The following is a 144,179-nucleotide window of genomic DNA, read 5'->3' as shown; positions in this document are numbered from 1 at the left end:
TAGATGGCGCCTGCGTGTGCTACCACTCCGCCATCTATCCACTATGCGGTGAAACTGACACCGAGATACATCGCCTCCGTGACTGTCGGCCCGTTACCCTCCCGCTTCCGCGCTAGGTTCCTTACGAAGCATTCAGCTCTTCGTAAATTCACCAAGGAGGATTTAAAAAAGTTATTTCACCCACCACTAAAAAAAATTCGCCAGATTCCACGTACCGTGGGAGTCGATGTTTGCGAAGTATGCGGCGGGTAGGTGAATGTGGCGTAACTTTTTACTGAGCGACACGTTACAAAATGAGGCTAAAGATTTGTATAAATTTGATACGCACACATATATAAGTTGAAGAGCCGCATATGTGTTATATAACCAGTTGTTTACGGTTGGGTAACGCTGCCAATGGCAACGTGGGTATTACCAACACCAGAAGCGGTAAGCTGATATGTAGTGCTTATACGTGCCCCGAGAACGCACGCACGTTTCACGAACCCGTGTGCATGTCTGCAAAAAGTCCTTTACAGTTCTTGAACAAGGGCATCATCACCGTGATCAGTGAGCACCAGCAGCTGGTCATGACTTGTTATAGGATCCGGTCGTGATCGTGTTGACGAGGGGTCCATGTGTAGTGAGATTTGGGGTATAGTGCAGCTGTTGGAATTCGTGGATGCCTCGGTCATTTCGTCGACAAATTGTGTGTCGATAGAGCCGGTGACATGTCGGAACCTGTAAACACCCTTCGCGTTGGTGAGGTATAGGCCGTCGAGACTGGTAGGCCTGGATAGTGCTACGTAGACCAACATCAGTGGATGGTGTTTGTCGTATTCGTAGACTACCTGGGCGTATGTGGCCTACGTAGCCTAGTCTACAAAGCGGCTGTCAATCAATCTGGCATCATCCTCGGTCAGCATGAGGCCATCGCCCAGCCTCGTAAGAAATGAAGAGGACACTGCGTCGTTCTGGTGGACGAAGTGCACTTTACGGTGCGGTGATGTGTATAATATATGTAACTTTCGTTAACATAATCCTCCGGGATCGAGCAATGCTTCAATATATCTTGCTGAATCATTGGAATACAATCGTGTTTATTAGACCGCTATAAAAGCAGAGCCAACACTGGAACTACAGACGTTAATCTGATATGACGCCTGTATTGTAGAAGTACACATCGTAGGAGTATCGTGTAGTGTTTATTGCTTTCTTGTAAAATTAGATAGCCAGCACCACAACTACAATGGACGTTGCACCGATATTACGCCTGCGTAGGCTGTTTTTCCAAACCAGTTTATAGACCTGGCGTGGCTCAGTGGTAGAATACCTGATTGCCACGCAGAATGCTTGGGTTCAATTCCTGCCGGGATCCTAATTTTCATTCTTTCCATTCGTTGAGTCAACGCTGCCGATGTTGGTTTTCTTCAACGCTCTAGCATTTAAGTTACCAATGTCTGTTCTCGCCGTTCCTAGGTAGATATAAACTGTCAATCACCTGTGGCGCATACCCGTACACCGCGGCCCGTGGTAAACGGGTATGTGCCACACGTGTCTAGTGGAAAGGGTTTGACGACGTACGCGACAGGATTTTAACGTTATTCATGTCATGACCCGGCAATCAAATTCGTCAAATTCTCTGACCCTCCCATACAAAGTTTGGTCTACACCATGTTAAGGAGGCGATCATGAGAGCACCCAGACGTAGGCGGCTAGATAGATAGATAGATAGATACGTAGATAGAAACGCTCAAAGTGCCAGAGGTTCGCTAAGAAATGCTTCGCATTTAACAGTAAGACTAATTTCTGAAATCTACGGCTTAAATTTTGCCTTTCGACCAATCCTCTCCGTAAAGATGGTCTATCAGCTAAGCTGGGTAGTTCTTCTATTCAACATTTACGTCAATTAAACATTTACGTCTATTAAACATTTACGTGTTAAACAGTTAAGTCAACATCTATTAAACATTTGCGACGTCCATTTTATTCCGAGCTTCGAGTACTTATTCTCTCGGCCTTCGCATAGCAACCACAAACGAGCAGTGCATTGGTGTTGTCATCATTAACGATGAGAAGAAGCATTTTGGCAGTAAACCATGCGATGGTTGATTAAAGTTTTTCGCAATTTAGTTGACCAGCAGTGATTAGTGAGATTTGCCCAATTCTGTGGCACATACGTTTTTGTCCACGGACGAATTCCTCATTTTTAGTAAGCCAGGTGTCAACAGTGGGGCTTTTCCAATTTCTGTGGCAGATACCCTTTATGAGTTTTCTTCGAACTCTGTGGACGCTCAGGTTAGCTACAGACTGCTTCTCTGCAACACCGACCATGTATGCAGCGCAATTTATGAAATGGGTAGTTTCTCCTACTGTTCGTGATGGCAGTTTCAGCTAATATACTCCGACATATAGTATGGTAGTGTGGGCGAAGCCCATCAATACCACCTGTCACTGGACCATTTCATCGAGCAGGCCAAGACGACAAGCTCGAGCCTTGAAAACCATAGACGTCTTGTGAATAGGGCCAAGTTGTCAGCTGAGGCACACGGCATCCTGGACTATAAGTACGCCGCCACCATTGGACGACTTTGCCGTCGGCTCGCTCCATTGAATAAAATTTATAGTGGGCCTTCGCCACTATGCATTCACCAAGATGACTCGAAGGCGAAAGCCATCTTTTTCTGTTTCTTCCCGGTCGATTGTATTGATCCCCGTGCCCCCGAAAGCTTTCTGCCCGTAGCGTGGTTTTGCACTGCCTCCGGGATGGAGGCGTTGCAAGCTTTCTGCGCCTCGCGTGCCTCGGAGATTGGCCAACCTATGACCAATCGACGATGCCATGTGATGACGTCATCATGTGACGCTACATTCTGTGACGTCACAGTGGTGTCACACTAGCGTCGTGATGAGATCACAAATCTGTGCGATCTGTGACGTCACATAGTGACGCCGTCACATGATATTTTTGCATCACTCGTGTTTACGCCCTCGCCGACGGTCACTGCTCGTGTTTGAGGAGGCATCTACGGGTTTCGCGTAAAACTCAATTCCTCCTCCTCCTCCTCCTCCTCTTGCTTCCAAGCTCGTCGTCGCGCTGAAGACTGCCACTTGACCGGCGTCAGGTTGCCTGTCGTGACGAGAGACCGACTTCTATGGGTGGAATTGTACGCGGACAACGAAATATTCTGCAGCCCACCACTGACTTCGTTTCTTGCCGTACGATGAATACAGATCAGCTAACTAACATTCGTTGATACTAGCCTGCAAGCTTCGATGCGCGCCTACTGCAACTTAGTGATGCTAACGCATTTTGCAAGAGAATCAAAACGCTAAATCTATCAGATCAGAAAATCAACTTCGCCTGAAAGCCAGCAAACGTCGAAAAACCTAAAAACTCCGGATAACCGAAAGCTATAGACTTTCTATTTCGCTAAAAAATGCTCTAAAATAAGTGTGTCAAGGTGTACCAGCAGGTGTGGCAAAATCCTTGAGCGTCAACTTGAAGTGCCGAAGGCACCAGGTTCGAATCCCAACGCTGAACGGCGTCACTCGGGGTTTCACTGAGGGCCAGAGGAAAACATAGACCTGGCTGTCCAACGTTTATAGGTACTGCTGTCGAAATGTCGACACGTCAAGTTCTGGGAAGGCCTCTGGGCGCAGCCTAACAAGCAGGCGGCATTCGCCGCTACTGTGGGAGGCAGAGAATAGATATGAGACCACTAAACCATCAAACATAAGCGTTCTTTCTGCGTAAAAGCTTCATGGTTTAAAAAAAAACAAGGAGGACCCCTTTTTAACGGCGGTCCTCGATTCTCCACATATAAAAGATACAAGATTTCCAAAGGCTATAGGCTTGACTCTTTGATCAGGAATGCACTCAAAATCAATTTTATTTAAATGCGACAAAACTTTCAAAAGTCGAAAAAAAAAACGAGATTTGCAAAGGCAGAGGAAAACATAGACCTGGCTGTCGAATGTTTATAGGTACTCTTATCGAAATGTCGCCCCTTCAGGTTCTATGAATGCCTCAGGGCCTTTTTGATCAGGAATGCACAAAAAGAAAAAAGTTTATTTGAATGCGACGAAACTTTCAAAAATCCACAAATACAAGATTTGCAAAGGTTATATATAGGCTTGCCTCTTTGATCAGAAATGCACCCTGAATCAATTGTATTCGAATGCGAAGAAACTTTCAGCAAACAAAAACACAATATTTACAAAGGCTACCGGCATTCCTTTTTGTTCAGAAATGCACCCTAAATTAAATGTCACTAGAATGGAACGAAACTTTCAAAAGTCGAGAAATCCAATATTTCCAAAGGCCCACCTATTTGATCAGAAATGTAGCCGAAATAAATTTCACTTCCAGTGCGGTAGGTCCCAGCCATAGTTTCCAGTTCCGCTTATAATAAGCGCATTCGGGCTTCTTTTTTTTTTTTTTTCGCCGAGTCTCTTGGAGACTTTTACAGTAGCTTGTCGCGTTTTTGGGGCTTATTTGCAATTTTCATGCAAATATAGTTATTTTAGTGATCATCACATTCAGCAATAGCCTGTTTGTCGTTAACTAATAGCGCGTTTGTCGTCGACTTTTTGTAGTTGATTGTTAAAGTCAAACATACGTTGCGGGAATCAATAGGTGACGTCAATCATGCGCTGACAAACGTGCATTCAACCGATAATAATAACATCTGGGGTTTAACGTCCCAAATGCATTCAACCGAATGGAGGCTACCCTAGAGACAGTTTTAAAAGTAAATATGTGGTTTCGTTCATGGTTGGGCATATTTTAGATGTACAAAATAATCAAAGCGACTTTTGTCAACTGCACTTCGTATTTGAGCGACATTTTTTATTTTAATTGAAAATATTTTCAAGTATGGAAAATTCATTACATTTCCGCTTCTTGTGGACTTCGCGAAAGTCACGCCGCTTTTCTTGGGCGTCTTTTGTGGTGATTATTTGCCTGTCAGCTTGGCAGCATCTGGCAAATCTGGTCCCGGCTCCTCAGTCCGAAAACCCCGAAACTCACATATATATAAAACGGTGGCAATGATTCAACTTAAGTATATCCAATGCAACTCCTAAGATAAGAGCCAATTAAGTGTCACGTAATAAATGAAAATTAATTGAATGAGCACACTTTATTGTGACCACCTGAGATCGTTGCGGCCAATGGTGGAGCAGAGGTGCAGATCTCAACCACGGGTCTCTTTCTACAGCACCTCTGAATATGTTCCGGCAGCTCGACTGCGCACTGACCGTGTTGATTGCAGAGGCTACGCACTGGTAAGCGCAGCTTTAAAGGCCCAATTAACAGTCAGGAGTACACTGAAGCTGTAGAAGTCAGCGTCCAAAAATTAACGTCATCATCATCAGCCTGTCTACGCCCACTGCAGGGCAAAGGCCTCTCCCATGTTCCGCCAATCAACCCGGTCCTGTGCTTTCTGCTGCCACGTAATACCTGCAAACTTCTTAATCTCATCTACCCACCTAATTTTCTGTCTCCCCCTCACGCGTTTGCCATCTCTTGGAATCCAGTCAGTTACCCTAATGACCACCGGTTATCCTGCCGACGTGCTACGTGCCCGGCCCATATCCATTTCTTCTTCTTGATTTCAACTATGATGTCCTTAACCCCCGTTTGTTCCCTGACCCACTCTGCTCTCTTCCTGTCTCTTAAGGTTACACCTATCATTTTCCTTTGCACCGCTCGCTGCGTCGTCCTCAATTTAAGTTGAACCCTCTTTGTAAGTCTCCAGGTTTCTGCTCCATAGGTAAGTACCGGTAAGATGCAGCTGTTATATACGTTCCTCTTGAGAGATAGTGGTAGGTTACCATTCATGATTTGATAACGCTTGCCGAATGAGCCCCAACCCATCCTTATTCTTCTAGTTATTTCACTCTCATGGTTCGGCTCCGCGGTTACTACCTGTCCTAAGTAGACGTACTCCTTTACAACTTACAATGATAGGTGTCTCGCCACCTATCGCAAAGCGCTGTTCTCTGCCAAGATTGTTCCACATTACTTTAGTTTTATGCATATTAATTTTCAGACCTACTCTTCTACTTTCCGTATCCAGTTCAGTAATCATGAGCTGCAATTCGTCTCCCGCGTTACTCATCAATGCAATGTCATCAGCGAATCGTAGGTTACTGAGATACTCTCCATTAACTCTTATCCCTAACTCTTCCCAATCTAGGGCCCTGAAAACCTCCTGTAAACACGCGGTGAATAACATTGGAGAGATTGTGTCTCCCTGCCGTACGCCCTTCTTTATTGGGATTCTGTCGCTTTCTTTATGGAGGACTATAGTGGCTGTGGATCCGCTGTAGATTTCTTCCATTATGTTTATATAGGCTTCGTCGATGCCTTGATTCCGCAGTGCCTGCATGACTGCTGATGTCTCCACCGAATCAAATGCCTTCTCGTAATCTATGAAGGCTATGTATAAGGGTTGGTTGTATTCCGCGCATTTCTCTATCACCTGATTGATAGTATGAATATGGTCTATTGTTGAGAATCCTGTACGAAATCCTGCCTGGTCCCTTGGTTGATTGAACTCTAATGTCGTATTAATTCTGTTAGCAATTACTTTTGTAAATAGCTTGTAGACAACGGACAGTAAGCTTATGGGCCTGTAATTTTTCAGGTCCTTGACGTCCCCTTTCTTATGGATCAAGATGATGTTGGCATTCTTCCAAGATTCTGGTATCCTCCCCGTCGAGAGGCACCTTGTATACAGGGTGGCCAGTTTCTCTAACATAATCTCTCCACCGTCTTTCAACAGGTCTGATGTTACCTGATCCTCACCAGCTGCTTTGCCTCTTTGCATTTCCTTTAGGGTTTTCTTTACTTCTCCTGTCAATACTGGTGGGATGTCAGATTCCTCTGCGCTATTACTCCTTCTTACGTTATCATCATCATCATCATCATCATTTATTTACCCTTAAGGGCCCCTCATGGGGCATTACATAAGGGCCCCATCCTGAATGCTTCGGCTGCTGTACAGATCTCTGTAGAACTCTTCCGCTACCTCAACTATTATATCCATATTGTTTGTGACCTTGCCTTCCTTGTCCCTTAATGCATACATCTGATTTTTGCCTATGCACAGTTTTGTCTTCATAGCTTTGAGGCTTCTTCCGTTCTTTAGAGCATGCTCAATTCTCTCCATATTATACTCTCTTATGTCGGCTACTTTACGCCTATTGATTAACTTCGAAAGCTCCGCCAGCTCTATTTTCTCTGTTGCATTTGAGGCCTTCATAGCTGCCTCACTGGCGACCACAGCCAGCAATGCACTCCCTCTCCAGAGCAGGATTGGCCACCCTGGTGTAGTACTTGGCCACTACCTCCCACATGAATACACCACTTAACCCTCGGCCCTCAGTCCCCAACGGCTGCGAAGCAACTGACCAAGGCGGCGGTCAGACCTGCGACGCAGCAAAGGGTGCTAAGAATCTCTGGGTACGGACAGGCCGCCATTGGAATCTGAATTTGGCTACGTATAACGCTAGAACTTTATCTAGTGAGGCGAGTCTAGCTGTACTATTCGAGGAATTAGAGGGTGTTAAATGGGATGTAATATGGCTCAGTGAGGTTAAGAGGCCACAGGAAGCTTATACAGCGCTGAAGAACGGACACGTCCTATGCTATCGTGGCTTAGCTGACAGAAGAGAACTAGGAGTGGGGTTCCTTATTCATAAAGATATAGCTGGCAATATAGAGGAATACTATAGCATTAATGAGAGGGTGATATGTATCGTAATTAAGTTTAATAAGAGGTACAAGATGAAGGTGGTACAGGCCTACGCGCCTACATCCAGCCATGATGATCAAATGGTTGAACGCTTCTACGAAGACGTAGAATCAGCAATGAGTAAGGTAAAGACACAGTATACTGTACTGATGGGCGACTTTAATGCAAAGGTAGGCAAGAAGCAGGCTGGAGATCATTCAGTTGGGGAATATGGCATCGGCTCTAGAAACGCCAGAGGGGAGTTACTAGTAGAATTTGCAGAACGCAATAATTTACGGATCTTGAATACCTTCTACAGAAAACGGGCTACTCGTAAGTGGCCATGGAGGAGTCCTAATGGCGAAACTGAAAATGAAATAGACTTCATAATGTGCGGCCACCCGGGCATTGTAAAGGATGTGGAAGTAGTTAACAAGATCCGATGCAGTGACCATAGAATGGTAAGATCTAGAATTCAACTTGACGTGAGGAAGGAACAGCAGAAACTGATACGCAAGAAGCCGATTAATGAACTAGCTCTGAGAGGGAAAGTTCAGGAATTCAGAGTTTCACTTCAGAAAAATTAACGTAATGGCTTCCAAAGTCAACCAAAACTTCACCAAACGCTACTGGTTGCGCCATTGAAGGACACCTAAATGCAACATTTAGGTCGCCTAATCCCTTTTTAGATTTGTCCTTTCTCCCTACTTTTCCGCCGCTAATGCTGCCTCACTTAATTCTATTATGGGCCTGTTTACCTCTCCAGTGCTGTCCCTGAAACACAAGGCTTCATGTTGGCTAGTTCCCAGACATACCCCCGGGAGGATTGATTCATCTTCCATTAAAACATAACTCTGTAGTTTCTTTAATTTTTCCTACAGGAGGAACATTCGTCGTAGCGATTACTCAATCTCGATTTGTAACTGACACGATTAACACCTTATTGAAACTAAATGAGAGTGGGAATGGTGGATTCCAGGCTGATGTGTGTGTGTGTGGGGGGGGGGGGGGGGGGGTGGAGGGTAAACGTTACTGATGCCAAACGGAAGTGGCAGCCTACGCGGTTGTGGACTTAGCGCGCCATCTTTCCATTGTCGCATGAAGTGGCTTTTCTTTGGCATAGCCTCCGCGACGGTAAACATTCTACTGCACGTCATGTTGCATTACGTTGGTGATCACGAGCTCTATATGCCTTACTATGTCCACCTGGATTTTTACATCTTGAAATCATGTTCTTCTACTCGTCTCCAAGATAGCCAAGCAACGAAAAATTTCTACAATTAGTTTATCCGAGCGTGTGGGGAACCACGCTGTCCCTTAGCACTACTTCCTGTCGTGAGATGGCCCCACTGTACCATTTCAGCTAGTTTCTCCCACGATTTTATTTTCGATTCATGGGCGCCGCCATCTTGGACTGATAAGCGATTGTTCTGCCTGTTTTCTATGTCGTAATATGAAATGATCATGGTCATGAAACGTTGAATGTACCGGCCCAAGCGTTCATGTGCAGTTCATGTGCAGCACAGTTTGTTTATTTGATACAGATGCAAAACTGCAACGTTATCCGTCCAAGATGGCAGCGCTTGAGCGTGTCCGGAAAAGAGTTTGGCGATTCTTTCATCTCGCCGCTCTCCGCGCCCCGCCCCAGCGCCGCCCTCTTCTCGTGACGTAAACCCTCTCTCCTCGCCTGCGGCGGTGGTGGCGGCAGCGCGGCGCGGAGTCTGACGGAGCCGCGAAGGCGAGGCGCCGGCGCGCCGCACTTACACGATTGCCGAGAAGCGCGCGTAGGCTGCGTAGGTTACGAAGCTCTTGTGCGAAGCCGCGTATGGTCTCGCCCGCGTATTTATGGCGACTGCTCCTCGCATTCATGCGTGAATTTGCGACAAATTCACGCATGAATTCATCAACAAATTCATGCGTGAATTTGTTGTTTCGCGGTTGGCTGCTCAAACAGCAGCGCGCAGGGTTTCCGCCTTTTTAGGCTTCCTAAGGAAAAGAAGCGACGACGCCTTTGGATTAGAAACATCAGACGCAGCAAATGGACCCCGACCGAATGCTCCGTGTTATGCGAGGTACGTACTTGAGTATTTCGCTTGATTATTGCTGGTATTGTAAACAGCGTGCCATTAACGCAAACTTATTATTTGTTGTGCAATGGGGCCCTTTCAGGTGCACAATCTTCCAAAAACATTTTGTCACGCTGAAAAAAGGAGTTTTATGGTTCGCGTTTCGAACGCTTGGGCAGACTGAAATTTTGCAGCAATCACGCTATAAGTGTCAAGCGTGATGCGTTGCGTTTACGTAATTTATCGCGCGTCTGAGCACGAGCTTGGGATGTTACCGTGATGTTGTGAGGGGAAGTTTTATTTCGATACCGCAAGTTAGTGCCGCCGTGCGTCAGCTGCGGCGGTTATCTGACATGTGTTGTACGTTATGTGGTTTCTGTGACTGTCAGCCTATGGTGTCATTTACCGCTGTGTTGCCGCTTGTGCACATGCTACCAGTTTCACGCTTAATTCGCGCATGTAAATTAATCCGCGCCTTTGTGCTAAGCTTCTCTAGGTCTTGCATTGCCTCCGTGATCGGTGGGCGCTCACGGAGGCTGTGCAAAGCGCCGATGTCATGTGATGACAATATGAGATGACGTAACGTAATCTAACATCAGCATGACGTCATTGTCACGTCACAGATTTGAGCTTCTATGACGTCCTGGTGACGTCATCACATTATTTTTACTGTCTCCAACATCGGTGACTTTGCAAGCTCTCTGCACGTCCCCGGGTCTTGCATTGCCTCCGTGATTGGTGGGCCGATCACGGAGGCTGTGCAAAGCACTGATGTCATGTGATTACTATATCAGATGAGATAACGTATTCCGACGCCAGCATGACATCGTTGACACGTCACAAATTTGAGCTATCTACGACGTCCTGGTGACGTCATCACATGATTTTTTTGCCTCACTCGTGTTGGCGCCGAAGCCTCGGGACTCCAGTCAATTCGTGCGTTTCATGAGGCATCTAAGGTGTTCGCCCTATAAGCAATGTAACTGAAACTGTAACCATGAAACTAACGGCGCGAATTCTGCTTGCATGAACACCCCCTTCCGTTGAAAGCGCGAGCCTGGGAGATCCCATTTCTGACTGGAGTGATATCGCGCACTCGCCGGTACTCCACTCCCGAAGCAAATAAAGAAATCAATGTTATAAAAAATTACACCATCTCCCGCTAAAGGGGACCATGAGGCGATGCAAAGCCGGAGCACTTGCACGATCGCGTTCCGTTGGCGTTCGTTGGGCATGCTACCGACCCCGCGTCGTGCAACGCGAAGAGGAACGCTACGCGCGTCGTGTCTTCCCTCTAGCCCGGCCGTTAAGCACCCTACCGGATTCTAACTATTGAACCTCGCTACCCAGCGCGCTGCGTTAAACTCAACCATGCGCCATTCATGCGCCGGCGAAATAACGGCGAGTTATTTATATGCACCGTTTACCGCTGGTGGTAAGCAAATCTCGGAGGAGCTTGAGCGTGATTTCGATCCCGCAAAGCTCCTACATTTTCTTTCAATTTGATGACAGCCCTTGACACGCGCACGACAATGTGGCCCCTTTCTGTCCCCACTCGTGATGTGACAGGAGACGCAGAGGGGGGGGGGGGTCACTCCACGCGCTGCAGTTTCAAAGAAAAAGAAATATCTAAGAGTGTCTGATTCTCCATTGTCGACACTTGTAGCGCATTGCGCAAGCACAAAGACGTAACAACTGTCACAATTGTTACGTCACGCTTGTGTTAGTTCACGCCTGTCCTGTGTATGTCTGTGCGTTCTTTTCGGGCATCCTTCTCTGTGCTTCAGCGGCGCGCTGCAAGTATCGAGCTGCTTCTCGTTCTTCGTGCGACATTCCAATTTCTTGCTATTGCATTCATTGCTGCGCCCTTGCGGCGGAACTGTGACTTTCTTTTATAGTTGTTTCTCTCTTTCGGCAACTAAAAAAATCACTCAGAATACAGCCGCGGCTTTGTTTGCACGCATTACTAATTGTCTTACCACCGGTTGGCACCGGTGATCAGACGAGACGAATGGCGCGTGTTCAACAGGTCCAGCAGCCGGTGACCCGCCGCCCACATCGGAGGAAACGGCGCTCGCAGCTGACTCCAGAAGTATCCTTACATCGGAGCTGTGCATGGCACGCCTCCTTAATTTTTCGGCTTCCGCCCGCGTACAAAGAAAAAACATTGGCCGCGTATCTGCGTGCTTCGCAGCAAATGTTGTCTAAAGACAATAGAAGAGGCGCTGCGTGAGATATGGACGCCATCTGGCAATACGTCGGGAAACATGAGTGCTGTGTTGCGGGCTGGTAGTCCCGGCGCAGCAGCAGGCGAAGACCGGCGGTGACCAACGCGACCGGCGGGGACGCCAGCCAGCCCGAACACGCTGTTTGGCGCGAAGCGCTGAAGCAGAAGAAACGTCCGCACTCAACGAGTACTCTCCACATACTCTTTTGTTTACCCGTCGCCTGGGTAAAACAGGAATGCCGGAGCGGGGCCCCATGGCATTCGTACACTGCAATAAGAACCGAAACCGAAACACAACAATGCCGACCTCGGGCATGCTGCCGACCTCGCGTCGAGGAACGCGAAGAGGAACACTACGTGCGTCGTGTCTTCCCTCTAGCCTGGCCGTTAATTCTCACAGGGCGAGCGGGGAACGCGGTCGACAGGTGCGCGAGAGGGAGGCAGCGTAGGAGAGGAGAGAGAGGAGGAGGGGACGCGCATGCGCTGGCGCTCATTGCGGCGCTGCGCAGGAGAGAATTTCGGCATGTCGAGCCCGCATTTCAGAGGAGTCAACCGAAGCAAGCGCTGGACTGAACGCGCGCAGCGCTCTACCACTTAAAGGAGAGGAGACTAGAGGAGGAGAGTAGCGCATGCGCCGCGAGAGCAGAAGCAAGAACACAGGAGGGTGATTCCACGTAAGATCGAACAAACGATGGCTGGTCGACCTCTTAAATTTATTTCAAAAATTTATGTATTATTGCCTGATGAGTGGAAAAAAGAGATCCGGAATTTCTTTTGCCGCCAAAATTTTTTCGAAGCACAGGAAATCAATAATGAAGGAGAGGTGGAGTCGAGCGCTCGTCCGCTCTGCTGTTTTGGCCAACTTTCGTTATGAATTGCACAAAATATATTAAAGTTAGGTAGCTGAAATTTCTTTAACTAAATATATGCATGTTGTTGCTTTTGCTCAGGTATTTTTAGTTTTTATTTGTAGTGTAGATGTTTTTCTAAAAAACCTCGAAATTGGCTCAGGAAACGTTATTTTCTTTACTTTGAAGGTCTTTATCTAAAAAAATCCTTGTAGCAGAGCGACGTTAATTCCGCATTACGTTTTTCGCATACTTATCTACCAAACTGCTGAATCTTATATTTATATAACTTTTCGGTAAAGAGATACGATCGGGCTAAGTTCAGAAAACACCGAACAGTGGAAATTTCAGGCGACAATTAAAAAAAAACATTTTTTTATATTTCTTCAACTTTGTCCACTTATTCTCCTCCACATCAGCTTTCATAATCATTAAAAACATATTGCATAATTTCGTTGCACTAATAGTTAAGGCCCCTCCAATGAGACCCTTCGGCAAGGATTGGCAATTCCGACTTCTTGCCCAGCAAGTGTATAAAATGCAGGCAGGATTGGATTTCTTTTTATTTAAAGGCCAGCAGAACCGAAAAAGGTGTCGACGGCACTGAAGACGTTAATTCTTAAATTATTTCTCATAAGTGATAGACCCACCGCTTTCTCGGGGTCATAATCGATCGCGACCTGTCCTGGAGCCCTCACATCGCCTACATGAAGAAGAAACTGACCATGATCACCCACGTCTTAAGGTTTCTTGCTGGAAAATCGTGGGGTGCATCTGTGCGAGCGATGCTTCAACTTTACACCGTTCTGTTCCTCGGTTTCATGCGCTACAGCCTACCTGTGCTTTGTAAAACCCGAAGAACGAACGTACGTGTCCTCCAGTCGCTTCAAGCTCAAGCACTGAAAATATGCCTTGGCCTTCCGAGATGCACATCTACAGCAGCGACTGTCGTCATCGCGCGTGACCATCCAATCACTACATACATACGCGTCGATGCTTTGAGAATGCACATCAGACATTTTGCTCGGATTCCGTCGCACCACCTCGCCTCACTTCCTACATCTAGGCCGCACTCTGCGTTCAGCGGTACTGTAGCATCACATCGAACAGTGATTCCCTCGACCTTCAAGCATGCAGAAAGACCGCCGTTACCATTGTGGTGTCTACACCCACTCGAAGCCCTACTCACCATTCCCGGAATCCAAAAGAAGAAACAGTCGTCATATTTAGCCCTACAACAAGCCACACTACTGTACCTGCACGAGAAACACAGCGGACGCCTTCACATTTACACGGACGGTTCTGTCTCTTCTGAAAGCTCAGCAGGGGCAGTATTTATTCCCGCGAAGTCAATCACCATAAAATTCAAAACAACGCATTTGACATCATCAACGACCGCAGAACTCGCCGCCATCCGTGCAGCACTAGAATTTGTAATTGAAGAACCTTCGCAAGCTTGGTCCATCTTCTCTGACTCCAAGGCAGCTTTTCAATGTCTTATGTCGCCATTTCGTTATGGACCTAATGAGCAGTTAGTCGCTGCTATAAGGCTTCTCCACCACCATGCAGTCGAGAAACAACACAACATAGCGTATCAGTGGATACCGGGTCATTGTGGTATATACGGTAACGACCGTGCGGATGAGGCCGCCCGATCTGCACATGACAGTGACCACTACGCAGATATACCGTTCTCCAGAACCGACGCAGCTACAAGACTTCGTTCGCTGGCACGTGAACTCACACTTGCCCAGTGGAACTCGGCTGAATTCACCAACGCTCGTCTACACAGCTTGGATCCCAATCTCCAGCTCCGTCTTCCGTCAGGAATATCGCGAGCTGAGGAGACGCTTCTGTGCCGCCTGTGGCTTGGCGTGGCCTTCACGAATGCCTACTCCTGTCTGATTGGAATGGCCAACAACTCCACATGCAATTACTGCAGCTGCGAAGAAACGATCTCCATCTTCTGTGTGAGTGTCCCCGTTTCAGTGCGCCAAGACAAGAACTTCCGTATGCGCTAGATAAACTTGATAATCGCCCTTTGTCGGAACAAAGGGTTTTGGGACCCTGGCCGAGTCCATCGTCAGCACAGAAGGCTTTAAAAGCATTATTGCGCTTCTTGCGGACAACTGGTCTTAGAGACAGACTCTAAGAAGTGACATATTCTCGTTTCCTTTTTTTCCCATCTCTTTTTCTTTTTCCTTTTCTGGCTCTCCTTTTTCTAACATCTCTCTTCTATCATCTTTTATCCCCCTTACCCCTTCCCCCAGCACAGGGTAGCCAGCCGGTCTAAGAACTGGCTAACCTCCCTGTCTTTCCGCTTGTTTCTTCCTTCCTTCCTTCCTTCCTTAAATTATTTGGTCACTGCAGCGGCCACGAGCGCGGGGCTACCAAGCATGAGCGCGCGCACCCGAGACGCTCGTTGTAAGAAACGGCGCAGTGAGAGCTCGTTCTCGCGTCCTCAGAACGATTGAGTTCGAAACAGCAACTCCTCTCGGGTGACTTGAACGCACGTGCACTGGAGCTTCGCTATTCTATCCGCCCTCTGTTCGCATCGCAGCTAGGCGCTGATAACACGGCGGAGATGGAAGAAATATGAAAACTTTATATAAGGGAGCTATGAGCGCTCGCTTCACGCACGCTGCTGCCAGAGAAACTGCGCTGCGCCAGTTGCGATCAGTGGAAAGCATGAACGTGGCGCTCCACTGGCAAAGCAAAATATGGAATGCCAAAGGAAATAAAAGCAGAACTATCGGTAACCGGTTGCGCTTGCCTATCTTAGATGTCGGTAGCAGACGGCCTGAACTGGCGCGCGTTCGGTCCGCTGTTCACACCTCATTCGACGCCTATAGTGCTTGCGCTTTGCTCTTACTCTACTCCTCCTGTGCGTCTCATGGCGAGAAAGTATAGCTCTGAATGAGTGTATTGTGGAGACTACCTTTCGAAGCACAAGAAGCTTAGTTATTGCAAAGAAGCCAACATTTCACTGAGTTACCGACCTAGACATCAATGCCTTGAAGGAACGTTTAACACCCGATATATCAGTCACTGTCAGTGAGACGGACTACTTGTGCTACGCGTGCTTTTGCTACGATTGCAATGAAAGATCTTCACGGAACGCGCAGTTGAACGATGACATTCTTATGCCCCCTGAAAAAGAAATCGACGTCATTAACCAGAGCACTGCGAGTACCGCGTGCCCTCTTTGAAACCTCCTGGCACAGTTAGAAATCGGTTCAGGCCAGCCTACATCAAGAGAAAACAAACTGAGGTGCAAAAGATGGCAGAAGGTGGTAGCCCGAAAATGTTCGCTGCAAGATACGGCGTTCGTAAAGTTCATGCATCGGGAAATTCAGCTGAAGGAAGGCGCTGGTTCTGAGCGCATTTGACCGAAAGCTTTCGGCAAGTGCATGCAGCAACGACGGGACCCCGCGAACGCTGTCAACTTCACTCTCCTGTCATCCACACTAGCGAAAAATTATATTAAGAAGCTTATTTATTAAGCGTGGAAGCATCGGATCTTCAGACCTGCATGGTGCGCTGAGCCTTGCCTAGGGGTCTCATTGGAGGGGCCGTAACTATTAGTGCAACAAAATTATGCAATATGTTTTCAATGATTGTGAAAGCTGGTGTGCAGGAGAATAAGTGGACAAAGTTTAAGAAATACAAAAAATGGGTTTCTTTTTTAATTGTCGTCTGAAGTTTCTATTGTTCGGTGTTTCCTTGAACTTAGCCCGATCGTATCTCTTTACTGAAAAGCTATAGAAATATAAGATTCGGCAGTTTAGTAGATAAGTACGCGAAAAACGTAATGCAGAATTTTCGTCGCTCAGCTACAAGGCTTTTTACAGCGAAAGCTGTTATGAGATCATTTCACCGGCCGTTTTTGGTGCCGTAGTTGTCCGCCGCCGCCGCCGCCGCCGCCGGTGTCCGTAACCAGTATCGCTCGAAATAAGAAAAAAAACTAAATAAGAAAAAATTCCAGGATGGAACGAGGTTCGAACCTGGGCCTTCTGCGTGGGAGCCCAGTATTCAACCTCTGAGCCATGCCGGTGCTTGAAACTGCTTTGCAAAAAGGTCCTATACAGGCTTCATGTCGGGAAGGAACCACATTAGCATATGCAATATAGCGTGGTAAAAGAGTAGAATAAGCACCAAGCGTCGCACAACGCGGATTCTGTAACCAGGCGTCACACAATGCGAATTGCGCAACGAGTAGGTTGTTGAATACTTCCAACCCATTACAAAGAGCTCTGCCATAATTCTTCATCGTCATCACGCACAGCATCAACAAAGTGCGCATAATGCCTTACATGCGTTTAGCAGGTACCACGGCTGTCTGTAGAATGACGAAAAATGGCACAGTGGCCCTACTTCTAAAAAATTACAATGATTTATAGCGTAGTGGGTTCCTCGTAAGTGCACTTCTGTTGGTTGCCAAGGAAGCCCATAAGGCTCCCATGATCCATTTCCTCAGGGTCTCAATAAAGTAAATTCTCTCTCTCTCTCGCTCTACGTTTCTCCGGTTAAAGTGTGTTATAAAGCGTGGTGGGATAGTTAAATAACGACCGGGTGTCACACAATACGCATTACGTAACTAGTGGGTCGTTTAAAGCTTCCGACCCATTACAAAGGGCGCATCCATATTTATTCATCGTCATCAACCGCCACATCAACAAACTGCACATAATCGCTTACATATGGTACTCGTTTCTCCGCAGAACAGCGAATAAGTCGTGCTGGGTGCTTCCCAACTTCCCAAAAATTACGCTTTGTGCGTAGTGGGTACGTTGCTAATGTACCTGTATTAGTAGCACAGGAGAGTTTATAACGGGCTCTAGAAATGCCGCTCTTCCAGCTTTCGCTGTGACTGTGCTGCGCTTTCCGCGCAGGCCTGGCGTTTTTTGAGATAAAGACCTTCAAAGTAAAGAAAATAACGTTTCCTGAGCCAATTTTGAGGTTTTTTATAAAAACATCTACACTACACATAAAAATAAAAATACCTGAGAAGAAGCAAAAACATGCATATAATTAGTTAAAGAAATTTTAGCTACCGAACTTTATTATATTTTGTGCAATTCATAACGAAAGTTGGCCAAAACAGCAGAGCGGATGAGCGCTCCACTCCACCTCTCCGTCATTATTGATTTCCTCTTGGTTGGTAACAACTTTATTGGTGGTCGGGCAGAGCTTTCGCCGACTGGGCTTTAGGTCTCCCACGTGGGGACGTCGAGGCCTTGCCTCACCGCCGCCCCGCGGGCCTCGCGGGCGGGCTGCGCGTTACTCTCTTTACTTCTCTACCAGCACCTGCTTGCGCTTCTCCTGGGTGAATGATTCCACTTAAGATCGAACAAACGATGGCTGGTCGATCTCTTAAATTTATTTCAAAATTTTATATATTATTGCCTGATGAATGGAAAGAAGAGATCCGCAATTTGTTTTGCCGGCAAAATTTTTTTGAAGCACAGGAAATCAATTGTACGCGCGTACAATTGATTTCCTGTGCTTCGAAAAAATCCCCCCCCCCCCCACTCGGCAGGTCAACTGTAGCACTGCGGCACCCTTTTGACAAGCTATAGAGTTGACTATATTTTTGGCAGTAGTGCTTTCTGCAGAGGAAATATAGCTCTCCAATTTTTTGAATAATGATTTAATCGCAATTATCGGTTGATGGGGAATCCGGAGAAAGAAAGAAAGAAAGAAAGAAAGAAAGAAAGAAAGAAAGAAAGAAAGAAAGAAAGAAAGAAAGAAAGAAAGAAAGAAAGAAAGAAAGAAAGAAAGAAAGAAAGAAAGAAAGAAAGAAAGAAAGAAAGAAAGAAAGAAAGAAAGAAAGAAAGAAAGAAAGAAAGAAAGAAAGTGTCACCGTACTGCTGCATGCACAGGGTCGTCTGCACAACTACTATGCACATAACAAAATAAATAACGCACATTGTATACACTTGTTCTCGTGCATACTAGTTGTACAGACGGCCCTGTAACACAATGCGCCAACGATACTGTAATCTGCTGTCCGGCGTACATACTTCCCATTGGGCCCGCTAAGCGAGCTCACAATGTAAAGCGAATTCATTATTCGCAGCCTTGACATCAAACCGACAAGGCTTTTGGGCGCTCACGAGCCGCTGACATACATCTGGAATCTTCACGGCTCCTGTAACGAATGTTAGATGCAAGAGCGACCACGTGCATTGCGGCGAAGTGGTCAACAGAAAGAAATGCGGAGTGCGTTCAGAGGGAGAAATTCAAAAATTATTCCTTAAAACAAAAAATTCGGCAGATCCCACATACCGTGGGAGTCGATGTTATGCGAAGCATGCGGCGGGTAGGTGGCTGTGGCGTAACTTTTTCTACTCAGCGACACGTTACAAAATGACGCTAAATATTTGTATAAATTTTATACGCACACATATATATGTTGAAGAGCCGCAGATGTGTTATATAACCAGTTGTTTACGGTTGGGTAACGCTGCCAATGGCAACGTGTGTATTACCAACACCACAAGCGGTAAGCTGATATGCAGTGCTTATACAGGTCCCGAGAACACACTCACGTTTCATGAACCCGTGTGCAGGTGTGCAAGAAGTCCTTGAGAGTTCTTGAACAAGGGCATCATCACCAATATCAGTGAGCACCAGCAGCTGGTCATGACTTGTTATAGGATCCGGTCGTGATCGTGTTGACGAGGGGTCCATGTGTACTGAAGTATGTGGTATAGTAGAGCTGTTGGAATTCGTGGATGACTTGGCCATTTCGTCGACAAATTGTCGCTCGACAGAGCCGGCGACATGTCGGAACCTGAAGCCACCCTTCGCGTTGGTGAGCTATAGGTCGTCGAGGCTCGTAGGCCTGCAAAGTGCTACGTAGACCAACATCAGTGGATGCTGTTTGTCGTACCCGTACACTACCTGGGCGTATGTGGCCTACATAGCCTAGTCTACAAAGCGGCTATCAATCAATCTGGCATCATCCTCGGTCAGCATGAGGCCATCGCCCAGCCTCGTAAGAAATGAAGAGGACACTGCATCGTTCTGGTGGACGAAGTGCACTTTACGGTGTGGTGATGTGGATATCATATGTAACTTTCGTTATTGTATTCCTCCGGGGTCGAGCAATGCTTCAATATAGCTTGCTGAATCATCAGGAATGCAAACGTAATGTTTATTAGACTGCTATAAAAGCGGAGCCAACACTGGAACTACAGACGTTAACCTGATATGACGCCTGTATCATAGGAGTACACATCGTAGAAGTACCATGTAATGTTTATTGCTTTCTTGTAAAATTAGATAGCCAGCACCACAACCACAATTGACGTTGCACCGATATTACGCCTGCGTAGGCTGTTTTTCCAAACCAGTTTATAGACCTGGCATGTCTCAGTGGTAGAATACCTGATTACCACGCAGAATGCTTGGGTTCGATTCCTGCTGGGATCCCAATTTGTATTCTTTCCATCCGTTGAGTCAGCGCTGCCTATGCTGGTTTTCCTTAACGCTCTAGAATTTAAGGTACCAATGTCTGTTCTCGCCGTTCCTGAGTAGATATAAACTGTCAATCACCTGTGGCGCATACCCGTACACGGCGGCCCGTGGTAAACGGGTATGTGCCACACGTGTCTAGTGGAGAGGGTTTGACGACGTACGCGACAGGATTTTAATGTTATTCATGTCATGACCCGGCAATCATATTCGTCAAATCCTCTTACCCTCCCATGCAAATTTTGGTCTACACCAAGTGAAGAAGGCGATCATGAGAGCACCCAGACGTAGGCGGCTAGATAGATAGATAGATAGATAGATAGATAGAAACGCTCAAAGTGCCAGAGGTTCGCTAAGAAATGCTTCGCATTTAAAAATGATTTGGTTAGACTTTCTTCATTACTTTGCAATGAAGTCTTCTATAAAACGGCATATCAGGAGGATTTTTATTTGGACAGCATCAGTACAAAAGCTGCGGTCAAATATGCAATAAATCGCACATTTTCTCTGATTTCACAATTTTGTCCGCGAAGATTTGAAGTCTATTTCCCCGCTAAACATTTTTGTAGGAAAATACAGTTTCCTGAAAACGACACCAATATTAAGATGGCTTCGGGAGAGTTTGAGTTAGTTTAAGAAAAAATCGCGAACTTTGAAGGTTTTCGTTGTTTTTGAAGACACGTAGCTGACAGCTAAACACGAAAATTTCGGTATTTGGTAAATAGCACAACTAAACAGAACCTCTGTAGTAGCGCAAGCTCTGTTTCGAAGCTCAACACACAAAAATAGATTTTATATACATATTTTATTAGGCACAGTTTAGAAAGAGCAAGCAAACTTGAGGGGGCGCCACGATCTTGAAAAAGATTTTTCAGCAAAAATGTTTTGCCACAATACTCCATTGGTTATACGAAAAAGGTGTATATTAAATGTGCGATGTGAGAGCGTCACGTTTGGGACGCTCGGCATGAAATGACCTCATATATATATATATTGTATAAACCACACGCCACGTTATATATATATAGTACACGATATAGTTGGCTATATATATATATATATATATATATATATTGTCGTATATATATATATATATATATTGATATAGAACGTATATATATATATATATATATAATTCCGTTAGATAGTCGTGCATGAGTGCACTACACACTGCTGGACGGTCCTCCTTGCCAGAATTTCGAGCTTGGAACAATCATCTACATAGAGCTTGTTCAGCTGTGTGGCCTCGGCATGCTCCTCCCCTGGGCTCCTCACATACATGCACTCACCGTGGGTCCAGCAGAAAGTCATTGCAGCGCGTGTATGGCAACAGCTTTCGAAGGGTTCGTAGGAAAGCGGTGCAGGTTTGCGACAGAAGCTGCGCCTTGACAGGTTCAGCTACCGCAGGCATCCTGCTGGTGCTTCGTCACCTCACTGAGACTCCCGTCTGCCGGCTCGGACATCGGCGTGCTACCTCGTTGGCAACTGTTGTCACGGGAGTGCACAGCAGCCAGTCTCGGCTGCCGAAACGTTAGTAAAATGAAGAGCCGCTGAGCAGAGGTCGCAAAATGTTTTGGGCGCACGTTTGTCGACCTGTTTTCTGCCACCGTCGTGCATTTTCCCCCGGATCCATCCTCTGAATTTCCTTTGACCACCATGTTCTCGGCATGCGCTCCCTTTCCCAAAACACAGCGAAGAAACTCTTCGAACCTGCGCAGCTGCCTGCGGTCTATATATATATATGTGTGTGTGTGTGTGTGTGTGTGTGTGTGTGTGTGGTGTGTGTGTGTGTGTGTGGTGTGTGTGTGGTGTGTGTGTTGTGTGTGTGTGTCGCGCCGCCCTATGAGCCCCCCACCCCCCTCCGATGAAGGGAGACTTTAAGCCCTGCCGTTGTCGTAGACAACGTGTGTCTTACTTCGTCGTCCGTGTGTGTTAGCGCCACGCCCCATTCTGGAGCTTAAACAGCTGCGCTGTTAGAGAGGCCACGTGACCTTCCAGCGAGCGATGATGTCATTATATGACGTCACAGATTGCCAAAATTTGCGTCATCATGACGTCAACTGACATCGTAGATCGGTCAAAGGAAGGCCAGTGGCGTAGCCAGAGGGGGGGGGGCACACCGGGCCCGTGCCTCCCCCCCCCTGAAAGTTCTTTTCGCCATGGCACAGAGCTCAAAATGACACTCGATCACATTTGCCTGCCCGACCCCCCTTTAGATGAAGGAGGTGCCCCCCCCCCCTTCCGAAAAAGATTTTTGCCTACGCCCCTGAGGTGGGCCGATCCTGGAGGCTGTGCAACTTCACGTGACGTGCAGAAAGCTTCAGCGAAGGAGGAAGGAAGCGCGCTATCTGTACGGGCTGTCTACCTCGTATTCCGTCTTTTCACGCTGTGTTTCTTTTTTTTTTTTTTTTTGAAGCTTGTAGGGCTTGCAGCTAACACGTACTCAAACAGGGCGGCCAGACGCAGCGTAACTCAATGTCAAGGTGCTGCCGAACAATAATAATAATTATGAAGAGCGAAAATTAGGGACATTTTTGAAGATTTTTCACATATTTCGCGCGAGGCGAGAATATAGCCCTCAAGAGAATTTTTTGCTGTATTTGGTTCGTAATGCTAAACTTCAGAGCGCATGCCGGCATGTGTTTGTGTGTTCTTTTCTATGTCCCGTACCAAATTTGCGAGCTGAAGTTTAGCAATATAGCCCTCAATGCGAACAGAACTGCGGGTCACGTGAAGGGTGTTCACCCTACCTAAGATAAAGAAACAGCGAAACAAATATTATAACATTAACATTCGAGTATCACTTAATTGTACATGACTACACTGGCGTGCATTGGTATACACGATAAAAAGACAACTAAACGTAATGTTAAAAAATTCTTTTACACCATTTCTCTAGAACATGGGTCGGCAACTTGCGGCCCGCGGGACTCGTCCTCCCTCTCCTTGTCACTTCCTATCAGAAGGCTGTCATGACAGTTTATACCTCAAATGGGGTTGCACGGAAAAAAAGAAAAATAAACATGATTTATATTCCAGTTTTGCATATTACTGACAATTCGCCTAATTTTTTCTCTTTGCCTGCAAAGCACCCAACCCCCTACCCGATTTGCCGTGCGGCACACGCCGTGTAGGCTTCATGCAACTCGGCCCTCCGCTTCAAAAGGTTTCCGACCCCTGCTCTAGAAGTTTAAACTTCTAGATAATTTCTAACAATTGTGCCACAACGACTAAGCATTCTTTCTGCCCCTTATCTAAGCACGTGTTGCTCCCTGATCAGTCAGCATGACGTGTAATGACGTCACTTCGTTGACTTTGGTACATTGTCGATTTTTTTTTTTTACTCAGCGAAGCGCTGTATGGCTAGCAGAGGCGTACCCAGAAAGTTCTTTCGGGAGAGCGGGGAGGGGGGGGGGGGTGGAGGAGGTCAGCCTTACATTATGAATGTTCGCGTGCGGTTCTATGAGTGCGTGAGTATATACACATGCAAAATTGAAAATTTTCAGGGGGGGGGGGTGTCCCCACCCTGACGCAAAATCTGCGCCGGGGTGATGGGGATACACTGCGCCGGGGCGGGGATACAATGTACGGCGCAAAATCTGCGCCGTACATTGACCGTGCATAGTCGCCTAAGAGGGGGTGAGGGGCGCAAAATCTGCCTCATACATTGACTTAGTAGGGGGGGGGGGGCGCTGCGATGAACCTTCGCCCCCCTGATGGGGAACCCTGCGCACGCCTATGGCTGTGCCCCTTCTGTCTAGTGACGTACAGATGCATGCTGGCGCTTTTATCAGCAGGTGCCCTTAATTGGGACTCGCTATCGGGCGGACGCGTGTCGTTCGCTCGGAGAAAGAAGAGGGGGAATTGAAGGAGAACCAACGCGCGCGGAAGCGCGAAAACGCCGTGAAGCCGCTGCCGCAGTTACTGGCTTCCATCTTCACAGTAGTTCAAGGGTTCCGATTTTCTTTAATGACCACCTACGACGAAGTTGCCAAATTCTAAGATCTAGGTTTGGATACAGTGCATGCCTGGAATGTTAGGTATTCAGGCCCCTTAATACCTCGGATGTTGGTTGGCCGGCTTGTTTATCGGGTTTATCGTCCCAAAATATTCGGGCTATGAAACACGCAGCAGATGAGGGCTCCGGATAACTTAGATCACCTGGGGTTCTTTAAGGTCCGCTGAAATCGCACAGTACCGCGGCCTCTAGCATCTGGTCTCCATGAAAATGCGACCGCGGCGCCCGTGATCGAATCCGCGCCTTTCGGATCAGCGCCCGAGCACCTCAACCACTGCGCCACCGCGGTGGCTCACGAGTCGGTGGTAGAGTGTTCGATACCCTGCGCGCTTGCATGGTTGATGGTTCGAACCCGAACATGCTTGGTAAGTTGCGGGCTCGGGTCTTTACTCACTACGTAACACTGCACACATGTAATTCCTGTGGAGCCGTGGCCAGGGGCGTTTTGCTGTATTTTCTGATGACCGCCTGGAACTAAGCTACCATGACATCGACATTTCCAATTTTCTAGCGTACCAATGTCACAATTTTTGCCCATTTACGAGTTATTTTTCTAATTATAAGGAGTTACGTGATGGACACGATTTTGTTCCGATTTTCGATTGCACATCCGCGCTCTTTCATTTAGGTGGGCGTTAAAAAACTCTAGGTGGTCTAAACCAACCTGGAGCGCGCCGCTGTGCCGTAAAACGTAAGAATTTTTTTTAGTCTGGTGGAAAGGGTGCAATTGAACGTGCTAATCTGTGGTGGAGCGTTAATTCTGGTTAATAAAGGGTGCTCCTCGTGTCCGTGATAAAAATTTCACCATCTCCCACTAAAGGGAACCATGAGGGGATGCGAAGGAGCGCATGGTTCGACTCAGAGTTCCGTTCATCACGGGCGCCTTGCCCGATGTTAACGCGTCCTTGCATGTGGAGCACACCATGAATTCACTGTAGTTGCTGTTGCAGTTACTCGTCCCGAACTTTTGTTGGAGCACGCCACGCGGGTTCATCGCGCGTCTGCAGAATCTCGTTCCCCGACGCCATCACATGACTGCTGAGAGAGTGTAAGGGGGAGAGGCCACACCGTCTTACCCAGCCCCTTACACAGGCCCGAACGCGCTAGCGCGTGCCAGCACACGTGGTTTTGTCTGCGTTACGCCAAGCTAGGACAGCATACGGCAGCCCGGGCTCCTAAAGTGCTCTGCACGTATCATGATCAAGGCGGTCGAAGAACAAGACGAAGACTTCTCCATGGCGCGAGCGCGCGCTCAATATGTTACAGATGGCTATGGTAGGTTTTAGAAAGCGGACGGTCGCCAATGGAAATACGGACAAAGCCCAGCGCATAAGCTGCTTCGCATGTAAAAAGCGACTGGTGGAAGTGCCAGTAGAATGTCAGCCTAGCGGCATACGACAGCTACGGCTCGACGTAACTGGCCTCTCGTTTTTGCAATGCTGCAATGGCTCTAGCTTCGTTGCAGCAGGATGGCGTTTTGGGAAGGATCGTTCCCGTATTCTAGAACGACAGCGTAATTTATCAGACCAGGCCCGTAGCCAGGAATTTTTTTCGGGGGGGGGGGGGGGGGGGGCACTTGCTCAATGCCTTGACTATTTGAGAAAAACGCCTATTTTCATGATTTATTTTCGATGCAACACCATGTGTCATCAAAATTGGGGGGGGGGGGGGCGGACCCCTGACTATGGGCCTGCATCAGACCATCCCATTGGACATCGCGCCGTTGTAAACCAAGATCCGTACATCTTGCGCCCACCCGTACCATTTAAGACCTTCCAGAAGTCTTCTTTAATACAGCGCAAGACTGGAACGACCACCTCGCTCGCATCGTTACGGCCGCTTTGTATCCAGAGGCCGTGGTCATGTAAAGAACTTACACCTACTTTAAAGCAGCCGTAAAGAGTCATTACATATCATGCGAACTGTGAACCATGCCATTTCTTTTTTTTTTTCCTCTAATATCTTTCCGGGACGCTTAAGGTACGAATAAAGGTAACGGTGCGTGGTTTCTTATTGAAATAGATTCCAGAAAAAGAGGCCTGGCAAGAGTTGAAGCAGTGACTAAAAATATAATTAGTAGAGGTGTGCGAATATTCGAGTTTCGAATTCGAATCGAATAGTTCATAATCGAATAATTGGATTCGACTTTCGAATAGCTAGTATTCGAAGTTTCGAATAATTCGACAGGACGAATATCTAAACGCGACATAGGCCAATGGTGCAACTTGGTTAGGGTATACGGTGGCTAAAATTAACGCTAACGTCGCCGTTCGTTAAACTTTCACTGACATCCTGGTTCAAAAGCGAGCGCATGTTGATCTTAAAAGGAGATTATGTCATTTCCGCACGTAGAAACACACATGAGAAAACTGTCAAGTCCTTCACAATTTTGCGCCCGAAACGAAGGTACGGACTTCTTGCGTAGTTCGGTCGCATATGCCGCAAGTGCCGTAAGACGACCTGACTTTGGCCTGCGAAATTGAAACCCTCGGTGATTGGCTTTGCATGTAAAAATTTGTTCACGTTGGCAGTCGCCACTTCCGCACCGCACCACTAGTTCAGAAACTCCCATCGTTCCGGCGCGCAGTTAGAACGCTGCTGTGAACGGGCTCCCGAAGACTTTTGGGCCCGGAGACCCATGACGATGAAGCACATTACCGTTGTCAGATGAGCCTCATTGCTCGATCATGGGGAGAGAAAACTAGCTACCGTACCCCCCTCTGTTAGGAGGCCAGGAGCGCCGCTGCTGACTGGAATGGCGGCTCTTATATCAACATGCCTGCGCGCCCATAAAAGGTGAAACAAAAGCCACTCCCGAACAAGTGCGTAATGAAGCTGTCAGCACGCCGTACCGCCCCTGATTTTTTCTTTGTCTTGCCGTAACTGGCGGTACGCATTTCGTGTAAATATACTATTCGATATTTTTGGCCATTATTCGGCACTATTCGATTCGAATTCGATTCGAGAATAAATTTCAGTATTTGCACACCCCTAATAATTACCTTTATTTGCTCACGCATAGGCGTGCACAGGGTTCCCTTTCAATGGGGGGGGGGGGGGGGATCGTTCGTCGCAGCGCCCCTCTCCCCCTCGAAGGTGACCAGGGGGGGGGGGGGGGCATCACGTGCACTCACGTTCGTCACTTAATTGCAGTCATGCCGGCAATTGAGCCGCAATTCAAGAGCGCCAACTATATACGCGAGAAGGCCGACATCATGAAAGCGATCCGACCGTTTCATACCTGCAGTTTAGACGCTTCTAGAACCTCCGAGCGCGACTATCATGCGCCGCATGGGCCATCCTTCGATTTTGTTGTTGTACGTCTTTTCTTCGATTTCTTTCCGCCGCACTACGCGCCGCGCGCAGATCTCGCCGATAACACGGCGACGAACGATGCCGTGACGTAATGGCGTGCTCTAGATCTGACTGCAATAACGCATGCGCGAATATCGGAGCGTCGTCGTGAAAAAAAGAGTTACACGCGGGCCCCCGACCTCCATTTTCCTCTTGCCAGTTGCGCATGTTGCGAAAGGCAGTTCTTCGGCGTCATGGTATGGCTTACCACGATGTTCAGGCACGGGGCGTGTAGTTGCAGTACGTACGAGTCGCGGTTTAATTTTTTTGCTTGTGTTTGTGTGTGGACTTTACCTGGACTTATGGAGCTGTGTACCAGGAACTGCGCGGCCTGGAATTCATCGAGGACGACTGCGAGCTTCGTCGTCGGTCGGCATCAAAATGGTGAGCCCCAATATATGGCAGGCCGGCGAGGTGTGGGGCGTGTTCACCGAACGTCACTCGCTATAGTTTCCTAGCTCAACCGAAGTTAAAGGTTGCTGGAACTTTAGCGAGCGGTTCCTTGAAAACTGCTGCCACTTCGGGTCCAAACACCCCGTGACACAGGCGTGCGTACAGCTTTCAGGCTTAGCTTACGGTTAGGTAGGTAGGTAGCTTGTCAGGGGTTTGTGTTCACGGAAGGACCCGACATGGGGATGCTCGTGGCGCTCCCGCGGCCGTCATTTCGTGTCAGACTTCTGGTGCGTAACGGGGGTTTTCGCGGGCCGCAAAGCGTCGTCCCTGTGTAATTGCCTCGTCGGCTTGTCCCCGCTCTTCAAGAAACTGGCAACGTTTGAACTTCAAATCTGCACAACGCATCGCGTCGGGGACCTGCTACGAGCGGAACGCAGGTATGTTAACCCCTTGTTTTTCCTTTAACTAGTGGTACTGCCCGTTGTAGCTGGCATTTTTTTTTCGCGGTTTGCGTGTTCTCTTTGCCGTGTTAACTCTTGCCCTCTTTTTTTTTCTTTCGTAGCTTCAAGTTGGCTGCTAGGCCAGAGTGCACATGGACCAGCCGTGGCTTCGCGCTCCAGCGTTATTCGTGAGACTGCGTTTATTTTTTTACGCGTGCTTTCATCGCCTAACAAGTTTTGCTTTCGTTTCAGGAGCGCTGACGTACTAACACGCCCCGTGCCACTCCGGCGTATCTTCCGCACTATCGCCGACGGGAGTCTTGATGGCTGCTGGACGTGCTCCCGGCATTGGATCGAGTAAGCCTGTCTCTCGTATTTCCATGAGCAGTACAATAAACGCGAAGGGCCACCTTAATGCTTCTTCAAGCTTTCTTTGTTAATCGCAGCCATCGTTCTCTCAAGGGTAAATACGGTCGTGTCGAAGGGTTTGGGTTCTAAATGGTGACAGCCACTTTAATGACTTGGCAGCTTACTGCCTTGATAAGCTAGCATATGGGCTCTGCGGTTACCGTAGCCGGCCATGGTAAGCGCATGTATTTTTGGTTGATAGCATTCCAGCATGTGCCTGCGTGTGCTTTAAATTTGGGGACGTTGACCGCGGTATAGTTTGCAATTTTGGCACGTTGCGCGCGCGCGCGATAGTTTGTAAATTTGTTCGTTGGTCAATTTTTCTTTTTCTTTGCTAGTCTTATACCGCCCTTTAAAAATAACTTACCTTTATAAACATTTACAACCTGTTTACTAAGAGACGCACCGAGGAGGCAAGTACTATCGTGAGCAATATGAGCTCGAACACGCGACAGCGTGGCGAATAGCCCAAAACCGAGATAACGTGATACGTGGATGGCGCTGCCGAAACCGGAGGGGAAAGGAGGGGCGCTCTTCTGCTGACTGTTGGCACTCCCGTTTCGCTAGCGTTGCTGCGAAATGGCAGCTGATTGCGTGCCATCGGCCGCTAGTAATGATAACGCCAAAAGAAATTGCACGAAAAACAAAATAAAAAGACATCAAAATGCTCAGCCAACACCACCTAGTTATAATGCAAGCATGGCCTGTGCAATAGTGCAGGCTACGTCACAACTGACATCTCAGCAGCTGCATAGCCTGATGGGTGTGGCTGTGCGCACTGATGTGAATTCATATGACCGCTAACGGCCACTGACGCACTATAAGCTGACGTTTTGCAGCAACGATATCGAGGCGGGAGTGTCAATAGCTAGCGGAAGCGCAGCGCCCTTTCCACTTTGCTTCCGACACTGGCCGCTGCGAATCAGCCGATGTAGGGTTCGAGTCTATCAGACACGCGCTCGCGTGTTCGAGCTCATATTGCTCACGATAGTACAGCAAACGCTACTGGTGACCGTAGTAAATTACGCTGCAATTAGGACTCTTAAGCAACATTACACAAACCAGGGCTTTCTCAATTACGTTAGCATGAGTTTCATGCTGCGTGTCACACACAGGCCCGTAGCCAGCAATTTTTTTTCTGAGTGGGGGGGGGGGGGGAGACTTGCTGAAGGCCTTGACTATTTGAGAGAAACGCCTATTTTTTTAGAGAAACGCCATTTTTCATTGGGAAGTATCTGAATGGGCATTTGTGGTGTCTTGACTGTGTTCGCATTTGCATGCCCAGTCTTTTAACATCGATACATACCAACTAGCTCGACTCAGTTACTGTAACTTGCTCCTTCTTGGCCACTAGTCCCATGAACTGGCAAAGAACAAGTTGCATCCACTTGTATACATTGTGCCTCGAGGGATTAATAAGTTCATTGACTTCATCCCAGGAGCGCCGACTGTCTTCACACATCCCCTGTGCCACAACGGCAGATCTTCCTGGCGGGTATCTTCCCGGCACTGCCTCAAGTAAGCACTTTCTCATATGTCCACGAGTAGATTGGAGTAGATTAAACAAGAATCGTGCTTCTAGCTGATTTAATCGCAGCCATCGTTCTCTGAAAAATTTACTACGTCGGGATGTGCTGGGGAATACCTAATGGCAGCCACCAGTGACTTGGCGACTACAGTGTGGCGCTGATATAAGCGAAGATGAGGGTGCTACGGTTATCATTGCCAGCAATGGTAGGTGCGTATTTCATCACGAGAGAAATGCCGTACGTTTAGATATAGGCAGCACATTAAGAAAATCTAGTTCCTTGAAAACACTTAGTAAGTAGTCGGCAAATGCATGAGTGCACCTAACTAAGCCGTTTGTTTAATCGTTAAAATGGAAGTGACAGTGATAGAACGACACAGTGCGCTGACGGCTGCAATTCTATTGCAGTCTAGCGTCTAGCACTGCTTGTTTCCGTCTCGGTAAATTCATTTTGTCAGCTTAGTCATCCACGAGTTTGGTCTTAGTGCCTCTTCCTGGCCAGCAGCTAGTACACAGAGAAATAGTGCAGTTCCTAACCAGAAAGGCTTCCTTAGTGTTTTAGAGTACAACTCTAAGTTGCTGTATCGAATGTTGGCGTTCCTAGTCTGTCAGTCATGACAGACTACAAACGCAGCAAAATACAAATGGAACGTGGGGAGGATGGTGAAACGGCACAGGGTAGCAAGTTCCGCATGAGACAAGGTGCAATAGTATTTTCACTGTCCGTCGAGGCCACAGCTCATTGCCACCACTGTTGAGGGGACCCGTGCATTAGGGAGTCTCTTAATCGCTGGTAATTTTTAACTCCAGGTAACTGCCAAACCACTTCTATGTTGCGAGATGCCAGGTAGATGGCTCTACTTCGTAAGTGAGAGGAGCTTGTACTAGTATAAATTCTTTTTCTGCTCCAGACTGACAGGAGTGATGCGTTTTGGAATTTGCAAAAGTATCGCGAAAAGCCTAATTGCTAAACATTCCATCTTGGGCTTATGTTATGTTCACTGCATGGTGAAGCCCTCTCTGAACAATTTCCAATGCACCATTTCCTGCGCTTGCAGATTCCATTTTATGCTTGCAAATTTCTTCGTCACACCACCTAACCCATTGCTACCCTCGGTCACACTTCCAGTCTCTCGGTATTCATCCAGACGCTCTGACCACCGGTTATCTGTCCTTCTCGTGGCATGACTTGCCCTGATCCGTTTCTTTCTCGTAATGTTTCCTCCAATATCTACTACCCCTGACCATTTCGACTCTCATTGCTGTCTTCCTTAGTTTCAACTAACTTTTTTTTGTTTCATCGGATTCTGTGTGGTCCTTTTAGCAAATTTTAGTTTCTCTCGCTTTCTGCCCCATGTTAGACCTGACCAAGTGCAATGGTTTTACCCTTCCCGCTTTAGTGGCAGTGTTACTATGCCGGTGATGAGTAGAGAATGCCTACTGTATGCACAACAACCACTTCTATTCTATGAACTTCTTTTGCATGAGTAGGCTCCCCTGTTAGCGTTCAATCTCTACATACTCTTCTATTGCTTCTAGGATACAGTTGAACACACTTTTCTCTCACCATACCACCAAGAATTTTTTGCTTTCTGCATGTTGAGCTTCAACCCTGCTTTGACGCTTTTCACTTCTTCAGTCATTTCTCCTCAGCTGCAGTTATTCATGAAGTGTACGGTGTCGTTTGCAAACTGTAAATTGTTAGAATATTCTGTTAATCTTCCTATTTCTTTCCAATCTAGTCACTCATACTTCCAGACATGCAGTGAACAGCAATAGTGATTGTATCTTGTTGTTGAACATCTTCCTCAATAGTGGCTTTGTTGCTTTTCTGGATTAGGAGGGTAGCTGTGGAATAGCTTGTTCCATGTAACTTTAGCCAAGACTTCAAAAATTAACGGCTCGTCTCAAGCGTGGAAGCCTTGGAATTTTGTGGGTGTCTGTATGGGGGGGGGGGGGGGGTATTGTTCATTCAACCCTTTTAGTAGTCGCGCCCAACAAGTTGCAACATGGTGGCCTTCCTTCAAAGGACCCTAAGCTTCAGTGACAATGGCAGATGTTGCATTAGTAACTAATTTTTGTTTGCGCTGCAGTGTTTCATTGGTGCAACTTTTACCACTGGCTACAAGTTGCAACTCGTATTGGGCTCGACTGTGCCTTGTTACCCAAACACTTATTGAGCTGTGAGTTTAACATGGTAATTAACTGAACTAATTAGCTTATTGATTAGCATCAAAAGACATTGCCATATCAATTCACTTTACTGTACCTTGTGCGTTTGTTAAAGGACAGACTTGTATGGGCCTTTGGCATTACCATACCAGGGTTTTCCCCTTGCTTTGACAGTAATTTTTAGACTACTACATCTAGAAAAGGCGTACCATCGGCGCATTAGCGGTAGTTGTGTGCTTAGAGCCAGTATTTTTCATCACTTAGTATGGTTTGTCTTCATTTTTGCTTGAATTGCCAACCTGTCAAAGTTGTAGTTCGGCCCAAATAACCTCGGAATCGAGCAGTGGCGTAAATCATGAGGGGGTCAGGGGGGTCCTGACCTCCCTTGTGGTCGGGCTGGGGGGGACACCCCTTGCAAGTGTCCCCCCTTGAGATTTAGCTTTCGAACATCACATTTTCGTTACTTCAGTTATATACAGCACACTATATATAGGCTATACGGCACAATTCATTGCAGCACTAGGCTATTCCTAAAAGGTTACATGGTGAATGGAGCTGAAGTTAAACAAAAGCTGTACCTTAATGTGCTAGCGTTCGCACTTGATTGTTTAACACGAATGACATATTTACTAGAAGTATGCTAGCCCATTTATGAGTTAAACTTCTGAACTTCACTTTACCAACGTACGTTTCTACTAGTGGCTGCTCATTGCTGTTGTATTAAGCTCCCTGGCTGGCGCCGAGGCCCATGCTCGCTTTCCTTATTTTATTTCCAGGCATGACTTTAATTTTGCATAATTAAAAATAAAACTTACATTCCTCAAAACGAAATGGCCGCCGTGGCAGGATGTGTCCCCCCTTGTGATTTTCCTGGATTTACGCCACTGCAATCGAGCATTCATTTCCTGCAGAAAGTTTCACTATTTTGTTTTTGACCGAGAAAAAGAAAAGTCTGACATTCAATAGTCATGATGCCTAGACACAAGCGCTTCAGAACAAACTTTGATTGATATACGGCTGCATTCGTTCATCACCGCATTGTAGTTTTACCATGCTGGATGGGTTGATGTTCTTCACGACCTAGCTGGCGCAGAGCTTGTCGGCATCTGCTGACTCACCTGGCTCTTAGCATGGCTTCAACTTTCCACAGGTTTTTGTCGACAAAATGAGGTTTGCACAAATTGAGCTGGTTACAAGTCGCAACCTCTCTCCCCACTCGCAAATGACTACACCACGCTTATCAATGCGTGGACAGCAGCTTCTACTCTGCAACCATTGTAGCGTGAAGCCTTATACGGTGCGGTAATAAACAAATTCAGCAGTGCATCCGTTAGTTTTTGCATGGAAGTACTTGAGTAGCGGTGCACAAGCATGCGCCTACCTAAGATTTCGCGTACTTCAAGGAATTCTTCCTCTGAAAAAAAAAGTCTAACTTCAGCGTGAGATGAGTGTTTGATTCTGTAGTTATTCAGAGGTGGCCTACAACTTTGAAATTGACACGTTAGGGATCGAAAAATTTTAAAATCTACCAGTTGCATGGTAGCTACCATTGAAAGCATCGTGGATGTACAAACTACTGGCAATGTGCAGTTGGTACAATTTTTCTAGGCTTGTTCTTGTTCTCTATCGTGGCCAACTCATACTGCAACACTCTGAATAAAGCAAGTCGGTGCAAACATGTCTTTGGTTAATTGCTGTTCACTCATTAGCAACCATCATAACGAGGTAGGAAATATTGCAGCGAACATTTAGACGGTCAATTAGTCTGATTTTCAGTTCACATTTAATTGTGATTTTTATCAATTACTGTATCATATTTAAATTTGATACTATGCTCTTGTAATAGAACAGACTTGATAAGGCAATGGGAACGGTGCATACAAACCGAATGTGCATTCACCTATTGTTGGGGTCATTGTTTCACTAATGTTAATAACCATACCAACAAAGTAGCATGGTTATTAACATTAGCGAACCTGTTGCAAGCTAAATTAAACTCTTGTCACAAATATCTACTTATTACTTTCAATGAGCTTTACTGAGTAAGAGTTGGTAGTAATGACTGACTTTATCTGGTAGAGAATTTCACTACCGATATTTTTACTACGTTCATTAAGACATTAATGCTTTTTTGAGACGTGCAAGACTAGTGTAATGGGTTGAGCCATTTTGTAAGAATTTTTCCTGAAAAGTTAGCTTGCAAAACGTACACACAAGACAACAAGGCAACACAAACTGCACGTGTTCTCTTCTCTGGTCTGTGTTTGCACGCCCACTCTTTCAAGATTAGCCAGTTAGTATTTACCCTCACTTTTTTAGAGGGCAGTGAGTTAGGCTTCCACTGCATCATCAGTAACCTCTGTATCTAATGTCGTTTCAGCTCTACAAACTCCTCATGCCACCGGGTCTAGCAACTGCAGGCAAGGACATCGTCAAGGAGTTTCAGCGCCAGCAACACATCGGGAATCGCCACAAGGATCGTCGTTACTGCTAGCTTCAACATCGGCATCAAACAAAATGGCAGGTGAGCCTGCTTACCAGGCTGGTGAGGGTCACTGTATTCTCCCACGACGGAAGTGCATGCAATAGCTTCAGGTTTAGCGAACACTAGGCAGGTAGGTAGCTGTTAGGGGTTTCCGTCGTGGGGGCAAGACCCATCCGGCACTTCGGTGCGCTCCCGGCCACCATTTTATGCCACTTTGTTTCCTACCATGGAATGTGGGTTTTGCGGACGCAGTGTGGCACCCGGAGTTATCGTGTCAGCCTTTAACATTTCAGAACCAGCGTCAACTTCAATCGGCATGTCATCATCATTGATCAGGTTGGTTCCTTTTTGCTTTTGCTATTTTGTCGATTCCTGCATTCGTCCTCGTCTGCCGCGTTTCTTCTTGTCAGCATTCGTTTGTGCTAAATGTAGTGATCACTAGACCCTAAAATCTAGTTAAATCTTTAGGTGAACGTGAAAAAACCCCAGGTCGTCAAAATTTCTGGTGCCCTGCACTAGCCTCTCATATTCGTATCATTTTAGGGACTTAAAACCCCAAGAATTACGTAATTAAATCTAGATAAGTCTTCATTTTCTTTTTTTCTTATTGCACTACGATTGCAAATGTCCTATTCCCCGGTGCTGCCAACTTGTAAAAGGTGTGATACCTTCATCAAGCGCTCCTTGCTTTTAGTCTCACGCCTTCCATCAGCTCTTGTATTGGCGGGAAATAGATGATGATAATAATATGACTGTCAGTTGATTACTGTCGGTGTTACTGGTCCATGTCTTTCCAATTTTCGTCATTGCGATGTTAACTTTTGCCAACATTTATTTTCTCGCCTAGACGCACATGAGTGCTACCTTGGTCAGTCGCTGACCTGATCCAGGATCTCTGGAGCAGTGTCCATGGTGAGCGCCGATCATTCTTAAAGTACAGATTTTTTGGCTAGTTGGTTGTTTGTTATAAATGACACCTTAGTGCTGGAAAGACAGGATGTCAAAGATGGCAGGATATATGCTGACTCAACATCTCATCTGGCACTTAGCATGGCTTTAACTTTCAAAAGGCTCCTGTCGACAAAATGAGGTTTGCAAAAATTGAGTTGGGTAATTGTGCCTCGCAATGGACTCCTGCTTACAAATTGCAACCCTTCTCCCAGAACGGCAAATTGAGCTAGATGGTGAGGATTCATTGTGGGCGAAGCGCAAGAAATGTAGACGGAAAAGAGAACGCCTGATTGTGTCGTTCTCCTCTTTTCAGTCTAAGATTCTTGCGCTTCACCCACAATGAACCCTTCTCCCCACTCGCAACTCATTACACCGCGCTTATCAATGTGTGAGCAGCAGTTTCTATTCTGCAACCATTGTAGATCATGAAGCCATATACGGTGTGGAGATAAACAAATTCAGCAGTGTATCTCTCTGTTATTGAATGCGTGAGCACACCACTGTTTAAAATTTCCCATACTTCAAGAAATTCTTCCTCTGAGAAAAAAAAACAATAACTTCAGCGCGAAATGAGTGCTTGATTCTGAAGTTATTCAGAGGTGGCCTGTAACTTCATAATTCACACATTAGCGATTCAAACAATTAACAAATTTACCAGTTGCATGATGGCTAGCATTGAAAGCATCGTGGTTGTACGTACACACAACCGCTAATGTGTAGTTGGTAAAATTTTTCTAGACCTGTTTTTGTTATTCTGTATGCCTCCAGCCACGAGAAGCCTGCAGACACGAGAACACAGAGACCAAGGCAACACGAACTGCATTTGTGTTCTCCGGCCTGTGTTTACATGCGCACTTTTTCACGATTAACCGGTCAGTGTTTAGCTACTGCATGTGTCGAGGCACTCATTGGCTGAATACCTTCTTACCCTCAAAAAATATTTCGTGGGCAGCAAGTTAGGCTCCCACAACGGAGTGTTTTGTAAACATATCATGGTTTTGGTTCTTAAAACGCTGGAACTAGTTTCACATCAGTGCCTCTGTTGCAGCTCTACAAACCGCTGGGTCTAGCAACAGCAGACAAGGCCACCGTGAGAGTTTCGGTGCTGGCAACGCATCGGGGCTCGCCACAAGGATCGTCGTTACTGCGAGCTTCAAGATCGGCATCAAACAATAGGTGAGCCTGCTAACCAGGTTGGCGAGGGTCACGGTCTTCTCCCACGACGGAAGTGCACGTAATAGCTTCAGGTTTAGCGAACACTAGGCAGGCAGGCAGGTAGCTGTTAGGGGTTTCCGTCGTGGGGTTAAGACCCATTCGGAATGTGGTTTTCACGGATGCAATGCGGCACCCGGAGTTACCGTGTCAGCCTATTAAGTTTCAGAACCAGCGATGACTTCAATCGGCGTGTCGTCATCATTGACCAGGTTGGTTTCTTTTTTTTTTGCTATTTTGTAGACTCCTGCATTCGTCCTCGTCTGTCACGTTTCTTGTCAGCATTAATTTGCTTGTGCTAAATGTAGTCATCACTAGATGCTACAATCTAGTAATCTAGTTATATCTTTAGGTGAGCAGTAAAGAACCCCAGGCGGTCGCAATTTCCGGTGCCCTACACTAGTCTCTCATACTCGTATCATTTTGGGACTTAAAACCCCAATAATTAATACCTAATTAAGTTTAGTTAAGTCTTCCTTTTTTTCTTCTTGCACTACGATTGCAAATGTCCTATTCCCTGCTGCTGCAATCTTGTAAAAGGTGCGAGACTTTAATCAAGCCCTCCTCGCTTTTAGTCTCGCGCCTGAGCAGTGCTCATGGTGACTGTCTAGCATTCTTTAAGGAGTGCGGGTTTTTGGGCTCTTTGGTTGCTATAAATGACTCCTTAGTGCTGGATTGACAGGACATGAAATACTGCAGGACATGCGCATGTCGTGTCGTCGTTCACATCCAGTCTTTCTAACGCCATGGCATCACTTCTATCATGCCTTCTGTGTGTGTATTGGTCTTCTAACGAGTAACCCATCTGTTGCAGGTCGCATGATCCGACGTTCTTCATCGTCTCATCCGCTTGAGCGAATGAGGCGAATGAAGAACACCGCGTCTTGCACAACGATCATACGTAGTAGTGCAGGCATCCGGCACTATTGCGCACGACGTCTGGCCCAACACCGCCCTGCACTGGTCCGCGTAAGTTTAAGCAATCCTCTTGCCTCATGAACTGTTGGGAGTAACGAGCTATTCTTGTGTCATTTCAGCTTGTCAACTTTCGCTTCTGGCAAAAGTTGATTGGGTATTGTTCCCCGGCTGGAGCATGCAGTCTGCTGTGCGGCACCTCTCGTAAGTATGTCGTATACTTCAGGTAATGCATGTACGCAATGTATTCCGCGACTGGTGCCAGTCATGATGGCTTAGCAGCTAAGGCGTCGTGCTTCTAAGCTTGAGGACACGAGTTCAATTACCAGCTACGGATGCTACATTTTAATGTAGGTGAAACTCGGCAACACCAGTGTACAGTACTCGCAGATTGAAGCATGACATTTTTTTTTTCAGTATAACGACTCAATCTCTGTTCAGACATGGGGCTAACCAATGGCTGGGTAAGAACCTACCTAGTAGGGCCCCCCTGCCTAGCTTCTCAGGACCTCAATAAAGTTGTTTACTACTATAGCATAACTACTTCTATGAGCAATTGTCTGCTAAAGCTAAGCAAATGTGGCCACTAGAGCAAATCTGGCTCTAAAGCGAAGGTTGGCTTTCGTACAAGTGTTCACTCAAAATTATGCTGCTATATATGACGTGAACTGTACACCATGAAATTGAAGTACTAGCATTGCTTAACCATAACTAGCACCCAATGATACGATTACAAGTGCGCCTTGTAATCGTATCGTTGTTATGGCATGTAAGACTGCACAATTTAATTAATGTAACTAATCATGCTTGTGTCGTTGCAGCTCTGCAAACTGTTGGTGTCACCAGGGCCACGTGCTACTAACAAGAGGCCATGGACAAGGATTGAGCTGCTTCCCTGGCAATTAACAGAAAACTGACGGTCATTGTTACCAGCTTCATCAGCGGCATCGAATTGGTGTGGTGCGAGAGTAACAGGGCTGGCGAAGGTGGCATACTTTCAACAACCGTTGCCACTTGCCAGTTTTCTTGCGCCATCGAACCTTGAGGTTAATCGTGCAGGGAACCATGTAGCTAAACTTCGGCACAGTTGTTGCCGTGATGGCTCTTCTCCACGATGAAACCGAAAGGGGACTAGTTGGTGTGGCGGCGCATATAGCTTCGGGCTTTGTGAACCTGAAGTCATATACGTCTTTAATGGCAGGTCGTGGCCGCAGCGAAGGACAAGCAACACAACACTCGCAAACACTTAGTTTTACCCTAGGCAGGTCGCGTACAGGACGTCCTCGGGAGGCTGGCGCTGGACTGCAAAGGCCAACATAAGTGGGTACCGGTGCTTGTCATTTGGTGGTTAGTACTGTTCCGGTGCCTGTCTTCGCAAACGTCCACCCACTAAGTCCTGCTGCGGCCACTGTCGCCACACGAGTCGTGTGGCAAGGGGGTACGTTTAGCGGACACTAGGCAGGTTTTAGCTAACACTAGGCATGTTGTAGCTTAATTTTGCAAGTACCCTTGCGTTTTCATCGGGAGGAGGGCCCACTTCGGATTCAGTTGCGCTCCCGGCCACTGTTTCGTGCCGGTTCATTCTGGTACGAAACGTGGTTTCCGCGGGTGCAAGACGGCGTTAGTTTTCTCAACTGCTTCATTGTTGTCGCGTTAACTCAATGCCATAGACTTGTATCAGCAGTCCCAGTGAGTAGTGGCCATGATGGATGCACAGGCGAGTTTTTCTATAACTCTCGGGTCTACGCTTGTTAATAGTCCCTGTAAGTATATTGCAGTCGCTGTCCTACTACGGTCACGCTTGCCCTCCGGTTTGTCTTCAAGCCTGGTCTTCAATGATCCTGACCTTGGAGAAGATCGTGCATGGATCACCAGTATCCCTTGCAGTTCGGATTGGTACGTGCTGTGCATTTACCACATTTTTCCCACTTTCCTTAGTTCAAGAGTTCTCCCCAACTGTCGCTTCAGTTCCCGGTGGCCATATTAGTATGCTCAACACAAGGTGGCTGCCATGTTCCTGCGTGGGTCCATATAAGCCCCAGAGCCAGTGTTCGAGTGCTGTCAAATACGTTCGAGCGCCATCAGGAGAAAGTTCAAATCTTGTTCATACAAGACTTCTGGCCTTCAGGGGCTGCTTTGCAACCTCTCAAATGTATGCTGTAAGCCTGTAAGAGTGGAAGTACAATTGTGAGCAGTACGAGCAAGAACAAGCAAGCGCATGGCGGGGAGATTTGAGGCGGCCACTGTCGGAAGCACTGGAAAGCGTGCTGCGGTTTCGCTAAATGTCGGCACACTTGCCTCTATTGCTGATAAAAAAAAAAACTGCAGCTCATTGCGTATCTCCGGCCACTCGAGAGTATAAGGTGAGTATGACAAGCAGAGCGCGGCAGTGTGCAGTCTATACGTATCATGGTTTTGGGATGTTAAAACCCAGCAATTATTATAGTGTGCAGTCTATAGCTCCATGCAAAATACTGCTTTTTAAAATTGGAATACAGCAAAATAGATTTGAAAGCGGTACTTTGCTGCGTATGAGTGCTACAATAGGTGCTGCAATAACAAGCTCTTGTCCCATTTCACGCATCGTAAAGCTGGACGTGTGGTGGGAGTGCGTTCACGGAAAAGCGTCGCCCTTTCCACTTTATTTTTCAGTGCTACTAGAGTGTAGGCCGAATTGGGGTTCGATGCTATTCGCTGCACGCTTGTGTGTTCTGTCGTAGTGCTCGTGATAGTACATTGCGCATATTCAGGACTACAAACTGCCTCGTATGACATTACAGGTCCTCAACCTGGGCAACCTACTATTGTCTTCGTTTGCACCAAGAGAGCAGACATCTGCCCACCCCCATCGCATTTCCCTGCTGGCACTGAACGGGGTCTTCCTGGTTGACATCCTCTCAACCAACACAGCCTCGCGTGAGAATCTCTTGTACTTTCGAGCAATACGGTGAATGACAATGTGAATATGCTTTAGCAGAGCGTACTGTTACGCGAACTGGTGCATAGCTTAACAAGATCTGTGACGCAAACTGAGAACAAGGAAAGAGAAGACGAGACGCCAGCATCCTTTCCAGTCTCCTCTATCGTTCCGCGTTCTCGGTTTGCACGACAAGCCTTTCATTAAAGGGGCCACGACACCGAATTTTCAATCATGACCAGTGCCATGTGGGTTAATCCTCGTACGTTCACAAACAAGCTGGCGAAATTGCAGTGCATCTAGTCGAGCACCTACTTGATAACTGAACACTGGCGCACTTGTGAACTGTGACGTAACAAAGTGCTTGCTTTGCGAGCATCAGCATTCCGGCGAACGGTTTTGTTCCGCAGCCAGCTGCGCATGCTGTCGAGCTATTTCAGCTTTCTTCAGCTTCACATTGAAACTGAATAAGTTCACAGCTGCTGAAACTTTGCTAGATGACTACTCCGCTCCATCCAGCACATGACGTCGCACACGCCATGGCAAAATGGCAGTTGCCGGCAGTCGTACAGGTTTATAGCCGGTGACTTCGGGCTCATTTCGCACTGAAATAATCTTTTTCAATCCAACCTTCATATATGTACAGGCACAATAGAACCTCTACCTCTATCTTTAGCTAAAAACCACAAATTGGCTGACCATGTCATGGCCCCTTTCAGACAATGGCACACTGGTTAGTTCACATACATCTGTGCTGAAACATGCTGACGTTTCATGGCACTTGCACCCAGTGGCTTCGCAGCTACGGTGTTGCACCAATTCGCACTAGGACGAAAGCCACAATAAATGCATTTAGCGGGGAGCAAAATGCAGACACCTGTGTAGTTGCAAATTTAGGGGCACATTGGGAACTTCATGAAATAGAGCCCCAAGTACAACATGCATGTCGTCTTGCCGCAGTTTTGGGAAATAGAATCTTAAATTTTAATTATTTCTACTTGGGTAACTGTGAGACGTGTTAATGCAGCTTTGCAAAGGGGCGGTAACACCTGGACCATGGACTGCAAAACCAGGAACCACTGACAAGGAGGTGCACCGCCAGCAATTCGTCAAGGACTACTGAAATAACTATCATCGCTGCGAGCTTCGCTAGTGGCACCAAGTTGGCAGGTGAGCCCATGGTAGGCTGGCAAGGGTGGAGCATGTTCGCAGTACATTGCCACTCGCCATAGTTTGCAGCATCACCAAGCTTTGAAGGTTACATGGTAATTTAACATGTTATCCACTGCGTATAGCTTACCCTTGCTCAAGAAGCTTCCACTTATGCTCGGGCTACTTGTGTGAAGTGCACCATTACATTATCCCTTTGCGAGATGCATTGCTGACTGTCTAAAAATGCGTGAAATTTACACAATGTGATGCCAAGGTTATGGAGACCAGACTGAAAGCAAGTGGAAGTGTTGAAATACTGCATTTTACAGCACTTAATTGCAATTACAATGTAAATATGTAATTATTGTGCATTCAGTAATGCTATATTTATTCATAGACTGATTTCAACAACCCGCTCAAATTACATGCTATAGTTATCTGCGGGCAGCGAGCATTTCAAAAAAGGTAAAAAAATCTTAATTCCTGCCAAACTCCCACATCAAACGTCTCGTTAGATGCTGTATTGCCTTCATCAAAGCATTCGTGTAGCAAAATATTCCCACCATAACAAATATAAGGGAACTTTAGGCAACAAGAATTCTCAATATACCATCAGCTCAGTGTTTGCGGTAGTTTCTTGCCAATAGTGCACAGAAAAGTCGAGTCTCCAAATGAGGACGCTGTGTCGAGAAGGGTTATAGGCATGGGCCAGTATTCGAGCACTTCGAATATTCAAACAAATATTACAGTATACGAATTCACTTCGACACGAATTTATATTATTCAAAATTTAGAAGTATTCGAAATAAATAGGTGTATATTAGACTGCATGTAACCTTCCTGTAAAGGTTCTTTCACTGCAATTAGTAGTTCTAGGCCGCGAAAACGCCTGTCCAGGAAAAATCCGCACTGCTGCAAAGCCCCATTTCAAGGTTAAATGAATGTATTGCAATCGCATCGATTAACTTGACGTATTTTACCAGTTCTCACTTGCATCCTACTGAAATTCAAATCCTGTTACTCTTAAGAGTTGCTTCCACTTCACTTCGAACCAAAAAGAATTTACATACGCACGTCGTGTTCAAATTTTAAAAAATGTTGTCCAGGTTGGTACGGTCATAACAAATGTGCTCATTTTTCTTTATAATACGTTATATATACTATTCGATTCGAAATTATTCGCTTCGAACCTATAATTTACTTTTTTCACATCCCTAGTTATGTGCACTCCATATAGCCACCTAGAGTACGTTGTGTATATTAGTAAAACATGTGCATCACGTTGTGCCACGGTTAACAGGCGGCTGGCTTTTCCTTGCAGCTCTGCATCTGGCGCACACAATGGATGATCTCGCAGGTCCTTCGTGTATTTCATCCAGTTCTTACTCTACCAAAGACGACGTCCATGGTTTGACCGTCCCTCATCCGACAGTTTCTTCTCCCTGCTGGTGCCCACTGCGTTCTCTTAAAGGACCTTTGCTCGACGATCTGCAGTCACTTGCGTAAGTACATCTACACTGAGTAACAATAGATATGCAAGGGAAGAATACTAAAACAAGAACACTCTCAACACGGTTTATTGGGGAAAAGTACACGCACATATACACACACTCGAGCTAACTCAAGGGTGCGTGCAAGATATTACAAAAATTCGCAAAACAGTGACTATAAAGAAAAGTGCACAGAAAAATAAGATCTACAACCTGCAGTATAAAGTACAAAGCGATCAAGTAGCACCCAAAAAAAAGTGGATTCTTTGTCAGTTATCTGCACATCTCTTCATGCAAAAGGCTTCGGTTATTTCTAGTGTCAGTTTATTTCTGTGACAAACAAGATCTGTGTTTGTCCAAGAGCACACGCCATTAAACTGAGTTGAGTCAGCACTTGTCTTCTACTCAAGTCTTCGTTTGTTCTATGTGTGCTGAGACTTTCGATAATGGATTCCTACCAACTCTCCCAGTTTCAAATACTATTACTTCAAGAATAGTGCTCAAGGATTCAAATGTGACAATTTAGGGCTAAGCAATGCACAAACTTGTTTCCAGTCCTCGGTTTGTGCCATATCGGTGCGATATCTATGCGAGCGCATGCATCAGTCATTACCTAAGTGGCCATGTTCGCAGCGACATGATACTGTTATCTCGAGCAGTTGCGAATACCAGTCAAGATAGTACTAGAAATTTCGGTGCATCTTTAATCCAGGAGCAATTTGCATCGATCTATCAACATGAAGGTGGCTCACTTTTTTTTCTAGCTTGCCTACTTGTGCACCTGGCACGCGCAAGGGATGTACGTCGTCCACTCCTTGCTCCCCGGAAAATGACGTCGCCGCTAGACCGTCCCTCGGCAGACGGTGTTTCTTCTCCCTGCTAGCACCCACCGCGCCTTCCTGGTGGACCTTTGCTGCGTAATCTGCAATAATTTACGTAAGTATATCTACGTTGTGTATCAAGGGTACAGTGCGCACGGAATCAAATGCAACAATTCAGGAACTTGTTTCCAGTCTTCAGTTCATGTCATGTCAGTGTCATTTCAACGCGAGCACTTGCGTTAGTCAACACTGCCTTTAGCAGCGGGATTCGTAGCGACATGACATGTTGATCTCGAGCAGTTGTGTACACCGCAGCCACCGATTTTGTTTCTGTTAAAATTAGGGGAACAAAAAGCTTAGCAAAGCTGTAGATAGAGAGACATTACATTTTTCATGAATTGAGTGCAGCACTCAAAACATGGTACTTGTGTCCCTGCTCTTTTCTTTAATCAAGCGAAGGAGGAATTTTGAGCTAAGTTGAAGTTCGCAAAACACTTCCATTACAGAGTGAGATTGCCTCAGCCTCTTGGCAAATGTTTGGCAATCTATAGCACTACAAAGTGCAACTTATGACACCACTTTAATTAATAATGAATTTAATACTAATGGTGCGATTACATCTGCCTCATTTTCAGGCTGTTATCTACTCAAAATAACTGAACTTACTCCCTTGCAATGTGTGATAGCATCTGTAATTGATCTCGCTGTGTGACAAGGTGGTGTTCTAAACTTGGTGTTCAAACTAGGCTTGTGCGAATATTCGAGCACAACGAATATTACAGTATTCGAATTCGCTTCAAAACGAATTTAAATTCTAGGAAATTTCGAAGTATTCGAAATAAACAAATAGACATATATAAACCGCATGTACCCCTTGTAAAGGTGGTTTCACTGCAGTGGAGAAGTTATGCCGTGAATACACTTTTCCAAAAGAAATGCGGACTGCCGTGAAGCCCCACTTCAAGGTTGAATGAACATACAGTCATCATCATCATCATCATCATCATCAGCCTGTCTACGCCCACTGCAGGGCAAAGGCCTCTCCCATGTTCCGCCAATCAACCTGGTCCTGTGCTTTCTGTTGCCACGTTATACCTGCAAACTTCTTAATCTCATCTACCCACCTAATTTTCTGTCTTCCCCTCACACGTTTGCCCTCTCTTGGAATCCAGTCAGTTACCCTTAATGACCACCGGTTATCCTGCCGACGTGCTACGTGGCCGGCCCACATCCATTTCTTCTTCTTAATTTCAACTATGATATCCTTAACCCCCGTTTGTTCCCTGACCCACTCTGCTCTCTTCCTGTCTCTTAAGGTTACACCTATCATTTTCCTTTCCATCGCTCGCTGCGTCGTCCTCAATTTAAGTTGAACCCTCTTTGTAAGTCTCCAGGTAAGTCTCCTTTGTAAGTCTCCAGCGATGGCGTAGTGGGTAGAACATCAGCTTCGCATGCAAGAGGTCCGTGGTTCGAATCCCGGTGCCGGACAATTCCCAACCGGATTAAAAAAAAAAAAAATCCGCGTGATCATGGAATTGTGTAAAAAGGCCTGGGGTGCAGCCTCACTGGCGACCACAGCCAGCAATGCACTCCCTCATCAGAGCAGGATTGGCCACCCTGGTGTAGTACTTGGCCACTACCTCCCACATGAATACACCAATTAACCCTCGGCCCTCAGTCCCCAGCGGCTGCGAAGCAACTGACCAAGGCGGCGGTCAGACCTGCGACGCAGCAGAGGGTGCTAAGAATCTCTGGGTCCGGACAGGCCGCCATTGGAATCTGAACTTGGCTACATATAACGCTAGAACTTATCTAGTGAGGCGAGTCTAGCTGTACTATTCGAGAATTAGAGGGTGTAAATGGGATGTAATAGGGCTCAGTGAGGTTAGGAGGGCAACAGGAGGACTATACAGTGCTGAAGAACGGACACGTCCGAGTGCTATCGTGGCCTTAGCTGACAGAAGCGAACTAGGGAGTGGGGGTTCCTTATTCATAAAAATATACGCTGGCAAGATAGAGGAATACTATAGTCATTAATGAGGAGGTGTTATGTATCGTGATTAGTTTAATAAGAGGTACAGGATGAAGGTGATACAGGCCTACGCGCCAACATCCAGACCCACGATGGAATCAACTGGTTGAACGCTTCTACGAGACGTAGGAATCAGCACTGAGTAAGGGAAGAACATACAGTAAAACCTCGTTAATTCAACGGCTACTTACTTGGGACTGCGAAAGACCTAATTATGCGGGTTTTCGAATAAACCAAACATACAAAAAGCGGGATGCAAGGAACTTTGAATTACTGGAAATAATCAGAGGTGGTCGCTTGCTGTTCCTGCTAGTTTGTGGCTACAAAGGTTGTTTTCCAGCAATACATGATCCCAATTTAGCTGCTAAACCACAGAAACGGCGGGCCTCGCTGCTGCCAGCGAAAGAAAGAGGGGAAAAAAACGGTCTCGTGGTCAACTCAAATGCGCGCCTGCGGAAAAAAGATATGCTTCGCTGCAGCACAGTGGTGACACGCGGGAAGCGTGTCACCTGCTCCTCGTAGCGTCAGCGCGTCCATGATGCGACCATTCGCCCATTCTTTCTGTTAAAATAATTCATTAATGACCAGTGTGACGGAATTTGCGATGTGTTCTGGGTGGAAAAGATGATCACTGAAGTTTTCGAACTGAGTTTTCGAAGTAGGCGTTGCAGGCAAGTACTCCGCCAGCAGTGAAGGTCCGCAAATTGCCGGAACAACTGCCAATCGGAGGTTCGCATACATCGTGAATTCGGACAGACCGCCCTTTATTAATTTCTCTATTTTTCCAGAAAGGATGGGTAAATCATGACGCGCCGACGTTGAGAGAAGCATGCGTCATGCTGCCCGCGTATCACCGTTGTGTTGCAGTGAAACAAGTCTTCTTTTCCGCAGGCGCACATTTCAGCTGACAACAAGAACCACCTTTTGTTTTGTTCTTGCACTGGGCAGCAGCGAGGCTGGGATGCTTCATTTGTCACCCATTAGTATCGCTGCATCGCATTGCCTTGTGGCTCCTAAAGGCCATAGTTTCTGTGGATTTGTGGCTTAATCGGGATGGGGAATTGGCACATGGCACCATAGGTCGGCAAAAAATGTGGAGCTCACTCACTCACTCACGAAACATATCTTACCCTTAGGGCTCACTCGGACTCAGGCTCACCAAACTTTTCCTCATTCGGACTCACTCGGACTCAGACTCACTATAATGTTTCTCAACTGGACTCACTCGGACTCAGACTCACCAAAATATAATTCACTCGAACTCACTCAGACTCACGGCTCGATCTGAGTCTGAGTGAGACGACTCATGAGTCCACCAGCCTATAATTAGCCTTTTTCTACGATAATGTCAATGCTCTTCAACGCCAATATCTCGCATAATCGGTGCGCTACTTAGCCCCTTTTGATCTCGTACCTTCAAATACGAGTTATCTGAGTTTGTAGTTCAATAAGAACCTTTTTATTGAAAGAGATGACTCACACGAGATATATTTATCATTAACTTCCCGTGAAAGTTTGCGGGGGGGGGGGGGGTCAAGGCACCTCCTCCCCCTCTCCCTCCTCATCTCACGCCTCTGATCAATAAATATTGAGCTGACGTATGAACGGTAGCGCGTTCAAGTATGCGGGACTACACGTGAGTATAAACGTGAGCCAACATAAGACTGATAGTAATGCTGAAGTTGAGTAGACAGGACCATAGGTCGGCAAAAAATGTGGAGCTCACTCACTCACTCACTCATGCAATATATTTTGCCCTTAGGGCTTACTCGGACTCAGACTCGCCAAAATTTTCCTCAACCGGACTCACTCGGACTCAGACTCACCAAAATTTTTCCCAACCGAACTCACTCGGACTCAGACTCACAAAACTTTTACTCACTCGGACTCACTCAGACTCACGTCTCGATATGAGTCTGAGTGAGTCTGAGTGAGTTGACTCATGAGTGAGTTTGCCGACCTATGCATGGCACCAAAAGTTTTGAATTAACCGGCCTGGTACTGACCCCCGCTTCAAATTATCCACTCAAATTTACATTGCGAAACACGGGACCACAGAAATCCTTCTAATTATGCGGGATTTCGAAATAACCGAGTCAGAATGAATGAGGTTTTACTGTATTCCCCTCACATCGATTCATGATTTTTTAAGTTTAAAAGCTTGTTATGCCGGCTTATATGCTATAAGTATAGTAAATTTTAAAACATATTTTACAGTTTATCACTTCCATTCTACCGAAAGTCAAATCCTGCTACTACTCAAAGTTGCTTCCACTGCGTATGCCTTGTTTCAACTTTAAAAATATTGCGCTGGTTAGTTGGGTCATGACAAATATGCCCATTTTTTCTTTATAATACGTGATACACACTATTAGAATTCGCTTCGTAATTCGCTTCGACCAAATCACTATTCGCTTCGAATTCGCTTCGGACCTAGAATTTACTATTCGCACAAGCCTAGTTAAAACTAGTATATAACAGGTGGCTTTTTCCTTCTAGCTTGCCAACCTCTGCATCTCGTGCTTGCAACCAACGATCTCGCCGGTCCTTTGCGTACATCGTCTAGTCTTTGCTTCATGAACTTCCTTGGTCTAACAGCCTTCAGACGAGTATTTGATCTCTCCGCTTGGTGGTCTGCAGTGACTCGGGCAAGTACATTCTTTCTTTCTGGTGGTGCTTTAGTGGGCTGTGTTTGCATATTGCCAAGTGATAGTAAGCCTTCATCTAATGAAATATTATGCAGCGTTGGGGACGATCATCTCCTGGAATCTGGTCTTACCAGATCGTGTTAAGGAGAGTAGTAGAAATTTTGTAATGTGCCTGAGCGCAGACTCCCGGAGCATTGCAGTATATGCACGTTGGTCCAACTTCATCGTGCGAAATCAGCACTGATAATGAATTTCGAGATCATGTGCATGTCAGCAAAAAGATGTTCATGAGCATGTATACCTGTACCTGCTGTCCCACGTATCTACGTGGTTTGAGGCGTAAAATAATTCGAGCAAGTCTGGTAAAAAGAATTCGTTGATCAGATCAGTACTTATTAAAATTCTTCCAAATGGTCCCCTTGTGCATGTATACACCGCTGCCAATTGATTCCAACGCAGCAAAGCCTCCCTCAGTCGGGCGCCACAACTTATCACAGAATGACAGCCCGGTAAAATGGTGGGAACACCATTTAAAATGGCCTTTCAGGCTTCTCTTGAGCGTCCAGGCTTCTCTTGATCGCATCACGGCTGATGCAGCCCTGATGTGAAGCAGGCAAACGTCTTGCTGTGCGCAAAGCTCAAGAAAAGCCTGAAATGTCAGTTTTTACGATTATACTGGCTGTCGGTCTGCCATAAGTCGCATCATCTGACTTTCAGGGAGCATTTGCAGCGTGGGAATCGCATTGGAAGTGGTGTATCTATGCCCAAGGAGACCATTTCGAAGAATTTTATATGTACAGATCGCATCAATTCCTTTTAACAGACCCAGTCTCATTACTCTACAGACAAACCCTTTCTGTTCCTGCACTTCCCATTTTAGTTTAGTAGGACGGACAATTGAACTGGTCGGTATGGCTTCATAATTACGAAATGTCACCACGAACTAGGACTAAATCACGGAGGAACACGCTAAACACAAGTACCTGAATGGGTTCAGGTTCTTTTTTTTTTTTTTTTTTTGGGGGGGGGGGGGGTATGGGGAGGGGGCTATCTGTGTGTAGCCACGTATGGGTATATATTTGTGTTCAGCGCATGTGCATAAAAGTTCAGTTGCGAGCTCAGCGCTTCTGTTTCATGTGTTCCTCCGTAATATACGTCTTGCTTTGTGGTGCCATTTCGTAACTATGGATTCCATTTTAGTACCTCACGCTGCTTTTACTACCAGACTACAGTGCAGTGTACAATCAGTCATGTGCAAATAACAGATGCTTTCGATCTGTACATGAGCTTTCTACGCCTGCATGTGCTCACCACTATCGTTGCACTTCGTATTTCGTGGGTAGAAGGTAATTAAACTTCCTATGCGAAATAAATTTAACTGGCGCTTCAACCACTTGACTCTCATCTAGATTGAGCACACCAGTACACCTGGAGACATGCTTACGGTACATGGACTCCACTGTAGAACTGCATTTTTGCTGTTAACGGATTGCGTAGGTTTTGAAAGCTTTCAAAGGCTGAAAATAGTTTCTGTTCCTAGGCAAAACAGGTGTTTGGCTGTGGTATAGTGTCCCCCATAAACTTGTGTTGCTTGTGTACCTTAACAAATAGATCTAACAGACAATTAAGCTAAGGAAACGTAGGGGACACTATTTGTTAACTTTAGAGTAATAACATAAATTGAAAAGAAAAAAAGTGGTCGAAAAAGCACCCATTTCATTGGTGGGATCTGAACCCACAACCTTCAAATTACGCGTCCAATGCTGTACCAATTGAACTGGTATGCGCATCCCCATCCACTTTGTTCAGGATCTCGGTAAATGGAATCCCTGGGAGTTTTTGCCAGCGCACCACTTCTAGTTAAGGTGGCGAGTGTGACATAGAGCTGTGCACGGGCCGTATTTCCGAGCCCGAGCCCGGCCCGGGCCCGCTGACTTTTTCGAAGGCCCGCCCGAGCCCGACGGCAAAGGGCTGTGAGCCCGCCCGGCCCGGCCCGTCTTAGGAAAACACAATCCCGGGCCCGGCCCGGCTTTTTGAAGGTTCGTCGCGAAAACAAAACATCGTTTTCCGGTAATTTGGCATTTTATTGAGCATATAAAATATGATCATGCGACAGACGACGAACAGTCTCTATTACACAGATTACAAATTGTCGTCCCAAAACAGCATGCAGTCCAATGATTCCCGCTTCAACGAAGTGCGGCGCTTTTGCTTACAAGTAGACGGCCTCATGCCAGCAACAATGGAGTTCGATCGCCAAAGCCGTCACGTGTATGGGGTATGCGCATGCAAGCGTCAGCTTGCACGAAGGCGATCTACGTCGGGTCGCTCGTCGCTGTCGCGTGGATTTTCACTCATATGGGATTTGGCCTTAAATCTAACGCGAACAGTCGCGTGGCGCCGTCACTAGCTCAGATGGTGTTACTTCTTTTTGTCAGAGTGCAAACAGAGGCAGTGCTTTACCTGCTCCCCTTTTGTTTAATGTAGCGAATGGAAAGGAAAAGTGGTAAAGGGCGGTCGCGGAAAAGGCGCTGTATGCGTGCTGGAAAACAATTCCCGCTCATTCTCTATATTTCGGGCTTGAGTCGGGCTTTGCGCCTGGCCCGAGCCCGGCCCGATAAAACTGCAAGTAGCCCAATCCCGGCCCGGGCCCGAGGTGAAAATACGTCGGCCCGCCCGAGCCCGGCCCGCGGGCCGGGTCGGGCTACCCGGAGCCCGTGCACACCTCTAGTGTGACATTCTTTTCACCAGAAGGTGTCACGTGATCTTCGCACGAGATGGCTGCTGACCAATAAACCATAGTACGCTAACTTAAGGTATTACCTTTGCCGGGGCGATGCCATCTCTATAAATAGACGAAAGAAGGGGCATTTTTTTTACTCTCACTTCTTTGTTAAACGCAACCACATAAATCCAACAGACAGTTAGCCCAGGGTAAGCGTAGGGGACATTGTTTTCTTTAACTGTAGTGTAGCATTTATGACCTAAATTTAAGTAAATTAAAGCGGACGAAAAATTGCGCTTTCGGTTCGTGGGATTCGAACCCACAACCTATGAAAGTCTCATTCAATGCCCTACCAAGTGTGGCAAAAAGAAATTCCCTTTCTTTAATCCATTCCTGGGCTAAGCGAAAATTCGGCTTTGTCTCAAATATAGTGTCCCCCATAAACCTGCATTGCTCTGTGTCCCGTGTATCTGCACGACTTCTAAACATTAAACCTTGGTGTCCTTACAGCTTTTCGACCCTCAATCCGATTCAGCGGCTGCTATCTGAACCCGCGTCGCCTTCCATGTCCAGAGGGGGCGAGGTGATCCTCCTGTCCTGTGGCCCAAGGCATCCCTTTGTTCATGACTCTCCTTCGGGTTCCCACCTCTTGCTCGCCTTCTGCGGAATATATCGTGCATGGAAGCCCATCGCAGCGGCCTGCCCTGCTCGATCTTCACTCCGTGTAAGGACTTAGTTTCGTGTTGCTGTTCATCATCGCTCTGCTGCCATTACTAATGGAAAAGTGGGTGGCACACTGCGCCTCACCCTGCCCCAGCGAGACTTATGCCAGCAATCTCTGGATCTGCCCAGGGGTATACCATCTGTTCATAAAATTCTGTGCAACGCATTTGTGCCTGTGTTTTATAGCCTAGCAATGCACCGAGCTGTTGGAAGAATAATCCAATCGTTTGCAGAATTTACCAGTTTAAAAATAATAGTATGCTGTGCTATATGGTGCATCTCGTGTTTTTAGAGACTGTCAAATATATTGGACCAATGTTGAATTGCATCAATGTAACGTTTGATGCAGCATTTCACAATCATGCTAATGTTTGGCCACCATATACAATCAGTCATGTTTTTGTTGGCCATGATAGAGGCATCCACTCACATTGTGCAATGTAGTGGCATATCGATGCTCTTTTGCATTAAACTGCATGGAAAGCTGGGCAACTTCATACGGATTCATCTTCTATCACTCTGCACGGCAGAGAGGCTACTTCTGTGTGTGCATGTTTGCACTTGTGTTAGTTGCATATTTTGGGCTACATGCTCTTCCATGTCACCCATTCACAACTCCACTCGGGGGCTCCTTCGGTTCGGTTTTTAGGTTATTGTGCGGATGCACTCGGCAGGTTCTTATTTGTCCAATTAAGCGGTTCAGCTGAAGCACTGCCAATCGTTACATGAGGGGGGGGGGGTGATGGTCTTCACTTCAGAATCTGTTTGCTTCGGGCGTCCTGGTTGGAGGGCACCCGGAGCATTGGTATATGGTACAATGTTAACACTTCAACATCTTCCTGCTAATGGTCTGCGACTTCATATTAGTACATGTTACAACCTTCGGTTCATCTCTGCTGGTATATGCTTTCCAACTCTGCAGTAGACTTTGCAGGCTTCGGTCTTGCTTCACTTGTCACATGCAAGACCATCAATATGCCAAAAAGCGCACGACGTGACTGGAGGGGTGTGTGGGGGCGGGCCATAATTATGGCAAACAAAAACTTGTAGTCGGATGGGTCTGTTTTGACGTGTGTGGTGTGTAATGCTTACCTTTTTAGTCTGGTACTGTAGTGTTCTTCTATATGCTTTTGTACGAAATGTATACAAGGGACAATTAGTAGTGTGGCAGCAAAATGGTGTACTGTACTTTTTGAGTGAAGACTGTCTGTTTCTCGGGGAAGTTCTAGAATGTTGACACATTGTTAGTCAGGGAATCGTACGTGCATTCTGTTTAGCGCCCTTTGAATGCTCTTGAAGTTGGTTTTTGCCAGATACATCTTTAGCCGGATAAAACTTTAGACTGGAGAGGCCCTGCCCAGATAACCAAAGCGCGGAAGCCGCTCGCCTGTGACTGCAGAAATAGTCCTGCTCCTGCACGTGGCAGTGTTCTCCAAAGTGTTCTCGCCATCAGTCTGGCTCTTGATATCAGCCTGGATTGCGTGCCCATGGGTGCAGGCTTGTGTGAATGCGCCTTTGAGGAGGAAATGCCGCTGGCTTCTAAAGTTGTATCCGTCAGTCTGGTAGGGCGCAAAGTTTTATTTCAAGACTTTATTAGAAGTATTGAGGCTTCTGTTAAATTGCTTGTTATTTGCTGCTCTGCACACCTGCTGCTGTACAATGCTCCTTTCTAGTATTCCACATTTACCAAGTACTCCAAAGCCTCTACCATCGTATTTTTGTTCTTCCTTTGGCTAAGACATATTGTTGCTACATGGCCTGTCCAATTGAGAATATGTATTGGTATGCCATATGTTGTCCATTCTAATCCATAGTACTACCACTTGTAGTCTTCAGCGCTGCAAAGCAAATTCCTGTGTATATACTATATTTGTGCCCCGACTATACGTGCAGGTTTCCAAACTTGTGTTGTTTGTCAAAGAACTTGTGCTGTAGTGTTAGTTTGCATTCTTTCTGTTCCAAACATATTTTGTGGTGGCTACAATTTGTTCAAATAAAACATATATTGTGTGTTACGTTATCTTATTTAGCACTCGCTGGTGCTCAACTAGTAGAGCGCTTCTTCTCTGCACAACCTGGCTTGCTGTACCAGTTAAGGTGGTGTAAAGTGTTCCTCTATATAAGTGCAAGTCATTCATGAACTAGACATTGGAACAGTAGGTTGCTCAAATAAAATGACACATTCATAAGACAAAAATCCAAACAAGGCGAAGATCAGAAAGTGGAGGCTTCAAGAGACTAATATTCTTGAACACGGGGTGTTGCTGGAGTAGTTTCAACGAGTGGTTTTGTGATCGCAGCAATGTGGGGCCTTAAAACAAGACCACTTGTCAAAACATCGGCTCAAGCGACGCCCAGTGTTTAATAATATTGATCTACGCTCAAAACTGGACACGCAGGGTTAAGCGCAATGTTTTGCTTGTCCTATGCACCCCCCTTATGTGGAAGTGTCAATTTCTCTACCTATTGTTCCAAGTTCTAATTGTACATTGTCACACACTGATGTTCAGTGGGCAAGTCTGAAACTGAAGATACAGATGCAATCTTGCTACTTTGAAGCGACAGCTCTGCTGTGTCATAGTAGGCATTGCATAATGGGGCCTGGTATCCCACTATTGTCACGTTTAAAGCAGTGAAAAAGCATCTACCATTTGGGACTGCGCGTGCGTCTATGCTCTTCAATTTTGTGGACCATGTTTGATGTCGTGCAGGTCTTTCATACCTGCCGACATCATTACCGAACTGAGCAGCTTAAGCTCGAGAATAAAGCTGGATATTGTTCAACCAGTTCAGGTATTCCTAAAGATCTGAACGAAGAAGTTTGTCGGGGGACTTGGAAGTCCAGGAGAAGTGACAAAAAGTCTGAGTAGAGAGCTTGATGAACGTATAGTAAACACAAGGTTGAAGTCAACTTGGTTTCCTGATTCCAAGCACGGTAAGTGATGTACAGTAGCTGTGGTGCTGGAAGCAATGTTTCGTCGGCTGAAATGTCCTAGAATATCTCGAAATAAATTGTCGAATTTCACAGAGAAGCTTCCACAAAGGTAAGTTTGGCCTCCTATAGTTACTGCAGGCAATAACCAATCGGGGGCGCCGCCAGAACAGCTGATCCCGTAATCATAAGCCTGTCTTGTCCCCCCACCCCCCAAGTGCAAACATATCAAAAACACAGCGTAAAAGTTCCCAGCCTACCTGTCCCCCTGTAGGAACTCGCCTGTCATGGGTGCCCCCTGGCGTAGGCGTGCGCAGGGTTCCCCTTCAGGGGGGGGGGGGGGGGGCGAAGGTTCGTCGCAGCGCCCCCCCTCCCATTATGTCAATGCATGGCGTCGACATTGCGTCCCCCCCCCCCCGAGTCGCAACGCCCCCCCCCCCTCCCTATTATATCAATGTGTGGGGCTAACTTTGCGGCCCCCCTCTTTGGTGAATAAGGAGGCGCCTCCCCGTGCACACGCCTATGACCCCCGGTAAAAAATCCTCGTGCCAGCCCTGTTACCAATTAACCGTAATTGTTCCTTCGTGTAAACAGGAAAAAAATTTTGAAATAACACTTATTGTACATGTGTGCTGTGTCTGGCCCTTCACTGATTTGCTAATTAAGGTATAAATATTTGCATTAAATTTCGATTGATCATTGCCTTGTTGACAGCGATATTACTTGACAGTAGCGTACACAGCTTTGCTTTTCTCCCTTTGATGCCTATTGCCCAGAAGGAACAGCGGGATCTTTTCATAGCGTAGCTGTCTTAGGGCGGCCTGTGCTGTAGTAGTCGGCGTCCGCCGAAAATTCCTAGCAAGTCTATTATTTGAACCGGTAGAGCACGTGATCTCGCTTTGACCAATCGTGTGTAAGCGCGCGCATTTCAAATCTATAGCGGCGGATTCACGACATCACATGAGCTCGCTAGCCATTTGTGTAGACGTCGCCGTGTCTCGAAGACTCAGTGTTACGAGCTCGCGAAGCGGAGGCCAAGTGCCAGCGGAGACTCCGACATGCGATCTCGCGAAGCCGAGGCAACACGGCATTGAAGGATTGCTGGTATACTACTGAGGGCAGCAAGGGTCACTACAAGAATGCCGCAAGAGGATCATCACGCATAGACAGCTTCGATGTACGACACTTTCACGCAGTGGATGGGCCATTGATTTTCTTCCTCTGCCTCATTCGAGCCATAAGTGCAGCGATAAAGCTATCTATGGGCAACGCCGGCCCATGCCTGCACTCAGGTCGGTACAAGACGCACAAAGCGTAGGTTTGGCCTGGCACGTTTATCTCCTGTGGCAAATGCTACATCTCCTTCCAGGCAACAACTGCTTTCGGCCTTTCCATGACACCCGCCACAGTGCACAGTCTAGTGCTCGACTGCCTAGGGCTCTAGTGCTCTAGTGTCGCGGGATCGAATGACGGTCGCGGCGGTCGCATTTCGATGGAGCCGGAATGCTAGAGGCCCGTGCACTTAGATTTAAATGCATGGTCAACGATACCAGATAGTCAAAATTACCGGAGTCCTCCACTATGGCGTCCCATTATCTTATCGTGGTTTTGGGATGTAAAACCCCAACAATTTTTATTATCTTTCCATGATTATAATAATTTCTGGGGTTTTACACCCAAGAATCACTATATGCAATTGAGGCACGGCGCCGTTCTAAGAAAAAAGAAAGTCCTAGTATTTTTTTTTTGTCTGTGAGTCTGAGTTCACATATATAACTATCGTCAAAGACAACGAAAGAAGGGAAATTTAATTGCTCGTTTTCTCTGTTAGGCACAGCATTAATGAGAACCAACAGACAATAGACGTTATTTGTAGTTTATGATGTGCAGAAATTAAACTGGACGAAAAGACAACACGCCGCCGGCAGGGACCGAATCTGCGACCTTCAAATAATCACCCCCAGGATTTCGGGACATGTGGATGGAGTGAGTGAGTGAGTGAGTGAGTGAGTGAGTGAGTGAGTGAGTGAGTGAGTGAGTGAGTGAGTGAGTGAGTGAGTGAGTGAGTGAGTGAGTGAGTGAGTGAGTGAGTGAGTGAGTGAGTGAGTGAGTGAGTGAGTGAGTGAGTGAGTGAGTGAGTGAGTGAGTGAGTGAGTGAGTGAGTGAGTGAGTGAGTGAGTGAGTGAGTGAGTGAGTGAGTGAGTGAGTGAGTGAGTGAGTGAGTGAGTGAGTGAATAAACGTTTATTTGGCCCAGCAAAATGCGATTAATCGCGCACCCGGCCAATCCCACGACGGGACCGACAGGTCTAGCCTGCCGGCCCGATCACGGGCGCGCTGGACGGCCAGGATTTGGTCCTCATAGACGGGACTTCGTAGGAGAGCGTCCCACTCCCTTGGTGAACTTCGGGCCCAACGACCCGCACTCCCAGAGCATGGGAGCTAAAGTAGCAGCCTCGCCACAGGCTGCGCAAGAACTATTCGGGTAAATTTCCGGATATATGCTATTAAAGGGACACTAAAGAGCAAAACGATTTTTCTCATATTAGTAAAGTACTCTTTCACGATACCAAGTACACCACGCTTGCTGCGAGAAGACGCTTAGTAAGCGACAAAACGCGCAAAAACAAAATGTGGGTGGCGACGCCACCTTGAAGTTTCCGCACCATTCGCCGTGACGTCACATATTTTGATGGCGCCTGCTAGGGATTACGTAGTTCCTAATCGGTAGAAATGAAGTACATTGTCCTCTGAGGCGGCCATAGACTTAACCTACCAAGTTTGGGGTAATTTTGTTGAGCCAATGGCATCGAAATACGATACACTTTGAAATCCGTGACGTCACGCGTGGAGATTTCGGCGCGAAATTTAAAAATGAGATTTTGAACTTGATTTTCTCTTCTATGAATAAACCTATGATGGCAAGATTAACGACATTAGAGTTCTCAGTGCACAATTTATCGATCTAAACCAATTCATTGTTTCTGTTTACTGTCCCTTTAAGGGACGCCGGATGATAGATGGATGCTATGAGCAATTGTTGACGCTGTTGAAGATAATGATGATTAATTATGCATTAGCGCTTGGTAATGGGTGGGCTTTTAAAACTCCGACTCGTCGCGCAATTTGCATCTTTCGACATCTGGCGCGATTAGATTCTACGCTTCTGCCACATGCGTCAAGGAGACTCCTCCTCTAACATGACATTCATATAGTGTTTTTCCGAATCAATTTCAAACCATGGCATGGCTTTGTAGTAGAACACCTGCTTGCTCCGCAGAAGGCCTGGGCTCAATTCTCACGTTCAATTTTTCGCTCACAACCAACGATGCCGACCCCGGAATTTCTGCGAAACGAGCTCTTTATTGTTTCATAAATTTCCTTATAGTGGTGATCGTGTTACGTTGCAAAGGGACGGGCGGACTCGCAGTTTTTTCGCTGAGACGGTGCGGAAAGTGTCATCCTTTTATTACTTTTTTTTGTTGCGCAGGTACAACGCAGTTACATGGCTTAGATGCATACGCGCTCTGTAAGTGTTGATGTGTAGCTTAACGCTTAAGATGCTCGCCTTCGCAGCGGAGGGGCTAGGTTCAACTCCCAGCACCACCAAGTAAGCTTTTTTTTTTATTACGATCATTCGCTCTATGTGACATATAGAAACGGACGGACAAGCACATAAATTTGTCGTTGATTCAGCATAGAAGCGCTTGCGCATTTAAAAGTGATCTCCTTATAATTTGTTTGCATCACCGATACAGCACATTTATATTGTACAGATATACTAACCTCTCGCAGGCGCCGGTATTTGTCCAGTGGACAGGATGCCCTGCTACTGAGCATAAGGTCGTATATCGAAACCCGGCACCACGGTGAATTTTTCTTTTACACATTTATTTTGTGTGTGTGTGTTTAGCCTTACGTGACAGAGGGACGGACGTACGTTATTCTGTAACGCTATACTCCGTAATAACACCATTATACTCGATTCTGCTTGTACACATCCGCATCAAAAGTACCTCCAAGGTGCGCTGGGTGCTGACGCTTTGAATGTTTACGCTGCAAAACGACAAGCCGTACCACATGGTTTCCAGCGTAACGAAAGTATGCGATAATGAGTCCGGTTCGTTTAATCGAGCTCACATCCCAACATACCCCATTGCTTGGGTTTTCTGGTCAATGGTGCATTTCAGTGTGAGAAATCCAAGCTCAAGGTTCCCCTGATGCGTTGGCTTCACCGCAATAGATGCCCAAAACCAGTCGAAAAAGTTGAGGCCCTTATCACCCACGATAAGGCTCAACTTTTGTCTGACGTCACACCTTGCTGCGATGGGCCTACTATGCGTTGCTTCCGAGCTCAAGTTTCCCTGAGACGTTGGCTTTCCCTCAATAGATGCCCAAAACCAGTCGAAAAAGTTGAGGCCCTTATCACCCACGATAAGGCTCAACTTTTGTCTGACGTCACACCTTGCAGCGATGGGCCTGCTATGCGTTGCTTCCGAGCTCGTTTCCCTGAGACATTGGCTTCACCGTAATAGATGCCCAAAACCAGTCGAAAAAGTTGAGGCCCTTATCACCCACGATAAGGCTCAACTTTTGTCTGACGTCACACCTTGCTGCGATGGGCCTACTATGCGTTGCTTCCGAGCTCAAGTTTCCCTGAGACGTTGGCTTCACCGCAATAGATGCCCAAAACCAGTCGAAAAAGTTGAGGCCCTTATCACCCACGATAAGGCTCAACTTTTGTCTGACGTCACACCTTGCAGCGATGGGCCTACTATGCGTTGCTTCCGAGCTCAAGTTTCCCTGAGACATTGGCTTCACCGTAATAGATGCCCAAAACCAGTCGAAAAAGTTGAGGCCCTTATCACCCACGATAAGGCTCAACTTTTGTCTGACGTCACACCTTGCTGCGATGGGCCTACTATGCGTTGCTTCCGAGCTCAAGTTTCCCTGAGACATTGGCTTCACCGTAATAGATGCCCAAAACCAGTCGAAAAGTTGAGGCCCTTATCACCCACGATAAGGCTCAACTTTTGTCTGACGTCACACCTTGCTGCGATGGGCCTACTATGCGTTTCTTCCGAGCTCAAGGTTCCCCTGAGACGTTGGCTGCCCCGTAATAGATGCCCAAAACCAGTCGAAAAAGTTGAGGCCCTTATCACCCACGATAAGGCTCAACTTTTGTCTGACGTCACACCTTGCTGCGATGGGCCTACTATGCGTTGCTTCCGAGCTCAAGTTTCCCTGAGACCGCAATAGATGCCCAAAACCAGTCGAAAAAGTTGAGGCCCTTATCACCCACGATAAGGCTCAACTTTTGTCTGACGTCACACCTTGCTGCGATGGGCCTACTATGCGTTGCTTCCGAGCTCAAGTTTCCCTAAGACATTGGCTTCACCGTAATAGATGCCCAAAACCAGTCGAAAAAGTTGAGGCCCTTATCACCCACGATAAGGCTCAACTTTTGTCTGACGTCACACCTTGCTGCGATGGGCCTACTATGCGTTGCTTCCGAGCTCAAGTTTCCCTGAGACGTTGGCTTCACCGTAATAGATGCCCAAAACCAGTCGAGAAAGTTAAGGCCCTTATCACCCACGATAAGGCTCAACTTTTGTCTGACGTCACACCTTGCTGCGATGGGCCTACTATGCGTTGCTTCCGAGCTCAAGTTTCCCTGAGACATTGGCTTCACCGTAATAGATGCCCAAAACCAGTCGAAAAAGTTGAGGCCCTTATCACCCACGATAAGGCTCAACTTTTGTCTGACGTCACACCTTGCAGCGATGGGCCTACTGTGCGTTTCTTCCGAGCTCAAGGTTCCCCTGATGCGTTGGCTTCACCGCAATAGATGCCCTAAAGGAGTCGAAAACGTTGAGGCCCTGACCGGAACTAGGATGTTCTGACCCCCCCCCCCCCCCCGCCCAGAAAAAAACCCCTGGGAACGGCCCTGGGCGCTTATCGCCCACGATCAGGCTCAATGAACTAAAAAAAAGCTTCCATCGCTGCAATGGGATTTGAACCTAGTTCCTCAGGTTCAGAAGGCGAGTGCCTCAACCATTGAGCTAAGCACCAACGCTTCCTTGGCCCGTATGCATCTGAACCACATGAATGCGTCCTACCAACAAAGGACAAAAAACTTTCATCGCTGCAATGGGATTTGAACCTAGTTCCTCACGTTCAGAAGGCGAGTGCCTCAACCATTGAGCTAAGTACCGACGCTTTCTTGGCCCGTATGCATCTGACCACATGAATGCGTCCTACCAACAAAGGACAAAAAACTTTCATCGCTGCAATGGGATTTGAACCTAGTTCCTCACGTTCAGAAGGCGAGTGCCTCAACCATTGAGCTAAGTACCGACGCTTTCTTGGTCCGTATGCATCTGACCACATGAATGCGTCCCACCAACAAAGGACAAAAAACTTTCATCGCAGCAATGGGATTTGAACCTTGTCCCTCACGCTCCTACGCCGAGTGCCTTAACCATTCAGCTAAGTACCGACGCTTTCTTCGCCCGTATGCATCTGAACCACATGTATGCGTCCTACCAACAAAGGACAAAAAAACTTTCATCGCAGCAATGGGATTTGAACCTTGTCCCTCACGCTCCTACGCCGAGTGCCTTAACCATTCAGCTAAGTACCGACGCTTTCTTCGCCCGTATGCATCTGAACCACATGAATGCGTCCTACCAACAAAGGACAAAAAAACTTTCATCGCAGCAATGGGATTTGAACCTTGTCCCTCACGCTCCTACGCCGAGTGCCTTAACCATTCAGCTAAGTACCGACGCTTTCTTCGCCCGTATGCATCTGAACCACATGAATGCGTCCTACCAACAAAGGACAAAAAACTTTCATCGCAGCAATGGGATTTGAACCTTGTCCCTCACGCTCCTACGCCGAGTGCCTTAACCATTCAGCTAAGTACCGACGCTTTCTTCGCCCGTATGCATCTGAACCACATGAATGCGTCCTACCAACAAAGGACAAAAAAACTTTCATCGCAGCAATGGGATTTGAACCTTGTCCCTCACGCTCCTACGCCGAGTGCCTATACCAAAGGGGACATAGGCACCGACGCTTTCTTCTAGTTTCGGCGAATCTCAAAAATGGAGATATATTGAATTTCCAAAGGCTACAGGCTTACCTTTTTTGAGAAAACTGCGCCCTATAGTTTCGGCGAATCTTTAAAAAATGGAAAATATAGAATTTCTAAAGGCTGTAGGCTTACCTTTTTGGGAAAGATGCGCCCTAAACTAGTTTCAGCGATCCTTCAAAAATCGAAAAATATGGAATTTCCAAAGCCCATAGGCTTACCTTTTTTTTGAGAAAAATGCGCCCTGAACTAGTTTCGGCAAATCTTCAAAAATCGAAAAATATTGAATTTCCAAAAGATATAGGCTTACTTTATGAGAAAAATGCGCCCTAAACTAATTTCGGTAAATCTTCCAAATCGAAAATTATGGAATGTCCAAAGGGTATAGCCTTACGTTTTTGAGAAAAATGCGCCCTAAGCTAGTTTCGGCAAATCTTCAAAAATAGAAAAAAATATGGAATTTCCATAGGCTATATATATAGGCTTTGCATGCAGTATTTGAATATATTTCAAGTATCCCTTGTTGACAGAATGCTTCCAAAGCTGTTGGTAGTCGGATGCCTTCTTTATGGTCTACTAAGATAGGCTGTTAATTGGTGTATTAACAGCGGCTGCGAAGCAACTGACCAAGGCGGCGGTCAGACCTGCGACGCAGCAGAGGGTGCTAAGAATCTCTGGGTACGGGCAGGCCGCCATTGGAATCTGAATTTGGCTACGTATAACGCTAGAACTTTATCTAGTGAGGCGAGTCTAGCTGTACTATTCGAGGAATTAGAGGGTGTTAAATGGGATGTAATAGGGCTCAGTGAGGTTAGGAGGCCACAGGAGGCTTATACAGTGCTGAAGAACGGACACGTCATATGCTATCGTGGCTTAGCTGACAGAAGAGAACTAGGAGTGGGGTTCCTTATTCATAAAGATATAGCTGGCAATATAGAGGAATACTATAGCATTAATGAGAGGGAGATATGTATCGTAATTAGGTTTAATAAGAGGTACAAGATGAAGGTGGTACAGGCCTACGCGCCTACATCCAGCCATGATGATCAAATGGTTGAACGCTTCTACGAAGACGTAGAATCAGCAATGAGTAAGGTAAAGACACAGTATACTGTACTGATGGGCGACTTTAATGCAAAGGTAGGCAAGAAGCAGGCTGGAGATCATGCAGTTGGGGAATATGGCATCGGCTCTAGAAACGCCAGAGGGGAGTTACTAGTAGAGTTTGCAGAACGCAATAATTTACGCATCTTGAATACCTTCTACAGAAAACGGGCTACTCGTAAGTGGACGTGGAGGAGTCCTAATGGCGAAACTAAAAATGAAATAGACTTCATAATGTGCGGCCACCCGGGCATTATACAGGATGTGGAAGTAGTTAACAAGATCCGATGCAGTGACCATAGAATGGTAAGATCTAGGATTCAACTTGACGTGAGGAAGGAACGGCAGAAACTGATACGCAAGAAGCCGATTAATGAACTTGCTCTGAGAGGGAAAGTTCAGGAATTCAGAGTTTCACTTCAGAATAGGTACGCGGCTTTAACCGAGGAAACCGACCTTAGCGTTGACGCAATAAATGATAATCTGACTAGTATCATCAAGGAGTGTGCAGTGGAAGTCGGGGGTACAATCGTTAGACAGGACACTGGTAAGCTGTCCCAAGAGACGAAAAACCTCATTAAGAAACTTCAAGCTATGACAGCCTCAAATGCAACAGACAAAATAGAGCTGGCGGAGCTTTCGAAGTTAATCAATAGGCGTAAAGTAGCCGACATAAGAAGGTATAATATGGAGAGAATTGAGCATGCTCTAAAGAACGGAAGAAGCCTCAAAGCTATGAAGACAAAACTGTGCATAGGCAAAAATCAGATGTATGCATTAAGGGACAAGGAAGGCAAGGTCACAAACAATATGGATAGAATAGTTGAGGTAGCGGAAGAGTTCTACAGAGATCTGTACAGCAGCCGAGGCATTCAGGATGATAACGTAAGAAGGAGTAATAGCGCAGAGGAATCTGACATCCCACCAGTATTGACAGGAGAAGTAAAGAAAGCCCTAAAGGGAATGCAAAGAGGCAAAGCAGCTGGTGAGGATCAGATAACATCAGACCTGTTGAAAGACGGTGGAGAGATTATGTTAGAGAAACTGGCCACCCTGTATACGAAGTGCCTCTCGACGGGGAGGATACCAGAATCTTGGAAGAATGCCAGCATCATCTTGATCCATAAGAAAGAGGACGTCAACGACCTGAAAAATTACAGGCCCATAAGCTTACTGTCCGTTGTCTACAAGCTATTTACAAAAGTAATTGCTAACAGAATTAATACGACATTAGAGTTCAATCAACCAAGGGACCAGGCAGGATTTCGTACAATCAGGTGATAGAGAAATGCGCGGAATACAACCAACCCTTATACATAGCCTTCATAGATTACGAGAAGGCATTTGATTCGGTGGAGACATCAGCAGTCATGCAGGCACTGCGGAATCAAGGCATCGACGAAGCCTATATAAACATAATGGAAGAAATCTACAGCGGATCCACAGCCACTATAGTCCTCCATAAAGAAAGCGACAGAATCCCAATAAAGAAGGGCGTACGGCAGGGAGACACGATCTCTCCAATGTTATTCACTGTTTACAGGAGGTTTTCAGGGCCCTAGATTGGGAAGAGTTAGGGATAAGAGTTAATGGAGAGTATCTCAGTAACCTGCGATTCGCTGATGACATTGCATTGATGAGTAACGCGGGAGACGAATTGCAGCTCATGATTACTGAACTGGATACGGAAAGTAGAAGAGTAGGTCTGAAAATTAATATGCATAAAACTAAAGTAATGTGGAACAATCTTGGCAGAGAACAGCGCTTTGCGATAGGTGGCGAGACACTGGAAGTTGTAAAGGAGTACGTCTACTTAGGACAGGTAGTAACCGCGGAGCCGAACCATGAGAGTGAAATAACTAGAAGAATAAGGATGGGTTGGGGCTCATTCGGCAAGCATTATCAAATCATGAATGGTAATCTACCACTATCCCTCAAGAGGAAGGTATATAACAGCTGCATCTTACCGGTACTTACCTACGGAGCAGAAACCTGGAGACTTACAAAGAGGGTTCAACTTAAATTGAGGACGACGCAGCGAGCGATGGAAAGGAAAATGATAGGTGTAACCTTAAGAGACAGGAAGAGAGCAGAGTGGGTCAGGGAACAAACGGGGGTTAAGGACATCATAGTTGAAATCAAGAAGAAGAAATTGATATGGGCCGGGCACGTAGCACGTCGGCAGGATAACCGGTGGTCATTAAGGGTAACTGACTGGATTCCAAGAGATGGCAAACGCGTGAGGGGGAGACAGAAAATTAGGTGGGTAGATGAGATTTAAGAAGTTTGCAGGTATTACGTGGCAGCAGAAAGCACAGGACCGGGTTGATTGGCGGAACATGGGAGAGGCCTTTGCCCTGCAGTGGGCGTAGACAGGCTGATGATGATGATGATGAAGATAGGCTGTATAAAGAAGTTTTCAGCTGATTTCTCAATTGATTGTGCAAGGCTGTGATCGATTGTAGAGAACCCCTTCTCGCAGTCAGTCTGTCCTCTAAGTTGGTTAAAGTGTTCCTCTTTTCCTAATTAAAGTTTGTAAGCCTGTAAATATTTTGTATAAAGCTGAAGGTAGGCTGATGGGTCTGTAATCCTTGATCTTTTTAAGTCTCCTTTCTTGCAAGATGATATAGTGCCTTGTTTTTTCAGCTCAGTAGTGCATGCAAAGTGCACAATCAGCATTCTTTTTCGTTTCACTGCCCCAAGAAGCAAAGGTGAAAGAGGCTTTCCCTTTTCTACTGCTTCTTGGGTTACAGTGGTTTCAGCAATATTTCACATGAGCAGGTGTAAGCATCCGTGGTCGATAGCATTCCTGCCGACAAAGTCTGTTCATAAAGTTTTCTGCTACTACTTGGAATTGCACAAAACATAGCACACTTTCGCTCAGGTGTAGAAACGTCGCGTAACGACTTACCTGATGAGGAAACACAATCCGTGCAATGGACCTGCAAAAGTGATCATACAGCGGACTCTCGTTAAACGGAACCTGAAGGGACCAGGAAAATGTGTTCCATTTAACAGGAGTTCCATTTACTGAGAGTTGAACAAGGGTGCAGAATTCGCGTACCAAACCAATCGTATCAGAGTCAGTTGTTCCATTTAAGCAGCAGATTTCCGTTTACTAAGAGTCTACTGTATATTCGAAAGCAATAGAAAAAGGGCGAGCGCCAGAAATGCATGAGAATTCATGTGCACAGAGTTTAGCCCTGTTGCACGTGTCGAGGTTGTGTGAGCCGTGCTAATACATCCATAGGTCGGCGAACTCACTCACGAGTCGACTCACTCAGACACAGATTGATCCGTGAGTTAAGCTAAGTAATATTTTTTTGAGTCCGAGTCCGAGTGAGTCCAGCTGAGAAAAATTTTGATGAGTCTGAGTCCGAGTGAGTCTCAATGAGGAAAATTTTGGCGAGTCTGAGTCCGAGTGAGCCCTAAGGGCAAAATATATTTCATGAGTGAGTCTGAGTGAGCTCCACATTTTTTTGCCGAGCTATGGTCCTATCTACTCAACTTCAGCATTACTATCAGCCTTATGATGACTCACATTTTTACCGACGTCTACTCACCCATACTTCAAAGCACTAGCGTTCATACATCATCTCAATAATTGATCAGAGGTGCGAGTACAGAGGGGGTTGAGGGGAGGGGGGTTTAACCTCCCTCTGGCAAAACCTTTCATTGGATGTTCTTGATAAAATATGCCGCGTGAGTCATCTCTTTCGATAAAAATGTCCTTACAGCATGGCAACCATTGATAACTCATATTTGAAGATATGAGATGAAAAAGTGCCAAGTAGAACACCAGTTATATGAGAAACTGATGTTAAAGAGCACTGACACTATGGTCGAAAAAGTATATTATGCGCTAATGGACTCATGAGTGACTCACTCAGATTCAGATCTTGGCGCGAGTGCGAGTCAGAGCGAGTCCGAGGGAGCAATATTTTAGTGAGCTCGAGTCCGAGTGAGTCCGGTTGAGAAAAATTTCAGCGAGTCTGAGTCCAAGTGAGTCCAAATGAGGAAAATTTTGGCAAGTCTGAGTGAGTCCTAAAGGCAAGATATATTTCATGAGTGAGTCTGAGTGAGCTCCACATTTTTTGCCGACCTACGATTACATCCGGCCTTCCAGTTGCTCTGAAAATGAAAATGTTGCTATTTGAGACCACTGTGCTTGCTTTGCCATGAAATGAAGGATCAAAACCTATACAAAATGAGAATGGATGCTAAACACAGCACGTAACTTGTTTCTGTACTGATTCATCTTTACTGATCCTAGAACCAATTTTTACTTTTTTGTTTAGCTGTGTATGGTTAAGTCTTACCTTGTTCAATTCATAGCAACGTGCTCCTATGCAATGCCTGCAGGGCTTTTGGGGTGCCTGAATAAATGGGTAAAATCTATGTGACCACTGACGCCCATCCGATGTTTCAAAATAAGGCAGCGCCTCTGACAACCAATATCTACACCAGGCCAGTAAGACAGTTTTACACCATTCCCACAGTGACACTTGCATATCTCTGCTGAGAGCGCAGAATTACATGCCATTGTGCCACGCTCTTGTCTCTAGAGACATTCTAAACTTGCAGACGGGGCATGAGTCTGCGAAAACGCAGCAACACTTTGACCCTGCTAAAACACTTTAATGGGTGAACCTCCAACTCTGATGAAGCTTAGTGTCTAAGAATGACGAAAATTTTGTATATTAAGCGCAAGATCTGTTGCTCTTCACTGCGAGGACTAGCAGCAGTCGCGAGGAGGCATTCGTTCCGATGCCCTTATTGGATAGACTGTACACCACTGAGAAGAGAGAACTGTAGCAGATGATCTGCTGTGTTTGCAAGGCTACTATGTAGCCGACGCAAGTCTTCTCAAAGTCGTCTTTTTTTCTTCTGCTGGTGAGATTCCAGCAGTTACAGTTCTGCCACCTCACTGAATTCAGGAGCACCACGCACAGGTCACAGACTGTTCTTGTAGCAAGAGGGCAAAGGCCAGTTCTTGATGAGCAGAGGGCATCCAGAGTTCACACGCAAAAGACACTTCACTGTGACACATTCAGCCAACTCCAGGTGGCCCACACAAAGCACACACTTTCGGTCGATGCGCACGTAGTGTTCGAGGCCAAGACAAGAACCAAAAGATGCGGTGAAGATGAAGTTTGTCACATGTCACTGTTGACGGCGCTCATGTTCACGATGCCGGGGTCAAAGGGCTGCCCCTTGAACGGCGACCCGTCCTTGTCCCAAGCTTTGCGGAGAGGGTTCTCCACTTTCTGGAAAGAGACGACGTGCGGAATTCGGCTTTCAGCAGAGGCAGGCGACAGAGGGAGGTTATTGTACTATTTGTGTGAACACAGAAATGTTCCAGCCCGCCCATACTTAGAAAATGTGTTGCGCACAGGGCTCACGGACTGGAACGCGACAATTTAGGGCTAACACACATACTGTACAGTAGCACATACAGTAGACAATATACAGCAGACTCGTTAAACGGAACCTGAAGGGACTGTGATGAGCGAAGTGCGCGTTTTTAAAAAGTGCGCGAGTGCACCGACGCAAGGAAAAAGAAAGACGACGACTGAATGTGCGGACGCGAGTTCTCAGGGCGGCAAATCAAAGAAGACGACGTCAAACAGGGCGCGTGAAGTTACGCAAGACCATTTTACCCAATGAGGATCTTCCACGCCAGTGAGAAGAAGAGACCCACGGGTGTAAACGGAAGAGCGAGCAGACGGGGCTGAGACGTGGCGAAGAGAAGAACGTGACCAGGGCGCGGGAGTGGCGGCCAGCAGGTTCCTGCGTCGAGGCCGCTGCGGGCTCCCACCTGGACACAGACCCAAGGTTCTTCCATCGTCTGGCGTTGGCCAGGCCTCTTCTCAACGTCTGGCGTTGGCCAGGCACGCCTACGTCTCCTGCTCCCTCTCCAAGCGTCGGTGGACGAACGCCGAAAGGTCGCTGACCGCGATTCGCCCGACGCCACTGTCCCTCCGAGCGGCGCCTTCATCCAAGCCCAGCCTGAGAGCGTCCCAGCCGCACCTTCCAGCATCGCCGCCTGCACTACCGCGTCTCTTCTGTGGGGCTACGTGTACGGAACGGTGAACGGTCTTTTCCTTCTGAACTTACATCTATGCATTGTTACTGTTTATTAAGCGGCCCATTGTCCTGTTAACCTTTTCTATCTCTTTCATGTTTTGTTCCATTTTCTATCAATTTCTCTCTTTTTCCGTTTGTTTAAATATACTGAGTGTTGTTCTTTTCTTTGGGCGCAAATGGTCTCGTGTCTCCTTCCCTCGATGACGGTTGTGTCATCCAGGTTTGCTTATACGAACCTACGCGAGAGCTAGTTAATTTAGCAGCCTCGTGACAGGGACCAGGAACGGAACCTGAAGGGACCAGGAACGGAACATGTGTTCCGTTTAACAGTAGTTCTGTTTACTGAGAGATGAACACGGGGGCAGAATCCAAGTATGAAACCAAGCATGTTAGAGGCAGTTCTTCCATTTAAGCAGCGGTTCCATTTAAGATATTTCCGTTTACTGAGAGTCTACTGTATTTGCAACGTATGACAACACCCATACAGTAGACTGTCGTGAAACGGAACCTGGAGGAACCAGGAAAATATGTTCCGCTTAGCGAGAGGTGAAGAAGGTTGCAGAATTCAAGTACGAAACCAATCTTCTTTGAGACAGTTCTGTTTTAACAGCGATTCTGTCTCAGATTTCTGTTTATTGAGTGTCTACTGTACTTTTGTTTCCACTGTCTTCGGTTCATGTCACATGGACATGATTTTGACTTGAACGCTTACATCACTTACATAACGGCAAGATTAGTAGCAACACGACTCTGTTATGTTGAGCCGTCGTGCATACCAATCGTCATACGAAAATATTTTATGACGTGTTGCAATCCGCGAACGTTGTACACATCAGTGTACATGATACAATCTTTTTTTTTCTGTCAAACCAGATATAATGAGCGATATCTTACACTCTGGCTAATTTTGCTTTATGCTCTATTAATATGGTAGAATGAAAGGTGGGGAATGGTTCCAGGGCTCGTTTTCTTTGTTAGATAGAACTAAGGAAGTTTTAAAAAAAGTGCTGGAGTGGAAGCTCTCGTACCCCTTACTGGCAAAAGTGAAGCCAGTTTTCACCCACCCTTTATCTCAGTAACATGCTCATTTCATGTGGTGCCCGCTTAGAGATCATCAAATTGTTTCACTCTGCTAACCTAACTGCTAGGTTAATTCTAAAATAACAGACCGTTGTTCCCAATGAAAGTAGCGCATTGAGATGAGCATCGATGATTTCATCTCTAATAAAATTTTCGAAGACTTACGTTTCTTGAAGAAACCAGTAACTCAAACATGCACGTTGAGCAGTGTCTGTCCTGAAAAACTTGCCATAACAAATTTGTAGGGTGTAGGAGGAGAACGCTCCATTAAATTTTTTTTCACTCAAAGCTAGTATTTTATCCTGCCCCTCCTAAGATGGTGCCTGCAGCCCCCACGGCCGCCATCTTAGGGTGGGTGCGGCTTCACTCTAGAGGCATACTTTCCACTACAGCAATTCTTTTTAAATCTCCTTGGACAGAGCCTAATGAAACCAAGGAAAGTACAGGGGACATTATTTGTAGTCTTTTAACTGTGGTGTAGTTATTATGATATAAATGTAAAGAAATTAAAGTTTAATTTTTTAAATGTGCTACATGTTTCCCAACTACTGTGGCTTATTTTTCCACGGTCCCACGAAAAACACATTCCAGGAAATCCTGCTTTACACGGGCATGTGTGCACAACGCAAGTGAGAGAAAACTAACTTGGTAGGGTGGTAGTTTGGGCTAGTTGGTGTTGGATTATTAACGAGGCTGAAGTGCTAAAAGGAAGGCGATGACTAGGGCAGGCAAATGACAGCCGCTAACTTGCAACTGAGGCTTATTGCAAAAAACAGAAAAAATATATACACGAAGGGAACAGTGGTGCTGAACGTCAAGATCAACACCTGCAATGACTCGAAGCTTTAAACAACCCACTCGTCCCACAATTCAAATTGTGTGACGCCTGGTTGTTATTTTACTCTTCTACCACATTACATTACATCTGTTAACATGATTCCTTGCCCGACATGACGCCTGTGCAGGGTATTTTTGCGAAGAAGTTTCAAGCACTGGCGTGAATCTGTGGTAGAATACTCGACTGCCACGCAGAAGGCCCAGGTTCAAATCACATCCGATCGTGGATATTTTTTTTTTTTTCTCATTTCACGTGATAGTGGTTACAGACACCGACAGCGGCGGACAACTGGACCACCAAAATCGGATGTTGAGCTTTCATAACAGGTTTCGCTGTAAAGCATTAATTCATTTGCGCTGAGGGTGACAGAAGGTTTGCTCAAACAAAAACCTCCCTCCCGTTTCATCTGCTCAGCTTCCACGATGATGCGGCTGTTGTTTGTCCACCCCAATCCACTTCGTCTTTTAGCACCTCACCCTCGTTTAAGAAATGCTAAAGTGAAACAACGAATAGGCTTAGATTGATAAATTGAACTGCGAGAACTCTAATGTCGTTAATTTCACCATCATAGGTTTATTAATAGGGGAGAAAATCAAGCTCAAAGCTTAATTTTTAAACTTTGCACCGAAACCGTCGCGCGTGACGTCACGGATTTCCAAGTGTATTTTTCATGCTTTGGAGACAATGGTTTAATGAAATTTCCTGAAACTTGGTATGTTAAGTATGGCCCCCTCAGAGCGTAGTATACTTCATTTTTACTGATTAGGAATTACACAGGGCCTAGTATATGCTGTCAAAATCTATGCCGTCATGACGTTCGGTGTGGGAACTTCGAGGTGGCATTGCCACATGCATTTTGTTTTGGCGAGTCTTCCCCCTTGCCAAGCGTTTCTTGTGGCAAGCATGGTGATTTTGGAATAGTGAACTAATGAGTTACTAGTACACAGTGTGTCTACTAAATTTCGAGGCTGGCATCATAAAAAAATCACGCCATATCCACGAAGTGATGATGATGCGTGGGCAAAGCTCCAGAGGTAATCTGGTAAACCGTCAATCCCCGTAAATTTTGCCCACTCGATCATCATACAAAGACCCGACACACAAACGCGGGGGTCCTCATATATGACGTTAAGCTCAGGAGAACGTTTGTTGTCGGCGTTGCCATTTTGCCTTTTGAGGGCGACAGCGCATTCACGATTGTTTTCATCCATGGCAGAAAGGGAATGCGTGGTCTGCAGCACGCTTACCGTATTTACTCGCGTAATGATCGCACCCGCGTAATGATCGCACCCCTAAATTTTGTCGTCTAAATTCGATTTTTCTTTTTCCCCGCGTAATGATCGCACCCCGAACTTGCCGCATCGATATGTCGTGTGCCAAGTCTAGCCGATGATCATCGCGTTTATCATCTGTCGAATGTTGCGTTAATAACTCTTCCAAACTCGCCAAGTGAACCGCACGCACCAAACATATCCGTAATTTTTGCCCACCGTTGGCGGAAACATGCCATTTAGGATTGCAGTAAAGGCAAATACCACAGTTTTCACTGAATGCCCGCCATGTGTTTTATGTCTGTGGCAGCTGAACGCGCCTATCTTTGTTTCTGTGATCTGAAACCAGGCATCACTACGCTAATGCCGTAAATTTACTGATTTAAATGAAAGCATTCCTTATTCAGACAGAAGAGACTGTTTTGACGCGCGTGACGTACTCACCACCACCGTGACTGACGAAAAGAAGAAAAAAAATGCGGTCGCTTCGCTCTGTGGGCCGCCATGTTTGTTTTGCTATCCCGCACTGTTACAGCGGCGGCCGCCTGTTGGTCGACCTGTTGTCATCCCGCAGCAACAAGCTGCCGACGCATTCCCATAATTCCTGAAAAAGCCGTGTCGCCGCCATCCCAGTCGCTCGTCACGGCGTCACTCGACACCACGTTTTTTTGGCTGTGCTTTGTGATCGTCTGTTGAAGCACCGTTTCACCATGGGGCGGTATGCGAGCTTTACTGCCGCGTTCAAGCTGAAGACGTTTGATTACACGCTAGAGCACGGAAACCGCGCTGCCGGCAGACATCAGACATTTCGGCGTCGACGAAATCCGGATCCGATATTGGAAAAAACAGCGCGAGAAGCTCATGGCTATGAACAGCACGCGCCGGGCTTTCCGCGGACCCAGAACGGGCAAGTTCCCTGACATCGAAAAGGCAGTCCTCGAATACGTGAGGGACATGCGCAAAGACGGTTGTGCCGTGTCGTTAGACATGGTACGGACGCAGGCGCGCACAGTTTCCCGGAGGCTGGGAATAGCCACAAAGGACTTCCGCGCTAGTTCCGGCTGGACGAAACGCTTCATGCGGCGGAATGGACTGTCGCTGAGGCGGCGGACGTCGTTGTGCCAGTGACTTCCATCCGCGTACGAAGACAAAGTGATCGATTTTCACAGGTTCGTCACGAGGATACGCCAGAAGAACGGTTTCCTGCTGTCACAGATAGGCAACGGCGACCAAACGCCGTTGACGTTTGACATGCCTCGAAGCACTACTGTGAACGAGAAAGGTGCTCGAAGTGTGCTCGTGAAAACGTGTGGTGCGGAGAAGCAGCGGTGCACCGTGATGCTCGCAGTGATGGCAGACGGGCGGAAGCTGCCGCCGTACGTGATTCTGAAGCGGAAAACAATTCCGAAGGGAAACTTTCCCCGTGGCATCCACATCCGCGCTCAAGCAAAAGGGTGGATGACGGCAGACCTCATGGTCGATTGGATCAAGACGGTTTGGGGGCGAAGAGCAGGAGCGCTTCTGCTTCCTTCACTTCTTGTGTTGGACAGCTTTCGGGGCCGTCTCGTTGACAGTGTCCGTACCGAGCTGAAGGAGCGGTGCACGGAAATCGCAGTGATCCCTGGGGGTCTAACTTCGCTACTACAGCCTCTGGACGTGTCACTGAACAAACCGTTCAAGGACAACGTCCGGAGGCTGTATGCAGAGTGGATGGCGGCGGGCGACCACGATTTCACGCCAAGTGGCAAAATCAGGAGACCCTCCGTGGAAGTCCTCTGCTCATGGATTCTCAAAGCGTGGAGTACCATTTCCGACGAGGTGGTCGTCAAGAGCTTTAAGAAGACTGGCATTTCCAACGCGCTCGACGGGACAGAAGATGACCGTCTGTGGGACAGTGAAGACACTGCCGATTCCGACAGGGAATCGTGCGGCGACGACACTGACGCCAGTGACGCTTCGGACTCAGAATGAACGTTAGGGGGTCAGAGAGTTCAAAAATAAAAGGGCAGTGTTCCATGCATGTAGCTCCTGCGTAATGCGTGCATTTTATTACAAAGGTAAGCCTTACTCTACTTTTATTTTTGGTTATGTTCATGATAGCTATCGTAAGAATTCAGATTAGCGACTTCTTTGCGTTTTCGGTGCTCAGAATATTGTTTCACGGAAAATTTACCCCGCGTAATGATCGCACCCCGAAGTTGGCGTCAATTTTTTTTAAAAAAAAGTGCGATCATTATGCGAGTATATACGGTATACTTCATGGTCATCAGCGTCATCATCATCGTTATCACGTGTAGTGGGTGCATTCCACTATACTGGAACGCGCTTATTCTTCATGGTCATCAGTCGTCATCGTCATGGAACGCGCTTATACTTCATGGTCATCAGCGTCATCGTCATCGTTATCACGTGTAGTGGGTACATTCCACTATACTGGAACGCACTTATTCTTCATAATCATCAGTCATCGTCATCTTTATCGCATGGAGTGGATAGATCCCACTATGTGTGGCTACCTACTACTACATACAGTCGCGCCCACATATAACGGCCCCACTTTACGGACTTCGTCTTAAAACGAACGGTACCCGCGTGACCGTGGAAACATACATTATTTCAATGGCACAAAATCACACTTACAACGAACGCCTTTGAACCCTGCCGATCGGTTACAGCGAACGGAGTCGGCCGGCGATTGCGGAGACACCCCTTTCGACCACCTATAAGCCATCGGCGAGCCAAACGCGGATCCTGCCTCCGCAGGCTTCTCATTGTCGTTCTCCCCGACAGTTTTTTGTTACGCACCCCTCCGTCCTTTGTCCCCCTGCTGCTCCAAGCACCCCGCTCGCCAGTGGGTGTGGTGGGTGTGGGGTGCTCACCGACTTCGATATTTCGCGATTCGTTCCGTGTTCTCACTCATTTTGCACTCCGTTCAGCATGCCCTGCACGCGTGCGGAAGGGTAAAAATGGCTTACGCGGAACGAAGTGCGAATTATCGAAGTCGGTGGGGCCGCGCAAGTTCAACTTTTCACGATCCGTCCCGTGTGACAGCCGTTTTCACCCTTCCGCGAACCGGCGCCCCAATGAGATTCTCTGACCGCTGCGCGCGTAGGCCACTCTCCCAAGTACAGTGACTCTATCCCAAGGCCGTTCTCCTCTCTTCCCCCTTTATCGCAACTCCACCGCCTGTCCACGCCGGCTCGAATTCCGAAGTTTCTTTTTCTGGGTAGAAACGGGCTCAGACAGGGCGCAGAGCCGTTCTACGCTTACCGTATTTACCCAATTCCAACGCGCACCTATTTTCGAGAAATATGGGTCGAAAATTTGCATGCGCGTTGGAATCGGGTACAAACTGAAACTGGCCCCCCCATCGCAGCCTACCGTCATCGTCATTAATAAGCGGCGCCAAGCAAGGGAGCGACTAAAAAGCCACCAAAACATGTCCGCGTTGCCAGACCACCTTTTGGTGCTGTCCCTAGGAAATTCCAAGCGAGATGTACCTAGCCTAGTCCCGTGGCTGTGCGTGCGAGACGTTGATCATGCGATTTAACCATGGAAATGCAGGTGGCTTGATTTAATGGACGCACGAATTAAGGTGCATACTTGCTGCTTTCTTTGGGAAGGGCCACTTTTTGACTAAGGGTTACGCAGTTCGCAAGGAGGGGGAATCAGTTTTGTTTCAGCTGAGATCACTGCGCAGTCGTAGCCGCACAGTGCATTAGGTTTCATTTTTGTGTTAACCTTGCTGTCGTATCAAGCGCATTAGTTTACGAAGCTGGTTCTTTTTGGACGACGAAGTTTGAGACATGATCGGAACAGCTAGCGTGCTATATATTCATATGAGCTGTTTGGGCCTTGTTTCGTGGTTCCAGAAAAGCCAGCTTTTCCCAAAAGGTGCCTTAGAAAAACGTTTAGCTCCAATATTCCGTGAGAGTCACCGAATAATCAATATTATTGCTTGTTTTAAACACATGCTTGTGGCGATCGAGCCACCACGCGAACGAGCGTCACGCCGAAGCCGGCCTCCCTACTTGGAGCACAGTATGTGTGTATTAGGCGCAGCGATGCAGATTGCTTATTTTCTCATCAGATCAGTGGAGTTCCCGGTGCCTACCGAACACATCGTGGTGATGGATCTAGGCCATCCTCAACCGATATATGTCGCATATGCATGCATGGCTCCCATCGCATGCGTGCGGTATCAAGCCGATATATGAAACACCTTTGTGAATAACTTTTTTGCCTAGCTGTTCTTTATGAAATATTTTTTTTTCATTGCTGTGCTTTTCACATATCCTATCATCAGTGAAAAGGAGTAGCCGGTGCTATACAGAAGCACCAACATCTCCTAAATATCATATAACGAAAAAAAGTATTTGTTTACGCCAGGAAAATCAATGCTCCTCACCACATAACGCTTCGCTGAACCGACCAATGTGTTACGAATGCACACTGTCGGCTAAGTGTATATACAGTAAAACTCGCATACATCGGAATCAAATGGCATCGCTAAATAGTTCGATATACCCGTAATTAAAAATGCACAAAATGCCTGTCTGAAGCTTAAATATAGTTGGTACATGTCTTGATATATACTGAGTACGCGCAGCTCAATGAAACGAAGACAAGAAGAGACACATAAACGACACAGCCAGTCTATGTCGTTTATGTGTCTTCTCCTGTCTTCGTTTCATTGTGCTGCACATACTCAGTATATATCAATAAATATTCATGCGTCTCTGACTGTCCCTCGAGACAATTGTTCATTCTAAAGCTGTTGTAAAGCCGTTAAAGTTTTCCCATTACTTATTCTTTATCAACCTGCTCGTGTGAAACGTGTACGTATCGGACCAGACAACACTTTGCGCCACTGAAGCAACCTGGCGATAAGTCTTTCCGGCAACTAATTGCAGCCACAAGTAGCAAGCTTCACAGCATGGCATTTAGTTTTCGTCGCATTACACCCCTGTGTAGCGGTAAAACTTACAAAGCAATTCCTTCATTGTGGAGCGCAAAGAAATCTGTGCTGCGCACGCCGCGCATATTTTGACTCGTACCCTGCTTGTTTACGCCATGCTTGCACTGCCCCTTGGATTCAATGCACTATATATTTACATTATATATACGTGCTACAAGATGACAGATTCACTACAGTCAACTTTATGGCATTGCACCTGTGTTATGCTACAAAGCATGTACTGTGCATCGACGATTCGTTGTGCAGCGAAGCCCACCCGCAGGGAAATCGTAACTGCCACATACGTTACTAGCTGATGCTTTGTCTCCTTTAATTACAAAAAAGGCGCCCACGCAGTCTCCATGCAGTCACCATACGAGCATGCAAACGTCTAATAAATGCGCAAGTGCATAGCAAAGGTTTCTTCAATTCTTCTACCTGCCACGCAAACGAATTAGCAGCGCAAACCTCTACATTAGAGAACAGACCAAGTCACTTTTTGAAATAGCTTGGAATAATGTCATGGAGAAACTTAAGTATGCCAACAGAGATTATTACAAGATACCAATGAATCAGGTGGTCTGAAGCGTGCTCGCATAGGGAAATTTCTGCACAATTGCGACGAGGCGCCGATACGGATGTCTGCTTCAAACGCCAGCTGCTACGTTTCAGGTCAAATAATAAATGCGCAGATGATGGATTTCTTAGCACTGCTGATAGTCTTAACAATCTGTATAAATTCAAGCGAACACTCGCGAGGTAACATAAAACAGGGCATACACAGACATTTTAACGCAAAGCACGCTCTTGAATGCTTCAAGTTTCACCTCACTTGACGACCGTCGGACACATTGGATTCGAAGGGGATCGCGAAATAATTCGATATATCCATTATTACGAATCGAAAATACGCCAGTTGCTTCGAAGCCGTAAATGTTTTATCAACCACTTTGCGGCAGCGAACCCTTCTCGGCCACGAAGGGCTAGAGCTTCACAGCGTGACGTTTAGTTTTCTTCGCATAACGCCACTGTGCAGCGGTGAAGCTTAACAAGGCAAATCCCTCATTCTGGAGCGCACTGAGTTATACCAGGCGCCTACATCGGAACACCACTGATACCTTGAAGAGTGAACTTGTTGGCTAGTTGGTTCAACATAACTTAAGGGAGCAGCGCGAAAGACTGGGACAGAAAAGGCACACATACACCCACACGTAGCGCAGTATGTGTGGTTGTATGTGTGCCTTTTCTGTCCCTGTCTTTCGCGCTTCATCCAAACTGACGTCGTAATTGAGGCTGCTGGTAGTCTTAGCAATCTCAGTTACTTCTAAGCGCATACTCGCGAGGTAACTCAACAAAGCATGACACAGATATACAAAATCTTTAAAGAAGACACGCCATCAAGTGCCTCTACTTCAAACAAAAAGTTTCAACTCCGCCTCTCTGCTCTCGTCAACTTGACTAGGGAATTTCTGGGTACACCACGGCGCTAGTTTTGCTCGGCAGCACAAGGTAGCCAACATAAAACATGCTTACACCGCTAACATTGGGTGATGTTTAGGTGGCTTTTTAGTCTCGTGCGCCAAGCAACTTGTTGCTGGCAACCATGGTAGCACGTTTTCTTTTTCCCTCGTTTCCTGCATCGCAATTGTGGTGGCACTGTTGCAGAAGTGTGTGTGTATTTCTGTTCTCCCCTCCTTTGTTATTGCTGCCTTTCTGAGTTTGGCCTGCGCAGCATCGTGGCCATCGTCCCTGGGATGGATGCTTCATCCTCGAAGACGCGTCGTGTCCTTCACGATAATGGTTTTAAACGTAAAGTTATTGTGCGCGCGGAAGAGAACGGCAACAGGGAGGCGGCTCGTTATTTTGGCGTGCCGGAGACCTGTGTTCGTGATTGGCGAAAGCTGAAAAAAGAAATTTTTGCCGGCAAGTCGACAAGCAAAGGCCACCACGGACAGGGGCGTAGCCAAGGGGGGGGTTGGGGGGGTTCAAACCCCCCCGAAATTGTTGTTTTGCTTGCGTATATATACACGCACACATACAAACGCACGCACGAACATAGATAAAGTATGGTTGAACCCCCTCCGAAAAAAATTTCTGGCTACGCCCCTGACCACGGACCACGGACGGGAAAATTTCTCGGCCTTGAAGATGAGCTTGCCGACTTCGTGAGGCAGCTCCGAGTGGACCACATGCCTGTCACAACTGAGGTGCTCAAGGTAAAGGCCTACGAAATAGCCAGGAGTCGAGGCCTCTCGAGAAGCGATTTCAAGGCGAGCCGAAATTGGATAACGCGGTTCATGAAGCGCAAGGGGTTTTCCCTGCGCAGGCGAACTGGAGTGTGCCAGAAGCTCCCGGAGGCTTTTGAGCAAAAGCTGATTGCTTTTCAGAAATATATAATGTCGTTGCGGCGCAACAACGCGTACATACTGGGACAAATAGGAAACGCGGATCAAACGCCTATGTACTTTGACATGCCTTCTAATACGACTGTCGAGTCAAGAGGGGCAAAACAAGTCCGCGTGCTAACGTCGGGCAACGAGAAGACCCGCGTTACGGCAATGCTAGCGTGCACAGCAGATGGTGCAAAGTTGCCCCCTTTCCTTGTATTTAAACGTAAAACGCTTCCAAAGAACGTGAACTTCCCGCGAGGCGTTATAGTGCGCGCCAACGAAAAAGGTTGGATGGACACTCAACTGGTTATTGACTGGATCGACTGTGTGTGGTGCAAGAGACCAGGCGCCAACTTGGGAATCCACTCCATGCTTGTGCTTGACGCATTCAAGTGTCACCTGGATCAGCGCGTGAAAGATAAACTGGCGGCTTGCCATACGGACTTGGTGGTGATTCCGGGTGGCATGACGTCTCAGCTTCAGCCGCTGGACGTTTGCATTAACAAGCCCATGAAAGACCGCATGCGGGCACTGTATAGTGAGTGGTTAGTCGACGGGAGCCACACGTTCACATCAGGCAACAGGCTGAAGCGTGCCTCGATTGAAGACATGACAAGGTGGGTGGCCGAAGCTTGGCATGGGATTCCATCTGGCATGGTTGAGAAAGCCTTCAAGAAATGCGGAATCTCCAATGCTATGGACGGAACTGAAGACGAGATGCTCTGGTCCGAGAGTGACAAAGAGCTCTCTGAAAGCGATAGCGATTAAATAAACATTTGTTTTTTCCTTGCTGAAAATACTTTGCTCCCTTTTTCTCCCGTTCGTTCGCGGAAATCACGTGCTCGTTCCAGTCATGTATGTCTCTTTTTTTTTTTCTTTTTTCGGATTCGGGTGCACGTTAGAATTGGGTCTCTCGTTCTTTTTTTTTTTTTTCTGTTGCCAAATTAGGCTGCGCGTTAGAATCGGGGGCGCGTTAGATTTGGGTAAATACGGTACTTGCTTGTGTGTCGCACGTGCGCGTCTTGCTCGTTGTTGGTGTGCGTGTGTGTCAGGATGGCGGACGGGAAGCCCTCCGCGCAAACAGATGGCACGAAGCAAAAAGCGCTGGACATTTCTACCAAGCGAGCCATTCTAAACGAGCTAGCTCAAGGCACTAAAAACTGCGAGCTGGTTAAGAAGTACAGCATGTCCAAGTCATCGATATCAATGATTCTAAAGAACAAGGACAAGATAATCAGTGCCGATGCCAACTCGACGGACAGAAAGCGCCTGCGGAGGGCCACCTACGCGGACGTGGAGGAAGCGCTTCTGAAATGGTTCGTCGACGCGCGGGCTCGGAACATTCTGATAAGTGGTCCTATGATGCTGGCCAAAGCGAAAGACTTCACATTTCTGTTGGATTTTCCCGACTTCTGCCCAGGAAATGGTTTAAAAGGACTGAGTGTTAGGCGAGTTGGCAGGAAATGGCTGGCTACATCGGTTCAAGGTGCATCATGGCATTGTTTTTAAATCGATTGTCGGTGAGGCGGCCTCGGCCAGCGACGAAGACGTTGCCTCGTGGCTTGAAGCAAATCGAGACACCATTTTAAGCTATGCGGAGCGAGACGTCTATAACGCAGACAAAACTGCGTTATTCTACCAGATGCTGCCAGGAAAAATGCATGCCATGAAAGGCGACATATGTACTGGCGGCAAGCACAGTAAAGTGCGCGTCACAGCGCTTTTGTGCACTAACATGGATGGCAGCGACCGGCGCGTGCACTTTGTAATTGGCAAGTCAAAGAAGCCGCGTTGCTTTCGAGGCTATGTGCCTGTGCATTACAGGCATAGTGCTAAAGCGTGGAAGACGCACGATTTATTCGCACAGTGGCTGAGCGAGTTAGATCGCGACATGCACAAGCAAGGCAGGCGTGTGCTGCTTGTGGTCGACAATTTCTCCGCGCACCACGTACAAGCCTCTCTTACGGCAGTGACCCTGCTTTTCCTGCCGCCCAACACAACGTCAAAAGTGCAACCGCTTGACTTGGGCATAATCCGCGCGTTTAAGGCTTATTATAGGCGCCGCGTTGTGGAGCGCATGCTCATAGCTGTTGACCGGCCGGCAGACAACCTGCCGCTTCGGGTGTCGCTGTACTCAGCTCTGGAGATGGTAAAGGCTTCGTGGGCAGAGGTAACGGCTACATGTGTGCAAAACTGTTTCCGCAAGGCCGGCTTCGCTGACGTCGGAGCCTGAAGCTTCAGAAGAGGACCACTCCGGCGGCGATTTGTGGCAGCGTGTTGTTGACTCCGACATGGGAGGGCGGGACATCTGCTGGGATGATTTCGTTATGGCCGATGATGATGCCGACACCGCGGAACTGTGCACGGATGAGGGCATTGTCAATGAAGTGCGCGGCAAGAGCGACTCGGAGGAATCAGATGACGACGACAATGAAACGTTGGAGCCAGTGCCCACAAGCGTGCCTGTAGCAATTGGCTACATAGATAGCCTCAGGCAACTTGTCTATGCCAAGGGCCTCGGCGAGGAGCATGCTGCCGCTTTATATAAACTGGAGACCACCCTTATCGCATCGGCACTCTCGAAGCAGACGTGCATCACGGACTTTTTTGCAAAAAAATTAATTCTGGGTTTTCACTTGTAACTTTTTAAAAGCTGTTTTTTCATTTATTACGAACTTCGGGATACAACGAACGGACGCCGCGTCACGTTCAGGTTCGTTATAAACGGGCTCGACTGTACTACAAAGGAGGGACAGGCCCACACCCTGAGGAGCTTCACCCCTAAAAAATAATACAGAAGAGATTTACTCTGAGTGGCTGTTAATCTTCAATATATGACCCTCTTTGTTGTATACAAGCAATGGCACGGCTGTAGAGTTTTTTTTAATTCCTTTCTGGAAGTCCTCTTGCCGACAGTGTTGAGTTTCTTCGTCACAGCCCTCTGGATGTCCGAAATTAAGTCGAAATGTTTTCTTTTTAATGTTATTTTGACTTTTGGAAAAAGAAAATAATCCGCTGTGGCAAGGTAGGTGAATAGGGTGGATGGTTGAAACACGTCACCTGTTTCTTTGCCAAAAATGTCTGTACTTCAATTGCTCTGTGGCATGGTGCATTGCCGTGCAACAAGAACCAGTCAGGTGAATGAACCATTGTCGGCCGGACCCGTTGCATTCTCTGCAGTAAGCGCGCTAAAATGTCTCTGTACATTGTAGCATTCACAGTTTCTCCTTCTGGAATGAATTGTTTATGCACAACACCTTGCCAGTCAAAAAACACCACAAGCATAGCCTTACCACACGACTTCTGGATGCGAAGTTTTTTTGGTTGTGGGGAATTCTTCCCCATCCATGTCGCTGATTGTCTCTTTGTACAGGATCGTACTCATGGAAGAGTGATTCATCCCCAGTTATGATTTTTTTAAACTATTCTGGGTCATTTTCTGCCAGTCGAAGCCACTCCTGACATGAAGATACCAGGTCTTCTTTTGGCTCTGTTGTCAGACTGTGGGGCACGAATGTGGAACAAATGTTGCTCTTTTCTAGATCTTGTTCCGCAATCTTCCTGAGGGATTGACAGCAGTTTTCAGACAGATTTTCCCGCTCTTTTTCAACATTTTCAACAGTTCTATTAGTTACCAAATGGCCACATCTAAGGTCATTTGTGACCGCCTCCTTGCCCTCACGAAACCGTTGATGCCATGCAAAAATGTTCGCTCGAGAAGGAGCATCGGTCATGTAAGCAGTTTCAATCATGTCCGTGGTCTCCGTGGCTGCTCTGCTAAGTTTTACGCAAAACTTGATGGCTACTCTCTGCTCCACTTTGCTTTCTATGACGAACAAACGAAACGGTGTTCACTGAAACCACTATAACTCACAAAATTCACACCACAACTTCGTGAATTCTTCACACAATGCGCAGCAAACTCGTCACTAAACGCTACAGACAATAACCACTTGGGGGCTCCATTGGCTATCTCGCAGTGTTGCCAGTCTCGAAACTTAGTAGACACACTGTATATAAGAGAAATCGTTTTTCTCTTAAGTTTCCCTTTAATAATGAGAGACATCTGCGCGAATTGAAGATTCATCGCCTGACCTCTACCTGGGGCGCCTTCTGTACAGCCTGCTTGAGGAGCCTGTTGTAAGTCGGTTCCTGGATCTTGGCCTAGGACTCCGGGTCCAGGTCCTCGAAGGGCTTGGTCGGGTCGATGGCACGGATGTTGATCTTGGGCTCATTCACGAGCAGCCGCTCCCACCACAACTCGGTAGCCTTCTCCAGATTCACCTGGGAACGGACAAGGGTTGGTTACAGAACACCAAATGGTATGACCTCAACAAAATATAGTAACACTGGTTCAAGCAGCAGAACTGAAAACGAGGGACAAAGAGTAGATAGACAAGGACATAGAAGAATTGGAAGCTGGGCCAGTTGGTGACAGTTCTTGAACATATTGAAACACAGTGCAACCGATGCGTACTGTTGTGTCGTGCGACCCCTGGTGACATGCAAAGAACACCAGTGCGGTAAGGGTCTCTGTTCATGCCACTGGATGGAGCTGGGCCTCCCCCATGCCTCTTTGCTGCCACCAATCCGACGTGGCCATACCGGTCATGTGACCTGTGCCTCGCTGACCAATAGCCCTCCTTCCCCCTCCTTAAAACCACGTGCAATAAACGTGGGAGAGCAGTCTCCCGTCAGTCTCGCCGAAGCTCAGTCTACGCGTCGCCACTCCACGCGCCCTCCCTTCGTTCGGCCTCTCCGTCGGCCCACTGTGGGTTACGCCGCGCTCCTGCCCTACACAACACGGACCAAGAGTCCGTGTCGTGGTTGCATGTCATGGTCCGTGTCGTGGTTGCGTGTGTTTCAATATATTCAAGACAAGGACATCGCTGTACTAACAACAGAAATTTTTTTCTATGCACGTGGCTAAATAAATAGACAAACACGCACAGTCACCAACAGATATCCAGCTGTGATTGGTGCCTGGTGACATTTCCACGAACTGGTTTTTCAAGTGCCAGAGAGATACGTACGTTCCTTTCTCAGCATCAGTGGTTCTGACAAGAAAACAACTTTCTGGCATGTAAAAAACCAGTTTGTGGAAATGACATCAGGCACCAATCCCTGGGGCACACCAGAGATAACAGGAGACTGTTACCTCCGGTTTGTTGGGAGCATGATTTTCGCCTTAACTGAGAGAGTTAAAAAGCAAATCGACATATCACAATATAATCAGGATTGAGAACGGTATGCGATAAAACCAGAATGGATATTCTAAGCCTATTTTGCATAAAAATCATGGCACATTGAATATTTGCGAGTGAGTCTATGTCAAGCTGGGATTTAACTTTTGTTTCAATGAATTTAGAACAATCACTCTTGTTTTATCGAATGCTTCTCTCATTCCTGATAAATGTGGTATGCTGACTTGCATTGCAACTCTTCCAGTTTAGAAAAAAGTCTTGCCCTAAACAAGGTGCATCAAATGCTTGACATTTTAAAACTACATATTCTGTACTAAAAGAATAATAGCATATTTGATATAACCACACAGAAATATATATATAACACAACCAGTTTAATCAAAATTGATGGAGAATTAAGTAGGAATTGGTGCACAGTAAATTCGAGGTTCAAAGCAAATAGTGATTTGGTCAAATTATTTCAAATTCAATATATAGTTCAAATGTCAAATGGAATATACTAGATACACAATATCAAATTGAATATAGAAAATATAAAATATTTTCTGTGCTTTTTGGCGAGAAAGGTTTTTCCTAAAAAGAGAGTTATGAAGTAAATCAGCTTATCACAATAATCCGAAATCAGAACTGTATGCAGTAGAACAAGGATAGATCCTGTGCTTTCTGCTGCCACGTTATACCCACAAACTTCTTAATCTCATCTGCCCACTTAACTTCCTGTCTCCCCCTCGCGCATTTGCCTTCTCTTAGAATTGACTCACTTACTCCTAATGACCAGTGGTTATCTTGCCTACGCGCTACATGGCCTGCCCGTGTACTATCGGCGTCAAATGAAACCCGAAGAGCGGCAAGCCTTTGCAATGGTATAGTGCGTGCCATCCTGTCATCACCATTGACAGGCGTGCACATCCGGTTTGGCCGCACTGCGCATATGCGCGCCTGTCCATGGTGATAACTGGACGGCGCACACTATACCACTGCGAAGGCTTGCTGCTGTTCGTGTTTCATTTGATGCCGATAGTAGATTTCTTCTTCATTTAAACTAAGATGTCCTTAATACCCGTTTGTTCCCGACCCACTCTGCTCTCTTCTTGTCTCTAAGGTTATGCCTATCATTTTCCTTTCCATTGCTCGCTGCGTCGTCCTCAGTTTAAGTTGAACTCTCTTTGCAAGCCTCCAGGTTTCTGCTCCGTAGGTGAGTACTGGTAAGGTGCAGCTGTTATATACCTTTCTCTTGAGTGACTGGTAAACTACCATCCATGATTTGAGAGTGCTTTCCAAATGTGCTCCATTCCATGCTTATTCTCCAGCTCAGCGGTTACTACCTGTCCTAAGTAGACGTATTCCTTTACAAGTTCCAGTTCTTCGCTACCTATCGCAATGCGCTGTTCTCTTCCGAGACCACTGCACATTACTTCAGTTTTCTGCACATTAATTTTCAGACCTACCATTCTGCTTTCCTTGTCCAATTCAGTAATCATGAGTTGCAATTCGTCATCAATGCAATGTCATCAGCGAACCGCAGGTTACTAAGGTACTCTCCATTAACTCGTATCCCTAACTCTTCCCAATCTAGGGCCTTGAAAACATCCTGTAAACACTCGATGAATAGCATTGAGGAGATTGTGTCTCCCTGCCTTACACCCTTCTTTATTGAGATTCTGTCTCTTTCTTTATGGAGGACTATGGTGGCTGTGGAGCCGCTGTACATTTCTTCCAGTATGTTTATATATGGTTCATTGATGCCCTGATTCCGTAGTGCCTGCATTACTGCTGATATCTCGACCGAATCAAATGCCTTCTTGTAATCTATGAAGGCTATATATAGGGGTTGGTTATATTCCACACATTTCTCCATCACTTGATTGATAGTGTGAATGTGGACTGTTGTCGAGTAGCCTGTATGAAATCCTGCTTGGTCCTTTGGTTGACTGAATTCTAATGTCTTAATTCTATTAGCTGCTATCTTTGTAAACAGCTTGTAGACAACAGACAGTAAGCTGATCGGCCTGTAATTTTTCAAGTCCTTGACGTCCCCTTTCTTGTGGATTAAGATGATGTTAGCATTCTTCCAAGATTCTGGTACCCTCCTCATTAAGAGACACTTCGTATGCAGGGTGGCCAGTTTTTCTAACATAAAATGTGCACAGTCTTTTAAGAGATCTGGCGTCACCTGGCCCTCACCAGTGGCTTTGACTCTTTGCATTCCCTCTGAGGCTTTCTTTGCTTCCCATGTCGTTACTGGTGGAATGTCCACTTCCTCTCGGCTACTACTACTACTTACATCATCGTCCTGGTTGCCCCGGCTACTGTAAAGAGCTCTGTAAAACTCTTCAGCTACTTTAACTATCATATCCATATTGTTAGTGACTTTGCCTTCTTGTCCCTTAGTGCATACATCTGGTTTTTGCCTGCGCCCAGTTTTCTTTTCACTGCCCTGAGGCCGCGCCTCAAAGCATTGAAGCAATGAAACTCCTCGGCTACTTTAACTATCATATCCATATTGTTAGTGACTTTGCCTTCCTTGTCCCTTAGTGCATACATCTGGTTTTTGCCTGCGCCCAGTTTTCTCTTCACTGCTCTGAGGCCACGTCTCAAAGCAGTGAAGCAATGAAACTCCTCGGCTACTTTAACTATCATATCCATATTGTTAGTGACTTTGCCTTCCTTGTCCCTTAGTGCATACATCTGGTTTTTGCCTGCGCCCAGTTTTCTCTTCACTGCTCTGAGGGCGCGCCTCAAAACAGTGAAGCAATGAAATGACTCGGCTACTTTAACTATCACATCCATATCGTTAGTGACTTTGCCTTCCTTGTCCCTTAGTGCATACATCTGGTTTTTGCCTGCGCCCAGTTTTCTATTCACTGCTCTGAGGCCGCGCCTCAAAGCAGTGAAGCAATGAAACTCCTCGGCTACTTTAACTATCATATCCATATTGTTAGTGACTTTGCCTTCCTCGTCCCTTAGTGCATACATCTGGTTTTTGCCTGCGGCCAGTATTCCCTTCACTGCTTTGAGGCCGCGCCCATTCTTTAAAACATGTTCAATTCTCTCCATGTTATTTCTTATGTCGGCTATCTTACGCCTATTGATTAACTTCGAAAGCTCTGCCAGTTCTATTTTGTCTGTCATTTTTGAGGCTTTCATGCTTTGACATTTCTTAATGAAGTTTTTCATCTCCTGGGAGAGCTTGCCAGTGTCCCGTATAATGATTGTAACTCCGACTTCCACTGCACACTCCATAACGATGCTCGTCAGATTACTATTCATTGCGTCAATGATAAGGTTGGTTTCCTCAGTTAGAGCCGAGTATCTGTTCTGAAGTGAGACCCTGAATTCCTGTACTTCCCCTCTCAGTGCTAGCTCATTAATTGGCTTCTTGCGTATCAGTTTCTGCCGTTTGATGATATGTGGTGTTTAATGGTGCAAGGGCCATTTGATGGCCAAAGAGCGCCAATTCATGAGACAAGGAGTTTCTGCCGTTTGTTCCTCAAGTCTAGGCGAATTCGAGACCTTTCTATGGTCACTGCATCGTATCTTCTCAACCACTTCCAGATGCTGCACGATGCCAGGGTGTGTGCACAGTACGAAGCCGATTTCATTCTCAGTTTCGCCATGAGGGCTCCTCTACGTCCACTTGCGGTTCGCCTGTTTTCAGTAGAAGGTACTGAAGATCCGCGAACTATTGCGTTCTGCGAGCTCTACTAATTACTTAGGCATTTCTCTAACCATCAGTACAGTATATGGTGTTTTTACCTTGTTCAATGCTGATTCCACGTCTTCATAGAAGCGTTCAACTAAATGGTCATCATGGCTGGATGTAGGTGCTTAGGCCTGTACCACCTTCATCTTGTACCTCTTATTAAAGGGACTCTAAAGGCAAATAACAATTTATGTCAGAGTGAAAGCTCAATGTATGACGTCTAAAACGGCAATATTATCAACAGCAGTGCCCTACTTACTGAGAAATTAAGCTAAATGTATCACATGATGAATGCCACAAGCGGCACATTTTGGAAATGATTCCGATGACGTGAGAGAGTTCGACTACAATTACCGTATTTACTCGCGTAATGAACCCCCCACTTTGGTCCTCAGAAAAAAAAACGTTTTTTTTTGTGTGTGTGTATATGCTGATTTGATTTTGGTTTGATTGATAATGTCGTTGAAGACCGAAACAATGTTAAATCACGCCATTGTATCTCAAAGCGACGACGCTACAAAAGTTAAAAACATCGCTTAACAACAAATTCCAAGCAGCGCGAACGCAGACAAGAGTCAAAATTTGAAAGTCGTGCCTTTTTTGCAGCCGAGCGCCATCTGTCGAACGCACAAGAAACCTGAGTGCTTATAGTGCCACGCAGGCACAGCGGCATGCAAACAAAGCAGCAACGGCGCACCGTGCATTCGCAAGGTGGTGGTTCTGTCTGGTTCTCTCAGTAAGCCTTCAAGGCGGTGATCCCCGGTGGCCGGACGTCCGTGCTGTAGCCCCTTGACGTTCCAATTAATAAGCCTTTTAGTACAACGTGCAGCGGCTGTACACGGAGTGGATGGCAGACGGAAACCACGACCTGACTCCTGCCAGTAAAATAAGGAGACCATCCAATGAGATGCTGTGCCACTGGATTCTGGAGGCGTGGAGCCAGATTCCGAGCGATATGATCGTTCGGAGCTTCAAGAAGACTGGGATCTCCAATAGCCTGGACAGTACAGAAGACGATGCGCTGTGGTTTGGCGTTGACGAGGCGGCAGCAGCAAGCAACATAAGCTAGGAAGACACTGACGGCGATGGAAGCGAGTAGGAGCGCAAAAAGTGGCTGGTTTGGTTGGTGTCATCAATAAAGATTTCTTTTTTTCGCATACATTGCATGCAAATGCTTACTTTTTAAAGACTAAAGTATAATTATCAAATTTCTGAACACCGTCATGCGAAATTTCAACTTTTATACCTACTACAACTTTTTTTTTCCGCGTAATGAACCCTCTCCCCAAATTTGCATCAACATTTCTGAAAAAAAAGTGGGATCATTACGCGAGTATATACAGTAATCACTCGTAATCGAACTAGCTGCAATAAAAAAAAGAACCTTCCGTGCATCAAGAGACGTAATAAAATGCTGCTTGTTCGTTACTGTTTGATTAATGGAAAAAAGAAACTCTTTGGCGTTGCCATGGGGAACGGCGCACGTGGTTCAAAGGTTCCGTTTTCGCCGAACTGCGCTTCGCCCGGAGCCCTGCTTCGCTCACGCAGTCGCGTCTCAGTGGCAGTTTCGGGATCGTGTACTGCCGCGTGTGTTTTGCGCACTCGTGAAAGTCGCTCTGACAGAAAGTTCGACAAAATGCCGCATGTATGTGACGTTTCCGGATGCCCTAATGGTGCACGCCGCCAGTGCATGCCACCGCGCAGTAAAGGCGGGCAACGTTGGGCACGGCAACAGTGACGTGAGAAACACCGCTTTCAGGTGGGTGATTTGAACTGCGCTAACGCGATGCGGACCACTAAAACGTGATTTTATTTCAAAATAAGCACTTCCTTGGCACAAAAGTAGCTCTACGAGGTTTCTGGGCCGTTATTTCAACAATCAACGTAGACTTAATATTTGCCTTTAGTGTCCTTTTAAGTTTAATTACAATACTTGCCACCCTTTCGCTAATGCTATAGTATTCTTCTATGCTGCCAGCTATATTTTTGTGGATAAGGAATCCCACCCCCGGTTCTCTTCTGTCAGGTGAGCCATAATAGCATAGGACGTACCCGTTCTTTAGCAGCGCATAGGCCTCATCTGTCCTCCTAACTTTACTGAGCCCTATTACATCCCAGCTAACACTCTCTAGTTCTTCGAATAGAATTGCTAGACTTTCCTCACTAGATAACGTTCCAGCGTTAAACGTTGCCAAGGTCAGGTTCCAATGGCGGCCTATCCGGACTCGGAGATTCTTAGCACCCTCCGCTGCATCGCAGGACGTGGTCAGTTCCTTCGCAGCCACTGGGGGCAGCAGGCCGCGGGTTAATTGGTGTATTCATGTGGGAGGCAGTGGCCAACTACTGCACCAGAGCGGCCAATCCTACTCTGGTGAGGGAGTGCATTACCGGCTGTGGTCACCGGTGAGGCCACACCCCAGGCGTCTTTTCATGCAATTCCATCATCACGCGAATATACATATTTTTATTGCGATAGCAATAATGTGGACACTCTCGGCCGGCTTTTGCCGTCGGCATCTGTCAACGCCGTCAGGACCTGTATATGTACATGTATGTATATATATATATAAAAGCCACAAAGAAAAATAATTCAGAAAAATTATTTCTGAAGCAAGGAATCGAACGGGCGACCTCTCGCTCCGCAGCGCGTGGCTTTAGAGGGCTAGGCCACGAAAAGTAAGTCTGTCAGCCTAGCGGTGAGCTATTTATATACACCATTTACTTCAGCATGCTTTCTTGGTCACCACCGAGATGGCGGGAAGTGCGCGTGGGGCACGCTTTAAAGGTCGTCGCCCCGCTCCTGCGAACGCCGATGCTCTTCGCCCTACAGGGCGTGGTTGCCTTTGTGCGCTTATCTCGAGGAAAGATGGAGGGCGGGAGAAGCGGAGGGACGTAGGTCTTGTGCTTTCCCCGCGCTGTCCATGCTGAAGTCACAGAGCGTACGAAGGTCACTTCGCTCGCTGCAGCGGCCGCATTTGCGAATGGAGCGCGCTGTTCAAACGGAAATAAGTAACAACTGTGACAGTTCGCGCTCGTCCTGTGTGTACATGTTCGTTCGTTTCGTGCGTCCTGCTTTATGTTTGATAAGCGCGCTTCAAGTGTCGAGCTGTGACACATGATAGTTCGCACTCGTCCTGTGTGCGTTCTTTTCGTGCATCCTTTGGGCTCGAGCAACGCGCTGGCAATTTCGAGCTGCTTTCCATTCTTCGGCGTCTCTCATAATCATATCGTGGTTTTGGGATGTTAAACCCCAGATATTATTATTATTCTTCGCATTACATTCCAACTTATTGCAATCGCATTCATTGCTTCGCCGTTGCGGCGAAACTGTGAATTTTTTTTAATCCGGTGGGGAATTGGCCAGCACTGGGATTCGAACCACGGTCCTCTTGCACGCAGGGCTGATGCTCTACCTCTATGCCATCGCTGCATTGCGGGTATAATCGAGATTGCGGGTATAACGTGGCAGCAGAAAGCACAGGGCCGGGTTGATTGGCGAAACATGGGAGAGGCCTTTGCCCTGCAGTGAGCATAGTCAGGCTGATGATGATGATATCTTCCAGACCAACTTGGAAAAAAGTTATGGCATGTTGAGCATTTCAAGTCAGTAGGCTTGTGCGAATAGTGAATTTTAGATCCGAAGCGAATTCGAAGCGAATAGTGATTTGGTTGAAGTAAATTTAAAGCGAATTCGAATAGTTTATATCACATATTATAAAGAAAAATGAGCATATTTGTAATGACCCAACTAACCAGCGCAATATTTTTAAAGTTGAAACAAGGCATATGCATATGCCATTCTTTTTGGTTCAAAGGGAAGTGGAAGCAACTTTGAGTAATAGCAGGATTTGACTTTCGGTAGCATGCAAGCGATAACCTGTAAAATATGTTATGTTTTAAAATTTACTATACTTAGAGCATATAAGCCAGTATAACAAGCTTTTAAACTTAAAAAATGATGAATCAATGTGAGCGTAATACAGTAAAACCTCATTAATTCGAACTCTGTTATTTTGAAATCCCACATAATTAGAAGGCTTTCCTTGGCCCCGTATTTTGCAATGTAAATTTGAGTGGATAATTTGAAGCGGTGGTCAGTACCAGCCCGGTTAATTTGAAAACTTTGGGTGCCGTGTGCCAATTCGCCGATCCCGATTTAGCCGCAAATCCGCAGAAACGATGGCCCTTAGGAGCCACAAGGCAATGCAATGTAGCAATACTAATGAGTGACAAGTGAAGCATCCGAGACTCGCTGCTGCCAGCTGAAATGTGCGCCTGCGGAAAAGACGTGCTTCACTGCAACACAGCGGTGACACGCGGGCAGCATGACGCATGCTTCTCTCAACGTCAGTGCGTCATGATTTATCCATCCTTTCTGGGAAAATAGAGAAATTGATAAAGGGCGGTCTGACGGAATTCGCGACGTATGCGAACCTCCGAATGGTGGTTGTTCCGGCAATTTGCGCACTTGCACTGCTGGCGGAGTACTTGCCTGCAACGCATACTTCGAAAACTCAGTTCAAAAACTTCAGTGACCATCTTTTCCACCCAGAACACATCGCGAATTCCGTCACACTGGTCATTATTAAATTATTTTAACAGAAAGAATGGGGGAATGGTCGCATCGTGACGCGCTGACGCTGCGAGGAGCAGGTGACACGCTTCCCGCGTGTCACCACTGTGCTGCAGCGAAGCATATCTTTTTTCCGCAGGCGCGCATTTGAGTTGACCACGAGACCGTTTTTTTCCCCTCTTTTTTTCTTGCGCTGGCAGCAGCGAGGCCCGCCGTTTCTGTGGTTTAGCGGCTAAATTGGGATCACGTATTGCTGGAAAACAACCTTTGTAGCCACAAACTAGCAGGAACAGCAAGCGACCACCTCTGCTTACTTCCAGTAATTCAAAGTTTCTTGCATCCCGCTTTTTGTATGTTTGGTTATTTCGAAAACCCGCTTAATTAGATTTTTCACAGTCCCAGTGACTTTGAATTAACGAGGTTTTACGGTATGTTCATTTAAACTTGAAGTGAGGCTTCGCGGCAGTGCGGATTTCTCCTGAAAAGGTGTATTCACGGCATAGCACACCTCCACTGCAGTGAAACCACCTTTACAAGGTGTTACGTGCGGTTTATATGTCCATTCATTTCGAATACTTCGAAATTTCCTAGAATTTAAATTCGTTTCGAAGCGAATTCGAATACTGTAATATTCGTTCGAATATTCGAAGTGCTCGAATATTCGCACAAGCCTACAAGTGAGTCAATGTCAAGCTGGGATTTCGCTCACGAATGTTCAACGTACCATAACTTTTGTTCAAGTCGGTCTAGAACATCCGTTTTTGTTGTACTGCATACAGTTTTGGTTCTAGATAATTACCATATGCCAACGGCACCATCAAATACTTTATATTTCAAAAACTATGTATTATACTAGAAAAACATGTGCAAATCTGAAATCTGCACACAAATATACATAAGCTCATGAACTTTCATAAAAATCTATCAAGAAATTAAAACAGAATTGAAGTGCCACGCCTGGTCAAAGGGGAAGTGCAACACCTTTCGAAGTAACAATCAAATGGCTTCATTAATGGAGTTTATTGTCTCACGAATCGACTGCCACAAAAATTTTTAGAATTTGTGAAGTATGAATTTAGTTACAGGGATTGTCACATGCTTTCCTTTCATACCAGCGAGTGCGTTGAAATCTACGCAGTGGGGAGGGGGGGAGAGACAAGGGGGCAAGAAGTTACGCCCGTTCGTCAGTGCGCGTCATGACCTCGAGCACTTTTTTTTTTTCTTCGAACGTGCAGCTTACTCTCAACGTGATCGCAAGCAAGCATGCGGGAATGTTGCAGCATCACGCGTGGCGGCCGTGGTAACTATGGAGCTCACGATGCTCAAATCAGCCGATAGCCAAGGACTTCGGGTTTATGGCGCCATTTGTTGTCTAGCTGATTCGAGAATTAACTGTAAATTCCAGGCCACGTGCTGTGCATAATGCTTGGCTCATATGTACTCAGGAACCTCTACTACCAATCAGCAGCGTTTTCTGACCACGTCCAAAAAGCGTTGCAGGGCTCTTTAAGAAGACAAACCCTACAGCGAAGTGTCCTGCATTAATCATGCTCACCAGTACGTGGTCTCCGGGCACAAGAGTCCAGATGGACTCGTCGAGATTGATGCGGGAGTTCCCACGTGCACTGACCACGTCTTGGTTGCCAGATCTAGCAACTCCACCTTGAGGTGGTTGGTGTTGATGGTCACGCGGGCCTGGTTCTGCGATGTCATGTCGGGACCGACCTACAGAAAGCCACAGGCATCGGAGTTTCACAAGAAATTGCGGCTAGAAGCTCCGACACGGCAGGTATACAATACAGATTGCAGGCTTTTATGTGGATCTGTCAGGCAATTAGACATAGCTTCACTAAGAAAACGCGCTGTAGTTCATTATATTGAGTTGAAAAGGCCGACTATCTTGGGTCTTTGAAGGCCGAAAATTGCAAACAAAATAGACTTTTTCAAGCACACATTCATGAAATCAATATCTACTTTTCGCACTAACCTGTAATGTTTCTCGCTTCATTGTTCATTATCTTTCTTCATGTGTTTCACTGTAAAAGACTACATAAACTTTCAGCCATTTTTTTCTCAGAACACAGCTTTGGGCCACTTCTTTGCGGCGTCAATATTTTGGGACCTAGGACTGCTAGAGCTACAATTTCTTTTGCAACATAAAGCTACATAAGCAGAGGGTAGGCAACACTGAGAGTAAATTTGTAAATTATGCCTCCACATCTTTTAACGTTTAACTTTTTAAAATGTTCCTCATAATTTATGAGTAAACACCGAGTTTCACTGTGCTGTACGTTTAGAAATTGGACAAAAACTGGAGAAAAAGAAAAGAAAGACTATGTTAAGAAATAACTGCTCCCTTTCGAATCTGCCTGTAGCACTGCACTCCTCATTAATTCTAGCATCCATCCATGTATTAATATGAACACTGTCTTGAACAGATATATTTTTATATTTCCAGCAAACAACAGAATGCGATTACCAGTTATCTTGGAAACTACTTGACATATTTATATAACAGAATATCTAGAATCAGCTCAAGAAATTGAACAAAGATGTGCAGTTTTACTTAAGTTGGTCAAAAGATAAGTAACATTATTTTTAAGACCCTTAGGTTGTTTCCCCCTCAAGGCTCTTGCAGCTCCTGTAATCCAGCTTCTCCTGTGTTCCAGCTCTGGTGCCAGAGGAACTCTGTTCTTCTTGAACACGAACAGGGGTGAAGATTACTCATTTGATATCCATACGTGGCGAGTTGAACCTGCCTTTGTTCTGCAACATGTTACATCAGCATGCTAGCTGTGTAATACATCTAGATGGCTCAATGTGTAGAAGGTGCAATAAATGTCCTTTAGTACATTTGCACTGCCGTGTACAGTGTCCTCTGTTCTTAGAACATTTCAGACTGCAGACTTCTCTAAGCCTAAATTTCGTTGAGTGCTATTCTTTCAACATTTCTCTATAGTGTAGGCAAGATCCCCGAGAAAATCTTTTCATTTTTTAAGTTTCCGCTACACAACTTAAATGCTGACCTTTCGAATAGCACATGCATTACTAAACATGAATGTTTAAACAGTGATATTTTCAACCTTATTGTCTCACGAAACGAACAAGCGGAACGAACAGATCTCCGATCGCCCCCCAGGTCATGACATGAATAACGATAAATCCTGTCGCATACGTCGTCAAACCCTTTCCACTAGACACGTGTGGCACATAACCGTTTAACACGGGCCGCGGTGTACGGGTATGCGCCACAGGTGATGACAGTTTATATCTACCCAGGAACGACGAGAACAGACATTGGTAGCTTAAATGCTAGAGCGTTAAGGCAAACCAACATCGGCAGCGTTGACTCAAACGAATGGAAAAAATGAAAATTAGGATCCAAGCAGGAATCGAACCCAAGCATTCTGCGTGGCAATCAGGTATTCTACCACTGAGCCACGCCAGATCTATACACTAGTTTTGAAAACCAGCCTACGCAGGCGTAATATCGGTGGGCAACGTCAATTGTGGTTGTGGTGCTGGCTATCTAATTTACAAGAAAGCAATAAACACTACATGTTACTCCTACGCTACAGGCGTCATATCAGATTAACATCTGTGGTTCCAATGTTGGCTCCGCTTTTACAGCAGTCTAATAAACATTACGTTTGTATTTCTATGATTCAGCAATCTATATTGAAGCATTGCTCGACCCCGGAGGATTACATTAACGAAAGTTACATATGATATCCACATCACCGCACCGTAAACTGCACTTCGTCCACTATAACGACGCAGTGTCCTCTTCATTTCTACGAGGCTGGGCACCGGCCTCATGCTGACCGAGGATGATGCCAGAGATTGATACAGCCGCTTTGTAGACTAGGCTACGTAGGCCACCCTACGCCCAGGTAGTCTAAGAATACGACAACCATCATCCACTGATGTTAGTCTACGTAGCACTATCCAGGCCTACCAGCCTCGACGGCCTATACCTCACCAACACGAAGGGTGGCTTCAGGTTCCGGCATTTCGCCGGCTCTGTCGACAGACAATTTGTTGACGAAATGACCGAGGCATCCACGAATTCCAACAGCTCTACTATACCACATACTTCACTACACATGGACCCCTCGTCACCATGATCACGACCGGATCCTATAACAAGTCATGACCAGCTGCTGGTGCTCACTGATCACGGCGATGGTGCCCTCGTTCAAGAACTGTCAAGAACTTCTTGCACACATGCACACGGGTTCGTGAAACGTGTGTGCGTTCTCGGGACACGTATAAGTACTACACATCAGCTTACCGCTTCTGGTGTTGGTAATACCCACGTTGCCATTGGCAGCGTTACCCAACCGTAAACAATTGGTTATATAACACATATGCGTCTCTTCAACATATATATCTGTGCGTATAAAATTTGTACAAATCTCTAGCGTCATTTCGTAACGTGTCGCTAAGTAAAAAAAGTTACGCCACACTCACCTACCCGCCGCATGCTTCGCATAACGTCGACTACCACGGTACGTGGGATCTGCCGAATTTTTTTCAACGGCCAGAACATGAATGACTTCCGAGTAAATAAATATTTAATTACAGGTTAATTAACATTAATACTCTAAAACACATGAAGCAACATATGATATTTTTCTTGCAATAGAGTACAGAGTGGGTTCAATTAATCTGTAAATTTGACGCATTTACAGACAGTACTTCATCAGTCGTGCCTGAAACCGTAAGAGGCCCCTTATTAAGTCGGAGCATTGCAATCGAACAAGCGTGTGCTGCGCATGTTAGGCGCACACAATTCTGCACAGTGTGAAAGGGCCCTTCACCAGAACCTAAAGTGGAGAATATTATATTGTGACATGCAAACAGCACATCACAATCACCTGGAATTGAAACAGTGTGCAGTAAAACAAGAATGGAAATCCTAAACCCATTCAAACAAATGTTATGGTATGTTGAACTTAGTGACCAAAATCCCAGCTTGACATCGACTCACAAATGTTCTTGATCGACCGATTTTGATAAAGCTTGCTGTGTTTATGTTTATTTGTGTGCTATTTCAAATATGCAATTATTTTTTTAGAACAACAGGTAGTTTTTGAAGTATAAAACGTTTCAGGCACCTTTTTTGGGAGCATTGCTGTTCCTAAACTGAGGGTGCTAAGAGGTAAGTCAGCATGTCACAACAATACGTAATGAGGGTTATCTGCAATGCAATAAGAATAGATGGTATAAAACCATCTGAGCAAAAGTTATATCACGTTGAACATCCGTGAAAGGGTTGATGTCAAGGTGGGATATCGCCCACGAAAGTTCAACATACCATACCTTTTGTTCAAGCGGGTTTATGACATCCATTCTTATTATATTGCATGCAGTTCTCATCTTCAGGTAAATGTGCAGCGCGGCACAGACAAAGGACGAGAAACGGACGACACAAGCACAGTTTCTCGTCCTTTGCCTGTGCCGCGCTGCACGTTTACCCGAAGATGTTAATCTACCAACTCGCCCAGATCGCCGTATTAGTTCAATACAGTTCTCACTACAGATTATTGTGATAAGCTTTGTAAATTCCTCAGTTTAGAAAAAAATTTGAACCCAGAAAGGCATTGGAATGTTGTAAAATTCTAAAAGTGCATACTGGAATATTAAAATAATTGCATATTTAAAATCAGCACACAAATAATACAGAAACTCAGCAAGTTTCAATAATATCGATAAAAATTTAAAAAAATTTTGTGACACTTCACTCCGTGAATGCGGGCAACGTCTAAGCAAATTGATGCTATCCCCTTGTGCAATGCCAGTGGAACGTCTCTTTACGTTAACCAGAATGGGTTTGACACAATGCATGACAGCGATTTGACAAATGAGAGCTCTACGCTTGCGCATAGTAAAAGGGGGCGACCTGCTACCCCTTGACCTATAATTGGGAAATGAAATGTAAGGTATGCCAATGTTTTCGCCGCCTACCAGCGTTACTGCTCTTGGCTCACAAGCGCCTCTTTCATGACAATTTTTGACTGAATCTTTCTCCTTCTCCCACTTTGCCTCTAGGTGGCGCTGCTTGTGGGGACACACTCCCTGAAAGCAATTTAACAAATTGGACATTTACGCTTGCATGTAAAAAAGTTTTGCCCCACTGTAAAGAGCCAGTAAACAGGCTCCAACATGTTTTTTTGCACCTCCCAAACAAGATCGTTAATTCATGCAGAAGGCCAAGATGACCACATCTGGCAAATGTCACAGCTGTGCGTGCTGCACAGACGCTCCCTTTCGAGAAATGATTCCCACGCCCCTATCCAGTGCCTGCCCAGTCCTCCTTGTCCGCAAAGTGACCTAAAGTTGCCCATGGTCAAGTTTACGTAGCACCAACTTTGTCGATTGGCCCTCTGCACTAAGAAACAGCGCCTTAGCCTTGCGGTGATGCAGTTTTGGCCCCGCAGTTGCCCCGTATTTGTTTACCTCACCAGTGCATCGCACCACCACACATCCTCACTGGGCCACTCTGACATGAGCAACGCGCGGAGGAAGCCTTTGCTCGGTCGTTGGCTACGTGCACGTGCAATAAACACTGATGTCGTGTTGAGTTGCCGAAATGGGCATAGAGATGAGAATGGGCTAAGCCTACCCCTCTTCGTGGCAGAGGAGGGTGGGAAGGCTGAGCGTGAAACAAAACCAGACAAAGTGGGTTGTTCTATACCCTGTAACTTCCTTATTACAGCACTTGCTTGCAAAATTCTAGTGGCGGCATGTTCACTTTGTATGAGTGCACAGTTATCTCTTCACTTACGGATCGTATTCGGGGCCATCGTTCGCATCGCCAGCCTTTGGGGTGCTAACACTGGGTCCATCTGCTTTGCCATCTTTTGTGGGCTTGACATTGTCGGCATCGCCCTTCTGTGAGCACTGAGACTTTGACATTGCTGCCGCGGGGACGGTCTTCACCGGTTCGGCCGCCACACTTTCGCTCATCGTTGAGTCGATCGTATCATCCGAGGCGGTGGTCTGAACTTCCACTTCGGCTGCGAGTGGAACCGGCTCTGCAAGCACAACCACAGAGAAAACAGTCGACATTGAACATCGCAATTGAAAATTCGAGCACGAAGGGACAATAACATAGACGAGAAAAGACGAGTGCCTTATTATTGAAGCCTTCCACATTAGAGGGACACAAAAGCGAAAAACGACTTTTCACCTATTAGTACTTTACAATTTCAGAATACCAATAACACCACTCTTACCGTCAGAAGATGCTTAGTAAGCAAGAAGACGTGCAAAAAGGAACTGTGGGTGGCAATGCCACCTTGATATTTTCTCATAAACAACGTGACGTGATATTTTTGACACTATCTACAAGGCTATATGTAGTTCCTAACCAGTAAAAATGAAGTATGCTGTCCTCTAAGGGCGCCATGGACTTAACATACCAAGTTTCAGGAAATTTAGTTGAGCCAATGTCACTAAAACACAAAAAATACACTTCAAAATGCATGCCGTCGCATGCGGCGATTTCGGCCAGAAATTAAGAAATGAAACTTTTGACCTTGATTTTATCCTCTTTGATGAACCTATGATGAAATCAACGACATCAAAGTTCCCAGAATACAATTTATCAATCAAAACTAATTCACTTTTTCTCGTTAGTCTCCCTTTAATGTTCCCAAAAACAATGACTGCTGGGGTTTCACATGCCAAAACCACGATATGATTATGAGATGCACCATAGTGGGGGTCTCCGGGTTAATTTTGACTTACTGAATGTGCACCTAACGTTCCTTTAACGTGTGCCTAAATCTAAGTGCACGGATGTTCTTGCATATCGCCCCCCCATTGAAATGTAACCGCCGTGGCTGGGAATTGAACTCGTGCCCTTGAGCATAGCAGCCTTTCTTGCACACCTGTGCTCATGCTAATGATCACAGCTTTACGCAATGTGCATGTAACAGCAAGTCTGTAACTATTGTAGGCAAACCTTCGGGTTGTGTAACGACCGGCACAGCAGCGTCTTTCTTCTTTTGCACTTCATCTGCGAGCTTGTTGTACGACTCGAAAGCCTGTAAACAGGAAGAAGCAAGTTATCAATGTGACGCACTAAACTTTAGAGTCCTCCCTTCCCCCCAAAAGAACAAAAGAAAGCAGCCTATCTCGAACACCACGCAAAGCCGTTGCGCCAGTTCTGGTGTCATTAAAATTTTTTTTTTCGCATTTGGGACAGATATCTATCTCTGTTAGCTTTCCGTGATGCAATCTATCTCTGTTAGCTTTTCGTGATGCAAGCACTCATATTCAAGAGATTAAAAATTTGCTACAAAGACTGATCAACAATTACCCTATCTGAATGCAAGATTTCTTTAGAAGGTCTAAACTAGAATTTCATCACCGTTTGCCTCTGAACAGCAGATCCGCAAGCATAAGTCAACCCTCGGTTATCAGTCATACTTACAGCAGGAAAAGAACGAACAAACAAGTGAGGAACACTGTCATAACGCAATCTGCTCAGTATTTTATGTGCTCTTTCACACTTGCATAAATATGTAGTTGTGCCGACTCGTCCAACCATTAACGGCTACAGTTTGAATTTGAATTTTATTATTATTTTTTTTTACACAAAGTTTTTAAAGACTGTGTGGGCCCATAGCTATAGGCTAGTAGTGGTCTAAAAGAGTTACATTTTTATAATGGCACTTTGAATAAGCGCAACTAAACATTTGTATAACGTCAAATATTGAATAATCAGTAAACAAACACTATGGTAGATGAAATAACTGTACAAAGAAAAAAAGTTATAACACAGGTAAGAACATACGAGAAAAAAAACGCCTATATACGTACTACAGATGCCAATTAGTTGAAGATGAAGTGGTCATTTCATCAAAAAGTGTGTTTACTTTTTTTTTTCGAAATGTCAAAATACTACCTAACCTTGCAGGTTACATAGTTTTTGCATAGCAGTAGATCCCCAAGTTCTGTGCACATTTTCCAAACTTGTTTTTTTCCGCTTCCATGTTTGAATACACCAACAAGAACACATCCGAATATGCTTACAGCTCTCACGATACTCCTCGCGACACCAAGAGAAAATCCGAGTTTGTCAGACTGGGAGGACTTGATGTGGTAGAAGTCAATACTGCAGAAAAAAAGAAAACGAAAGAAAAAACTTATGCAGTCACGAGCAGCAATCGAGTATACACCCAGTGAGTGGCACAAATCAAGCAAACCGAGCTCCATAGTTAAAGGGCCTTTAAACAACCTCTAAAAATAAAAAGAAGGCACACGCTGTTCTCTCCTGGCCTTTCCCGTCTTTTTGGAACAATTTGAGACACCAGCTCCGCTCACGTGATATTACGAGGAAATAAGCTCTCGATTGGTCCATATACGAGGAATATCAGTTGCGAATTGTCTCCTACCCTGCTTTGCCATGCAGTCACTTGCCAATTCTGCCTTGTCTCACGTGACTGCCGTGCACGATCAAGTCGTTTCACTTCGTTTTGCACATTTTTGACTGCGCAAGCAGAGATAACAGCATGTAGCCAGAAAGCGTGAAAGCCTGATAGGCTCTACACTAACTGCTGACATCATCCACATGTTTTATGAAGAAATAAATGGCGAGGAGTAGATAGCGCATGTAAGAATTGTAGTGAAGGCGAGAAAGAAACCACTCTCTCGTCCTTGAATGTGGAGTGGTTTAGGGGCCCTTTAGTGGTGTAAGAATGCAGAAACCCGGGTGTATGCCGTCTGCTACATCAAGCACGAGACCAGATCAATAATAGATAACGCTGGAGAAAAATGCTAGAGGCCCGTGTGCTTAAATTTAGGTGAAAGTTAAAGAACCCAATGTGGTCTGAACTTCTGGAGCCCTCCGCTATGGCCTTCTGTGAGCAGGTGGATAGTGGCGTCGCAGCAAGCAGCGAATCGGAGAAGGCTCCAGGCCAGGCACCTATCCGCACGGTACACTACTCCACGCAATGTGCACCGGCAACTTCAGCAGGAACCTCAGACACTGCCCGCAAACTCCTAACACCCTGTAGCACATGTTATGGAGATGCCAAAACAACCCAAGTATCCCGCCCATAGACGAACGGAGCATCCAAGGAAGTCCGAAAGACCAGTGGGAGGAGTTGCTGATGTCACTAAACCCTGAGGACCAGCTCCAGCTGGTGGACAGGGCTCGGGCATCTGCTGCAAGCCATGGCTACCTAGAATAAGGATGTCACCCACCAGTGGGCAAAGAGAACGTGCCCGGCTATACAATAAGGTTTAATTCTCTCTCATGATGGTTAGCGCAAACGCAACACGGACGAAAAGAAGAAAAGACGACGACAGAAGCGCTATCTAACAACTGAATGTTTATTGGAAAAATCACAAATATATATGTCTAAGAAAGAGAAAAAACAACAAACCTGCACATGCGCCAAAGATAATTGACAGATAAAAACGTGTATGCTAACAAAACTACGCTCTTTCCAGGAAAGACACTTCCTCATCAATCAAAGTGATAGAAGGGCAGCTCACGCACGTGTCTTTCTTTCTGATCATCTCAAATGCCACAGTGATTTCCGAGTTGTTCGCTTGTTAGATAGTGCTTGTGTCGTCGTTTTTTCTTTTTTTCGTCCGTGTTGCGTTTGCGTTAACCATCACGAGCATTTTCCAACTCGCCCAATTCGCTACCCTCCTACAGTTTAATTCTCTCTCTCTGCTACGACATCTCTCATAATTATACCGTGGTTTTCGTGACGTAAAGCCCCAACAATTATTATTATTGACACGTTTAGAAGTGCACGTGCTCAGGTGAGATCTAGTGAATCAGTTTCCAGGTTACAAAACGGATGACGATGCAAGATAGCGTTTGTCGGGAGCATTTGAGAAATTTCTAACGTCTATTACAACGAAGCTATGTGTGGCTAGGTTCTAGCGGACTGCGTCCACGGGCAAAAGACGTGCAGAACAACAATTTTCGGCGAACCAAGTAACTCGACTAATACAGCGTTTCTGCGTCGAAAAAAATTGACACGGCGTATAAGTAAACATAAAGATCTCCGATTTCGCAGACATGACAGAACGACGTGAATGATTTTGCCTCAAAGACAAGACCAGTTGTGCAAGAAACGAACGTCATGCCATTAGGGAGTTTTCGAATAGGGGACCCAAAGTCCTTTGCGTGTGCTCGCTTTGGGTCAAGCAGTAGCTAGGAGTTTTTGAATAGGGTCTGCGGCGCTTTGAACACTTCCCCTATCCTAGGTCACTCTAGTCTTGGCTAGGTGGACAGCTTCAGTGGGTGCTGTCATGTTTATTTGACGCAAAGCTTTTGGGGCTCCCGCTAAATTCGTGAAATAGCCTGCCCAACGAAAAACCCAAACGTTGTTTGGGTCTCGCGCATGCGCAGTGGCCTCGACGCTATTTCTTTGGGGCCCCTATTCGAAAACTCCCTATTATCGTACTTTCGAAACAACCGGGTTTCTTACTACAGGATTTCATTTTGAGACCGCCATTGATCAGATATGTATTATTCATGCGCAAGAGAAACACGGAGGTCTTTGAGTGTAGGTCTCTTTATTCGCTCCATATAGTCAATAACGATAACACAACAGTTACAGTTTCGCTGTATTCCATCTTCGCAGTTGTGGAAGGGCTCAGAATTTCTGCGCGAGGCACCCCGACTGATATTTTTCTGACACTTATGTAAGACCTTCTGAAAGCGGGCTTAGCTGACAGCAACCAGTCGATCAGGAATGCTGTTCCGAAAGTAAACACACCTAGTGTCAGCTGACAAAGCCGATGCACTCAATTGTCAAGGTGCCACTATAATGCTACCCACAGAACTGTCGACTCAGCTGGTTAGAGTGACGTTAGCGCGAGTGCGTAACAAATGCGACGCCCTTTAAACGCGCGAGGTGCCAAGGTTTGTTTGGCAGCTGACATGCGGGCAGTAATCGGACTGCGTGAGCTAGCTGCGCAGCTAGCTCATTACTCACTGGCGGCAGAGGAAATCGAAGATGGCTGCGAGGAACGGATATGTCTGGCCTTCGTTTGACAAGATGCCCATGAGGGCAGCGTCGTTAATGACTCGCCGGGAGCCGGGAGGCATCCATCGCTGGCAGGAGCTTGTCCGCTTCTTTTCAATCGAACGCCATTAATACCGGCAGCACAGCACTGCAGCCCATGACTAGAGTGACCTAGAATAGGGGGAGTGTCCAAAGCGCCGCGCGAATACATGGGAGCAGCGAGGGCCTTTTGCGGTGAACTCCCGCGCCGCGGCGCTGCCGTGCCGGACCCGTGGGCTTTCTCCGCGGCGGAAGCCGCGTCAAAGGAGCGAGCGTATGCTACGCGCGTGATATTTTGGCCGCTATTAGCTAAAGTTGCGGAAATTTGGGCAATATTTAATACTGTGTCACTGCAACATAATACTGCAGCGACTCATCACACAGAGCACGCGTTTGTTAGTTTGTGTGCTGTGAAACGGGGATTTTGTATATATCCTTTCAGCTGGTTTGTCACCGCATTGGTCCACACTTCCGTGGCTGTTTGAGGAACGCATCCTGCGCGCACTTAATCGTGAGAAAAGGCGCTTAACTTATTTTCGTGTGGAATGACGAACGTAAACTTGCTGCAGGAGAGAATAAACTGGAGATAACCAGGAGAACGTAGCACATATGCACGTATTAACTAGCTCATGCATGCTAACGCGTTTGCACCCTTCATATCCTATATTTTATTTCGTGCATTCGATTTGTTTTACAAGGCTGCCTCCGGCGCTCTGCTGTTTCAAGCCATTTCATGCGAAGCCGAATGTGTCAGTCGGCGTGGCCGCGGTACCAAAAGTAAAAAATTACTCGCGTAACTCGCGTCTCGTTCACGGAGGGGCACGAATGTACGTATGCCCAACACGGCCGATAGGTCATGGCATCACATGCTTGCCATTTGCGTAACGACTAACAATAATAATATGGTGTGTGGCACCCAAACCCGCTTTCTGTAGCCAGAAATAATTCTGACGATGTGTGGTCTGACGATTTGTTTCCGTCAGGTTATAAAAAACGTGGTGGTCACCAATATCGATGTCAACATGTTATACTTACCCATACATTTTGAAGAACTGACCGCATAGGTAAAATGTATATGCGAAAAAATTACATGAAAAAAAAAAAACACGGTCCCTTATGCATTCGCCTGAGACGACTCGAAAATAAAAGCCATCTTTTTCGTCAGCCGATGCATTGATCCTCCCTCGCCCCTCTCCGAAAGCTTTCTGCACATAACGTGGTTTCGGACTGCCGACAGGATCGAAGGCATTGCAAGCTTTCTGCACCTCACCTGCTTTTACATTGCCTTCGTGATCGGCCCCCGATCACGGAAGCAATGCAAAGCGACCATGTCGTGTGATGGCGTCATCATATGACGTCACGTGGAATGACGTCATAGTGACGTCACAAGTTCCGTCGACGTCATCGCGTGATGATTTTGTGCATCACTCGTGTTGACTACGCGGGACGCCGACGGTCAATTTTCGTGTTTGATGAAGCATCTGAGCCTTTAGCCTTAAAAAAAAAGACAAACCAAATAAAATGAAACGATAACAGCGCAACATCGTGTATGCCTCACTTCACGTTACGAGCGATCGCCTGAAAACAAACGTGATTCTCAGTTCAGAGCAGCTGATTGCACGCGTCTGCGGGACAAAAGAGGCTTGCTTTACCCGTCTGGTCACCTCTTTATATTTAGTCAAGAGATGAGCAGACTCGCTATTAAGTACTCCGGAGCTTCAGCACGAAATTGTGGTGGACGCTATATTGAGGTCATCAGGAAAAAGCGGGAAATTGCGGTCGGTTGCCCTTTTGGCGCGCACTCAACTGCCGTGGAAACAGTTGTATTTCATGTAACTACTAGCCCACATCTTTTTGTAGTCTCTGAACCGGGCGAAGGCTAACCTCCGAGAACCGTGAAAACATCTGAAGTTGAGAATGAGTTGTTTGAAACTGTTTTCATTTCGTATGGTGAAGGCTTGAAGCAATGCACGCATCTCGCGCGAAGGTTTCATACTGACGTTCAGCGATCCATTGCAACATGCGGCTAGGTACAAAAGGTATCTCTGCATTCGAACAATTTTCTGAAGTGATTGAGATATTACACTTCTATTTGTCAATGTCTTACCGTATTTTCGTTCGGCAGCTTGTACAGCAAGAATGGAGGCATTGGTAACTTTGTTCCATGATATCTGGCTATTTGTAAGGATTTTCTACGCCTTTTATGCAAAAACTTGGTGCAATAAGGTCAGTTTACCTGGCATTGCTTTTCTTTCAAATGTTTGCGCACGGTGAGCCTTGTTGTACGCTACCTCAGAAGCAAAAATAAGCCAACAGCATTGCAGTCGTATGGCCGTCAGCTCCTTTTTTTTTCTTTTTTTTTTCCCTTGCGTCTTCCCGGTGTGCTCTGCCCATAATAAAGTGCTAGTCAGGGTCGTAGCCAAGGGCGGGTTGGGGGGTTCAACACCCCCCCCCCCCCCCCGAAATTTTTCAGTTTTGCTTGCGTATATACACACGCACACATACAAACGCACGCACGAACATACATAAAGTATGGTTGAATCCCCCCCCCCCCCCCCGAAAAAATTTCTGGCTACACCCCTGGTGCTAGTGGAGGCTAATTAATTGTCGAATAAAGCGGTGTGCATATGGCTAGCAAACCAGTGGCGACCATGAGTAAAAAGCTCGTAGTGTGAAGCGGTCACTGCGGGCAATATTTCAGCTGACTGCGCGTGCAATTTACTTTTTTTTATTACTCTTAATCAGTGCATCCGTGATGCTATTGCCCGATTACTCGTGCGAATAGGTTTTTTTTTTCGTTCTTTGCTTGTGCGTGTCCGTTTAGCGCGTTTTTACACACGCACCAACGTTCTCGAACTCTGTGACCGCAACTAGGCCACGCTGATGCCGCTTGACACATGATTTTTCGCATTCTGTTGTTGCCCAAGCACTAACACAAGCTTAACGATGGATAAGCTCCATTCCGCACCGCATCATAAAAGTTAAGTAGACTTCAAGTGCCCTGTGTGAAAACACAGCGCAAAAAACTACAGCGCGTAGCAGACGCCCCTCGCTTTCCGCGCGCTTCCCGAGCGCGGAAAGCCCACGGGTCCGGCGCAGCAGCGGCGCGGCGCGGGAGTTCACGGCAAAAGGCCCACGCGGGAGCCGGCGCTTTGGACACTCCCCCTATTCTAGGTCACTCTACCCATGACTGCAGCCGGAAGCGCAGGCGCGCGTACCGAACGTACTTGCTGATGATAGCAATCGCACCTGGTGGACGATGAGGAGAACAAAAAGGCGCGACCGTCGGCGCGAGTACAACCGTTCACCGTCAGGCGCCGCCACCCAAACAGGGTTTCGCGGTCTTTCGCTCGCTGCCCGCGCATTACTTGCGCAGGTGCGGCTGCTAGTTTCGTTTCGCGATTTTCTCGACGTCAGGGTATCTTGAGATGCTGACGATGATCGGTAGAAGCAAGGCCTACTCGACCGCTAAGCTCTTGAGCTCGCTCGCAACAAAACACAAGACTTGGCAAAACCCGCAGTTGCTGACTTTGCACTCGGCCGCGGAGCAAGCTTATACAAAACCCGATTCGAAATCAGTCTACGCTCCACCATTAACCAAATCCAACTGGACCAATTTGTTGTCCCAATTCAAAATATCTCTTGAAATATTAACACAACGTGAAGAAAAAGGCGTGCTATATTTCTCTGTTCAGGGTCCTACCTGCCGCCTAGAATTAAATCACCATGTGACAAGGAAAAAAAAAAATATTGGAAGAAAGCAACCTTTTTCGCAGCCTTACATATACCGGCCCGCTATGAAAACATTTGCGTACAAAAAAATAAATATAAAATTGCACACACAATGATTTTCACACCCTTACATCCATTGGCCTAATAGTGAAACATTTGGTGACAAAGAAAAGTTAACTGCACAAGGAAACAATATTTCACAGCCATACATACATTGGCCTAAGATTGAGACATTTGCTGACAAGAAAAAAGATCATAAATTGCACAAAACTATTTTTCAGAGCCATGCATATAATGGCCTAAGGTTAAAACATTTGCTGACAAGAAAAAAAGATAATAAATTGCACAAGAAATATTTCTCACAGCGTTACATAAAATGGCTTGCAATGAAAATATATGTTGACAAATAAATATCGCATATAAACAACGACACAACCTTTCTCAAACCCTTACATACTTCCTTCAAAGTGGCTACCTCGCGAAATATTTGCAAGCATCCTGCTTATCAGTCACATTAAAGGGACACTAAAGAGCAAAACGATTTTTCTCATATTAGTAAAGTACTCTTTCACCATTCCAAAAAACACCACGCTTGCTGCGAGAAGACGCTTAGTAAGCGAGAAAATGTAGGTGGCGACGCCACCTTGAAGTTTCCGCACCATTCGCCATAACGTCACATGTTTTGACGGCACCTACTAGGGACTGCGTAGTTCCTAATCGGTAAAAATGAAGTACACATGTCCTCTCAGGAGGCCATAGACTTAACACACCAAGTTTGATGTATTTTTGTTGATCCAATGGAGCCAAAATACGATAAATACACTTTGAAATCCGTGACGTCACGCGGGAGATTTCGGCACGAAATTTAAAAATGAAACTTTGAACTAGATTTTCTCCTCTATTAATAAACCTATGATGGCGAAATTAACGACATTAGAGTTCTCGGAGCACAATTTATCGATCTAAACCGATTCATTGTTTCTCTTTAGTGTCCCTTTAAACGCATAGTTCGAGAGCAGTGGCCTGAGGAAGTAAATACATATGAGGTTCACGAGTCGCACCCTGTGGTCATAGCTGCCATCACTCTGGCATTTAAGGAGCCTTGATGCACAAAGGGCTGGAACTGTGTACTTTGTCAAGGTACTGAGTGGCTTTGCCAAAGTTGGGTTGTCTTTGAGCGCACCGTCTGCAAAAGCTCGCAAAGTATCAAAGACAAAAAGGAGCTGGTCAGATGTATACAGTCCAGGCACTTTCTATTTTTCGTCCGACTTGTACAGCGGCACGCAGCAGTACGACATCGCAATTCATGCAAGCTGCGTGGTCACGACAAGGGATAAAAAAATCTTCCATCGCATTCAACTCGCTAAACCCAACCGCACGTGTCAAAGCAGAGCAAAGCAAACAAGCGCTCGAGGCCGCGCCTGCTCCAACACTACCGGCTCAGCGCCCGGATGGATGGATGGATGGATGCTATGAGCGACCCTTTATAACGGGGCGGTGACATGTCTGCCAACGTTTATATGTCTGCCACCAGGCTCGAAGGAAGAAAAAAAAAACTTTTTTTTGTTTCAAGTTGGCTTAATACCTTATCTACACTGATTCAGTCTATGTTATTATACCAAAAAAAATATAAATTCACGGTCCATCTCTCTGCCTCTTAAAGGGGTCATGAATAACTTTTCCAAGTAATGATCTAATGACCTCCGTATCGGAGTTTACTGCCTCCCGAATCAATTGCCGCAAAAATTTCTCGAATCCGTCAAGAATGAGCCGAGTTACGGGGTTTGGGCGCACGCTCTCAGCGCTTTCTCTCTTTTCTCGAAGCTACACGACGAGGGATGGCACGGGGGAAAGAAGTTACGTCAGCGCGCGTCATGAAACGCGATCGCTCTCCCGCTGTGATTCGCGTGCGCGAGCGCGGATACCGTGTACTGAGGCGTGCGGCGCCGGCAAGTGGCGGCACCCCGTGGCAAGAAGTGCATCTGATCCGAACGCGCTCTCGATTTACGTCGGATGCTATGTCTTTTGCGACGCGGCGATGCAGATCGCGACGTCAATCGGCAGACGCCCCGCCCACCGACGAGAGAGAGAACCGGCCTCTGTTTGAAAAGAGGGCGCCTGAAAAAACAGCAACTTCGCGTTCCGCTTGTAGCCTTTACGCGGCGCGCACTGCAATATTTGGCTGAGCAGTTCCACGGCCGGGCTAGACCGCACGCGCGCGCTCGCGCGTGCGGTCTAGCCCGGCCGTGGCAGTTCATAGCCGTGTCAGCTTTCCGCAGGATGTGTTTTTTCAACAAGCCCAAGGGGTGCTTCATGACCCCTTTAAGGCAGAATGACCTTATTTTTCCCCATTATTTATTTTGGTACTTTATCTCTACTTTTCTGCCACCAATACTCTAACCGTCTCTTACTTATTTCTATCGTGGACGTGTTCAGCTTTCCATTGTTGTCCCTAAAACCCAAGGCTTCGTGTAGACTCGTGCCCACACGTATACCTGGGTGAATATCGCCATATTCAATCAGTACATGTTACATCGTTTCCTTAGTTCCCCCGCAGCATGTACATTGTTCTTCTTCGTTACTGAATCTCGCTTTATAACTACGCGTTCTGAGGCAGCACGACCTAGCTTGCTTCAAACAGCAAAGCGCTTCCCTTTGAATTATCATAAAACCTTTCCCTCCTTATTTCGTTTTTTTCCCTTTCGGTAGTTACTCAGAGCCGGCTTCTTTTCCATCGCTGCCATCCAATAAGTCCTCTCCGCCTCTCTGACCTTCCGCTTAATGCTCCTTGTTGCTATATCGCCCGCACTGCTAGCCGTATATTTACTGGTGAGCCTCCTAGTTCTTTTTCTCCACTGCGTGTCAACGCTTTTTCTATACAAATACCTGAAAACCTTCTCTGCCCATATACTCCTTCATTTTTCTCAGCCTCTCTTCGAATCTCATTTTGCTCTGAGCTTCCCTCACTTCAAAGCCTGTCCATCCTATATCACCCTTTACAGCCTCATTTGTCGTCCTCCCGTGAGCGCACAACGCTAGGCGGCCCACCGTCCTTTGATTTACATCCATTCCTGATTGTACCTCTGACGTCATGCACACCACTGAGTTCCCAAATGTAAGTCCCGGGACCATCACACTATATGCCACCATAATCACACCCTTCCACAGCCCTCGAAGCACCTCGTACCTATCGTATCCCCATAAAGCTCTGTGCTTCATAATTGCAGCATTCCTCTTTCCCTTTGCTACCGATGCTTTCTCTTGTACCTCCATATATCTGTCCCCCTCATTTACCCATACTCCGAGGTACTTGTACTCGTTTACCCTCGGTATTTTTTGGCCCTGTATTATGACCGCATGGTCTTCGTGATCATTGAATACCATCAATCCACATTTTGTTGCACTAAATCCTAGTCCTAGAGCCTCACATTCCCTTCCGCATATATCTGCCAGTCGCTGTATATCATCTTGACTGTCCGCAAATAAGACAATATCATCAGCATAAAATAGACCTGGAAGCTTCTGCTCAACCATCGTGCCGACCTGTTTGTGACAAATCCAATGTTGCTACCTTCTAGCGATTTTTCCATCCTCACCATGTACAGCATGAATAACAGCGGGGACAAAGGACATCCCTGTCGCAGCCCCTTGCTAATTTCAACGCTCTCCTTGCTACTTATTCCTTCCCATTCTATACAAACTGTATTTTCTCGGTATATTTCCCTCAAAAGCTGTATACAGTCGTCCCCTATGCCCACTTCTTTCAATATATCCCACAAAATTTCCTGATTAACGTTGTCTTACGACCCGGTGATATTTAGATAAGCTACGTATAAGGGCCTGTTTTCTATTTTCGATATTTCTATACACTGGGTAAGAACAAACAGATTATCGTCTAACCGCCTGTCGATTCGAAATTCATTCTAAGGTTCTCCCAAAGTATAATTTTGTTCTACCCACGCTTCTATTTTTAATTTTACTGCCTGCATCGCCAACCTCTATAGCACCGATGTGGTCTATACGAGCGAATGTTATCCTTTTCTCCCCTGCCTTTATAGATTAGGTTCATTCTACTTTTTCGCCAACTGTCTGGTATTTCCCTCTCCTGTAAGCACTTTTCTACGGCTTTCAGCAGTGCTTCTTTAGTTTATGTCCGAGTTCGTTAATGAGGCTGACGGGCAACCCCATCTAAGCCCGGAGTAGTGCGCTTAGGAATTTTTCCTTCGGCCTTCTTCCAATTGAAATTCTCTAGTACTACATCTTCGTCGGTTACACTCCTTTGCGTACTTTTACTCACCGGGGGAATCCCCTGGGCGACCTTTTTAAACGAATCGGCTGTTATCTTTCGGATGTAACCTAGCGCTTCATACCCTTCCAATTGATTTCCTCCTTCATCTACCAAACGTTGTTGCATTGTGACAGACTTCCTACCCAGCGCTTTTAGGTGGCTCCAAAATATCCTAGGCGCGGCCTTCTTCTTTTCGCGAATCTCTGTCATCCAGCGTTCACTTTCACCTTTAATTTTTGCCTCGACTAATTTCTGCACAATGGATTTTTGCTCTAAATATATTTCCCATATTTGGTTGACTTCGTCCTGTGGCCGCTTCTCCTTTTTTGCCTGTCTGTGCTCCCGTGATGCCTCACGTCGCTTCTCGATCGCCTCCCGGATTTCTTTGTTCCACCAACTTTTTGGCTTTCTCTTTCCTTTCCAACGAATAGTTTTCTTCTCTTTTTCCATTTCTTTCGTGATTACATGTAGCAGCTCACTATACTTCCAGTCTTTGCCTGGTAGTTTCGTCTACTTTTTCCTCGACTCTTGCGGCTATATTTGTTATTTGTTTGTCATTTAGATACAAGCTGCCAAACTTTGATTCTATGACCCTGTTTGCACAGCACCACCACGCAGGCGCGGCGAGCGGGGGAAACGCAAGCGCCGACGGCCGCGGGAGGGTGTTCTAAGGCACTGAAAGTTCATTCGCGCTTCCCCAAGTTATGGTGTACTAGAATGGGTAGTGTGCCGTCTTCGCAGCAAACCAATGGGAGAACGGTGGTCGCTTTTGCATGGACGCCACCAGCAGGGCGCCACAATCGAACGGTGTGCCCGGCGCGCGAAATTTAAATCGAAATTGCGAAAATTTCTGCCGTTATTGAGTCAAATGGTCACGCAACACGATTGAAACTAAATATATTTGCAAGATTTAAACACTTAAACACATTTTGTTGCATTATTGCAATAAGTAAAGATGTTTATGCGTCGTATGAGCTTCCACAATTCCTATCACTGAGCAGAGTCCCGGATCGTCTGCATGCTTACTGTTTTGATTGCAAAAGGCATAAAAAAGCAAATCGCTGTTCATTCCATGCATATATACGCCTGTCTAGCTATCACACTAACTTGAAGTTATGTGTCGAAGCACACTAGGAGGTCCGGAAGGCTAACTTTAGCAGCATCAGGTGAGTTGCACGACTACCCGTCACCTGCATCAGCCAGAAGAGCAGTCGCAAGGTTTTCGAACAACGCTCAATCACGAATGCTGCTCCATTTCTTTATAGATTTTACTCCTCAAAAGGGCGCCCAAACGCAGGAATGCAGCTAAATGCACCGCGTTGTATTCGGGGTTAGATTTATCCTATGTGAACTAGTCCGTAATCCCAATCGGTCTGGAAAAACTTGAATGCATCAGGCATAGAGTTTCATACAATTACTATTGTAAGAAACTCTATGGCATCAGGCTTCCTCAAACACTGAGTCTGCTATGCACACGAAAAAAATCGCTAACGTTTCATGAGAAACAGGGTACAATCAGCAAGTTTCCCACGTGCACGCACGACTAGCGCGGCAACTACAATTGAATATACGAACAGCGCAACTGACAAGGAAAGAGGAAGGTAACAAGACACAGCGCTGACCAACGGTGTGTACGCGGTTCTTCTGCAACGTTGGCTTCTTTGGAGGGACAGCTCGCAGGCTACGGTGTGTGTGTTGCCACATGAATTCTGTCGTGCTGTCAGCTAAGACCGACAACTCACGCCATTTCTTCTTGGCAGTCGAGGGCCTTTTCTGAACGTTGTAGCTGCAGATAGAGGCTATCGCGGCAAAGGCTGGCCTGGCGCAACCATTTTGAACGTAAAATCTTGCAAATGCGAGCACCGTGTCCAACCGAGAGAGTGAAGCCAGCACAGAGGGCTATAGACGTCAGACTCTGCCCAGGCGGCGCTGCGAAAAACACCGCCACCAGCGCCCTCATCGTAGCCCTGGCACTAACTGGGTAGTGCAAAGAGAGCCGCCCGCAAGCGAATGTGCATAGGCCGCAATATAACCCTCCTCTTTCGTTGGTGTCGAGGCGCGGTTTCCTGAAAATCAAGGACCTGGAAAGCTTCTTCCGCCAATCCACGCTTCAGAAACAAAGGAAGCTGATCAAAGCGAACTGCGAGTACAATGCAAAATAAGTTTGAGTTATTCCCGCGCGCTGCAACTCGCAAGTACAAGCGAGCATCATACGACACCGAGTTCGAGGCAAGCCCTCCGACATCCGTTCTCTAGAGCCTAAATGCGTTAAAATCGGGTATATACGTACGCCACAGCGATAAACTACCTACATACACGATCAGTTTACTTAGCTATGCATCTTACGATCAGTGGTAGAAAACTCGGTTCATCAGGGGCGAATGGCTCCGGCGATTTTCGCCTTTTCAGTTGTATTCTCCCTTAATTCATCTCTCGCTTCCTGTGCATTGGAGTGTTTTATTACGCATCCTCAAATGGTCTCTTGATGGTCGTCTTCCGTTTATATGTACTGCAAATGGGGATACGTGCGTGTCCACTTTCGCGGGGTACAACCAAAGGCAAAACCGTGGCCTCCGAGATAGCTACGACAACCGCGGAGGACACGGGCGAAACAAACCTGAAGGGGTTCACAATTCTGCGATTTACTTGTATGACGCACGTGGTGTTAGCTAGTTAGAACCAGTAATCTGAGCCTTCAAAACGTACATACGTCCGCGATGCTGTGTTGTGACGACCAACTCGTCGCGGTGTGCGTATCACGCGTCTTCAGACTGCCTCTAGCTGCTCACTTCGTGTTACACGACAAGCACCGCGGTCAGAGCCTCTGCTGAGCTTCATAGTCAAGGTTACCACGGTTTTGCATCAGGGCTACGCAAAACAACAGCAGAGCCACACATTCATGCCACCGGCTGTGGAGAACGCAGGTACTTCGCTTACCCAACACGCTCGCAACGGCCCGTATCCAGCGCTCTCGCCTTTCTTCTTCGTGCGACAACTATGGAAATCGATAAAACTGAACGTTGTTATTCCATCTTTTACGTCCGTGGCAATTCACAACGCAACAGTGCGTCTTTTTGCGGAGTTTCTTCGTAGCGTGCGGAGGGCTCTCGTCTGCTGCTGTTTTTGCCGTCGATCAGGCGAGTGATCCAGCAAGCACTTCACGACGGTTCGGTGGCGCGTCCGACTAGCGGAGAGCAATTCACAGCTCTCGTTCTGAGTGCTAAATGCGCAAACACACGCGATATTAAGCTCAATCGTTGTTTCGCACTCGCTAGTTGCACCTGGTCCCATAGCAAACTGTGCGAGAGAGTCGGTCTATGCACTACTCAATACTTCTCCGACAGGTGGCGCCACACATCTCGGAAACTCCAGAGTCTGACGTCTATATATGTGTGCAGAGAAGCGCCAGCCGAACCCTACTAAACATCTTCAGCGTCAGAAACATTACCAAGCGTCGTTATTATTGAACCTAAGTTTCAAAAAAATTAATCCAAAAAAGCAAACCAAAATAGACGCAAACCGACAGGTCTTCATAGCACGAAAAGTCACCGATTATTACGATACTCCCTCATGCGAATTCTGAGCGCAGCTTTGTGTTGAGGCAACGCCAACTGTTTTGGAAGTTCTCCATGGCTATCAGCATTGGAGCATTCGTTACATATTGCCACAGAGACTGCCAGTGCTCGAGTGATACGCACACCATTCTGTGCATTGCAGGCGTCGCCAACCAAGCTAAACGCTGACATCGACATCCCCGACACGACAAGCGAGACAGTCGCAGCGCACCCGCCAGCGCAGGGCTGGCGACCGAAGGCGACCGAGCCACCGAGCTCCGACCGAAGGGCGAGCGCGCGTGATGGAGGAAGAAAGCAATGTAAGAGGCCAGTGGCTCGTGATATCTACAGACTCCGCATTCGCTGTCTTTCGTCGTCGTTCACACTATCGGTTACGCCGACGACGCCATTGGCGACGTCGATTAAACGACGCCCACATTCTTCATTAAACTTGTATAACAATGTGCTTGCCCGATTTGTTTAGCAGCGCTAGATTTCACGAATGAACAGCGCGTACACGACCTCAGCCGTGCGCCCGTCACGCGGAAAGACTATATATGACTGGCGTCATCACCGCGCTGCGACGTCACTGCCCGCCCATTCGCCAGACTCTCCCCATATACGGTTCTGGTTTCAGCCATAGAAGACAGGCCAAGATAGCCAAGAGCTTCTGAGCTCCGCATTAGAAGAATTAGCAGAGCGCACACTAGATGACGCGACGTGCAATGTATTATGAGCCCAACACGACGAATGCGGCACGTGAGCCGTCAAGTTTATGTCGCTGTAAACTAAAGCAATGCCACAGTCACCGCTGAAGAAAGCAGAGGACAGAAGAAAACCGAACAACAAAACGGGCGGGACCTCTTCTTTACCCGGAAGCATAATCAGTAAATACCAAGTCATGTTATTCCTAACTACATGCAAGCGCATTTAGCGTGAAAATTAGTTTTTGTGATGACATAATGCTATCAAGCTGTGTTTCATTGCTGCTTTCGTTCATGTACCGGAGTCACGGGGCCATCACGTCCGCGTGACAATCCCTGCCCGTTTCTTTCTTCTATTTTGTTTCGCGGTGCATTCCTACTATCCACATTGCACGTTTTGTTTTGTATGAGTAGCCGATATCACGTGCCGTAGTCAGTAGTCCATTAACAGCGCATAGTCCATAAGGAAAAGGCCTAGAACAAGTGGAGGCAAAGGCAAATCCTGCCTCTTTCCCTTATCGTCAATGCGCTGTTAACACCTTAATGGATCTTTACCAGTTCGCCCAAGCTTCAGTTGTTACAAGAGGTGTTGCAAGCAGTGGCTTTTGCCTAGGGGCATTTGTACTTGTCAGCTTTACTCTCGCTTCAAGCGTACCCCCCTCGAAAGGAAGGGCACTAGAAAAAGCATATGTTAGGCACGTTGGTAATCTATAGTAACTATATTAACGCGTTAAAGAATGCAGGACGGAAAGGCTCGACATGGACACTGCGTCTGCATTTCGTCCCTGTGTTGTTTAGTGCGCTGATAATGTTACTGAGTTAAAGCACGCGGTCTTCTGTCCGAAATTTATATTGTTTTCATTCTGCTCAGCTATTTCCTACATCGCGGGCACGATCACCACTGCCTGATGACCCTTACTGACCTGCAATGCCCAAACATTACGAGTGTAAAGCTGACGCTTTCCAAATAAGGGGACGGCATCTCATGTTTATGCGCTTGCTTGCTGCACACGCATTACAGGTGGTGGAGGTAACGAAACCTACCTTTTTATGGCGGCTCCAATTGACACAGGATACCGGGAATGACAATATGTAAGGTGACAACTTCTTATTTTCTTTAGAGTCGTAACTTTTATGGTTATTTTATTGCAGCAACTACAGTGAAATATCGCAAGCGTGGGAATGGGAGCCCGGCTGGACGGGGGGCTAGATTGGGACCCAGGGGGCCGCAACACTAGCAGACCAGTCCGCCAGCCTGGTCTGTATGTGCCAGTTTGTGCTCCTTAAGGACCTGGCTCCCCCATTCCCACTCCCATTTATTGTCAATAAAGTTTATTCCTCCTCCTCCTCCTGGTCATGAGCGTTGTACATTCGTTGAAGAGATAAAGAAACATATCAGTTTAGAGCATATGAGGTTGAAAAAGGTCGTTGGGAATTGTAGAGCTCCATAAGGTAATTGTTTTTATATTCTTGCAGTGAGCTTACCTTTCAAGGTCCGTATTAAAAAAAAAAAAAAACACCCTGTTACTCTATAATCGCTAGTAAGCGAAAATTTGTCGCTTTACTGACACTGCACGCATCGTTCGCGAAGGCGACCGGCCACTGACAAGTAATACGTTCGGATAGCCTTGTAAATTCGAATCCAAGTTACTGTCATTAAAACAAAGTTTTCTTTTTCTTTGATACAATACACAAGAAAAATGCCACTGTACCCCAGTAACACAAACATAAGCAAAGATTTTTTTCTTGATGAAGTGCCCGTTGATTTCTCGTTGATTTATCTGCCGCTACAATGTAATGTTAGCATGTATGCGTATGCTTGTTGGTATATAAGAAACGATAAAGTCTGTGACCTAACGGAGGCAAGATACGCAATGCGTACGCAGAGACAAACGGTGCCCTTAAACATGTAAATGACTAACGTATGATCCGAGATTTCATAATGGCCACAGTGATTCCCATTCAGTGTCTTCTGTAATCAGACACTACAAAAAAAAAAGAAAAGAGCGACACAAGGTAAATAAGTGAGTCAGAGAGCACGATATTTGGTGCATTTCACTCATTTTATTAACTATTATCGTACTTTATTCAGTGTTCATTGTACATAGGAAATCGATAGAAAATATTACGGTTAATTTACATTGAGGCACCCAGATATTTCGTCTGCCTTTCTCGCTGCCTTTCATTTCTTAAGGGGTACCGCGAAAGGACAAAAAGACAACGGCAAGTCACGCTCAAACTCAAAATCTTCATTTTTTCGAAAACTATATTGCAAAAATAAGTAAATCCACAGCTAATACGGCCGCTGCTCCCTGAAATAAATAAGAAAGAGTGTACGGAAAGCACGCGCAACCGAGAACACGAGATGAAACTAGCGCCTTTGACTAGTTTTTGACTTGGCGTAATAATAATTGCTCAACAGGCGCAGCGGTGTCACATTACGTGCCTCAGCATCAGATGCAGTTTTTAAAAGCCATAAGAGAAAGAACGGAAACGACGGTTTTTTTTTTTTTCCTAACAGTTTCAGTTTAGTGCAATTAGCACGCAAATCCTGCCAACCCAAGCACAAGAAGTAGAGAAACACTGCCCTGAGGACATCGCGCATAACATTGTTCAAGGTGTTCCATTAAACTACAGCATCGCTGGAGAGACGGAGTTCGGAATCGCAGTTGACCCCTAAGATTCGTGCCAATATTGCCTAAGCTATGGCGGAATATGTCTCTGAGCATGGCGTAAGTAAACAGGTTACACCTCCTCCGTTCACGCGACAACTAAAGCGAGAAAAATACTTAAAGAAAGCTTACGGACTGCAGCTGTTATCAGATGCGTGTAGTCTCTTAAAGCGTCTGTCGTACGCCTAGCACACTAGTTGTGTTGCTAGGCAGTTGCGAAATAAAGCATCGTTAAGGTCCTGGTCCTTGTTTGTTGAACAGTTAGTGCGGAAGTTTTTGCGGCAGTGCTTCCCGTTCGCCTAATCAATGATTTTAAACATTTGCTCCTGCCCTTCGCTTAACGAAGGTGTTGGCGGCGCTAAGTTCCGGGCAAGCTTAGCCAATCTGAAGCGTACATAACGACTAAGTGCGTTTACTAAGATGTCGTTTGTTTCTTATGCAGAAGCCTTATCAACTGTGCATCTCTAAAACGAGAAGATCAGGTATTATCAGCGCCTTTTGGCTAGCTCCGATCATTTGATGGCAATAGGCTGATGCAGACAAATGATTCCGCAATGTGTTAACATAAACGACGAGTAGATAACGCTAATACATTGATGTAACGCCTGGGCAAGGCAGTTAATGTGCAGAAGTGTGCAACCGTCTCAAGAAATGCCATGTCGCAAGAAAAAAAACAAACATTGAATAAACTCAATAGCCGCACTAAGCCAAACATCCGCTGTAAAGCAAAAAACGGGAAACAAAAACGAGGCCCGTCGCGCAACGTATTTCTAACCATCTTATAAACAAGTATAATGTTCCATATTTATGCACAAAAAGCATACAACAAATAAATATCTAGGGCGTAAAATTACATATTCTTTGGTGTAACAGCCATTATGTTCACTGTACAAGAAAAAAAAAGAACACATCTCGTATGGCCCTTAACAGCCGGCACTGTCATTTCGTTTTACAAAGGAACAAATACTTCAGGCAGCCTCGAGACAAGGCCTGTGACAACACACACACACACACACACACACATCCAGTGAGGTCAGGCAAAGCACAAACTAGGGGCAGCAAGGATTTCGCTGTCCACTGTGTTTTAAAAGACTGCACATACCCATGGCGCCAGCGAGCAACGTGGATTGCAAGCAAGCTGAAAAAACAACGTCACGAGGCCCCGTCTGCGAACACTCGGTGAATAGTAACTCTCACAACAACAACATTGGCAATCATCCCTCTGTCCCACCTGTAAGTCACAGCCATCCAAGAGAAAAAAACGCAATCGAGAGGTACTGAAATAAAACTACCAGAGCGTCTGGAGACGAAATGACAGAACACAAAGTACTTGCGTTAGCACGCGACGCAAACACGGAGTGGCACTTTCAACGTCCAATTTGCAAGTCCGTTCGGTAAGGTGTTTCTAGTTGGGCGTCATTCCTTACAGCGACTTTCATTCGTTAACAGATTTAAAAGCGGATCTCATGCAACGGTTTTGTTCGCTCCTTTACATGTTTAGCTTCTCATCACGATTGCCGTGTAAAATTCAAATTGAGCAGCTACTGCAACTGATACAGTAGAGCGCCCCGTCGAAAGCGTGCGAGCTAACGCAGGCACATAATTTGACGAGTCGTTTGAAGTAAAGCAATTGCGCAGAAAGTAATGCAGCGTAAACGCACCGAACAGCCAGCAGGAAAAAAAAAAGTGAAAAAAAAAATGTTCTTAACACAGATTCTCAAGCGCAGCGCTACAGTCTGCGGCACGCGCACACTCAATACACAGCGAAAAAAGAAAACACGGAGAGAGTTTGGGGAAACTCGCGCACAGCTGTACGGGGAAAACATAATATGCACCCATCATCGCGCGTTCGACAAAGTATTATTACAAGTCCCCCTCGGTATCTACAGAGTCCTTCCTTCATGTCGATTTTGTATTCATTTTTTGTGTTTTGTTTTGTCGAGCCACGTGTTTTGATCCGCCGCCTCTAGAGCTACCCCCGGCAAAGCGCGGTAGCTCGTCAAACCGCCGACTCCTGGAAAATTTATCCGCTTCTCTGTCGTACACCGCTGCATCTCAGCAAAGTGCGCTTGCGGTTATCGTTTCGCCGATGCGTAACATCTGTTAGGTGTGCGTTTGGAGTGTACGTGCAACACACGCGAGTGAGTCTTTCTCTTCATCGCCACGAGGAACCCAATGCGTCAACGTTGTGGGGCGCGTGTGTCTGTAAACGGGAGGAAGTCAGGACGGGCGTGTCAATTGGAGAAGCTGCTCGTCGGAGTCGGGGGCGGCCGTTGGTCTTTCGCTGGGCGTTGTGCGCGACACATAATCCGGGTGCGATGCAGCTGGAGTGTCGATGGCGGGCTCGGCGTGGCCAACATATCCGACGAAGCGTAAAAGCAAAACAAAGATAGAGGGAACACGCACTGATCACAGAACAACCCTGCGCCGGATTCACGAGAAGCGAGACGCACACGTCACGTGAGCGCAGGGCCGATCACGACGTGGCCTGATGGAATACTCCGCTGCGACCGTCCGTGCGGGGAGTCTCGGCTGGCGGCGGGCACTTTAACTCGGCACGCTACTGTCGAGGTGTCCCTCGCGCCTTTTCGCCAGTTCCTGCCTTGATTTGCTGCTTAGCTAGTTTGTCTTTACTTTCTTCTCTACTGGGGTAATCTGGAACACACGCTTCTAGCTTAGAGAGAAGGCGAGAGCGATGGGGGGGGGGGGGGGGATCTTGCTGCTCTGAGTAAACGGCGACCAGACGCTGACGCTGAGTTTTCTGGACCGGGATGCGTTGGATGGGAGGGAACTGAATGTGATGGGCGAAAAGCCAGGCTGCGTGAGAAAGAAGGAAGGGTCGGTCGTTGGATGCACTGCCACGGCGCCAGTGTTTGCAAGTGAGAAGCGAAGGAAGGGATAATCGAGTGGTGAGGCACCCCGCCGTGGGAATTACCACCGGAGCCAGCCAATTTGCCCAGCGCGGCGTTTCGTAATTTAGAATTCGAAAAACCCCGGGAGAGTTTGGCGAGCGGGGAGGGCGAATAGCGGGAAAAGAGAGAGAGGGGTTGAACGCGCAGTCACGCTGCGCCAGCCTCTCAGCTACCGCTGTCCCAAGCAGGGGCTGGGATGTCTAGTTTGGTTAAGAACGCCGGAGCGGATCGGAGCTTGCGCAGACGCTGCCACCGTAAGCCTGCGAGAGACACTTGCGAAAGTGGATCGCTGGCCCGGTAATCGGGTTGCTCGTGCAGCGACCTGGCAAGCAATCTCTGTCCGCGCCAACGCCCAAATAAGGTATATATTTAGAGCTTGCTTAGTGAGAACATAAAATTGACTTCTCCCGAACGAACACTTAGGCTTAAAATCAACTAGGTGCGCTGCATTGCAGTTCTCGGAGGAGTGATAAAGTTAACGGTTGCGTGTGTGCAATTCTGGCGGCAATATGCGAATGATCTTAGTATCATCTTCTGTAGCAGGCTCATTACTAGCGTAGAAGCACGTCTCAAACGAAGCTTCACAACCGCGTGTACAGCAGGATCGAATTCCTCCGATTTTTCAGTTACAAGATGTAAGAATACGCTGGTGACTGATGCTGCGCCACCTGCTCTTTTTGATCAAATTTCAGCTTTCATTCCTTCAACGGCATTCACAGAAGCCTTTGCTAAAAGCATTTTAAAAAGTCTTCTCAAGTTCGCACATATAAAAACCATCTAAAACCTTATCGGTATTTAACATCTCGCGCTATCATTCATACAGATTTCACGAACGCACCCTGTTGCTCTGTCAGAGTGCGCCAAAGCCGGCAGCCGAGCGTTCACTCGCCACGTCGGCGCACATCGCGCGGAGTATCACATCGAGCCAGTCGAGGGCACAAAGAAAAAAAAAGAAACACGAACCAATAGACGACGGGCGAAACGAAGACCGAATATTTACACGACGGTTCGCGCGCCAGCTATGACTCATCAATAGCACGCCGCCGCCGGCAAGCTGCCGTGCCGAGCGAAGATATCACCGCCGCCAGGCGTCGGCCCACCGAGGTAAGAAGGCGTGCGCCTCTTTAGCTTCCTGCCAGCAGCAGATGGCGATCTACTCGATGAGCGCCGCCTGTTGAGCTCTCTCGAGCACGAGCCGGAGGTGCTGTCTGTCCGTCGAAGCGATGGCCGGACGTGTTTGGAGTCTCGAAGACCACCCGACGGCAGACCGAGGCCGAGAATGCCTCGCCCTCAGGCGAACGCAGAGACAGGCGCAGAATATCGCTTGCTGGCCGCTTCGCTAAGGCGGTGAGCGGAGCGCTGGCTTTCGCTGCCTCGAGCAATCTTAACGATAACGATAGTTTGGTTGAGGTTCAGAGACGCAAACAGCCTAATCCGGATGGTTTGGTTAGGAAAGGCGCCGAATCAGTTTAGGTAGTGGAACATAGACAGAAGTGTCAAGAAATGTTGCAAGTAAAAAAAAGAAAGGCCCGGGAGCTTTTAGAGATCTTGAAGCGAGCAAATCGGATCAGGACCTGGACGTCGCAAAAATAACGGTTGAATTATTCTTAAGAGCTTCAAAGATTTGGCGCTATTTTGCTTTTTAGTCTCTGTGCACTGTCATCGTGACGTGGGCTGGGGGACGTCGTCGTATTAGTACATCTCATGAAGTGTTGATGGGTGTCACTCGTGCGGCTCGTAATTCAGGTTCCGTCGCAGAACCAGCGCGATATTCTGAGGCTTGTCTGCCGCGGCACTCTCGACCTCACTGCAGCGAGGAGTGGAGTCTAGTAGCGGCATCAAGCTGCTCTTGCGGCTCGGCGGCACGGTTGGTGCTGGGAGCAGCAGCTGCTCAGTCGCCTGACTTGGCGCCGCTGCGGCCTGCCTTCTTGCGGGCCTTGGGCGGCACTTGGGGCTGCGGCGGCGGAGGGCCGGCGCCTCCCTTGGGGGGCAGTGGGGGCTTGACCAGGCGAGGGTCCGGCACTCGGCCAGCTTTCACGTCCTCGTACATGTCAGCGTACAGGAGTTCGTCATTGATATCGGGCCTGTAAGGCTGCACAGACAGGAAGGAAAGAACACGGAGAAGAGGGTGAGAGGGCGTATGCTTTTGCAAACAGCCTAAGCAGCAGGTTGAAATGCGTTCACGATATTACTCTATGGAGTACCCTTACAATGTACCAGGGTTTGCACATTATACATGTATTACGTGTATTTCGGCAGATTTCCCTTTTATCCACATACCATAAGTGTATTGAAGGTTAGAGATGGTTTATAGATGCCTCATACAGTCCGTAAAGACATGGATGTGCGTTCTACGTGATTTACGGATCAAAATGGCCCTACGTGTTCCGCAGCTCGCACTGCATCGCTACACTTTAACAAATGCTTAAACACACCATATTACATCATTGAGATTCTTGCTATTTCTCCCTGCTCTTGTGCCGTGTAACAATGGCGGCTGTGAATAATGAAAGTCATCCTTTTTATCCGACACTGTCATTTGCGTTAGAGCCTCCACCATCTCACACCAGAAGGTGGCGATTCTGTACAAACGGCCAGTCAATCAAAACTATCTTGTTAGCTTGATATTATTAATGGTACATTCGTTGCTGAGATGAAAAACCCTTGACAGGGGGTGTTGCTGGAGCCTCTGCTCAACACGCCCTGTTCAAAGATTTTTCATCTCATCAAGCTTTCACCTTTCCCAGAGCGTTAAATTATTTGGATGCGTTGCTGTAGTTACACATGCATCGGTGAATGTGAAAATAACAAATCGTAATAGGACTTTTTGGGGGCCTAGTTGGTGCATACTGACAAAACTTAGCGCAACAAAAACACGGCACACAAGAAGGTACACAAGGGACCCTTGTGTCCCTTGAGTACCTTCCTTGTGTGCCGTGTTTTTATTGCGCTAAATTTTGTCGGTAACAAATCAATTTTTTAAAGCTCTCTCGGGGAAAAAAAAAAAACCGGCACCTCGGTGAATGTTCGTTGTATCCGTGTCATGCGATTCGCATTTTGTCAGTATCGCCGGTCTGTTCTTTATTTAATGCTGCACTCGCAGAACTAACGCCATCGGAGCAATTGAGGAACACTTACCGGCCGCTGCATTGTCTAGCGTTTGGTGGAATTTGAGCGTGGCGTACTCCGTGGGACCTCCCTCCCTTCTGGAGGACAGGACAGCAGCTTTGTGCGAGTTGTTGAGCAACGCGAGGTCTGCGTACACGACCCCCTCACGGTGGTTAGTGCGCAGGAGATGCACCTGTGGCCGGTGTCGTGCCGGAAACACAGGTCGCAGCGGACAGCAGGACGGTTATGCGTGGGGCAGGGAGGGAGGGGAGAAAAAAAAATGACACGAACAGACGCATGCAGTTAGCGAGCGCTCGCATGCCAGCACAAGTAAACAACAACAAACAACACACCAACCGTTACGAGGTTAGTTTCACTTCGCGTCACAAAGTGTGGTCTGGGCAAAACAAACATGTAGTGACAGAAGCACTATTAGTGATACACATCAGTAGGAATATTTAGAATAAATACTCATGATTGGATGCATTCGCAACAGGTCGTCGTCACCGGCGAAGACGAGCTGAAACAAAGTTGTGAGTGGTTGCTTCTTCCAATAGGGACTTCATAAACGACTCCCAGTCCTCGAAAGCTCTCAAGGCTTCTTCATGGTGCAGCGATTATTTAAGAACAGTGCGACCATGAATCAAGCTAGAGAAACTAGCTTGAGTTATGGCACAAAATGTACTCGCAAAATAAATGTGGAGGTCAACTGGAGAGAAGGCATTGTTTATTGTTAATGTCGTCGATATTGTTATGCGCCTTTTTTACGTGCGTTTTGATGAAAGCAATCTCAGGCAACTCAGAAAACAAGTAATTCATCTGCTCTAGCCTATCAAGCACCATTATAAGCTCATACCTCATCTTGTCACCTCAATACTCGTGCGTGATTGTATCAAACTAATGTTACTTAGAAATACAAAAAGGAAAAACTTAAAGAGCCTCTGAACCGCTTTGAGTTGGAACGTGAGTGAGCTTTTTCTAACTCCCCGTTGGCGGTATTTCTAGCTCGCCATTTACTTCCATTTTGGACACGTGTGCACCTAACTACCTCATTCTCGTTTCAAAACAATGGCTGCTTCCGGTTGCCGCACCTGCCCGCTTTTCGGCTACACGCTATGTGAAATGAACTTCGCTGGTGCTCTTTAGAAGGGTTTATAACGTCAGGAGTGGTATAACGCCATTAAGTGCTATAGAACTTCTCAAGCAGACTTGGAAGAGGAAACGCAAGAAGGTTCGTGGTATCAAGCAAGAAAGGAGAGGCCACTGGTGCAAGGGAACCAGACTGCGACCACATTCCGTGGAAAGTCAAAGTTCACGAAGGCTGTATGAGAAACGAGTACGTGAAGAAGATGACGTATAGCCGCATTGTCGAAGGCTGAAGGATAGTATCCAGAAAACGAAATAAAACTGAAGGATCAGTGCAGTCCACAGTTCAGTTCAGTGAAGTCACAAAGTGCGGCATCTCGGCGAGGAATGTGCCAGAAGAGATTGAAGAAGGACAGAGAGACAGAAAGAGATGGAGAGAGAAGACTGACAGAGAGAAACAGATCCCCGTGTGTGTGCGCGCGCGTGCTGGGTGGCGACTGACCTTCGGCGTCGACGAGAGCGGCAAGTCTCCACCGCCGCTTGCGTCCTCGTCGCGGAGGGCCGCTCTCGGGTAGTGCTGGTACTGTTGCTGCATCATCATGGGCGAGTGCGCTCTGCTCGACGGCAGCCCGTAACCAGTAGCACCACCGTGCGCAGGGACGCCGTCGGCACCGTTGCGATAACCGTTGCGTGATTCGGTCCTCATGGGAGTCGCCGAGCGGCGACCCAGAGATCCCACCGGCGTCGAGACGTGACTGCCCGGTTTGGTGCTCTTGGGCCGCGGCGGTGGCAGGCCGACGCCGTTGATGCTCGCGTGCACGGGGTCTGGGAAGGCTCGCGCCGGTGCCATCACGTTCACGTAGTGCGTCGGCGCTCGACGCTCGTCCCTCTGGCACGGCGGAGGCGTCGCAGTCGAGGACGACGACGGCTTGAGGCCCTTGCAGCTGCCTAGCGACGGCGCTTCCGAGGCTGACGTGGTTACCGTCGACTCGGACGTGACTGTAGACGCCGTTGAGGGACACTGTTTTTGGTGCGGGAAGTACACGTGCCGGAAGAGGATGGGTTAATGGAAGAAACGCAAGGCTGTACACACAGTCGTACGCAAACACACGAGTCATTTAAAGAAGCGCGTCGTCTTTTGTGACACGGGGGGGGGGGGGGGGGGTTAGGGGAAAGATAACGAGTAGTTGCGTCGGTTTGGCTGTAACAGGGAAGAGCGTTTAGCTTCAAACAGGCTGTGGCGAAATGACGTCGCGGTAGGTTGAAGTGCATGTTATATGAATACTGATGTGAAAACTCCTATGTGAATAACATGAAATAAAACACCGAAATTGGCGCGTAAGAGTCATGGTACCTCGTTAACGTCTCCACTAATTCAAATCTCATTCCAAAATATTATATCAAATCGGAAAGCTGCCTTGAAAAGCACTGGGCCCGTATTCACAAAAAGAGGATATTGCGTTGGCATTTTTCGTAACACTACGTGCGAAATAACAATAATGTACATGACATCTAAATTATTGGCATATAACTTCTATAATGACGCAACTTTCCAGTCGCGAACAATTTTACGAGCGATAACTTTTGCGAACTTTTCTTGGGGCTGCGATAGAGACATTGCGAATAATCGTCGCGTGCCAAGTAAATGCGGTGTTTTCTTTCGTTCAGCTGTCTCTGGCTCAAAAGCCAGAGAAAGCGCAACGAACGACTCAAGTTAGCGAGCACGTTGGGAAGTTTGTGTTATTCTCGGCCTCTTCGCAACATTAGTCCCTGTCAACACACAAACGGCCACGCCAACCCCGATTGGTTAGAAGGTCACAAAGAGTCATGGTTACTGTAAGGCCACTGCGGAAACAACGAGCAGAGTAGTTATAACGCTGGGAAAACACAATTAGCGCAAAGCGTTGCGAGCTAGGGCCGGAGACTGCGAAGCGGGAGTAGTGGGTTCCTCCTTCCTTTGCCCAGTCGCGAAAGAGAAAAAAGTAGAAAGCTAACTCGCTCCGTTTACGCTATAGCTCGTCACCGCCGACTTTGCTAGCGGGTGGGCGAAAGCTCATTAGCGCTACCGCCTGTTGGCCGCCCAAAGTCGATTGCTCTCAAAGCGGGCGACTTATTACTTTTTTCTGCTTGTACGCGCGGACGATGGAGAAAATTATGTGGTTCGAGCACGGTACGGGACCGGCAAGAAGGTTCGGTGCGTGTCATGCCTTACCCCCTTGGAATTCCTCTGGGGGTGGAAAGGCATGTTCTCGTAGGTGGCCCTGTTCTCAGGCTCACTGTTCGCAATTGGTGGGGGCCCGTTCTCCGTCTTGCCTTCGACGTTCTGGTACACCGGCTCGGCTCCCGCCTTTGACTTTGCCTTCACCGGGCTGTTGAGATCTACGAAAGCAAAGGGGTACGACGGGAAGTCTCATATGTTTGCTATCGCAAGTACGTCAAGACTGTTGTCAGTACGCCGCAATGAAAAGAACTGCGTTCACACGGCGCCAGACCCCGCATTGCTTGCTGTAATCCGCGCAACGGCGGTACGGGTGCCGGTAGTGTGATGCAGCCTGAAGCATAGCAGTCATCTCGCCACTTAAACGGCAGTCCGAGCCCCGGTACCCGCACCCGTGTTTATTAATCTATTTTTTGTTTACGGTGCAGGGACCGGGACTCAAACCATCGCCCTTGTGGGTAGGAGCTGAGCACCTTACCCATTCGTCTATCGGACCGGCACAAGCGTCAGAATGCATTCGGCTGCCTTTAACATGAACAGAAGCAAATGAATCGAACAGTTTGGTCAAGGAACGCATAGGGGACATTAATAGTTATCTTTAACTGTAGTGTAGTAACTATGGCGGAAACTGAAATGAAATAAAGCGGACCAACAGTCACCACTCTGTCGGTGGGATGCGAACCCACAACGTTCGAGTTACTCGTCCAATGCTCTACCATTGTCCGAGTCGGATACATGTACAATTGCACAGTTGGTAGAGCACTTGGCAGAACAATTGTACAGCTGGCCGACACGCCCATGCATTTTGAATGCAGCACTGACAGGAGAGTGCGATCGCGTCACGTCACTGTATCGACCAAAACGAGGTCGTTTGTGTTAGTACTGCGAAGAGAATGACGAAAAGAAAGAGAGAGGTGGTTAAAGCAAGCAGTGCTCTCTGTAACATTCTAAGTGAAAGACAAATCGCGTCTACAATTGTTCATTGGGCGCACCAAAGCTGCTCTGCGTGAAAAAAAAAAAAAAAAAGAAGACTCAGTTATATCGGAGTGTCCGCACAGTCACCACGTGCCTCACCTGAGACGATTCTTCTTTTCCTTCTGGCCTCGTCAACTCTCTTGAACGCAATCACTGTGTGCAGAGGGAGTGGTTGGTGCCATGGTGAGACGGCATGCCGGGCGTGCGTGTTACAGAGCAGGGTACGAAGTGAGAAGGAGAGGATTACGAGATACCGGGAAGGGAAAGGAAGAGGCAACATTTAACACAGGACTCAAGCTCAACTCTCATGGCATGGGTTGTGAGTGGGAAAGGCATGCATTGACACCAGCTTTGATCAGTTACTCTCTTATTCCGCACCATTGTAGCAATGAGCTTTGCAAGTGCCTTCACAAAGCCGTTATGACGATTACGTACTACACTCAAGGAATGAAACGCGACATGGAAACGTTAAAGTCGAGCGCCCACTTTGCGCAACTGTTTGAGACTTTGATATGTTATACCGCTACGTATCTGTGACCGAAATGACAAAGTTTTTCGTTCGGTGAGTGTTCGTTGCCATTGGTCAACTGTCTTCGGCAAGGATACGTCCTGTATCATGATTGGCTGACATTTTCTCTTTCGTTAACTTGTTCGTAAAGCAATCTTCCCACCAATCCGGACGTCAGACTTATCATTAGCGAACGCGACCAATAGCAATGATCACATACTAAAGAAATATAGCGCATTTGGTTCCTCAGCCAAAGTTCTTAAAGCTTCCTATTCACGAATGACCGTTTCCGTTGTTTGGGCACTTTAGTGACTGTATGCACAAAATCGCCATTAGCTTAAGTTTTCTCTGATTACAGTTTTATGCTAAAAAGAATTTGTGACTACGTGCCTTCGTCACTGAATGTGATGCGGACTTCTATGCAATTGTGCGTCCAGAATTTAAGACAGTATTACTTGTACTGTAAATGGCGGAAACGAAAGCACGCGCGTCATTTAGCGTTAAATTAACGTGTTTTGTTCAGTGAGTATAGTACCATCTTCTGAGTTTCATGCCATGATCGTTTTCTGTGATGTAACAAACTTTCATATGTCTGTGAAGCTGCAGAACAGCCATTACGCACAGGCAGGTTTCATGCAGATGATTGGAAAGGCAGTGAAGCGAGTCATGCATTGTTACAGCCGTGCGTAGCAGCGAACCATTTGCGCACAGAAGAGGATGAATAAGGAGAGTTAGAAAGTTAGATGTTTGCCGGCTTTCCTCCGCAATTATTGCCGAATGTCAGTCCTCCTGACTATCATGCACCATCTTTGCAGCGGCAATGTATGCCTCGTAATAAAGGTGTTCAGCTATACTAGCAAACTTCTTGCGTATGATGGCAGAGAGCGCCCACTTTGATCTACCAACCAGTGCACAAATGGTAAGCTCTACGCCATAAGATCATAAACACTGACAAGTGCTCGTTTACTTGGTATGCTATTTGCGGCAGTTAGAAAAAAAAAACGCCGTTAGCATGCATTGCAGATACAGCTCGATACGGATGTGCGCGAAATATCGTAATTGTCCAGGAGAGTAGAAGCTTATGGCACGGATAACGAGCTAAGAGCAAAGTAAGGTGCATAAGGAACATTGTTAAGGACATCTACCTGAGTTTCCTGTGATATCACTGCAGCTACCATTCTGCAGATAAGGTGGGTGGAAGTCAACCTTGTGGATGCTCAAATCTTCACTCAGGCTTAGGCGTCCTTCCGGTCTATGGTAGAAATTAGCGTCAGCAAAAACAAGTGCCTTAAACGTATTCCTAACTCTGCTTATATGTGGTAAGGATGATCAGGTTTGGGCACAGGACAAGCAGCTCAAACAGCTCGTGTTTGTCTCGGTCAAAAACTCTGTGCCTTGCCAGTAAATGATACAAATTTGTGGTGATATCTATAGCGACACTAAATACATTGTCCTGACTGAGGCGAGATGTTCTAAGTGCTACTCATTCATGCCAATCAATAGATTGAAAACTGCATCAATTTCATTGGAGGTATTCAGTTGGTTAATTCGTGCTAGCTGGTTTAAAAGAGCAGAATGTAGTGTAAGAATATATCATAAAGAGCACAGACAGTGACATCGGCTACAAGCTTAGCAAATTATTAAGTAGTCGTGAGCTACTATGGTCAGTGAATAAAGTTATGAACAGAAAGTAATAGAGTACAGTTATTCATAATCATTCTAAACTACTCAGTCACATAATTGCGAAAATTATATTTTTAATCAATAGCATCCTATAAAAGTGTTTCCGATTTTTTGGTATTGCCTATTTTGAACTTAACGTGAGGCCCTGTCTGCACTTCATGAACCATGCGTTCCCGTGCGACATACTACATTTCCCAATTAAATTTTTTTACAATGTTGACTATAGAACTAAAATTGTGGGGACGCTAAAAAAACGAATTAATCCACGTCTAGCGATCACTGCAGAAATTACAGTACAGGGTTGTACTTTTGTTTAAGATGTGCTTATGAACATTTATGTTGCAATAAACTCGTCAGGAACCACAATAAAAGCGATTTGACTAAAGCAATGTTATCGATGTTATCGATGCCTATGTGCCCTAATGTTTGTGATAACATGCAGTTAACATCAGCTCTTGGTGAGCTTTGTACCACCAGGGCTTTGTATACACCTTTCTACATCATTATACTGTTACAGCCAAGCCATTAGACGCATTCTGATTAAAATTACTACATTGCTAGTGACCCTGTTTCAGCACAGCTATTCAATGTGAGGCAAGATTACCAGCGCCACAAAAGAAATTTGCTCGAGCAAGCCATGCACCAACGCAAAAAAAGCCTGGGATTATTAGTGAACAACATCGGGGAAGGAGCGGTTGTTACTTCTTTCGATAGAGTAATAAAGAAAATTTAAAAACACGGTAGCTCAATGTACTTACGTTTGTCGATCTTCAATTGCTTCTTTCGGTCCAGCTGTAATAAGCACACACGACATCTGACTCTAAGGTCTGACTTACCGTGGCTTAACCACTGGGTTGTCTTGTTACTGAGTTACACGAAATAACGAGTTCACGCAGAGCAGCTTTGGTCTTGCCATCAAGACTCCCCGCAATAAAGTTATTTGCCGGTGACTGAGAACTGCCGCTTCGCAGCCATGTACGCAAACAGAACCATGGCATTCTATACTTCGAAAGAGTAGCTTAAGCATAAAAATAAGACAAAGCAAGAAGAACATGCCAAGCCGAGAAACTCCGGTGACGATGGTAAAGACACGGGCACTGTGGTGACGCCCTTTGACCAGACCTAGCAGTCGCACTAATAAACTCCCGGCATTACCATTACGCACCATGCATTTGTCACGTTATGTCCCCGTAAATGTTCCTCTACTTCTCGCATCGCCAATACGAAAACCTAATTCTATTTAAATGATCCGAGAACGCCTTTACAAGACCTAGACAAATAGCTTCGCTCAGCGTGCAGGGTGCAAAATGCATGCAGAGTTCAGTGCTTACCTCTCCTCCGCTTTCTCTTCATTATAAGCACAAGAACAACGATGATAATAATGAATATTAAAACGATGAGCCCCGCGATGCCCGTAATCATCATAACTTGCTCATCGTCCAGGTATACATGGTTGTAGGCATCTGAAAGAGACAGGAAAGTTCTCGTTATGGAGGGACCAGGTTCACTGAACTGTCGTCATTCATTTAATTTTTTATCCTAACTCACGACACTGCCTTGGTACAATTTTGCGCTGCTTATTATATTATGAACAGTTCACTTAATACACAGCTTTCTTGTACTTGTGCCTGGTTTTCAGCCTTCACTAACTCCAGATCCCGTTAGTTTGCGACTACAGACATTAAATGACGCTCTACACTATCCTTGCTTTTCGTGCTAGTACGTTTCACGCATATTTTTCCGTAAGAATAGGCATGCTATTTATTACTGTTATTTTGTTTCGTTTCGTTTATCCTCCACCATATGTTACACCTGAAGTAGCATTCGATAACTTTAGCTGGCCTAACATCTGCAATGGTCATTATTAAACTTTTCTCGGTCCTTCAACCTTATATATAAAACAGATAATTCCCTCATTCAATAATTTCATATAAACATACTCGAACCCATACGTGCATATAATTGCACTTGACGACTAGTAAACGGGAACATACGGGTTTCTATGTGATAACCGCATATGCTTAATATGAGTTTGCTAAATATGGATCATACGGAAGAAGGGGGGGGGGGGTCAGGGTTACTCTTGTATACTCTCAGTCTTCTTTCTCTTTTCAAACTCTCGCCTCGGCTCACGCGCATGACCATAAGCAAGCTATCTACGTCGACGTGGCTTCTAGAAATCGCGTGAGCGGATAGCGAACGTTTGAAGACCGAACAAAACCCGATCATGTCAAAGATTCTGCCCATGAGGCCTTCTTTATTTTTCTCTTTCTTTTGCAGTAGGTTAGGGATATACACGAAGGGTAAAGCTTACCGCCGGGACCGTTCACGCGGTATTCGCACTCTGCGCCTCCCAGGGAGTTGTTGGGCTGGCAGAGGTAGAGGCCATAGTATTCGGGCGCTGTCGAGTCGGGCACGGTGTATATGCTGCGTAGTCCTTCTGAGTAAACGTTCCGCTCGATCGTCTCGTTGCCCAGCATCCAGCTGATGTTGACCTGCGCTGGGTTGGCGTCCACTTCGCAGATGAGCGTCACCTGGCCCTCCGAATTCTTGCTCGTGTACAGCACGCACGAGGGCGGGTCTGCGAAGTCACGGAGGAAATGATTTCGACAAAAAAGGTTTCACTTCCGCCATCTCCGCACTGACTATGGTAAGCGATGCGTGATTTAGAAAAAATATTGCGTCGTTTAATTAAGCTGTTTTAATGCCGCAGAACTCCGTTGTGTCTGTCTACATGTGGAGTTCCGACCAGACCGTGCATTGCCACAAGTAAATGATCGACAGTTTTATTTTTAACAGAATCGCATGAAGGTCGCAGCTCAGTTGAAATTAATTGTAAGGTTGTACATACATGTCAAACCATAACATGATTATGGGGAACGCTATAGTGGGGAACGCTGAAATAATGTGGCCCGGATGCGAGCCCCCGTCCTCGAGCTCGGCAGCGCAGCAGCTCTGCTACCAAACCACCATGGCAGGTAATCGTGGCTTAACGTAATCGATGCACCGAAGAACACACTTATTACAAAAGTTTAGCTCCACAGCGAAGAGCTTAAGCGATGCCGGCTGTCAGTTATGCTATTTTGATATTTATGATAAGTATCTTCTTATCAATTACATGCGTCAATGCGGACGATATCTTTTTTTACATGTGGCAGGAAATGAACGTTTGAGGAAGCATGTAATTACAATGCTCCATATTAATCTCTTGATCTCGAGAGTTGTGCCGCTCATGAAAGGAGCAGCGCGCTTTCTGCTCAAGATACCGCCCTTTCTACTTGTATACGCTATTTTGTCAGGAAACAGGTGCTGATGATGACTGTTAGGCTTTTACGTCCCAAAACCACCATATGATTATGAGGGACGTCGTAGTGGAAGGCTCCGGAAATGTCGACCACCTGTGGTTCTTTAACGCGCACTTAAATCCAAGTACACGAGCCTCTAGATAGCATTTCGCCTCCATCGAAATGCTGCCGCCGCTGCCCGAATTCGATCCCGCGACCTTTGGGTCAGCGGTGGAGCACCACAACCGAGGCGTAGGTGACGAAGGGCAGAATGGCATCCCAACTTGTGTGATCGGCGGCGACGTACATTGAGAGCATGTCACAGTGCGTGCGGCTAAAGCGTTCGGTTAGGCCATTCGTCTGCGGGTGGTAAGCAGTAGTTTTGCGGTGAACAGCATGACACTCTTTGAGAATGGCTTCAACGACTTCCGACAAGAAGACACGGCCTCGATCGCTGAGAAGCTCCTAGGGTGGACCGTGACGCAGCATGAATCAGTGTAGCAGGCAGGAGGCAACATCGCGCGCTGTAGCCGCTGGGAGCGCGGCGGTTTCGGCATATCGCGTTAGATGGTCAACAGCGACGACGGCCCAGCGGTTACCAGCCGACGTCAGAGGAAGTGGTCCATACAAATCGATGCCCACGTGCCCAAACGGATGGTTAGGACAAGGTAATGGTTGTAGACCGACTGGTGACACGTGCGTTGAAGCTGCGAAAAAAGGTGCGATGACAGGGTATGAAAGAGCTGTATACTCACAGATGACGTCAATGTAGGTGTTTGCTGACGTCGATCCGTGTCGGTTGCTAGCAACGCAAGTGTAATTTCCGCTGCGTTCACGGCCGAGGCTGTAGTTCATGAAGAGCAGCGGGCTGTCCGAGATGACCTGGTCGTTGTACATCCACATGTACTCGCTCGGCGGCTTCGAGTTGGCGGTGCACGTAATCTCCTCGGCCACGTTGCCCTCGTCGACAAGCAGGTGTGTGATTGACACCTCGATGTCTTCCGGAGGATCTGAGGCAGCGAAGGGACGTGGTACATCTATTACCGGAATTGCTAACGAAGAATTGCACGAGTCTACATATTTGGTTACATAAATAAATGTTAGAACACTGTCATCAATGTTTAGTGTACCATCCATTAACCGCATGACGGAGGGTTTCTGAAAGCGTCGCATTCAGATTTCAACAATAGGACACCAAGTAGTACAGGGAACATATTTTTTTCCTAAAAAAATCGAGGTTCGGCCTCGAGGACACTTTTACTCTAGGTTTTTTTAGAATCACAAACGTTGTACGCTGACAATGACGAGGCTACATTTATAAACCAATAACAATGATTTATGGGGTTTACGTGCCAAAACCACGATATGATTATGAGGCACGCCGTAGTGGAGAGCTCCAGAAATTTAAGCCATCTGGTGTTCTTTAACGCCGCGCAGTACAGGTGCCTGTAGCGTTTCTCCTTCATCGAAAGGCGATCACCGCGGCCGAGATTGAAACCGCGACGTTCAGGTCAGCAGCGGGACACCGTAACCGCTATACCATCGAGGCGAAGAATTTTATCAATCGGCGACCACTAATTCATGCTATTATTTTAAATAAGCAGTACTATCATTCAGCTTACGTTTTCCATTAAAAGAAATACGTTACGAAAAGAGAGTTCATATACGCACACAGCATTGCTAGCGAAGCTCCACAGCTGCGATATCGCTTGTGCAACTTCGCCGTTTCGTCACTCTTGCTGTATTCGAAGCAAGAAAGAGATTACTATTGCGCACTGATAGTAGCGTGAGAGATGATTACGAAATGTAGAGAAAGTGTAAGGCGCGGGGGTCACGCCAGCGCGGCAGTGCTTGCCCAACTCACACTCGACTTCGAAGTGCGTCGTGGAAGAGACCGCCCGGCCGACCAGGTTGCCGCTCGAGCGGCACGTGAACGTGGTGTTGTCCGAGTACCGGTCGAGGACGCCGCCGGGCCACTGCGTCATGTCGAACTTGAGCGTGCTCACGACCGAGGCGAAGCGGTTTTCGGCCGGCTCCTCGGGGTGTGGCGTGCTCTGGATGCTGAACTGCGGGCTGTAGTCGATGCTCTCGCCGGCACGCAGCCACTCGATCACGCAGGCCGGCTCGCACTCTACGCGGCACGACAGGCTCACGTCCGTCGAGTTCTGCAGCGCCCCGTGCACGCTGGGCAGATGGTCGATGAACGACGGCGGTGCTGCGAGCCAGAGAATACCGCGTCCAACACACATACACTGCCACGCATCGCCACATCAACTTCACAGGCACATAATATAACAATTGTCGGGGTTTAACCTCCCAAAGCCACGGTATGATTATGAAGGACGCCGTAGTGGAGGGCTCCGGAAATTTCGACCACCCGGGGTTCTTTAACGTGCACCTAAATCTAAGTACACGGGCCTCGAGCATTCTCGCCTCCATCGAAAATGCGGCCGCTGCGACCGGGATTCGAACCCGCGACCTTCGGGTCAGAAGTCGAGCACCATAACCACTAGACCACCGTAGCGGGTAACATTACAGGCGCAAACGTGGAGTTCTAACTGATGAGGTTGTGTTAAGCGCTTGGCCTGAGGCCAACAGTGCACTGTGGTGGTAAGAGTGGTCGTAGCCGTTCTGCAAGCCACTGAACTGCATTTACGGCGACAGCATTGCGCCAACTTGACGTGAATGTATATACTCACCTCCCTAACTTGTCATCGTCATTCATTACTCTTGTTCTTCCCCGTTCTCCTACCCCGGTGTAGAGTAGCAGGCCATAGCATGTTATAGCTCAGACCGACACCTCTGCCTTTCTGTAAATCTTTCTCTCTCTCCCCTCTCCTCTAACATGCCCGATTCTATTGTACGGCCCTCCTTTATTTATCGCACGCTGCTCAATGAGAATAAGCGAAAGGTGTTTCCCAAGACGTACACAGACTCCGCTGAGACGGAAAGAAGCGTAAGAAAGCACGGTTCTTTTTTCTGGCTATTGTTGCGGCTGGAGACGAAGTAAGATCGATATATACCATAATGTCTAGGATTTCCTTCAGTGGTTGGTCTCAAGGACGCGCGGTTCGGTTGCTTTTAACGCCGTAATTAAGGACACCTTTTGTGTCACAAAAAGCGACATCAGCCTTTAATATAACATATAATATGGGTGTCCTGAACTAATCCCCCTATATCAAATTGTCCAGACTCCTCTCATAGAGAACAGAGAGACTCATTAAGCGCATATGCGGTTTACTAATGCAAATGAAAATGTATTGATACAATCACTCATGTGTTGTTCTTGCTGGAAAACCATGCTCAAGCAGCACTATTTACCCTCACCACGATAGCACTTTGAAGTAAATATTGTGTCTAATGAACGCCCACGTTCACTGTGCCTTCAGGGCCTAATAAAGGTCGCGTTAATCGTTGCGTAACAATATAGTGAATGCATATTTTCGTATTAGGACTATCTCATACTTTTCTTTCCAATCGATCATTTGAGGGCGACTTTAAACCAGAGGGCTCTCGCACTAACAACGAGCGCACCGGGATGTGTTTCGTCAGTCTCTTTCTCCATAAGAACCATTTGTTCTAGCCGAAGGCAACATTAGCCGTTGCTACTCTAAATATCGCGAGGACAGCAAAGCTATTCAGCACGTGAGCTTATTTGTGAATGCGGGCCTTAGCCTTCACGTTGGTGTAGCGCTATTTCGCTAAACGACGCGATTCACGGTTGAAGTCTCTCCTCTTACTTCAGTGAAATCTGTTCGTTCAGACGCCTCATGTTTGCAAGCACGTCACTTAAATACGCGTAAATAAAAAAATTCATTGATCCTTACCCAGTACGGGAAGCTCGTAGTCTCCACTCGGTCCAGCTCCGACGTCGTTCACAGCCGCGCAGGAGTATCGGCCGCGTGATGTGAGGCTTCCGGGAGGCGTCACCAGTTCGGCCTCGGTTGCCGTGGCGATGAGCTCGCCCTCGAACTCCCAGCGATAGTGCGTGGCCGGCGGGAGGCCCGGGTCCTCAACCACACAGCTCAGAGTCGTCGTCTTGCCCTTCACGGCGTACTCGCTGGCGTGCACGACGCTCGCGGGGCCGGGAGGATCTGAAAGGGTATTGCCGTCAATCCTGTTTCTGGAATCTGGAGTTCTGCGGAGCTCTCCGATTAATTTCACCTAGCATCACGCTGCTCAAGTTTCTAACACCCCTTTACAGTTATTTTTGCGCATCAGCGATGATCATAAACATTGCGTAAACTTAATTGATTTAAAACTATGCTTTTTCTACTTAACTGCCAATATTGAAACGTTGAAGGGCTCCTTCCGCTTATGACCTGTACGCATCGGGAACACAGTGATGAAGAAAGAATATACACGCAAGATATCGATTACGATCACTTTTACTGGCTAATACAAGTAAACAAAATGACGCCCATTTTGATACCGTGTAGCCTTACACTAATCAGGGAGGAAGATTAGTACATCGACTGAGAAAAAAAAAAAAAGATGGCTTTCGCATTCGAGTCGTCTTAAGCGAATGCATTAGGCTCCCTGTGAGTTTATTTTTATTTCACTTATTTGTAGTGGGTTCCAGTCATTATAACATTTACTTGCAATCTAAAGTCGAACAGGAAGATCGTTTTCGTTCTGACCAGCAACTCGATCCTACGCCACAAACGCGATGGTGCTAGATGGCATCCCTTATACGCTCCTAAGGCGTCAACGTGTTGAGCGTGTACTCACAATAGACGGCCAGCTCCTGGGTGTCGGACACGGGCCCCCATCCGGCATCGTTCTCGCCCTGGCACGAGTAGTTTCCCGTGGCGTTGCGCATCACGTCGGCCCACACAACCACACGCTCGGTGCTCTCGTTGAGTGGGTCGCCGTCGCGGAGCCAGCGCACGCGCCGCAGTTGACCCGGGTTACCCTCGAGCACGTTGCACGACAGCGTCACACGAGTGCCGGGACCCTCCTCCAGGAACGGAGGAGACACCACCGCTGCCACTGTTGGGACGTCTGCGAATGATGTCGAGAGATGTCACTCTTTTCGCAAGGCAGAGAGATAAAAGAAAGCTTACTTTAGGGAAGGTGGCAAAAGGGAATTCAAGAGCTGATTGGGTGGTGCCCTAAGTCCAGGGTTTCACTGGCTTTCGCCTCCCGGCGGACCTTATACAGGAGCGCGAATTACGCTTCCGGATCCGAGCAGGCTAGATGCGCCTCCCACTGCTCGTTTCAAAGTCTGCGATATGGTATGCATCTTGTCAAAGAAGGCTCCCTGGGCGCCACCATAATCCTCTCTGGGCTATTGTTAATATGCGTGACCCCCTCAGAAATGTACTGCAGAGGCTGTGATGTCAGCTTTTGTACTCCCGTGCAGCAGCCCAGAAAGGAGGCGATGCTTCTAAACTTACTGGTTTTATTTCACACCCCCACGAGATTCGGAAGGACGTTGGCATGCCACCACGCTGCGGACAGACGTCCTGGCACAGCATAGGATGAATTTTATGCAATCTCGAGAGATTTGTATAGACGTTGATTTGGATTTTTTCCAAGTCTGCGGCATCCTCAATGTCTAAGTGTTTGTTAGGAGCGTCATATGTGTGTCGTGTGCCCCGCTGGTGAGAAAGAATTTCTTTTGGCCCTGTTAACAGAGGTTAGTTAGTGAGGGGCAGGTGCTCCGCTCGATTAGTGAGCCCTCGAACTAGAACATACGCTCCCTCGCTTCATTCGAGTCCGGCGTGTCCCGGGCACCAGACCAGCCGGTGTCGCTGGTAAATGCCTACCATATTCAGGTGTGCATTGACCACATACAATGCACATTAGTAGCTATTCAGAATATTGGGTCGCTCGACAAACTTTAGCAAATTTTATATGTACTCGTACATCTTAGGTTCGCAGTACTGCATTCATTGTAATGTCTACCGCGGTGGTACAATGGTTACAGTGCACGGCTGCTGACCCGAAGGCCCTGAGTTCGATCCCAGCCGCGGCGGTCGCATTCCGACGGAGGCGAAATGCTAGAGGTCCGTGTATTGTCCGATGTCGGTGCACGACAAAGAACACCAGATGATCAAGATTTGCAGAGCCCTCCACTACGGCATGTTTCATAATCATGTCATAGTTTGGGCACGTAAAACCCCAGATATTGTTATTACATCATCGTGAATTTGATGGGCATGTTATCCTTTGAGGCCTAAAGAGCAAGCCCATCTGTTTCTCGTGTTTGTTTTGTTACGCCAAAATCTCTATTTCCCTCAAGGCTTATTTTATTCCTCATTGCTTTTTCCCGTGTAGAGTGGCTTGCAGTTTAATACCCACACCGGCAGGAACATGTGTGTTACAATGATGACTGATTTCTACACGCAGCACATTTGTAGTTATGTTTTTAGACATATGCACTTATTTATTGTTAGGCAAAAAAAGAGTCGTTAGTGTCCTTAGGACCATATACGTAAAAGTCGCACACACAAGCTGCAAAAAAAAGTGAAATAAAGAAGCAAACATGTAAACTTTAAAGATGTAAGAAAAAGATAGCCAGCAATTGTCTCCTGGCAATTACTACACTCCTCAATCTCTTGAAGAGGGGACAAAAAGCACAAAACTAAGAAGAAAAGACGCACCGAGTACGAGCACTACGAAGCGATCGCCGCGCTTTCTATTGCTCGCTGCTTGTGTATGCCGTGGTCTTGAGAACGTCATCGTCTTGACAATGTCATATTCCAAACAGTCATGGTGAGGAAGTTCCAGCAGCTCGATCTTTCTTAAACTACCTTCAGTGATTTCTTATTTACGAGACGTCGAAGTGGTACACGCGAACTCGCAGCAGGTTGCACGAGAATTTTACTGAACAACGGTACAACTTCATATAGAATAAAACTGAAGGACAGCAATTATCTCGGTTCCATGTGCCGCAGAATATGTTACGTCAGTTTTATCCGTTACTGTTAGAAAAAACCCAGACACAGATGGTTCTAATACACGCACTGAAAAGGCGCGAACACACCTTAGGAAGTACGGTGCCCAAAGACAATTCTTTTTCTCCACGAAGCAAACTGCAGACATGCGGAATGAACAATTTTGCTCCATTTTTTTATTACAACCTCATTAGCATCGTAGATGAGATCTCCACATCAGGCTTCGTCGGCGAAATCACATGCTGGGATGAAGTACCTCGTGCCCGTGGGACCGAACGATACCACGTTTCAAGCGACAAGCAATGAAAGCTGTACTTCAATCAGCCTGGACTGTCATTGCGAAATTGGCTGCATGTATGCAATTAGCAATTCCGCGCTTCCCTGTCACAGCGAGAGTACAGACGAGGAAGGCAACGAGGGTTCCAGGCGGTGAGACGGGACTCATTGATGAGATTTGCAGGTCTTGCGCCTAATTGGGTCGTTCAGAACTGGGGTCTTCGAAAAAGCTCGTTGCGAATGACCATAGGCTGATTTTAACGCTGCGACGTCTACATATG

At 46.7% G+C, this 144,179-nt stretch overlaps 2 protein-coding genes and 2 long non-coding RNA genes across 10 annotated transcripts in view; 2 read left to right on the top strand and 2 right to left on the bottom strand.

The window, feature by feature from the left end:
• The first annotated feature begins 27,555 nt into the window (after nt 1-27,555).
• Nucleotides 27,556-37,431, top strand: LOC119394684 (uncharacterized). 3 transcript variants are annotated; one of them, XR_007416358.1, is made up of 6 exons: nt 27,556-28,094; nt 28,666-28,731; nt 28,796-28,900; nt 30,391-30,469; nt 35,032-35,175; nt 37,264-37,431. It is a non-coding gene; the product is annotated as an uncharacterized LOC119394684 (long non-coding RNA). The 3 variants fall into 3 exon arrangements; XR_007416357.1 differs by having other exon boundaries at nt 35,032-35,270; nt 37,359-37,431; XR_007416359.1 differs by lacking the exon at nt 27,556-28,094 and adding an exon at nt 28,221-28,540 and having other exon boundaries at nt 35,032-35,270; nt 37,359-37,431.
• A 3,429-nt stretch (nt 37,432-40,860) lies between these two features.
• LOC125758729 (uncharacterized) lies at nt 40,861-49,277 on the top strand. The gene is made up of 4 exons (XR_007416360.1): nt 40,861-41,130; nt 42,159-42,301; nt 43,605-43,785; nt 49,126-49,277. It is a non-coding gene; the product is annotated as an uncharacterized LOC125758729 (long non-coding RNA).
• Nucleotides 49,278-68,469: 19,192 nt separating this feature from the next.
• LOC119393696 (nudC domain-containing protein 3) lies at nt 68,470-106,101 on the bottom strand. Its single transcript, XM_037660821.2, has 7 exons — nt 105,928-106,101; nt 103,001-103,082; nt 101,928-102,009; nt 100,746-100,995; nt 95,511-95,680; nt 84,571-84,759; nt 68,470-69,119 (listed from the first exon to the last, which is right to left on the bottom strand). The coding sequence occupies exons 1-5, from the start codon at nt 106,038-106,040 to the stop codon at nt 95,665-95,667; spliced, it is 543 nt and encodes a 180-aa protein (XP_037516749.1). The 5' UTR covers nt 106,041-106,101; the 3' UTR covers nt 68,470-69,119; nt 84,571-84,759; nt 95,511-95,664.
• A 14,217-nt stretch (nt 106,102-120,318) lies between these two features.
• LOC119393692 (hemicentin-1) overlaps nt 120,319-144,179 on the bottom strand; it is a 234,632-nt gene continuing 210,771 nt past the window's right edge. The window contains exons 6-18 of one of the 5 annotated variants that reach the window (XM_049416319.1): nt 141,452-141,724; nt 140,548-140,814; nt 138,585-138,935; nt 137,476-137,730; nt 135,751-136,017; nt 134,768-134,899; nt 134,195-134,228; nt 132,899-133,005; nt 131,345-131,398; nt 130,265-130,431; nt 128,555-129,073; nt 126,997-127,159; nt 125,790-125,950 (exon numbers count right to left, since the gene is read on the bottom strand). In XM_049416319.1, the coding sequence (XP_049272276.1) occupies nt 125,928-125,950; nt 126,997-127,159; nt 128,555-129,073; nt 130,265-130,431; nt 131,345-131,398; nt 132,899-133,005; nt 134,195-134,228; nt 134,768-134,899; nt 135,751-136,017; nt 137,476-137,730; nt 138,585-138,935; nt 140,548-140,814; nt 141,452-141,724 (2,612 nt within the window). In that variant the 3' untranslated portion in view covers nt 125,790-125,927. Of the gene's footprint in view, nt 125,951-126,996; nt 127,160-128,554; nt 129,074-130,264; nt 130,432-131,344; nt 131,399-132,898; nt 133,006-134,194; nt 134,229-134,767; nt 134,900-135,750; nt 136,018-137,475; nt 137,731-138,584; nt 138,936-140,547; nt 140,815-141,451; nt 141,725-144,179 lie in introns of all 5 variants that reach the window. The other 4 variants (XM_049416322.1, XM_049416320.1, XM_049416321.1 and 1 more) reach the window with 4 other exon arrangements.

Source organism: Rhipicephalus sanguineus, chromosome 5 (assembly GCF_013339695.2).
Source record: "Rhipicephalus sanguineus isolate Rsan-2018 chromosome 5, BIME_Rsan_1.4, whole genome shotgun sequence".
NCBI classification, from domain to species: Eukaryota; Metazoa; Arthropoda; class Arachnida; order Ixodida; family Ixodidae; genus Rhipicephalus; species Rhipicephalus sanguineus.
This window is presented reverse-complemented; position numbering and strand designations above follow the sequence as displayed.

Bases quoted from the DNA above. Each gene is read 5' to 3' on its own strand.
- LOC119393696 (XM_037660821.2), bottom strand. From the start codon at position 106,040: ATGCCTCCCGGCTCCCGGCGAGTCATTAACGACGCTGCCCTCATGGGC. The intron at 102,010-103,000 runs GTAAGCATATTC...TCCTGTTTACAG, and splicing joins CGAGGAGTATCGTGAGAGCT to GCTTTCGAGTCGTACAACAA. The intron at 100,996-101,927 runs GTTTGCCTACAA...TTGTGCTTGCAG, and splicing joins GGTCGTTACACAACCCGAAG to AGCCGGTTCCACTCGCAGCC.